Raw genomic sequence first — 144,179 nt, forward strand, 5'->3', positions numbered from 1 at the left:
AGCAGAGCATTCTAATCACTTTTCAAGCATGATTCCATGAGATTTTTCTCACTAGCGTAGTTCAGGAATCTAGTTTTCCTCTTTCTCACGAAGCGATCTCTGCCAAATGTCTCGTCGTCCATCCTAATGGATTTGAAAGCGTAATTCCAGGAGAAATTCATCGCTAGCACAACCCAGGAAAAAATTTCTCATTTTCGTCTTTGTCATCAGCCAACCTCAACCAAATCTCCAGCAGTCCATCCTAGAGGCTCTTAAACGAAGAGTCCTTGAGAAATTTGTCACTAGCACACTTCAGCAATGTATTTCTCATTTTCAGTCTTCTCACAAACCAATCCCGTCCAAAAGACAAGCAGACAATACTAATGTCTTCGGAAGCATAACGCCTTGCTCCCTACACAGATCAGGAATGAATCTCTCATGTTTCCTTGTCTCACGAACCGATCACTACCAGCTGACCAGAAGTGCATCCTAGTGGCGTTTAAACAAAGATTCCCTGAGAAATGTGTCACTAGCGCAGCTCAGGAAGGATTTTCAAATTTGTGGTTTTAGTCACCAATAGATCTCTCCCAAACCATTAGCAGAGCATCCTAATCTCTTTTGAAGCATGATTCCACGAGAAATGTCTCTCCATAACAGATCAGGACTATAGTGGCATTTTCCATATTTCCCAGGAACAGATCCTTTTCAAACCACTAACAGAGACTCCTAGTGGCTTCTGAAGCACAATTCCATGAGAAATTTGTCCTAGCACTGATCAGGAATTTGTTTCTCATTATCGTCTTTCTCAAAAACTGATCTCTACCAACCCTTTAGAAGTGTATTGTCATGGGTTTCAGACAAAGAGTCCTTGATAAATTTCTCACTAGCACAGTTCAGCATTGTAGTTCTCTTTTTCAGTATTCTCACAAACCCATCTCTTCCAAACCGTAAGCAGACAATACTAACGTCTTTTCAAGCATGACGCCTTGTGAAATTTGTCCCTACACAGATCAGGAATGAATCTCTCATGTATCCTTGTCTCACGAACCGATCCCTACCAGCTGACCAGAAGTGCATCCTAGTGGCGTTTAAACAAAGATACCTTGAGAAAGGTATCATTAGCGCAGCTCAGGAAGCATGTTCATCTTTTTTGTATTTCTTACTAACGGATCTCTCCCAAACCATTAGCAGAGCATCCTAATGTCTTTTGAAGCATGATTCCATGAGAAATTTCTCACTCTCACAGATCAGGAATATAATTCGCTTTTTTCCATTTTGCGCAGGAACTGATCTCTTTCAAATCACTAGCAGAGCATCCTAATGGTTTTCAAAAAAAGGATTCCTTGAGAAATTTTTCCCTAGCTCAGATCAGCAATGGCGGTCTCATTTTAACTATTCTCACAAACCCTTGGGTTCCTCTCTCCCAACTGAGCAGTAGTGCATCTTAGTGGCGTTCCTGGAGAAATTTGTCACTAGCGCAGCTCAGGAAGCATTTTCATATAATTTGCCACTAGCCCAGTTCAGGAATTTATTTGTCATTTTCATCTTTCTCACGAACAGATCTCCGCCAAATATCCCGTAGTCCATCCTAATGGCTTTTCAACGGGATTCCAAGAGAAATTAATCACTAGCACAAATCAGGAATAAATTTCTCATTTTTGTCTTTCTCTCCAGCCAATCTCAACCAAACCTCCAGCAGTCCATCTTAGTCGCTTTTACACGAAGATTCCTTTACAAATTTGTCCCTAGATCAGCTTAGCAATGTACTTCTCATTTTCAGTAGTCCCCCAAACCCATCTCTTCCAAAAGACAAGCAGACAATACAAGCGTGACGCCTTGTGAAATTTGTCCCAGCACAGATCAGGAATGAATCTCACATGGTTCCTTCTCTCACGAACCCATGTCTACCAACTGACCAGTAGTGCATCCTAGTGGCATTTTAACAAAGACTCCTTGAGAAATTTCTCACTAGCACAACTCAGGAATAAATTTCTGATTTTCGTCTTTCTCACCAGCCAACCTCAACCAATTCTCCAGCAGTCCATCTTAGTGGCTTTGAAACGAAGATGCCTCGAGAAATTTCTCCCTAGCATAGATCAGCAACGTATTTCTCATTTTCAGTATTCTCACAAATCCATCTCTTCCAAAAGACAAGCAGACAATACTAATGTCTTTTGAAGCGTGATGCCTTGTGAAATTTGTCCTTAACACAGATCAGGAATGACTCTCGCTCGTTTCCTTTTCTCTGGAACCGATCTCTACCAGCTGAGCAGTAGTGCATCCTAGTGGCGTTTAAACAACGATTCCTTGAGAAATTTGTCACTAGTCCAGCTCAGGAAGGATTTTCACATTTGTTGTTTTTCTCACCAATAGATCTCTACAAAATATTAGCAGAGCATTCTAATCACTTTTCAAGCATGATTCCATGAGATTTTTCTCACTAGCGTAGTTCAGGAATCTAGTTTTCCTCTTTCTCACGAAGCGATCTCTGCCAAATGTCTCGTCGTCCATCCTAATGGATTTGAAAGCCTAATTCCAGGAGAAATTCATCGCTAGCACAACCCAGGAAAAAATTTCTCATTTTCGTCTTTCTCATCAGCCAACCTCAACCAAATCTCCAGCAGTCCATCCTAGAGGCTCTTAAACGAAGAGTCCTTGAGAAATTTGTCACTAGCACACTTCAGCAATGTATTTCTCATTTTCAGTCTTCTCACAAACCAATCCCGTCCAAAAGACAAGCAGACAATACTAATGTCTTCGGAAGCATAACGCCTTGCTCCCTACACAGATCAGGAATGAATCTCTCATGTTTCCTTGTCTCACGAACCGATCACTACCAGCTGACCAGAAGTGCATCCTAGTGGCGTTTAAACAAAGATTCCCTGAGAAATGTGTCACTAGCGCAGCTCAGGAAGGATTTTCAAATTTGTGGTTTTAGTCACCAATAGATCTCTCCCAAACCATTAGCAGAGCATCCTAATCTCTTTTGAAGCATGATTCCACGAGAAATGTCTCTCCATAACAGATCAGGACTATAGTGGCATTTTCCATATTTCCCAGGAACAGATCCTTTTCAAACCACTAACAGAGACTCCTAGTGGCTTCTGAAGCACAATTCCATGAGAAATTTGTCCTAGCACTGATCAGGAATTTGTTTCTCATTATCGTCTTTCTCAAAAACTGATCTCTACCAACCCTTTAGAAGTGTATTGTCATGGGTTTCAGACAAAGAGTCCTTGATAAATTTCTCACTAGCACAGTTCAGCATTGTAGTTCTCTTTTTCAGTATTCTCACAAACCCATCTCTTCCAAACCGTAAGCAGACAATACTAACGTCTTTTCAAGCATGACGCCTTGTGAAATTTGTCCCTACACAGATCAGGAATGAATCTCTCATGTATCCTTGTCTCACGAACCGATCCCTACCAGCTGACCAGAAGTGCATCCTAGTGGCGTTTAAACAAAGATTCCTTGAGAAAGGTGTCATTAGCGCAGCTCAGGAAGCATGTTCATCTTTTTTGTATTTCTTACTAACGGATCTCTCCCAAACCATTAGCAGAGCATCCTAATGTCTTTTGAAGCATGATTCCATGAGAAATTTCTCACTCTCACAGATCAGGAATATAATTCGCTTTTGCCATTTTGCGCAGGAACTGATCTCTTTCAAATCACTAGCAGAGCATCCTAATGGTTTTCAAAAAAAGGATTCCTTGAGAAATTTTTCCCTAGCTCAGATCAGCAATGGAGGTCTCATTTTCACTATTCTCACAAACCTTTGGGTTCCTCTCTCCCAACTGAGCAGTAGTGCATCTTAGTGGCGTTCCTGGAGAAATTTGTCACTAGCGCAGCTCAGGAAGCATTTTCATATAATTTGCCACTAGCCCAGTTCAGGAATTTATTTGTCATTTTCATCTTTCTCACGAACAGAAATATCCCGTAGTCCATCCTAATGGCTTTTCAACGGGATTCCAAGAGAAATTAATCACTAGCACAAATCAGGAATAAATTTCTCAATTTTGTCTTTCTCTCCAGCCAATCTCAACCAAACCTCCAGCAGTCCATCTTAGTCGCTTTTACAGGAAGATTCCTTTACAAATTTGTCCCTAGATCAGCTTAGCAATGTACTTCTCATTTTCAGTAGTCCCCCAAACCCATCTCTTCCATAAGACAAGCAGACAATACAAGCGTGACGCCTTGTGAAATTTGTCCCAGCACAGATCAGGAATGAATCTCACATGGTTCCTTCTCTCACGAACCCATGTCTACCAACTGACCAGTAGTGCATCCTAGTGGCATTTTAACAAAGACTCCTTGAGAAATTTCTCACTAGCACAACTCAGGAATAAATTTCTGATTTTCGTCTTTCTCACCAGCCAACCTCAACCAATTCTCCAGCAGTCCATCTTAGTGGCTTTGAAACGAAGATGCCTCGAGAAATTTCTCCCTAGCATAGATCAGCAACGTATTTCTCATTTTCAGTCTTCTCACAAACCAATCCCGTCCAAAAGACAAGCAGACAATACTAATGTCTTCGGAAGCATAACGCCTTGCTCCCTACACAGATCAGGAATGAATCTCTCATGTTTCCTTGTCTCACGAACCGATCACTACCAGCTGACCAGAAGTGCATCCTAGTGGCGTTTAAACAAAGATTCCCTGAGAAATGTGTCACTAGCGCAGCTCAGGAAGGATTTTCAAATTTGTGGTTTTAGTCACCAATAGATCTCTCCCAAACCATTAGCAGAGCATCCTAATCTCTTTTGAAGCATGATTCCACGAGAAATGTCTCTCCATAACAGATCAGGACTATAGTGGCATTTTCCATATTTCCCAGGAACAGATCCTTTTCAAACCACTAACAGAGACTCCTAGTGGCTTCTGAAGCACAATTCCATGAGAAATTTGTCCTAGCACTGATCAGGAATTTGTTTCTCATTATCGTCTTTCTCAAAAACTGATCTCTACCAACCCTTTAGAAGTGTATTGTCATGGGTTTCAGACAAAGAGTCCTTGATAAATTTCTCACTAGCACAGTTCAGCATTGTAGTTCTCTTTTTCAGTATTCTCACAAACCCATCTCTTCCAAACCGTAAGCAGACAATACTAACGTCTTTTCAAGCATGACGCCTTGTGAAATTTGTCCCTACACAGATCAGGAATGAATCTCTCATGTATCCTTGTCTCACGAACCGATCCCTACCAGCTGACCAGAAGTGCATCCTAGTGGCGTTTAAACAAAGATTCCTTGAGAAAGGTATCATTAGCGCAGCTCAGGAAGCATGTTCATCTTTTTTGTATTTCTTACTAACGGATCTCTCCCAAACCATTAGCAGAGCATCCTAATGTCTTTTGAAGCATGATTCCATGAGAAATTTCTCACTCTCACAGATCAGGAATATAATTCGCTTTTTTCCATTTTGCGCAGGAACTGATCTCTTTCAAATCACTAGCAGAGCATCCTAATGGTTTTCAAAAAAAGGATTCCTTGAGAAATTTTTCCCTAGCTCAGATCAGCAATGGCGGTCTCATTTTAACTATTCTCACAAACCCTTGGGTTCCTCTCTCCCAACTGAGCAGTAGTGCATCTTAGTGGCGTTCCTGGAGAAATTTGTCACTAGCGCAGCTCAGGAAGCATTTTCATATAATTTGCCACTAGCCCAGTTCAGGAATTTATTTGTCATTTTCATCTTTCTCACGAACAGATCTCCGCCAAATATCCCGTAGTCCATCCTAATGGCTTTTCAACGGGATTCCAAGAGAAATTCATCACTAGCACAAATCAGGAATAAATTTCTCATTTTTGTCTTTCTCTCCAGCCAATCTCAACCAAACCTCCAGCAGTCCATCTTAGTCGCTTTTACACGAAGATTCCTTTACAAATTTGTCCCTAGATCAGCTTAGCAATGTACTTCTCATTTTCAGTAGTCCCCCAAACCCATCTCTTCCAAAAGACAAGCAGACAATACAAGCGTGACGCCTTGTGAAATTTGTCCCAGCACAGATCAGGAATGAATCTCACATGGTTCCTTCTCTCACGAACCCATGTCTACCAACTGACCAGTAGTGCATCCTAGTGGCATTTTAACAAAGACTCCTTGAGAAATTTCTCACTAGCACAACTCAGGAATAAATTTCTGATTTTCGTCTTTCTCACCAGCCAACCTCAACCAATTCTCCAGCAGTCCATCTTAGTGGCTTTGAAACGAAGATGCCTCGAGAAATTTCTCCCTAGCATAGATCAGCAACGTATTTCTCATTTTCAGTATTCTCACAAATCCATCTCTTCCAAAAGACAAGCAGACAATACTAATGTCTTTTGAAGCGTGATGCCTTGTGAAATTTGTCCTTAACACAGATCAGGAATGACTCTCGCTCGTTTCCTTTTCTCTGGAACCGATCTCTACCAGCTGAGCAGTAGTGCATCCTAGTGGCGTTTAAACAAAGATTCCCTGAGAAATGTGTCACTAGCGCAGCTCAGGAAGGATTTTCAAATTTGTGGTTTTAGTCACCAATAGATCTCTCCCAAACCATTAGCAGAGCATCCTAATCTCTTTTGAAGCATGATTCCACGAGAAATGTCTCTCCATAACAGATCAGGACTATAGTGGCATTTTCCATATTTCCCAGGAACAGATCCTTTTCAAACCACTAACAGAGACTCCTAGTGGCTTCTGAAGCACAATTCCATGAGAAATTTGTCCTAGCACTGATCAGGAATTTGTTTCTCATTATCGTCTTTCTCAAAAACTGATCTCTACCAACCCTTTAGAAGTGTATTGTCATGGGTTTCAGACAAAGAGTCCTTGATAAATTTCTCACTAGCACAGTTCAGCATTGTAGTTCTCTTTTTCAGTATTCTCACAAACCCATCTCTTCCAAACCGTAAGCAGACAATACTAACGTCTTTTCAAGCATGACGCCTTGTGAAATTTGTCCCTACACAGATCAGGAATGAATCTCTCATGTATCCTTGTCTCACGAACCGATCCCTACCAGCTGACCAGAAGTGCATCCTAGTGGCGTTTAAACAAAGATTCCTTGAGAAAGGTGTCATTAGCGCAGCTCAGGAAGCATGTTCATCTTTTTTGTATTTCTTACTAACGGATCTCTCCCAAACCATTAGCAGAGCATCCTAATGTCTTTTGAAGCATGATTCCATGAGAAATTTCTCACTCTCACAGATCAGGAATATAATTCGCTTTTGCCATTTTGCGCAGGAACTGATCTCTTTCAAATCACTAGCAGAGCATCCTAATGGTTTTCAAAAAAAGGATTCCTTGAGAAATTTTTCCCTAGCTCAGATCAGCAATGGAGGTCTCATTTTCACTATTCTCACAAACCTTTGGGTTCCTCTCTCCCAACTGAGCAGTAGTGCATCTTAGTGGCGTTCCTGGAGAAATTTGTCACTAGCGCAGCTCAGGAAGCATTTTCATATAATTTGCCACTAGCCCAGTTCAGGAATTTATTTGTCATTTTCATCTTTCTCACGAACAGAAATATCCCGTAGTCCATCCTAATGGCTTTTCAACGGGATTCCAAGAGAAATTAATCACTAGCACAAATCAGGAATAAATTTCTCAATTTTGTCTTTCTCTCCAGCCAATCTCAACCAAACCTCCAGCAGTCCATCTTAGTCGCTTTTACAGGAAGATTCCTTTACAAATTTGTCCCTAGATCAGCTTAGCAATGTACTTCTCATTTTCAGTAGTCCCCCAAACCCATCTCTTCCATAAGACAAGCAGACAATACAAGCGTGACGCCTTGTGAAATTTGTCCCAGCACAGATCAGGAATGAATCTCACATGGTTCCTTCCCTCACGAACCCATGTCTACCAACTGACCAGTAGTGCATCCTAGTGGCATTTTAACAAAGACTCCTTGAGAAATTTCTCACTAGCACAACTCAGGAATAAATTTCTGATTTTCGTCTTTCTCACCAGCCAACCTCAACCAATTCTCCAGCAGTCCATCTTAGTGGCTTTGAAACGAAGATGCCTCGAGAAATTTCTCCCTAGCATAGATCAGCAACGTATTTCTCATTTTCAGTCTTCTCACAAACCAATCCCGTCCAAAAGACAAGCAGACAATACTAATGTCTTCGGAAGCATAACGCCTTGCTCCCTACACAGATCAGGAATGAATCTCTCATGTTTCCTTGTCTCACGAACCGATCACTACCAGCTGACCAGAAGTGCATCCTAGTGGCGTTTAAACAAAGATTCCCTGAGAAATGTGTCACTAGCGCAGCTCAGGAAGGATTTTCAAATTTGTGGTTTTAGTCACCAATAGATCTCTCCCAAACCATTAGCAGAGCATCCTAATCTCTTTTGAAGCATGATTCCACGAGAAATGTCTCTCCATAACAGATCAGGACTATAGTGGCATTTTCCATATTTCCCAGGAACAGATCCTTTTCAAACCACTAACAGAGACTCCTAGTGGCTTCTGAAGCACAATTCCATGAGAAATTTGTCCTAGCACTGATCAGGAATTTGTTTCTCATTATCGTCTTTCTCAAAAACTGATCTCTACCAACCCTTTAGAAGTGTATTGTCATGGGTTTCAGACAAAGAGTCCTTGATAAATTTCTCACTAGCACAGTTCAGCATTGTAGTTCTCTTTTTCAGTATTCTCACAAACCCATCTCTTCCAAACCGTAAGCAGACAATACTAACGTCTTTTCAAGCATGACGCCTTGTGAAATTTGTCCCTACACAGATCAGGAATGAATCTCTCATGTATCCTTGTCTCACGAACCGATCCCTACCAGCTGACCAGAAGTGCATCCTAGTGGCGTTTAAACAAAGATTCCTTGAGAAAGGTGTCATTAGCGCAGCTCAGGAAGCATGTTCATCTTTTTTGTATTTCTTACTAACGGATCTCTCCCAAACCATTAGCAGAGCATCCTAATGTCTTTTGAAGCATGATTCCATGAGAAATTTCTCACTCTCACAGATCAGGAATATAATTCGCTTTTGCCATTTTGCGCAGGAACTGATCTCTTTCAAATCACTAGCAGAGCATCCTAATGGTTTTCAAAAAAAGGATTCCTTGAGAAATTTTTCCCTAGCTCAGATCAGCAATGGAGGTCTCATTTTCACTATTCTCACAAACCTTTGGGTTCCTCTCTCCCAACTGAGCAGTAGTGCATCTTAGTGGCGTTCCTGGAGAAATTTGTCACTAGCGCAGCTCAGGAAGCATTTTCATATAATTTGCCACTAGCCCAGTTCAGGAATTTATTTGTCATTTTCATCTTTCTCACGAACAGAAATATCCCGTAGTCCATCCTAATGGCTTTTCAACGGGATTCCAAGAGAAATTAATCACTAGCACAAATCAGGAATAAATTTCTCAATTTTGTCTTTCTCTCCAGCCAATCTCAACCAAACCTCCAGCAGTCCATCTTAGTCGCTTTTACAGGAAGATTCCTTTACAAATTTGTCCCTAGATCAGCTTAGCAATGTACTTCTCATTTTCAGTAGTCCCCCAAACCCATCTCTTCCATAAGACAAGCAGACAATACAAGCGTGACGCCTTGTGAAATTTGTCCCAGCACAGATCAGGAATGAATCTCACATGGTTCCTTCTCTCACGAACCCATGTCTACCAACTGACCAGTAGTGCATCCTAGTGGCATTTTAACAAAGACTCCTTGAGAAATTTCTCACTAGCACAACTCAGGAATAAATTTCTGATTTTCGTCTTTCTCACCAGCCAACCTCAACCAATTCTCCAGCAGTCCATCTTAGTGGCTTTGAAACGAAGATGCCTCGAGAAATTTCTCCCTAGCATAGATCAGCAACGTATTTCTCATTTTCAGTATTCTCACAAATCCATCTCTTCCAAAAGACAAGCAGACAATACTAATGTCTTTTGAAGCGTGATGCCTTGTGAAATTTGTCCCTAACACAGATCAGGAATGACTCTCGCTTGTTTCCTTTTCTCTCGAACCGATCTCTACCAACTGAGCAGTAGTGCATCCTAGTGGCGTTTAAACAACGATTCCTTGAGAAATTTGTCACTAGTCCAGCTCAGGAAGGATTTTCACATTTGTTGTTTTTCTCACCAATAGATCTCTACCAAAATATTAGCAGAGCATTCTAATAACTTTTCAAGCATGATTCCATGAGATTTTTCTCACTAGCGTAGTTCAGGAATCTAGTTTTCCTCTTTCTCACGAAGCGATCTCTGCCAAATGTCTCGTAGTCCATCCTAATGGATTTGAAAGCGTAATTCCAGGAGAAATTCATCGCTAGCACAACCCAGGAAAAAATTTCTCATTTTCGTCTTTCTCATCAGCCAACCTCAACCAAATCTCCAGCAGTCCATCCTAGAGGCTCTTAAACGAAGAGTCCTTGAGAAATTTGTCACTAGCACAGTTCAGCAATGTATTTCTCATTTTCAGTCTTCTCACAAACCAATCCCGTCCAAAAGACAAGCAGACAATACTAATGTCTTCGGAAGCATAACGCCTTGCTCCCTACACAGATCAGGAATGAATCTCTCATGTTTCCTTGTCTCACGAACCGATCACTACCAGCTGACCAGAAGTGCATCCTAGTGGCGTTTAAACAAAGATTCCCTGAGAAATGTGTCACTAGCGCAGCTCAGGAAGGATTTTCAAATTTGTGGTTTTAGTCACCAATAGATCTCTCCCAAACCATTAGCAGAGCATCCTAATCTCTTTTGAAGCATGATTCCACGAGAAATGTCTCTCCATAACAGATCAGGACTATAGTGGCATTTTCCATATTTCCCAGGAACAGATCCTTTTCAAACCACTAACAGAGACTCCTAGTGGCTTCTGAAGCACAATTCCATGAGAAATTTGTCCTAGCACTGATCAGGAATTTGTTTCTCATTATCGTCTTTCTCAAAAACTGATCTCTACCAACCCTTTAGAAGTGTATTGTCATGGGTTTCAGACAAAGAGTCCTTGATACATTTCTCACTAGCACAGTTCAGCAATGTAGTTCTCTTTTTCAGTATTCTCACAAACCCATCTCTTCCAAACCGTAAGCAGACAATACTAACGTCTTTTCAAGCATGACGCCTTGTGAAATTTGTCCCTACACAGATCAGGAATGAATCTCTCATGTATCCTTGTCTCACGAACCGATCCCTACCAGCTGACCAGAAGTGCATCCTAGTGGCGTTTAAACAAAGATTCCTTGAGAAAGGTATCATTAGCGCAGCTCAGGAAGCATGTTCATCTTTTTTGTATTTCTTACTAACGGATCTCTCCCAAACCATTAGCAGAGCATCCTAATGTCTTTTGAAGCATGATTCCATGAGAAATTTCTCACTCTCACAGATCAGGAATATAATTCGCTTTTTTCCATTTTGCGCAGGAACTGATCTCTTTCAAATCACTAGCAGAGCATCCTAATGGTTTTCAAAAAAAGGATTCCTTGAGAAATTTTTCCCTAGCTCAGATCAGCAATGGCGGTCTCATTTTAACTATTCTCACAAACCCTTGGGTTCCTCTCTCCCAACTGAGCAGTAGTGCATCTTAGTGGCGTTCCTGGAGAAATTTGTCACTAGCGCAGCTCAGGAAGCATTTTCATATAATTTGCCACTAGCCCAGTTCAGGAATTTATTTGTCATTTTCATCTTTCTCACGAACAGATCTCCGCCAAATATCCCGTAGTCCATCCTAATGGCTTTTCAACGGGATTCCAAGAGAAATTCATCACTAGCACAAATCAGGAATAAATTTCTCATTTTTGTCTTTCTCTCCAGCCAATCTCAACCAAACCTCCAGCAGTCCATCTTAGTCGCTTTTACACGAAGATTCCTTTACAAATTTGTCCCTAGATCAGCTTAGCAATGTACTTCTCATTTTCAGTAGTCCCCCAAACCCATCTCTTCCAAAAGACAAGCAGACAATACAAGCGTGACGCCTTGTGAAATTTGTCCCAGCACAGATCAGGAATGAATCTCACATGGTTCCTTCTCTCACGAACCCATGTCTACCAACTGACCAGTAGTGCATCCTAGTGGCATTTTAACAAAGACTCCTTGAGAAATTTCTCACTAGCACAACTCAGGAATAAATTTCTGATTTTCGTCTTTCTCACCAGCCAACCTCAACCAATTCTCCAGCAGTCCATCTTAGTGGCTTTGAAACGAAGATGCCTCGAGAAATTTCTCCCTAGCATAGATCAGCAACGTATTTCTCATTTTCAGTATTCTCACAAATCCATCTCTTCCAAAAGACAAGCAGACAATACTAATGTCTTTTGAAGCATGATGCCTTGTGAAATTTGTCCTTAACACAGATCAGGAATGACTCTCGCTCGTTTCCTTTTCTCTGGAACCGATCTCTACCAGCTGAGCAGTAGTGCATCCTAGTGGCGTTTAAACAACGATTCCTTGAGAAATTTGTCACTAGTCCAGCTCAGGAAGGATTTTCACATTTGTTGTTTTTCTCACCAATAGATCTCTACAAAATATTAGCAGAGCATTCTAATCACTTTTCAAGCATGATTCCATGAGATTTTTCTCACTAGCGTAGTTCAGGAATCTAGTTTTCCTCTTTCTCACGAAGCGATCTCTGCCAAATGTCTCGTCGTCCATCCTAATGGATTTGAAAGCGTAATTCCAGGAGAAATTCATCGCTAGCACAACCCAGGAAAAAATTTCTCATTTTCGTCTTTGTCATCAGCCAACCTCAACCAAATCTCCAGCAGTCCATCCTAGAGGCTCTTAAACGAAGAGTCCTTGAGAAATTTGTCACTAGCACACTTCAGCAATGTATTTCTCATTTTCAGTCTTCTCACAAACCAATCCCGTCCAAAAGACAAGCAGACAATACTAATGTCTTCGGAAGCATAACGCCTTGCTCCCTACACAGATCAGGAATGAATCTCTCATGTTTCCTTGTCTCACGAACCGATCACTACCAGCTGACCAGAAGTGCATCCTAGTGGCGTTTAAACAAAGATTCCCTGAGAAATGTGTCACTAGCGCAGCTCAGGAAGGATTTTCAAATTTGTGGTTTTAGTCACCAATAGATCTCTCCCAAACCATTAGCAGAGCATCCTAATCTCTTTTGAAGCATGATTCCACGAGAAATGTCTCTCCATAACAGATCAGGACTATAGTGGCATTTTCCATATTTCCCAGGAACAGATCCTTTTCAAACCACTAACAGAGACTCCTAGTGGCTTCTGAAGCACAATTCCATGAGAAATTTGTCCTAGCACTGATCAGGAATTTGTTTCTCATTATCGTCTTTCTCAAAAACTGATCTCTACCAACCCTTTAGAAGTGTATTGTCATGGGTTTCAGACAAAGAGTCCTTGATAAATTTCTCACTAGCACAGTTCAGCATTGTAGTTCTCTTTTTCAGTATTCTCACAAACCCATCTCTTCCAAACCGTAAGCAGACAATACTAACGTCTTTTCAAGCATGACGCCTTGTGAAATTTGTCCCTACACAGATCAGGAATGAATCTCTCATGTATCCTTGTCTCACGAACCGATCCCTACCAGCTGACCAGAAGTGCATCCTAGTGGCGTTTAAACAAAGATTCCTTGAGAAAGGTGTCATTAGCGCAGCTCAGGAAGCATGTTCATCTTTTTTGTATTTCTTACTAACGGATCTCTCCCAAACCATTAGCAGAGCATCCTAATGTCTTTTGAAGCATGATTCCATGAGAAATTTCTCACTCTCACAGATCAGGAATATAATTCGCTTTTGCCATTTTGCGCAGGAACTGATCTCTTTCAAATCACTAGCAGAGCATCCTAATGGTTTTCAAAAAAAGGATTCCTTGAGAAATTTTTCCCTAGCTCAGATCAGCAATGGAGGTCTCATTTTCACTATTCTCACAAACCTTTGGGTTCCTCTCTCCCAACTGAGCAGTAGTGCATCTTAGTGGCGTTCCTGGAGAAATTTGTCACTAGCGCAGCTCAGGAAGCATTTTCATATAATTTGCCACTAGCCCAGTTCAGGAATTTATTTGTCATTTTCATCTTTCTCACGAACAGAAATATCCCGTAGTCCATCCTAATGGCTTTTCAACGGGATTCCAAGAGAAATTAATCACTAGCACAAATCAGGAATAAATTTCTCAATTTTGTCTTTCTCTCCAGCCAATCTCAACCAAACCTCCAGCAGTCCATCTTAGTCGCTTTTACAGGAAGATTCCTTTACAAATTTGTCCCTAGATCAGCTTAGCAATGTACTTCTCATTTTCAGTAGTCCCCCAAACCCATCTCTTCCATAAGACAAGCAGACAATACAAGCGTGACGCCTTGTGAAATTTGTCCCAGCACAGATCAGGAATGAATCTCACATGGTTCCTTCTCTCACGAACCCATGTCTACCAACTGACCAGTAGTGCATCCTAGTGGCATTTTAACAAAGACTCCTTGAGAAATTTCTCACTAGCACAACTCAGGAATAAATTTCTGATTTTCGTCTTTCTCACCAGCCAACCTCAACCAATTCTCCAGCAGTCCATCTTAGTGGCTTTGAAACGAAGATGCCTCGAGAAATTTCTCCCTAGCATAGATCAGCAACGTATTTCTCATTTTCAGTATTCTCACAAATCCATCTCTTCCAAAAGACAAGCAGACAATACTAATGTCTTTTGAAGCGTGATGCCTTGTGAAATTTGTCCCTAACACAGATCAGGAATGACTCTCGCTCGTTTCCTTTTCTCTCGAACCGATCTCTACCAACTGAGCAGTAGTGCATCCTAGTGGCGTTTAAACAACGATTCCTTGAGAAATTTGTCACTAGTCCAGCTCAGGAAGGATTTTCACATTTGTTGTTTTTCTCACCAATAGATCTCTACCAAAATATTAGCAGAGCATTCTAATCACTTTTCAAGCATGATTCCATGAGATTTTTCTCACTAGCGTAGTTCAGGAATCTAGTTTTCCTCTTTCTCACGAAGCGATCTCTGCCAAATGTCTCGTAGTCCATCCTAATGGATTTGAAAGCTTAATTCCAGGAGAAATTCATCGCTAGCACAACCCAGGAAAAAATTTCTCATTTTCGTCTTTCTCATCAGCCAACCTCAACCAAATCTCCAGCAGTCCATCCTAGAGGCTCTTAAACGAAGAGTCCTTGAGAAATTTGTCACTAGCACAGTTCAGCAATGTATTTCTCATTTTCAGTCTTCTCACAAACCAATCCCGTCCAAAAGACAAGCAGACAATACTAATGTCTTCGGAAGCATAACGCCTTGCTCCCTACACAGATCAGGAATGAATCTCTCATGTTTCCTTGTCTCACGAACCGATCACTACCAGCTGACCAGAAGTGCATCCTAGTGGCGTTTAAACAAAGATTCCATGAGAAATGTGTCACTAGCGCAGCTCAGGAAGGATTTTCAAATTTGTGGTTTTAGTCACCAATAGATCTCTCCCAAACCATTAGCAGAGCATCCTAATCTCTTTTGAAGCATGATTCCACGAGAAATGTCTCTCCATAACAGATCAGGACTATAGTGGCATTTTCCATATTTCCCAGGAACAGATCCTTTTCAAACCACTAACAGAGACTCCTAGTGGCTTCTGAAGCACAATTCCATGAGAAATTTGTCCTAGCACTGATCAGGAATTTGTTTCTCATTATCGTCTTTCTCAAAAACTGATCTCTACCAACCCTTTAGAAGTGTATTGTCATGGGTTTCAGACAAAGAGTCCTTGATACATTTCTCACTAGCACAGTTCAGCAATGTAGTTCTCTTTTTCAGTATTCTCACAAACCCATCTCTTCCAAACCGTAAGCAGACAATACTAACGTCTTTTCAAGCATGACGCCTTGTGAAATTTGTCCCTACACAGATCAGGAATGAATCTCTCATGTATCCTTGTCTCACGAACCGATCCCTACCAGCTGACCAGAAGTGCATCCTAGTGGCGTTTAAACAAAGATTCCTTGAGAAAGGTATCATTAGCGCAGCTCAGGAAGCATGTTCATCTTTTTTGTATTTCTTACTAACGGATCTCTCCCAAACCATTAGCAGAGCATCCTAATGTCTTTTGAAGCATGATTCCATGAGAAATTTCTCACTCTCACAGATCAGGAATATAATTCGCTTTTTTCCATTTTGCGCAGGAACTGATCTCTTTCAAATCACTAGCAGAGCATCCTAATGGTTTTCAAAAAAAGGATTCCTTGAGAAATTTTTCCCTAGCTCAGATCAGCAATGGCGGTCTCATTTTAACTATTCTCACAAACCCTTGGGTTCCTCTCTCCCAACTGAGCAGTAGTGCATCTTAGTGGCGTTCCTGGAGAAATTTGTCACTAGCGCAGCTCAGGAAGCATTTTCATATAATTTGCCACTAGCCCAGTTCAGGAATTTATTTGTCATTTTCATCTTTCTCACGAACAGATCTCCGCCAAATATCCCGTAGTCCATCCTAATGGCTTTTCAACGGGATTCCAAGAGAAATTCATCACTAGCACAAATCAGGAATAAATTTCTCATTTTTGTCTTTCTCTCCAGCCAATCTCAACCAAACCTCCAGCAGTCCATCTTAGTCGCTTTTACACGAAGATTCCTTTACAAATTTGTCCCTAGATCAGCTTAGCAATGTACTTCTCATTTTCAGTAGTCCCCCAAACCCATCTCTTCCAAAAGACAAGCAGACAATACAAGCGTGACGCCTTGTGAAATTTGTCCCAGCACAGATCAGGAATGAATCTCACATGGTTCCTTCTCTCACGAACCCATGTCTACCAACTGACCAGTAGTGCATCCTAGTGGCATTTTAACAAAGACTCCTTGAGAAATTTCTCACTAGCACAACTCAGGAATAAATTTCTGATTTTCGTCTTTCTCACCAGCCAACCTCAACCAATTCTCCAGCAGTCCATCTTAGTGGCTTTGAAACGAAGATGCCTCGAGAAATTTCTCCCTAGCATAGATCAGCAACGTATTTCTCATTTTCAGTATTCTCACAAATCCATCTCTTCCAAAAGACAAGCAGACAATACTAATGTCTTTTGAAGCGTGATGCCTTGTGAAATTTGTCCTTAACACAGATCAGGAATGACTCTCGCTCGTTTCCTTTTCTCTGGAACCGATCTCTACCAACTGAGCAGTAGTGCATCCTAGTGGCGTTTAAACAACGATTCCTTGAGAAATTTGTCACTAGTCCAGTTCAGGAAGGATTTTCACATTTGTTGTTTTTCTCACCAATAGATCTCTACAAAATATTAGCAGAGCATTCTAATCACTTTTCAAGCATGATTCCATGAGATTTTTCTCACTAGCGTAGTTCAGGAATCTAGTTTTCCTCTTTCTCACGAAGCGATCTCTGCCAAATGTCTCGTCGTCCATCCTAATGGATTTGAAAGCGTAATTCCAGGAGAAATTCATCGCTAGCACAACCCAGGAAAAAATTTCTCATTTTCGTCTTTGTCATCAGCCAACCTCAACCAAATCTCCAGCAGTCCATCCTAGAGGCTCTTAAACGAAGAGTCCTTGAGAAATTTGTCACTAGCACACTTCAGCAATGTATTTCTCATTTTCAGTCTTCTCACAAACCAATCCCGTCCAAAAGACAAGCAGACAATACTAATGTCTTCGGAAGCATAACGCCTTGCTCCCTACACAGATCAGGAATGAATCTCTCATGTTTCCTTGTCTCACGAACCGATCACTACCAGCTGACCAGAAGTGCATCCTAGTGGCGTTTAAACAAAGATTCCCTGAGAAATGTGTCACTAGCGCAGCTCAGGAAGGATTTTCAAATTTGTGGTTTTAGTCACCAATAGATCTCTCCCAAACCATTAGCAGAGCATCCTAATCTCTTTTGAAGCATGATTCCACGAGAAATGTCTCTCCATAACAGATCAGGACTATAGTGGCATTTTCCATATTTCCCAGGAACAGATCCTTTTCAAACCACTAACAGAGACTCCTAGTGGCTTCTGAAGCACAATTCCATGAGAAATTTGTCCTAGCACTGATCAGGAATTTGTTTCTCATTATCGTCTTTCTCAAAAACTGATCTCTACCAACCCTTTAGAAGTGTATTGTCATGGGTTTCAGACAAAGAGTCCTTGATAAATTTCTCACTAGCACAGTTCAGCATTGTAGTTCTCTTTTTCAGTATTCTCACAAACCCATCTCTTCCAAACCGTAAGCAGACAATACTAACGTCTTTTCAAGCATGACGCCTTGTGAAATTTGTCCCTACACAGATCAGGAATGAATCTCTCATGTATCCTTGTCTCACGAACCGATCCCTACCAGCTGACCAGAAGTGCATCCTAGTGGCGTTTAAACAAAGATTCCTTGAGAAAGGTGTCATTAGCGCAGCTCAGGAAGCATGTTCATCTTTTTTGTATTTCTTACTAACGGATCTCTCCCAAACCATTAGCAGAGCATCCTAATGTCTTTTGAAGCATGATTCCATGAGAAATTTCTCACTCTCACAGATCAGGAATATAATTCGCTTTTGCCATTTTGCGCAGGAACTGATCTCTTTCAAATCACTAGCAGAGCATCCTAATGGTTTTCAAAAAAAGGATTCCTTGAGAAATTTTTCCCTAGCTCAGATCAGCAATGGAGGTCTCATTTTCACTATTCTCACAAACCTTTGGGTTCCTCTCTCCCAACTGAGCAGTAGTGCATCTTAGTGGCGTTCCTGGAGAAATTTGTCACTAGCGCAGCTCAGGAAGCATTTTCATATAATTTGCCACTAGCCCAGTTCAGGAATTTATTTGTCATTTTCATCTTTCTCACGAACAGAAATATCCCGTAGTCCATCCTAATGGCTTTTCAACGGGATTCCAAGAGAAATTAATCACTAGCACAAATCAGGAATAAATTTCTCAATTTTGTCTTTCTCTCCAGCCAATCTCAACCAAACCTCCAGCAGTCCATCTTAGTCGCTTTTACAGGAAGATTCCTTTACAAATTTGTCCCTAGATCAGCTTAGCAATGTACTTCTCATTTTCAGTAGTCCCCCAAACCCATCTCTTCCATAAGACAAGCAGACAATACAAGCGTGACGCCTTGTGAAATTTGTCCCAGCACAGATCAGGAATGAATCTCACATGGTTCCTTCTCTCACGAACCCATGTCTACCAACTGACCAGTAGTGCATCCTAGTGGCATTTTAACAAAGACTCCTTGAGAAATTTCTCACTAGCACAACTCAGGAATAAATTTCTGATTTTCGTCTTTCTCACCAGCCAACCTCAACCAATTCTCCAGCAGTCCATCTTAGTGGCTTTGAAACGAAGATGCCTCGAGAAATTTCTCCCTAGCATAGATCAGCAACGTATTTCTCATTTTCAGTATTCTCACAAATCCATCTCTTCCAAAAGACAAGCAGACAATACTAATGTCTTTTGAAGCGTGATGCCTTGTGAAATTTGTCCCTAACACAGATCAGGAATGACTCTCGCTCGTTTCCTTTTCTCTCGAACCGATCTCTACCAACTGAGCAGTAGTGCATCCTAGTGGCGTTTAAACAACGATTCCTTGAGAAATTTGTCACTAGTCCAGCTCAGGAAGGATTTTCACATTTGTTGTTTTTCTCACCAATAGATCTCTACCAAAATATTAGCAGAGCATTCTAATCACTTTTCAAGCATGATTCCATGAGATTTTTCTCACTAGCGTAGTTCAGGAATCTAGTTTTCCTCTTTCTCACGAAGCGATCTCTGCCAAATGTCTCGTAGTCCATCCTAATGGATTTGAAAGCGTAATTCCAGGAGAAATTCATCGCTAGCACAACCCAGGAAAAAATTTCTCATTTTCGTCTTTCTCATCAGCCAACCTCAACCAAATCTCCAGCAGTCCATCCTAGAGGCTCTTAAACGAAGAGTCCTTGAGAAATTTGTCACTAGCACAGTTCAGCAATGTATTTCTCATTTTCAGTCTTCTCACAAACCAATCCCGTCCAAAAGACAAGCAGACAATACTAATGTCTTCGGAAGCATAACGCCTTGCTCCCTACACAGATCAGGAATGAATCTCTCATGTTTCCTTGTCTCACGAACCGATCACTACCAGCTGACCAGAAGTGCATCCTAGTGGCGTTTAAACAAAGATTCCCTGAGAAATGTGTCACTAGCGCAGCTCAGGAAGGATTTTCAAATTTGTGGTTTTAGTCACCAATAGATCTCTCCCAAACCATTAGCAGAGCATCCTAATCTCTTTTGAAGCATGATTCCACGAGAAATGTCTCTCCATAACAGATCGGGACTATAGTGGCATTTTCCATATTTCCCAGGAACAGATCCTTTTCAAACCACTAACAGAGACTCCTAGTGGCTTCTGAAGCACAATTCCATGAGAAATTTGTCCTAGCACTGATCAGGAATTTGTTTCTCATTATCGTCTTTCTCAAAAACTGATCTCTACCAACCCTTTAGAAGTGTATTGTCATGGGTTTCAGACAAAGAGTCCTTGATAAATTTCTCACTAGCACAGTTCAGCAATGTAGTTCTCTTTTTCAGTATTCTCACAAACCCATCTCTTCCAAACCGTAAGCAGACAATACTAACGTCTTTTCAAGCATGACGCCTTGTGAAATTTGTCCCTACACAGATCAGGAATGAATCTCTCAAGTATCCTTGTCTCACGAACCGATCCCTACCAGCTGACCAGAAGTGCATCCTAGTGGCGTTTAAACAAAGATTCCTTGAGAAAGGTGTCATTAGCGCAGCTCAGGAAGCATGTTCATCTTTTTTGTATTTCTTACTAACGGATCTCTCCCAAACCATTAGCAGAGCATCCTAATGTCTTTTGAAGCATGATTCCATGAGAAATTTCTCACTCTCACAGATCAGGAATATAATTCGCTTTTTCCATTTTGCGCAGGAACTGATCTCTTTCAAATCACTAGCAGAGCATCCTAATGGTTTTCAAAAAAAGGATTCCTTGAGAAATTTTTCCCTCGCTCAGATCAGCAATGGAGGTCTCATTTTCACTATTCTCACAAACCCTTGGGTTCCTCTCTCCCAACTGAGCAGTAGTGCATCTTAGTGGCGTTCCTGGAGAAATTTGTCACTAGCGCAGCTCAGGAAGCATTTTCATATAATTTGCCACTAGCCCAGTTCAGGAATTTATTTGTCATTTTCATCTTTCTCACGAACAGATCTCCGCCAACTATCCCGTAGTCCATCCTAATGGCTTTTCAACGGGATTCCAAGAGAAATTCATCACTAGCACAAATCAGGAATAAATTTCTCAATTTTGTCTTTCTCTCCAGCCAATCTCAACCAAACCTCCAGCAGTCCATCTTAGTCGCTTTTACACGAAGATTCCTTTACAAATTTGTCCCTAGATCAGCTTAGCAATGTACTTCTCATTTTCAGTAGTCCCCCAAACCCATCTCTTCCAAAAGACAATACAAGCGTGACGCCTTGTGAAATTTGTCCCAGCACAGATCAGGAATGAATCTCACATGGTTCCTTCTCTCACGAACCCATGTCTACCAACTGACCAGTAGTGCATCCTAGTGGCATTTTAACAAAGACTCCTTGAGAAATTTCTCACTAGCACAACTCAGGAATAAATTTCTGATTTTCGTCTTTCTCACCAGCCAACCTCAACCAATTCTCCAGCAGTCCATCTTAGTGGCTTTGAAACGAAGATGCCTCGAGAAATTTCTCCCTAGCATAGATCAGCAACGTATTTCTCATTTTCAGTATTCTCACAAATCCATCTCTTCCAAAAGACAAGCAGACAATACTAATGTCTTTTGAAGCGTGATGCCTTGTGAAATTTGTCCCTAACACAGATCAGGAATGACTCTCGCTCGTTTCCTTTTCTCTCGAACCGATCTCTACCAACTGAGCAGTAGTGCATCCTAGTGGCGTTTAAACAACGATTCCTTGAGAAATTTGTCACTAGTCCAGCTCAGGAAGGATTTTCACATTTGTTGTTTTTCTCACCAATAGATCTCTACCAAAATATTAGCAGAGCATTCTAATCACTTTTCAAGCATGATTCCATGAGATTTTTCTCACTAGCATAGTTCAGGAATCTAGTTTTCCTCTTTCTCACGAAGCGATCTCTGCCAAATGTCTCGTCGTCCATCCTAATGGATTTGAAAGCGTAATTCCAGGAGAAATTCATCGCTAGCACAACCCAGGAAAAAATTTCTCATTTTCGTCTTTCTCATCAGCCAACCTCAACCAAATCTCCAGCAGTCCATCCTAGAGGCTCTTAAACGAAGAGTCCTTGAGAAATTTGTCACTAGCACAGTTCAGCAATGTATTTCTCATTTTCAGTCTTCTCACAAACCAATCCCGTCCAAAAGACAAGCAGACAATACTAATGTCTTCGGAAGCATAACACCTTGCTCCCTACACAGATCAGGAATGAATCTCTCATGTTTCCTTGTCTCACGAACCGATGACTACCAGCTGACCAGAAGTGCATCCTAGTGGCGTTTAAACAAAGATTCCCTGAGAAATGTGTCACTAGCGCAGCTCAGGAAGGATTTTCAAATTTGTGGTTTTAGTCACCAATAGATCTCTCCCAAACCATTAGCAGAGCATCCTAATCTCTTTTGAAGCATGATTCCACGAGAAATGTCTCTCCATACCAGATCAGGACTATAGTGGCATTTTCCATATTTCCCAGGAACAGATCCTTTTCAAACCACTAACAGAGACCCCTAGTGGCTTCTGAAGCACAATTCCATGAGAAATTTGTCCTAGCACTGATCAGGAATTTGTTTCTCATTATCGTCTTTCTCAAAAACCGATCTCTACCAACCCTTTAGAAGTGTATTGTCATGGGTTTCAGACAAAGAGTCCTTGATAAATTTCTCACTAGCACAGTTCAGCAATGTAGTTCTCTTTTTCAGTATTCTCACAAACCCATCTCTTCCAAACCGTAAGCAGACAATACTAACGTCTTTTCAAGCATGACGCCTTGTGAAATTTGTCCCTACACAGATCAGGAATGAATCTCTCATGTATCCTTGTCTCACGAACCGATCCCTACCAGCTGACCAGAAGTGCATCCTAGTGGCGTTTAAACAAAGATTCCTTGAGAAAGGTGTCATTAGCGCAGCTCAGGAAGCATGTTCATCTTTTTTGTATTTCTTACTAACGGATCTCTCCCAAACCATTAGCAGAGCATCCTAATGTCTTTTGAAGCATGATTCCATGAGAAATTTCTCACTCTCACAGATCAGGAATATAATTTGCTTTTTCCATTTTGCGCAGGAACTGATCTCTTTCAAATCACTAGCAGAGCATCCTAATGGTTTTCAAAAAAAGGATTCCTTGAGAAATTTTTCCCTAGCTCAGATCAGCAATGGAGGTCTCATTTTCACTATTCTCACAAACCCTTGGGTTCCTCTCTCCCAACTGAGCAGTAGTGCATCTTAGTGGCGTTCCTGGAGAAATTTGTCACTAGCGGATTCCAAGAGAAATTCATCACTAGCACAAATCAGGAATAAATTTCTCCATTTTGTCTTTCTCTCCAGCCAATCTCAACCAAACCTCCAGCAGTCCATCTTAGTCGCTTTTACACGAAGATTCCTTTACAAATTTGTCCCTAGATCAGCTTAGCAATGTACTTCTCATTTTCAGTAGTCCCCCAAACCCATCTCTTCCAAAAGACAAGCAGACAATACAAGCGTGACGCCTTGTGAAATTTGTCCCAGCACAGATCAGGAATGAATCTCACATGGTTCCTTCTCTCACGAACCCATGTCTACCAACTGACCAGTAGTGCATCCTAGTGGCATTTTAACAAAGACTCCTTGAGAAATTTCTCACTAGCACAACTCAGGAATAAATTTCTGATTTTCGTCTTTCTCACCAGCCAACCTCAACCAATTCTCCAGCAGTCCATCTTAGTGGCTTTGAAACGAAGATGCCTCGAGAAATTTCTCCCTAGCATAGATCAGCAACGTATTTCTCATTTTCAGTATTCTCACAAATCCATCTCTTCCAAAAGACAAGCAGACAATACTAATGTCTTTTGAAGCGTGATGCCTTGTGAAATTTGTCCCTAACACAGATCAGGAATGACTCTCGCTCGTTTCCTTTTCTCTCGAACCGATCTCTACCAACTGAGCAGTAGTGCATCCTAGTGGCGTTTAAACAACGATTCCTTGAGAAATTTGTCACTAGTCCAGCTCAGGAAGGATTTTCACATTTGTTGTTTTTCTCACCAATAGATCTCTACCAAAATATTAGCAGAGCATTCTAATCACTTTTCAAGCATGATTCCATGAGATTTTTCTCACTAGCGTAGTTCAGGAATCTAGTTTTCCTCTTTCTCACGAAGCGATCTCTGCCAAATGTCTCGTAGTCCATCCTAATGGATTTGAAAGCGTAATTCCAGGAGAAATTCATCGCTAGCACAACCCAGGAAAAAATTTCTCATTTTCGTCTTTCTCATCAGCCAACCTCAACCAAATCTCCAGCAGTCCATCCTAGAGGCTCTTAAACGAAGAGTCCTTGAGAAATTTGTCACTAGCACAGTTCAGCAATGTATTTCTTATTTTCAGTCTTCTCACAAACCAATCCCGTCCAAAAGACAAGCAGACAATACTAATGTCTTCGGAAGCATAACGCCTTGCTCCCTACACAGATCAGGAATGAATCTCTCATGTTTCCTTGTCTCACGAACCGATGACTACCAGCTGACCAGAAGTGCATCCTAGTGGCGTTTAAACAAAGATTCCCTGAGAAATGTGTCACTAGCGCAGCTCAGGAAGGATTTCCAAATTTGTGGTTTTAGTCACCAATAGATCTCTCCCAAACCATTAGCAGAGCATCCTAATCTCTTTTGAAGCATGATTCCACGAGAAATGTCTCTCCATACCAGATCAGGACTATAGTGGCATTTTCCATATTTCCCAGGAACAGATCCTTTTCAAACCACTAACAGAGACTCCTAGTGGCTTCTGAAGCACAATTCCATGAGAAATTTGTCCTAGCACTGATCAGGAATTTGTTTCTCATTATCGTCTTTCTCAAAAACCGATCTCTACCAACCCTTTAGAAGTGTATTGTCATGGGTTTCAGACAAAGAGTCCTTGATAAATTTCTCACTAGCACAGTTCAGCAATGTAGTTCTCTTTTTCAGTATTCTCACAAACCCATCTCTTCCAAACCGTAAGCAGACAATACTAACGTCTTTTCAAGCATGACGCCTTGTGAAATTTGTCCCTACACAGATCAGGAATGAATCTCTCATGTATCCTTGTCTCACGAACCGATCCCTACCAGCTGACCAGAAGTGCATCCTAGTGGCGTTTAAACAAAGATTCCTTGAGAAAGGTGTCATTAGCGCAGCTCAGGAAGCATGTTCATCTTTTTTGTATTTCTTACTAACGGATCTCTCCCAAACCATTAGCAGAGCATCCTAATGTCTTTTGAAGCATGATTCCATGAGAAATTTCTCACTCTCACAGATCAGGAATATAATTCGCTTTTTCCATTTTGCGCAGGAACTGATCTCTTTCAAATCACTAGCAGAGCATCCTAATGGTTTTCAAAAAAAGGATTCCTTGAGAAATTTTTCCCTAGCTCAGATCAGCAATGGAGGTCTCATTTTCACTATTCTCACAAACCCTTGGGTTCCTCTCTCCCAACTGAGCAGTAGTGCATCTTAGTGGCGTTCCTGGAGAAATTTGTCACTAGCGCAGCTCAGGAAGCATTTTCATATAATTTGCCACTAGCCCAGTTCAGGAATTTATTTGTCATTTTCATCTTTCTCACGAACAGATCTCCGCCAAATATCCCGTAGTCCATCCTAATGGCTTTTCAACGGGATTCCAAGAGAAATTCATCACTAGCACAAATCAGGAATAAATTTCTCAATTTTGTCTTTCTCTCCAGCCAATCTCAACCAAACCTCCAGCAGTCCATCTTAGTCGCTTTTACACAAAGATTCCTTTACAAATTTGTCCCTAGATCAGCTTAGCAATGTACTTCTCATTTTCAGTAGTCCCCCAAACCCATCTCTTCCAAAAGACAAGCAGACAATACAAGCGTGACGCCTTGTGAAATTTGTCCCAGCACAGATCAGGAATGAATCTCACATGGTTCCTTCCCTCACGAACCCATGTCTACCAACTGACCAGTAGTGCATCCTAGTGGCATTTTAACAAAGACTCCTTGAGAAATTTCTCACTAGCACAACTCAGGAATAAATTTCTGATTTTCGTCTTTCTCACCAGCCAACCTCAACCAATTCTCCAGCAGTCCATCTTAGTGGCTTTGAAACGAAGATGCCTCGAGAAATTTCTCCCTAGCATAGATCAGCAACGTATTTCTCATTTTCAGTATTCTCACAAATCCATCTCTTCCAAAAGACAAGCAGACAATACTAATGTCTTTTGAAGCGTGATGCCTTGTGAAATTTGTCCCTAACACAGATCAGGAATGACTCTCGCTCGTTTCCTTTTCTCTCGAACCGATCTCTACCAACTGAGCAGTAGTGCATCCTAGTGGCGTTTAAACAACGATTCCTTGAGAAATTTGTCACTAGTCCAGTTCAGGAAGGATTTTCACATTTGTTGTTTTTCTCACCAATAGATCTCTACCAAAATATTAGCAGAGCATTCTAATCACTTTTCAAGCATGATTCCATGAGATTTTTCTCACTAGCGTAGTTCAGGAATCTAGTTTTCCTCTTTCTCACGAAGCGATCTCTGCCAAATGTCTCGTAGTCCATCCTAATGGATTTGAAAGCGTAATTCCAGGAGAAATTCATCGCTAGCACAACCCAGGAAAAAATTTCTCATTTTCGTCTTTCTCATCAGCCAACCTCAACCAAATCTCCAGCAGTCCATCCTAGAGGCTCTTAAACGAAGAGTCCTTGAGAAATTTGTCACTAGCACAGTTCAGCAATGTATTTCTTATTTTCAGTCTTCTCACAAACCAATCCCGTCCAAAAGACAAGCAGACAATACTAATGTCTTCGGAAGCATAACGCCTTGCTCCCTACACAGATCAGGAATGAATCTCTCATGTTTCCTTGTCTCACGAACCGATGACTACCAGCTGACCAGAAGTGCATCCTAGTGGCGTTTAAACAAAGATTCCCTGAGAAATGTGTCACTAGCGCAGCTCAGGAAGGATTTCCAAATTTGTGGTTTTAGTCACCAATAGATCTCTCCCAAACCATTAGCAGAGCATCCTAATCTCTTTTGAAGCATGATTCCACGAGAAATGTCTCTCCATACCAGATCAGGACTATAGTGGCATTTTCCATATTTCCCAGGAACAGATCCTTTTCAAACCACTAACAGAGACTCCTAGTGGCTTCTGAAGCACAATTCCATGAGAAATTTGTCCTAGCACTGATCAGGAATTTGTTTCTCATTATCGTCTTTCTCAAAAACCGATCTCTACCAACCCTTTAGAAGTGTATTGTCATGGGTTTCAGACAAAGAGTCCTTGATAAATTTCTCACTAGCACAGTTCAGCAATGTAGTTCTCTTTTTCAGTATTCTCACAAACCCATCTCTTCCAAACCGTAAGCAGACAATACTAACGTCTTTTCAAGCATGACGCCTTGTGAAATTTGTCCCTACACAGATCAGGAATGAATCTCTCATGTATCCTTGTCTCACGAACCGATCCCTACCAGCTGACCAGAAGTGCATCCTAGTGGCGTTTAAACAAAGATTCCTTGAGAAAGGTGTCATTAGCACAGCTCAGGAAGCATGTTCATCTTTTTTGTATTTCTTACTAACGGATCTCTCCCAAACCATTAGCAGAGCATCCTAATGTCTTTTGAAGCATGATTCCATGAGAAATTTCTCACTCTCACAGATCAGGAATATAATTCGCTTTTTCCATTTTGCGCAGGAACTGATCTCTTTCAAATCACTAGCAGAGCATCCTAATGGTTTTCAAAAAAAGGATTCCTTGAGAAATTTTTCCCTAGCTCAGATCAGCAATGGAGGTCTCATTTTCACTATTCTCACAAACCCTTGGGTTCCTCTCTCCCAACTGAGCAGTAGTGCATCTTAGTGGCGTTCCTGGAGAAATTTGTCACTAGCGCAGCTCAGGAAGCATTTTCATATAATTTGCCACTAGCCCAGTTCAGGAATTTATTTGTCATTTTCATCTTTCTCACGAACAGATCTCCGCCAAATATCCCGTAGTCCATCCTAATGGCTTTTCAACGGGATTCCAAGAGAAATTCATCACTAGCACAAATCAGGAATAAATTTCTCAATTTTGTCTTTCTCTCCAGCCAATCTCAACCAAACCTCCAGCAGTCCATCTTAGTCGCTTTTACACGAAGATTCCTTTACAAATTTGTCCCTAGATCAGCTTAGCAATGTACTTCTCATTTTCAGTAGTCCCCCAAACCCATCTCTTCCAAAAGACAAGCAGACAATACAAGCGTGACGCCTTGTGAAATTTGTCCCAGCACAGATCAGGAATGAATCTCACATGGTTCCTTCCCTCACGAACCCATGTCTACCAACTGACCAGTAGTGCATCCTAGTGGCATTTTAACAAAGACTCCTTGAGAAATTTCTCACTAGCACAACTCAGGAATAAATTTCTGATTTTCGTCTTTCTCACCAGCCAACCTCAACCAATTCTCCAGCAGTCCATCTTAGTGGCTTTGAAACGAAGATGCCTCGAGAAATTTCTCCCTAGCATAGATCAGCAACGTATTTCTCATTTTCAGTATTCTCACAAATCCATCTCTTCCAAAAGACAAGCAGACAATACTAATGTCTTTTGAAGCGTGATGCCTTGTGAAATTTGTCCCTAACACAGATCAGGAATGACTCTCGCTCGTTTCCTTTTCTCTCGAACCGATCTCTACCAACTGAGCAGTAGTGCATCCTAGTGGCGTTTAAACAACGATTCCTTGAGAAATTTGTCACTAGTCCAGTTCAGGAAGGATTTTCACATTTGTTGTTTTTCTCACCAATAGATCTCTACCAAAATATTAGCAGAGCATTCTAATCACTTTTCAAGCATGATTCCATGAGATTTTTCTCACTAGCGTAGTTCAGGAATCTAGTTTTCCTCTTTCTCACGAAGCGATCTCTGCCAAATGTCTCGTAGTCCATCCTAATGGATTTGAAAGCGTAATTCCAGGAGAAATTCATCGCTAGCACAACCCAGGAAAAAATTTCTCATTTTCGTCTTTCTCATCAGCCAACCTCAACCAAATCTCCAGCAGTCCATCCTAGAGGCTCTTAAACGAAGAGTCCTTGAGAAATTTGTCACTAGCACAGTTCAGCAATGTATTTCTTATTTTCAGTCTTCTCACAAACCAATCCCGTCCAAAAGACAAGCAGACAATACTAATGTCTTCGGAAGCATAACGCCTTGCTCCCTACACAGATCAGGAATGAATCTCTCATGTTTCCTTGTCTCACGAACCGATCACTACCAGCTGACCAGAAGTGCATCCTAGTGGCGTTTAAACAAAGATTCCCTGAGAAATGTGTCACTAGCGCAGCTCAGGAAGGATTTCCAAATTTGTGGTTTTAGTCACCAATAGATCTCTCCCAAACCATTAGCAGAGCATCCTAATCTCTTTTGAAGCATGATTCCACGAGAAATGTCTCTCCATACCAGATCAGGACTATAGTGGCATTTTCCATATTTCCCAGGAACAGATCCTTTTCAAACCACTAACAGAGACTCCTAGTGGCTTCTGAAGCACAATTCCATGAGAAATTTGTCCTAGCACTGATCAGGAATTTGTTTCTCATTATCGTCTTTCTCAAAAACCGATCTCTACCAACCCTTTAGAAGTGTATTGTCATGGGTTTCAGACAAAGAGTCCTTGATAAATTTCTCACTAGCACAGTTCAGCAATGTAGTTCTCTTTTTCAGTATTCTCACAAACCCATCTCTTCCAAACCGTAAGCAGACAATACTAACGTCTTTTCAAGCATGACGCCTTGTGAAATTTGTCCCTACACAGATCAGGAATGAATCTCTCATGTATCCTTGTCTCACGAACCGATCCCTACCAGCTGACCAGAAGTGCATCCTAGTGGCGTTTAAACAAAGATTCCTTGAGAAAGGTGTCATTAGCGCAGCTCAGGAAGCATGTTCATCTTTTTTGTATTTCTTACTAACGGATCTCTCCCAAACCATTAGCAGAGCATCCTAATGTCTTTTGAAGCATGATTCCATGAGAAATTTCTCACTCTCACAGATCAGGAATATAATTCGCTTTTTCCATTTTGCGCAGGAACTGATCTCTTTCAAATCACTAGCAGAGCATCCTAATGGTTTTCAAAAAAAGGATTCCTTGAGAAATTTTTCCCTAGCTCAGATCAGCAATGGAGGTCTCATTTTCACTATTCTCACAAACCCTTGGGTTCCTCTCTCCCAACTGAGCAGTAGTGCATCTTAGTGGCGTTCCTGGAGAAATTTGTCACTAGCGCAGCTCAGGAAGCATTTTCATATAATTTGCCACTAGCCCAGTTCAGGAATTTATTTGTCATTTTCATCTTTCTCACGAACAGATCTCCGCCAAATATCCCGTAGTCCATCCTAATGGCTTTTCAACGGGATTCCAAGAGAAATTCATCACTAGCACAAATCAGGAATAAATTTCTCATTTTTGTCTTTCTCTCCAGCCAATCTCAACCAAACCTCCAGCAGTCCATCTTAGTCACTTTTACACGAAGATTCCTTTACAAATTTGTCCCTAGATCAGCTTAGCAATGTAGTTCTCATTTTCAGTAGTCCCCCAAACCCATCTCTTCCAAAAGACAAGCAGACAATACAAGCGTGACGCCTTGTGAAATTTGTCCCAGCACAGATCAGGAATGAATCTCACATGGTTCCTTCTCTCACGAACCCATGTCTACCAACTGACCAGTAGTGCATCCTAGTGGCATTTTAACAAAGACTCCTTGAGAAATTTCTCACTAGCACAACTCAGGAATAAATTTCTGATTTTCGTCTTTCTCACCAGCCAACCTCAACCAATTCTCCAGCAGTCCATCTTAGTGGCTTTGAAACGAAGATGCCTCGAGAAATTTCTCCCTAGCATAGATCAGCAACGTATTTCTCATTTTCAGTATTCTCACAAATCCATCTCTTCCAAAAGACAAGCAGACAATACTAATGTCTTTTGAAGCGTGATGCCTTGTGAAATTTGTCCCTAACACAGATCAGGAATGACTCTCGCTCGTTTCCTTTTCTCTCGAACCGATCTCTACCAACTGAGCAGTAGTGCATCCTAGTGGCGTTTAAACAACGATTCCTTGAGAAATTTGTCACTAGTCCAGCTCAGGAAGGATTTTCACATTTGTTGGTTTTCTCACCAATAGATCTCTACCAAAATATTAGCAGAGCATTCTAATCACTTTTCAAGCATGATTCCATGAGATTTTTCTCACTAGCGTAGTTCAGGAATCTAGTTTTCCTCTTTCTCACGAAGCGATCTCTGCCAAATGTCTCGTAGTCCATCCTAATGGATTTGAAAGCGTAATTCCAGGAGAAATTCATCGCTAGCACAACCCAGGAAAAAATTTCTCATTTTCGTCTTTCTCATCAGCCAACCTCAACCAAATCTCCAGCAGTCCATCCTAGAGGCTCTTAAACGAAGAGTCCTTGAGAAATTTGTCACTAGCACAGTTCAGCAATGTATTTCTTATTTTCAGTCTTCTCACAAACCAATCCCGTCCAAAAGACAAGCAGACAATACTAATGTCTTCGGAAGCATAACGCCTTGCTCCCTACACAGATCAGGAATGAATCTCTCATGTTTCCTTGTCTCACGAACCGATCACTACCAGCTGACCAGAAGTGCATCCTAGTGGCGTTTAAACAAAGATTCCCTGAGAAATGTGTCACTAGCGCAGCTCAGGAAGGATTTCCAAATTTGTGGTTTTAGTCACCAATAGATCTCTCCCAAACCATTAGCAGAGCATCCTAATCTCTTTTGAAGCATGATTCCACGAGAAATGTCTCTCCATACCAGATCAGGACTATAGTGGCATTTTCCATATTTCCCAGGAACAGATCCTTTTCAAACCACTAACAGAGACTCCTAGTGGCTTCTGAAGCACAATTCCATGAGAAATTTGTCCTAGCACTGATCAGGAATTTGTTTCTCATTATCGTCTTTCTCAAAAACCGATCTCTACCAACCCTTTAGAAGTGTATTGTCATGGGTTTCAGACAAAGAGTCCTTGATAAATTTCTCACTAGCACAGTTCAGCAATGTAGTTCTCTTTTTCAGTATTCTCACAAACCCATCTCTTCCAAACCGTAAGCAGACAATACTAACGTCTTTTCAAGCATGACGCCTTGTGAAATTTGTCCCTACACAGATCAGGAATGAATCTCTCATGTATCCTTGTCTCACGAACCGATCCCTACCAGCTGACCAGAAGTGCATCCTAGTGGCGTTTAAACAAAGATTCCTTGAGAAAGGTGTCATTAGCGCAGCTCAGGAAGCATGTTCATCTTTTTTGTATTTCTTACTAACGGATCTCTCCCAAACCATTAGCAGAGCATCCTAATGTCTTTTGAAGCATGATTCCATGAGAAATTTCTCACTCTCACAGATCAGGAATATAATTCGCTTTTTCCATTTTGCGCAGGAACTGATCTCTTTCAAATCACTAGCAGAGCATCCTAATGGTTTTCAAAAAAAGGATTCCTTGAGAAATTTTTCCCTAGCTCAGATCAGCAATGGAGGTCTCATTTTCACTATTCTCACAAACCCTTGGGTTCCTCTCTCCCAACTGAGCAGTAGTGCATCTTAGTGGCGTTCCTGGAGAAATTTGTCACTAGCGCAGCTCAGGAAGCATTTTCATATAATTTGCCACTAGCCCAGTTCAGGAATTTATTTGTCATTTTCATCTTTCTCACGAACAGATCTCCGCCAAATATCCCGTAGTCCATCCTAATGGCTTTTCAACGGGATTCCAAGAGAAATTCATCACTAGCACAAATCAGGAATAAATTTCTCAATTTTGTCTTTCTCTCCAGCCAATCTCAACCAAACCTCCAGCAGTCCATCTTAGTCGCTTTTACACGAAGATTCCTTTACAAATTTGTCCCTAGATCAGCTTAGCAATGTACTTCTCATTTTCAGTAGTCCCCCAAACCCATCTCTTCCAAAAGACAAGCAGACAATACAAGCGTGACGCCTTGTGAAATTTGTCCCAGCACAGATCAGGAATGAATCTCACATGGTTCCTTCCCTCACGAACCCATGTCTACCAACTGACCAGTAGTGCATCCTAGTGGCATTTTAACAAAGACTCCTTGAGAAATTTCTCACTAGCACAACTCAGGAATAAATTTCTGATTTTCGTCTTTCTCACCAGCCAACCTCAACCAATTCTCCAGCAGTCCATCTTAGTGGCTTTGAAACGAAGATGCCTCGAGAAATTTCTCCCTAGCATAGATCAGCAACGTATTTCTCATTTTCAGTATTCTCACAAATCCATCTCTTCCAAAAGACAAGCAGACAATACTAATGTCTTTTGAAGCGTGATGCCTTGTGAAATTTGTCCCTAACACAGATCAGGAATGACTCTCGCTCGTTTCCTTTTCTCTCGAACCGATCTCTACCAACTGAGCAGTAGTGCATCCTAGTGGCGTTTAAACAACGATTCCTTGAGAAATTTGTCACTAGTCCAGTTCAGGAAGGATTTTCACATTTGTTGTTTTTCTCACCAATAGATCTCTACCAAAATATTAGCAGAGCATTCTAATCACTTTTCAAGCATGATTCCATGAGATTTTTCTCACTAGCGTAGTTCAGGAATCTAGTTTTCCTCTTTCTCACGAAGCGATCTCTGCCAAATGTCTCGTAGTCCATCCTAATGGATTTGAAAGCGTAATTCCAGGAGAAATTCATCGCTAGCACAACCCAGGAAAAAATTTCTCATTTTCGTCTTTCTCATCAGCCAACCTCAACCAAATCTCCAGCAGTCCATCCTAGAGGCTCTTAAACGAAGAGTCCTTGAGAAATTTGTCACTAGCACAGTTCAGCAATGTATTTCTTATTTTCAGTCTTCTCACAAACCAATCCCGTCCAAAAGACAAGCAGACAATACTAATGTCTTCGGAAGCATAACGCCTTGCTCCCTACACAGATCAGGAATGAATCTCTCATGTTTCCTTGTCTCACGAACCGATCACTACCAGCTGACCAGAAGTGCATCCTAGTGGCGTTTAAACAAAGATTCCCTGAGAAATGTGTCACTAGCGCAGCTCAGGAAGGATTTCCAAATTTGTGGTTTTAGTCACCAATAGATCTCTCCCAAACCATTAGCAGAGCATCCTAATCTCTTTTGAAGCATGATTCCACGAGAAATGTCTCTCCATACCAGATCAGGACTATAGTGGCATTTTCCATATTTCCCAGGAACAGATCCTTTTCAAACCACTAACAGAGACTCCTAGTGGCTTCTGAAGCACAATTCCATGAGAAATTTGTCCTAGCACTGATCAGGAATTTGTTTCTCATTATCGTCTTTCTCAAAAACCGATCTCTACCAACCCTTTAGAAGTGTATTGTCATGGGTTTCAGACAAAGAGTCCTTGATAAATTTCTCACTAGCACAGTTCAGCAATGTAGTTCTCTTTTTCAGTATTCTCACAAACCCATCTCTTCCAAACCGTAAGCAGACAATACTAACGTCTTTTCAAGCATGACGCCTTGTGAAATTTGTCCCTACACAGATCAGGAATGAATCTCTCATGTATCCTTGTCTCACGAACCGATCCCTACCAGCTGACCAGAAGTGCATCCTAGTGGCGTTTAAACAAAGATTCCTTGAGAAAGGTGTCATTAGCGCAGCTCAGGAAGCATGTTCATCTTTTTTGTATTTCTTACTAACGGATCTCTCCCAAACCATTAGCAGAGCATCCTAATGTCTTTTGAAGCATGATTCCATGAGAAATTTCTCACTCTCACAGATCAGGAATATAATTCGCTTTTTCCATTTTGCGCAGGAACTGATCTCTTTCAAATCACTAGCAGAGCATCCTAATGGTTTTCAAAAAAAGGATTCCTTGAGAAATTTTTCCCTAGCTCAGATCAGCAATGGAGGTCTCATTTTCACTATTCTCACAAACCCTTGGGTTCCTCTCTCCCAACTGAGCAGTAGTGCATCTTAGTGGCGTTCCTGGAGAAATTTGTCACTAGCGCAGCTCAGGAAGCATTTTCATATAATTTGCCACTAGCCCAGTTCAGGAATTTATTTGTCATTTTCATCTTTCTCACGAACAGATCTCCGCCAAATATCCCGTAGTCCATCCTAATGGCTTTTCAACGGGATTCCAAGAGAAATTCATCACTAGCACAAATCAGGAATAAATTTCTCATTTTTGTCTTTCTCTCCAGCCAATCTCAACCAAACCTCCAGCAGTCCATCTTAGTCACTTTTACACGAAGATTCCTTTACAAATTTGTCCCTAGATCAGCTTAGCAATGTAGTTCTCATTTTCAGTAGTCCCCCAAACCCATCTCTTCCAAAAGACAAGCAGACAATACAAGCGTGACGCCTTGTGAAATTTGTCCCAGCACAGATCAGGAATGAATCTCACATGGTTCCTTCTCTCACGAACCCATGTCTACCAACTGACCAGTAGTGCATCCTAGTGGCATTTTAACAAAGACTCCTTGAGAAATTTCTCACTAGCACAACTCAGGAATAAATTTCTGATTTTCGTCTTTCTCACCAGCCAACCTCAACCAATTCTCCAGCAGTCCATCTTAGTGGCTTTGAAACGAAGATGCCTCGAGAAATTTCTCCCTAGCATAGATCAGCAACGTATTTCTCATTTTCAGTATTCTCACAAATCCATCTCTTCCAAAAGACAAGCAGACAATACTAATGTCTTTTGAAGCGTGATGCCTTGTGAAATTTGTCCCTAACACAGATCAGGAATGACTCTCGCTCGTTTCCTTTTCTCTCGAACCGATCTCTACCAACTGAGCAGTAGTGCATCCTAGTGGCGTTTAAACAACGATTCCTTGAGAAATTTGTCACTAGTCCAGCTCAGGAAGGATTTTCACATTTGTTGGTTTTCTCACCAATAGATCTCTACCAAAATATTAGCAGAGCATTCTAATCACTTTTCAAGCATGATTCCATGAGATTTTTCTCACTAGCGTAGTTCAGGAATCTAGTTTTCCTCTTTCTCACGAAGCGATCTCTGCCAAATGTCTCGTAGTCCATCCTAATGGATTTGAAAGCGTAATTCCAGGAGAAATTCATCGCTAGCACAACCCAGGAAAAAATTTCTCATTTTCGTCTTTCTCATCAGCCAACCTCAACCAAATCTCCAGCAGTCCATCCTAGAGGCTCTTAAACGAAGAGTCCTTGAGAAATTTGTCACTAGCACAGTTCAGCAATGTATTTCTTATTTTCAGTCTTCTCACAAACCAATCCCGTCCAAAAGACAAGCAGACAATACTAATGTCTTCGGAAGCATAACGCCTTGCTCCCTACACAGATCAGGAATGAATCTCTCATGTTTCCTTGTCTCACGAACCGATCACTACCAGCTGACCAGAAGTGCATCCTAGTGGCGTTTAAACAAAGATTCCCTGAGAAATGTGTCACTAGCGCAGCTCAGGAAGGATTTTCAAATTTGTGGTTTTAGTCACCAATAGATCTCTCCCAAACCATTAGCAGAGCATCCTAATCTCTTTTGAAGCATGATTCCACGAGAAATGTCTCTCCATAACAGATCAGGACTATAGTGGCATTTTCCATATTTCCCAGGAACAGATCCTTTTCAAACCACTAACAGAGACTCCTAGTGGCTTCTGAAGCACAATTCCATGAGAAATTTGTCCTAGCACTGATCAGGAATTTGTTTCTCATTATCGTCTTTCTCAAAAACCGATCTCTACCAACCCTTTAGAAGTGTATTGTCATGGGTTTCAGACAAAGAGTCCTTGATAAATTTCTCACTAGCACAGTTCAGCAATGTAGTTCTCTTTTTCAGTATTCTCACAAACCCATCTCTTCCAAACCGTAAGCAGACAATACTAACGTCTTTTCAAGCATGACGCCTTGTGAAATTTGTCCCTACACAGATCAGGAATGAATCTCTCATGTATCCTTGTCTCACGAACCGATCCCTACCAGCTGACCAGAAGTGCATCCTAGTGGCGTTTAAACAAAGATTCCTTGAGAAAGGTGTCATTAGCGCAGCTCAGGAAGCATGTTCATCTTTTTTGTATTTCTTACTAACGGATCTCTCCCAAACCATTAGCAGAGCATCCTAATGTCTTTTGAAGCATGATTCCATGAGAAATTTCTCACTCTCACAGATCAGGAATATAATTCGCTTTTTCCATTTTGCGCAGGAACTGATCTCTTTCAAATCACTAGCAGAGCATCCTAATGGTTTTCAAAAAAAGGATTCCTTGAGAAATTTTTCCCTAGCTCAGATCAGCAATGGAGGTCTCATTTTCACTATTCTCACAAACCCTTGGGTTCCTCTCTCCCAACTGAGCAGTAGTGCATCTTAGTGGCGTTCCTGGAGAAATTTGTCACTAGCGCAGCTCAGGAAGCATTTTCATATAATTTGCCACTAGCCCAGTTCAGGAATTTATTTGTCATTTTCATCTTTCTCACGAACAGATCTCCGCCAAATATCCCGTAGTCCATCCTAATGGCTTTTCAACGGGATTCCAAGAGAAATTCATCACTAGCACAAATCAGGAATAAATTTCTCATTTTTGTCTTTCTCTCCAGCCAATCTCAACCAAACCTCCAGCAGTCCATCTTAGTCGCTTTTACACGAAGATTCCTTTACAAATTTGTCCCTAGATCAGCTTAGCAATGTACTTCTCATTTTCAGTAGTCCCCCAAACCCATCTCTTCCAAAAGACAAGCAGACAATACAAGCGTGACGCCTTGTGAAATTTGTCCCAGCACAGATCAGGAATGAATCTCACATGGTTCCTTCTCTCACGAACCCATGTCTACCAACTGACCAGTAGTGCATCCTAGTGGCATTTTAACAAAGACTCCTTGAGAAATTTCTCACTAGCACAACTCAGGAATAAATTTCTGATTTTCGTCTTTCTCACCAGCCAACCTCAACCACATCTCCAGCAGTCCATCTTAGTGGCTTTGAAACGAAGATGCCTCGAGAAATTTCTCCCTAGCATAGATCAGCAACGTATTTCTCATTTTCAGTATTCTCACAAATCCATCTCTTCCAAAAGACAAGCAGACAATACTAATGTCTTTTGAAGCGTGATGCCTTGTGAAATTTGTCCCTAACACAGATCAGGAATGACTCTCGCTCGTTTCCTTTTCTCTCGAACCGATCTCTACCAACTGAGCAGTAGTGCATCCTAGTGGCGTTTAAACAACGATTCCTTGAGAAATTTGTCACTAGTCCAGCTCAGGAAGGATTTTCACATTTGTTGTTTTTCTCACCAATAGATCTCTACCAAAATATTAGCAGAGCATTCTAATCACTTTTCAAGCATGATTCCATGAGATTTTTCTCACTAGCGTAGTTCAGGAATCTAGTTTTCCTCTTTCTCACGAAGCGATCTCTGCCAAATGTCTCGTAGTCCATCCTAATGGATTTGAAAGCGTAATTCCAGGAGAAATTCATCGCTAGCACAACCCAGGAAAAAATTTCTCATTTTCGTCTTTCTCATCAGCCAACCTCAACCAAATCTCCAGCAGTCCATCCTAGAGGCTCTTAAACGAAGAGTCCTTGAGAAATTTGTCACTAGCACAGTTCAGCAATGTATTTCTTATTTTCAGTCTTCTCACAAACCAATCCCGTCCAAAAGACAAGCAGACAATACTAATGTCTTCGGAAGCATAACGCCTTGCTCCCTACACAGATCAGGAATGAATCTCTCATGTTTCCTTGTCTCACGAACCGATCACTACCAGCTGACCAGAAGTGCATCCTAGTGGCGTTTAAACAAAGATTCCATGAGAAATGTGTCACTAGCGCAGCTCAGGAAGGAGTTTCAAATTTGTGGTTTTAGTCACCAATAGATCTCTCCCAAACCATTAGCAGAGCATCCTAATCTCTTTTGAAGCATGATTCCACGAGAAATGTCTCTCCATAACAGATCAGGACTATAGTGGCATTTTCCATATTTCCCAGGAACAGATCCTTTTCAAACCACTAACAGAGACTCCTAGTGGCTTCTGAAGCACAATTCCATGAGAAATTTGTCCTAGCACTGATCAGGAATTTGTTTCTCATTATCGTCTTTCTCAAAAACCGATCTCTACCAACCCTTTAGAAGTGTATTGTCATGGGTTTCAGACAAAGAGTCCTTGATAAATTTCTCACTAGCACAGTTCAGCAATGTAGTTCTCTTTTTCAGTATTCTCACAAACCCATCTCTTCCAAACCGTAAGCAGACAATACTAACGTCTTTTCAAGCATGACGCCTTGTGAAATTTGTCCCTACACAGATCAGGAATGAATCTCTCATGTATCCTTGTCTCACGAACCGATCCCTACCAGCTGACCAGAAGTGCATCCTAGTGGCGTTTAAACAAAGATTCCTTGAGAAAGGTGTCATTAGCGCAGCTCAGGAAGCATGTTCATCTTTTTTGTATTTCTTACTAACGGATCTCTCCCAAACCATTAGCAGAGCATCCTAATGTCTTTTGAAGCATGATTCCATGAGAAATTTCTCACTCTCACAGATCAGGAATATAATTCGCTTTTTCCATTTTGCGCAGGAACTGATCTCTTTCAAATCACTAGCAGAGCATCCTAATGGTTTTCAAAAAAAGGATTCCTTGAGAAATTTTCCCCTAGCTCAGATCAGCAATGGAGGTCTCATTTTCACTATTCTCACAAACCCTTGGGTTCCTCTCTCCCAACTGAGCAGTAGTGCATCTTAGTGGCGTTCCTGGAGAAATTTGTCACTAGCGCAGCTCAGGAAGCATTTTCATATAATTTGCCACTAGCCCAGTTCAGGAATTTATTTGTCATTTTCATCTTTCTCACGAACAGATCTCCGCCAAATATCCCGTAGTCCATCCTAATGGCTTTTCAACGGGATTCCAAGAGAAATTCATCACTAGCACAAATCAGGAATAAATTTCTCAATTTTGTCTTTCTCTCCAGCCAATCTCAACCAAACCTCCAGCAGTCCATCTTAGTCGCTTTTACACGAAGATTCCTTTACAAATTTGTCCCTAGATCAGCTTAGCAATGTACTTCTCATTTTCAGTAGTCCCCCAAACCCATCTCTTCCAAAAGACAAGCAGACAATACAAGCGTGACGCCTTGTGAAATTTGTCCCAGCACAGATCAGGAATGAATCTCACATGGTTCCTTCTCTCACGAACCCATGTCTACCAACTGACCAGTAGTGCATCCTAGTGGCATTTTAACAAAGACTCCTTGAGAAATTTCTCACTAGCACAACTCAGGAATAAATTTCTGATTTTCGTCTTTCTCACCAGCCAACCTCAACCAATTCTCCAGCAGTCCATCTTAGTGGCTTTGAAACGAAGATGCCTCGAGAAATTTCTCCCTAGCATAGATCAGCAACGTATTTCTCATTTTCAGTATTCTCACAAATCCATCTCTTCCAAAAGACAAGCAGACAATACTAATGTCTTTTGAAGCGTGATGCCTTGTGAAATTTGTCCCTAACACAGATCAGGAATGACTCTCGCTCGTTTCCTTTTCTCTCGAACCGATCTCTACCAACTGAGCAGTAGTGCATCCTAGTGGCGTTTAAACAACGATTCCTTGAGAAATTTGTCACTAGTCCAGCTCAGGAAGGATTTTCACATTTGTTGTTTTTCTCACCAATAGATCTCTACCAAAATATTAGCAGAGCATTCTAATCACTTTTCAAGCATGATTCCATGAGATTTTTCTCACTAGCGTAGTTCAGGAATCTAGTTTTCCTCTTTCTCACGAAGCGATCTCTGCCAAATGTCTCGTAGTCCATCCTAATGGATTTGAAAGCGTAATTCCAGGAGAAATTCATCGCTAGCACAACCCAGGAAAAAATTTCTCATTTTCGTCTTTCTCATCAGCCAACCTCAACCAAATCTCCAGCAGTCCATCCTAGAGGCTCTTAAACGAAGAGTCCTTGAGAAATTTGTCACTAGCACAGTTCAGCAATGTATTTCTTATTTTCAGTCTTCTCACAAACCAATCCCGTCCAAAAGACAAGCAGACAATACTAATGTCTTCGGAAGCATAACGCCTTGCTCCCTACACAGATCAGGAATGAATCTCTCATGTTTCCTTGTCTCACGAACCGATCACTACCAGCTGACCAGAAGTGCATCCTAGTGGCGTTTAAACAAAGATTCCCTGAGAAATGTGTCACTAGCGCAGCTCAGGAAGGATTTTCAAATTTGTGGTTTTAGTCACCAATAGATCTCTCCCAAACCATTAGCAGAGCATCCTAATCTCTTTTGAAGCATGATTCCACGAGAAATGTCTCTCCATAACAGATCAAGACTATAGTGGCATTTTCCATATTTCCCAGGAACAGATCCTTTTCAAACCACTAGTGGCTTCTGAAGCACAATTCCATGAGAAATTTGTCCTAGCACTGATCAGGAATTTGTTTCTCATTATCGTCTTTCTCAAAAACTGATCTCTACCAACCCTTTAGAAGTGTATTGTCATGGGTTTCAGACAAAGAGTCCTTGATAAATTTCTCACTAGCACAGTTCAGCAATGTAGTTCTCTTTTTCAGTATTCTCACAAACCCATCTCTTCCAAACCGTAAGCAGACAATACTAACGTCTTTTCAAGCATGACGCCTTGTGAAATTTGTCCCTACACAGATCAGGAATGAATCTCTCAAGTATCCTTGTCTCACGAACCGATCCCTACCAGCTGACCAGAAGTGCATCCTAGTGGCGTTTAAACAAAGATTCCTTGAGAAAGGTGTCATTAGCGCAGCTCAGGAAGCATGTTCATCTTTTTTGTATTTCTTACTAACGGATCTCTCCCAAACCATTAGCAGAGCATCCTAATGTCTTTTGAAGCATGATTCCATGAGAAATTTCTCACTCTCACAGATCAGGAATATAATTCGCTTTTTCCATTTTGCGCAGGAACTGATCTCTTTCAAATCACTAGCAGAGCATCCTAATGGCTTTCAAAAAAAGGATTCCTTGAGAAATTTTTCCCTCGCTCAGATCAGCAATGGAGGTCTCATTTTCACTATTCTCACAAACCCTTGGGTTCCTCTCTCCCAACTGAGCAGTAGTGCATCTTAGTGGCGTTCCTGGAGAAATTTGTCACTAGCGCAGCTCAGGAAGCATTTTCATATAATTTGCCACTAGCCCAGTTCAGGAATTTATTTGTCATTTTCATCTTTCTCACGAACAGATCTCCGCCAAATATCCCGTAGTCCATCCTAATGGCTTTTCAACGGGATTCCAAGAGAAATTCATCACTAGCACAAATCAGGAATAAATTTCTCAATTTTGTCTTTCTCTCCAGCCAATCTCAACCAAACCTCCAGCAGTCCATCTTAGTCGCTTTTACACGAAGATTCCTTTACAAATTTGTCCCTAGATCAGCTTAGCAATGTACTTCTCATTTTCAGTAGTCCCCCAAACCCATCTCTTCCAAAAGACAAGCAGACAATACAAGCGTGACGCCTTGTGAAATTTGTCCCAGCACAGATCAGGAATGAATCTCACATGGTTCCTTCCCTCACGAACCCATGTCTACCAACTGACCAGTAGTGCATCCTAGTGGCATTTTAACAAAGACTCCTTGAGAAATTTCTCACTAGCACAACTCAGGAATAAATTTCTGATTTTCGTCTTTCTCACCAGCCAACCTCAACCAATTCTCCAGCAGTCCATCTTAGTGGCTTTGAAACGAAGATGCCTCGAGAAATTTCTCCCTAGCATAGATCAGCAACGTATTTCTCATTTTCAGTATTCTCACAAATCCATCTCTTCCAAAAGACAAGCAGACAATACTAATGTCTTTTGAAGCGTGATGCCTTGTGAAATTTGTCCCTAACACAGATCAGGAATGACTCTCGCTCGTTTCCTTTTCTCTCGAACCGATCTCTACCAACTGAGCAGTAGTGCATCCTAGTGGCGTTTAAACAACGATTCCTTGAGAAATTTGTCACTAGTCCAGTTCAGGAAGGATTTTCACATTTGTTGTTTTTCTCACCAATAGATCTCTACCAAAATATTAGCAGAGCATTCTAATCACTTTTCAAGCATGATTCCATGAGATTTTTCTCACTAGCGTAGTTCAGGAATCTAGTTTTCCTCTTTCTCACGAAGCGATCTCTGCCAAATGTCTCGTAGTCCATCCTAATGGATTTGAAAGCGTAATTCCAGGAGAAATTCATCGCTAGCACAACCCAGGAAAAAATTTCTCATTTTCGTCTTTCTCATCAGCCAACCTCAACCAAATCTCCAGCAGTCCATCCTAGAGGCTCTTAAACGAAGAGTCCTTGAGAAATTTGTCACTAGCACAGTTCAGCAATGTATTTCTTATTTTCAGTCTTCTCACAAACCAATCCCGTCCAAAAGACAAGCAGACAATACTAATGTCTTCGGAAGCATAACGCCTTGCTCCCTACACAGATCAGGAATGAATCTCTCATGTTTCCTTGTCTCACGAACCGATCACTACCAGCTGACCAGAAGTGCATCCTAGTGGCGTTTAAACAAAGATTCCCTGAGAAATGTGTCACTAGCGCAGCTCAGGAAGGATTTTCAAATTTGTGGTTTTAGTCACCAATAGATCTCTCCCAAACCATTAGCAGAGCATCCTAATCTCTTTTGAAGCATGATTCCACGAGAAATATCTCTCCATAACAGATCAGGACTATAGTGGCATTTTCCATATTTCCCAGGAACAGATCCTTTTCAAACCACTAGTGGCTTCTGAAGCACAATTCCATGAGAAATTTGTCCTAGCACTGATCAGGAATTTGTTTCTCATTATCGTCTTTCTCAAAAACCGATCTCTACCAACCCTTTAGAAGTGTATTGTCATGGGTTTCAGACAAAGAGTCCTTGATAAATTTCTCACTAGCACAGTTCAGCAATGTAGTTCTCTTTTTCAGTATTCTCACAAACCCATCTCTTCCAAACCGTAAGCAGACAATACTAACGTCTTTTCAAGCATGACGCCTTGTGAAATTTGTCCCTACACAGATCAGGAATGAATCTCTCATGTATCCTTGTCTCACGAACCGATCCCTACCAGCTGACCAGAAGTGCATCCTAGTGGCGTTTAAACAAAGATTCCTTGAGAAAGGTGTCATTAGCGCAGCTCAGGAAGCATGTTCATCTTTTTTGTATTTCTTACTAACGGATCTCTCCCAAACCATTAGCAGAGCATCCTAATGTCTTTTGAAGCATGATTCCATGAGAAATTTCTCACTCTCACAGATCAGGAATATAATTCGCTTTTTCCATTTTGCGCAGGAACTGATCTCTTTCAAATCACTAGCAGAGCATCCTAATGGTTTTCAAAAAAAGGATTCCTTGAGAAATTTTTCCCTAGCTCAGATCAGCAATGGAGGTCTCATTTTCACTATTCTCACAAACCCTTGGGTTCCTCTCTCCCAACTGAGCAGTAGTGCATCTTAGTGGCGTTCCTGGAGAAATTTGTCACTAGCGCAGCTCAGGAAGCATTTTCATATAATTTGCCACTAGCCCAGTTCAGGAATTTATTTGTCATTTTCATCTTTCTCACGAACAGATCTCCGCCAAATATCCCGTAGTCCATCCTAATGGCTTTTCAACGGGATTCCAAGAGAAATTCATCACTAGCACAAATCAGGAATAAATTTCTCATTTTTGTCTTTCTCTCCAGCCAATCTCAACCAAACCTCCAGCAGTCCATCTTAGTCGCTTTTACACGAAGATTCCTTTACAAATTTGTCCCTAGATCAGCTTAGCAATGTAGTTCTCATTTTCAGTAGTCCCCCAAACCCATCTCTTCCAAAAGACAAGCAGACAATACAAGCGTGACGCCTTGTGAAATTTGTCCCAGCACAGATCAGGAATGAATCTCACATGGTTCCTTCTCTCACGAACCCATGTCTACCAACTGACCAGTAGTGCATCCTAGTGGCATTTTAACAAAGACTCCTTGAGAAATTTCTCACTAGCACAACTCAGGAATAAATTTCTGATTTTCGTCTTTCTCACCAGCCAACCTCAACCACATCTCCAGCAGTCCATCTTAGTGGCTTTGAAACGAAGATGCCTCGAGAAATTTCTCCCTAGCATAGATCAGCAACGTATTTCTCATTTTCAGTATTCTCACAAATCCATCTCTTCCAAAAGACAAGCAGACAATACTAATGTCTTTTGAAGCGTGATGCCTTGTGAAATTTGTCCCTAACACAGATCAGGAATGACTCTCGCTCGTTTCCTTTTCTCTCGAACCGATCTCTACCAACTGAGCAGTAGTGCATCCTAGTGGCGTTTAAACAACGATTCCTTGAGAAATTTGTCACTAGTCCAGCTCAGGAAGGATTTTCACATTTGTTGTTTTTCTCACCAATAGATCTCTACCAAAATATTAGCAGAGCATTCTAATCACTTTTCAAGCATGATTCCATGAGATTTTTCTCACTAGCGTAGTTCAGGAATCTAGTTTTCCTCTTTCTCACGAAGCGATCTCTGCCAAATGTCTCGTAGTCCATCCTAATGGATTTGAAAGCGTAATTCCAGGAGAAATTCATCGCTAGCACAACCCAGGAAAAAATTTCTCATTTTCGTCTTTCTCATCAGCCAACCTCAACCAAATCTCCAGCAGTCCATCCTAGAGGCTCTTAAACGAAGAGTCCTTGAGAAATTTGTCACTAGCACAGTTCAGCAATGTATTTCTTATTTTCAGTCTTCTCACAAACCAATCCCGTCCAAAAGACAAGCAGACAATACTAATGTCTTCGGAAGCATAACGCCTTGCTCCCTACACAGATCAGGAATGAATCTCTCATGTTTCCTTGTCTCACGAACCGATCACTACCAGCTGACCAGAAGTGCATCCTAGTGGCGTTTAAACAAAGATTCCCTGAGAAATGTGTCACTAGCGCAGCTCAGGAAGGATTTTCAAATTTGTGGTTTTAGTCACCAATAGATCTCTCCCAAACCATTAGCAGAGCATCCTAATCTCTTTTGAAGCATGATTCCACGAGAAATGTCTCTCCATAACAGATCAGGACTATAGTGGCATTTTCCATATTTCCCAGGAACAGATCCTTTTCAAACCACTAGTGGCTTCTGAAGCACAATTCCATGAGAAATTTGTCCTAGCACTGATCAGGAATTTGTTTCTCATTATCGTCTTTCTCAAAAACTGATCTCTACCAACCCTTTAGAAGTGTATTGTCATGGGTTTCAGACAAAGAGTCCTTGATAAATTTCTCACTAGCACAGTTCAGCAATGTAGTTCTCTTTTTCAGTATTCTCACAAACCCATCTCTTCCAAACCGTAAGCAGACAATACTAACGTCTTTTCAAGCATGACGCCTTGTGAAATTTGTCCCTACACAGATCAGGAATGAATCTCTCAAGTATCCTTGTCTCACGAACCGATCCCTACCAGCTGACCAGAAGTGCATCCTAGTGGCGTTTAAACAAAGATTCCTTGAGAAAGGTGTCATTAGCGCAGCTCAGGAAGCATGTTCATCTTTTTTGTATTTCTTACTAACGGATCTCTCCCAAACCATTAGCAGAGCATCCTAATGTCTTTTGAAGCATGATTCCATGAGAAATTTCTCACTCTCACAGATCAGGAATATAATTCGCTTTTTCCATTTTGCGCAGGAACTGATCTCTTTCAAATCACTAGCAGAGCATCCTAATGGTTTTCAAAAAAAGGATTCCTTGAGAAATTTTTCCCTCGCTCAGATCAGCAATGGAGGTCTCATTTTCACTATTCTCACAAACCCTTGGGTTCCTCTCTCCCAACTGAGCAGTAGTGCATCTTAGTGGCGTTCCTGGAGAAATTTGTCACTAGCGCAGCTCAGGAAGCATTTTCATATAATTTGCCACTAGCCCAGTTCAGGAATTTATTTGTCATTTTCATCTTTCTCACGAACAGATCTCCGCCAAATATCCCGTAGTCCATCCTAATGGCTTTTCAACGGGATTCCAAGAGAAATTCATCACTAGCACAAATCAGGAATAAATTTCTCAATTTTGTCTTTCTCTCCAGCCAATCTCAACCAAACCTCCAGCAGTCCATCTTAGTCGCTTTTACACGAAGATTCCTTTACAAATTTGTCCCTAGATCAGCTTAGCAATGTACTTCTCATTTTCAGTAGTCCCCCAAACCCATCTCTTCCAAAAGACAAGCAGACAATACAAGCGTGACGCCTTGTGAAATTTGTCCCAGCACAGATCAGGAATGAATCTCACATGGTTCCTTCCCTCACGAACCCATGTCTACCAACTGACCAGTAGTGCATCCTAGTGGCATTTTAACAAAGACTCCTTGAGAAATTTCTCACTAGCACAACTCAGGAATAAATTTCTGATTTTCGTCTTTCTCACCAGCCAACCTCAACCAATTCTCCAGCAGTCCATCTTAGTGGCTTTGAAACGAAGATGCCTCGAGAAATTTCTCCCTAGCATAGATCAGCAACGTATTTCTCATTTTCAGTATTCTCACAAATCCATCTCTTCCAAAAGACAAGCAGACAATACTAATGTCTTTTGAAGCGTGATGCCTTGTGAAATTTGTCCCTAACACAGATCAGGAATGACTCTCGCTCGTTTCCTTTTCTCTCGAACCGATCTCTACCAACTGAGCAGTAGTGCATCCTAGTGGCGTTTAAACAACGATTCCTTGAGAAATTTGTCACTAGTCCAGTTCAGGAAGGATTTTCACATTTGTTGTTTTTCTCACCAATAGATCTCTACCAAAATATTAGCAGAGCATTCTAATCACTTTTCAAGCATGATTCCATGAGATTTTTCTCACTAGCGTAGTTCAGGAATCTAGTTTTCCTCTTTCTCACGAAGCGATCTCTGCCAAATGTCTCGTAGTCCATCCTAATGGATTTGAAAGCGTAATTCCAGGAGAAATTCATCGCTAGCACAACCCAGGAAAAAATTTCTCATTTTCGTCTTTCTCATCAGCCAACCTCAACCAAATCTCCAGCAGTCCATCCTAGAGGCTCTTAAACGAAGAGTCCTTGAGAAATTTGTCACTAGCACAGTTCAGCAATGTATTTCTTATTTTCAGTCTTCTCACAAACCAATCCCGTCCAAAAGACAAGCAGACAATACTAATGTCTTCGGAAGCATAACGCCTTGCTCCCTACACAGATCAGGAATGAATCTCTCATGTTTCCTTGTCTCACGAACCGATCACTACCAGCTGACCAGAAGTGCATCCTAGTGGCGTTTAAACAAAGATTCCCTGAGAAATGTGTCACTAGCGCAGCTCAGGAAGGATTTTCAAATTTGTGGTTTTAGTCACCAATAGATCTCTCCCAAACCATTAGCAGAGCATCCTAATCTCTTTTGAAGCATGATTCCACGAGAAATGTCTCTCCATAACAGATCAGGACTATAGTGGCATTTTCCATATTTCCCAGGAACAGATCCTTTTCAAACCACTAACAGAGACTCCTAGTGGCTTCTGAAGCACAATTCCATGAGAAATTTGTCCTAGCACTGATCAGGAATTTGTTTCTCATTATCGTCTTTCTCAAAAACCGATCTCTACCAACCCTTTAGAAGTGTATTGTCATGGGTTTCAGACAAAGAGTCCTTGATAAATTTCTCACTAGCACAGTTCAGCAATGTAGTTCTCTTTTTCAGTATTCTCACAAACCCATCTCTTCCAAACCGTAAGCAGACAATACTAACGTCTTTTCAAGCATGACGCCTTGTGAAATTTGTCCCTACACAGATCAGGAATGAATCTCTCATGTATCCTTGTCTCACGAACCGATCCCTACCAGCTGACCAGAAGTGCATCCTAGTGGCGTTTAAACAAAGATTCCTTGAGAAAGGTGTCATTAGCGCAGCTCAGGAAGCATGTTCATCTTTTTTGTATTTCTTACTAACGGATCTCTCCCAAACCATTAGCAGAGCATCCTAATGTCTTTTGAAGCATGATTCCATGAGAAATTTCTCACTCTCACAGATCAGGAATATAATTCGCTTTTTCCATTTTGCGCAGGAACTGATCTCTTTCAAATCACTAGCAGAGCATCCTAATGGTTTTCAAAAAAAGGATTCCTTGAGAAATTTTTCCCTAGCTCAGATCAGCAATGGAGGTCTCATTTTCACTATTCTCACAAACCCTTGGGTTCCTCTCTCCCAACTGAGCAGTAGTGCATCTTAGTGGCGTTCCTGGAGAAATTTGTCACTAGCGCAGCTCAGGAAGCATTTTCATATAATTTGCCACTAGCCCAGTTCAGGAATTTATTTGTCATTTTCATCTTTCTCACGAACAGATCTCCGCCAAATATCCCGTAGTCCATCCTAATGGCTTTTCAACGGGATTCCAAGAGAAATTCATCACTAGCACAAATCAGGAATAAATTTCTCATTTTTGTCTTTCTCTCCAGCCAATCTCAACCAAACCTCCAGCAGTCCATCTTAGTCGCTTTTACACGAAGATTCCTTTACAAATTTGTCCCTAGATCAGCTTAGCAATGTACTTCTCATTTTCAGTAGTCCCCCAAACCCATCTCTTCCAAAAGACAAGCAGACAATACAAGCGTGACGCCTTGTGAAATTTGTCCCAGCACAGATCAGGAATGAATCTCACATGGTTCCTTCTCTCACGAACCCATGTCTACCAACTGACCAGTAGTGCATCCTAGTGGCATTTTAACAAAGACTCCTTGAGAAATTTCTCACTAGCACAACTCAGGAATAAATTTCTGATTTTCGTCTTTCTCACCAGCCAACCTCAACCAATTCTCCAGCAGTCCATCTTAGTGGCTTTGAAACGAAGATGCCTCGAGAAATTTCTCCCTAGCATAGATCAGCAACGTATTTCTCATTTTCAGTATTCTCACAAATCCATCTCTTCCAAAAGACAAGCAGACAATACTAATGTCTTTTGAAGCGTGATGCCTTGTGAAATTTGTCCCTAACACAGATCAGGAATGACTCTCGCTCGTTTCCTTTTCTCTCGAACCGATCTCTACCAACTGAGCAGTAGTGCATCCTAGTGGCGTTTAAACAACGATTCCTTGAGAAATTTGTCACTAGTCCAGCTCAGGAAGGATTTTCACATTTGTTGTTTTTCTCACCAATAGATCTCTACCAAAATATTAGCAGAGCATTCTAATCACTTTTCAAGCATGATTCCATGAGATTTTTCTCACTAGCGTAGTTCAGGAATCTAGTTTTCCTCTTTCTCACGAAGCGATCTCTGCCAAATGTCTCGTAGTCCATCCTAATGGATTTGAAAGCGTAATTCCAGGAGAAATTCATCGCTAGCACAACCCAGGAAAAAATTTCTCATTTTCGTCTTTCTCATCAGCCAACCTCAACCAAATCTCCAGCAGTCCATCCTAGAGGCTCTTAAACGAAGAGTCCTTGAGAAATTTGTCACTAGCACAGTTCAGCAATGTATTTCTTATTTTCAGTCTTCTCACAAACCAATCCCGTCCAAAAGACAAGCAGACAATACTAATGTCTTCGGAAGCATAACGCCTTGCTCCCTACACAGATCAGGAATGAATCTCTCATGTTTCCTTGTCTCACGAACCGATCACTACCAGCTGACCAGAAGTGCATCCTAGTGGCGTTTAAACAAAGATTCCATGAGAAATGTGTCACTAGCGCAGCTCAGGAAGGAGTTTCAAATTTGTGGTTTTAGTCACCAATAGATCTCTCCCAAACCATTAGCAGAGCATCCTAATCTCTTTTGAAGCATGATTCCACGAGAAATGTCTCTCCATAACAGATCAGGACTATAGTGGCATTTTCCATATTTCCCAGGAACAGATCCTTTTCAAACCACTAACAGAGACTCCTAGTGGCTTCTGAAGCACAATTCCATGAGAAATTTGTCCTAGCACTGATCAGGAATTTGTTTCTCATTATCGTCTTTCTCAAAAACCGATCTCTACCAACCCTTTAGAAGTGTATTGTCATGGGTTTCAGACAAAGAGTCCTTGATAAATTTCTCACTAGCACAGTTCAGCAATGTAGTTCTCTTTTTCAGTATTCTCACAAACCCATCTCTTCCAAACCGTAAGCAGACAATACTAACGTCTTTTCAAGCATGACGCCTTGTGAAATTTGTCCCTACACAGATCAGGAATGAATCTCTCATGTATCCTTGTCTCACGAACCGATCCCTACCAGCTGACCAGAAGTGCATCCTAGTGGCGTTTAAACAAAGATTCCTTGAGAAAGGTGTCATTAGCGCAGCTCAGGAAGCATGTTCATCTTTTTTGTATTTCTTACTAACGGATCTCTCCCAAACCATTAGCAGAGCATCCTAATGTCTTTTGAAGCATGATTCCATGAGAAATTTCTCACTCTCACAGATCAGGAATATAATTCGCTTTTTCCATTTTGCGCAGGAACTGATCTCTTTCAAATCACTAGCAGAGCATCCTAATGGTTTTCAAAAAAAGGATTCCTTGAGAAATTTTCCCCTAGCTCAGATCAGCAATGGAGGTCTCATTTTCACTATTCTCACAAACCCTTGGGTTCCTCTCTCCCAACTGAGCAGTAGTGCATCTTAGTGGCGTTCCTGGAGAAATTTGTCACTAGCGCAGCTCAGGAAGCATTTTCATATAATTTGCCACTAGCCCAGTTCAGGAATTTATTTGTCATTTTCATCTTTCTCACGAACAGATCTCCGCCAAATATCCCGTAGTCCATCCTAATGGCTTTTCAACGGGATTCCAAGAGAAATTCATCACTAGCACAAATCAGGAATAAATTTCTCAATTTTGTCTTTCTCTCCAGCCAATCTCAACCAAACCTCCAGCAGTCCATCTTAGTCGCTTTTACACGAAGATTCCTTTACAAATTTGTCCCTAGATCAGCTTAGCAATGTACTTCTCATTTTCAGTAGTCCCCCAAACCCATCTCTTCCAAAAGACAAGCAGACAATACAAGCGTGACGCCTTGTGAAATTTGTCCCAGCACAGATCAGGAATGAATCTCACATGGTTCCTTCTCTCACGAACCCATGTCTACCAACTGACCAGTAGTGCATCCTAGTGGCATTTTAACAAAGACTCCTTGAGAAATTTCTCACTAGCACAACTCAGGAATAAATTTCTGATTTTCGTCTTTCTCACCAGCCAACCTCAACCAATTCTCCAGCAGTCCATCTTAGTGGCTTTGAAACGAAGATGCCTCGAGAAATTTCTCCCTAGCATAGATCAGCAACGTATTTCTCATTTTCAGTATTCTCACAAATCCATCTCTTCCAAAAGACAAGCAGACAATACTAATGTCTTTTGAAGCGTGATGCCTTGTGAAATTTGTCCCTAACACAGATCAGGAATGACTCTCGCTCGTTTCCTTTTCTCTCGAACCGATCTCTACCAACAGAGCAGTAGTGCATCCTAGTGGCGTTTAAACAACGATTCCTTGAGAAATTTGTCACTAGTCCAGCTCAGGAAGGATTTTCACATTTGTTGTTTTTCTCACCAATAGATCTCTACCAAAATATTAGCAGAGCATTCTAATCACTTTTCAAGCATGATTCCATGAGATTTTTCTCACTAGCGTAGTTCAGGAATCTAGTTTTCCTCTTTCTCACGAAGCGATCTCTGCCAAATGTCTCGTAGTCCATCCTAATGGATTTGAAAGCGTAATTCCAGGAGAAATTCATCGCTAGCACAACCCAGGAAAAAATTTCTCATTTTCGTCTTTCTCATCAGCCAACCTCAACCAAATCTCCAGCAGTCCATCCTAGAGGCTCTTAAACGAAGAGTCCTTGAGAAATTTGTCACTAGCACAGTTCAGCAATGTATTTCTTATTTTCAGTCTTCTCACAAACCAATCCCGTCCAAAAGACAAGCAGACAATACTAATGTCTTCGGAAGCATAACGCCTTGCTCCCTACACAGATCAGGAATGAATCTCTCATGTTTCCTTGTCTCACGAACCGATCACTACCAGCTGACCAGAAGTGCATCCTAGTGGCGTTTAAACAAAGATTCCCTGAGAAATGTGTCACTAGCGCAGCTCAGGAAGGATTTTCAAATTTGTGGTTTTAGTCACCAATAGATCTCTCCCAAACCATTAGCAGAGCATCCTAATCTCTTTTGAAGCATGATTCCACGAGAAATGTCTCTCCATAACAGATCAGGACTATAGTGGCATTTTCCATATTTCCCAGGAACAGATCCTTTTCAAACCACTAGTGGCTTCTGAAGCACAATTCCATGAGAAATTTGTCCTAGCACTGATCAGGAATTTGTTTCTCATTATCGTCTTTCTCAAAAACTGATCTCTACCAACCCTTTAGAAGTGTATTGTCATGGGTTTCAGACAAAGAGTCCTTGATAAATTTCTCACTAGCACAGTTCAGCAATGTAGTTCTCTTTTTCAGTATTCTCACAAACCCTTCTCTTCCAAACCGTAAGCAGACAATACTAACGTCTTTTCAAGCATGACGCCTTGTGAAATTTGTCCCTACACAGATCAGGAATGAATCTCTCAAGTATCCTTGTCTCACGAACCGATCCCTACCAGCTGACCAGAAGTGCATCCTAGTGGCGTTTAAACAAAGATTCCTTGAGAAAGGTGTCATTAGCGCAGCTCAGGAAGCATGTTCATCTTTTTTGTATTTCTTACTAACGGATCTCTCCCAAACCATTAGCAGAGCATCCTAATGTCTTTTGAAGCATGATTCCATGAGAAATTTCTCACTCTCACAGATCAGGAATATAATTCGCTTTTTCCATTTTGCGCAGGAACTGATCTCTTTCAAATCACTAGCAGAGCATCCTAATGGTTTTCAAAAAAAGGATTCCTTGAGAAATTTTTCCCTCGCTCAGATCAGCAATGGAGGTCTCATTTTCACTATTCTCACAAACCCTTGGGTTCCTCTCTCCCAACTGAGCAGTAGTGCATCTTAGTGGCGTTCCTGGAGAAATTTGTCACTAGCGCAGCTCAGGAAGCATTTTCATATAATTTGCCACTAGCCCAGTTCAGGAATTTATTTGTCATTTTCATCTTTCTCACGAACAGATCTCCGCCAAATATCCCGTAGTCCATCCTAATGGCTTTTCAACGGGATTCCAAGAGAAATTCATCACTAGCACAAATCAGGAATAAATTTCTCAATTTTGTCTTTCTCTCCAGCCAATCTCAACCAAACCTCCAGCAGTCCATCTTAGTCGCTTTTACACGAAGATTCCTTTACAAATTTGTCCCTAGATCAGCTTAGCAATGTACTTCTCATTTTCAGTAGTCCCCCAAACCCATCTCTTCCAAAAGACAAGCAGACAATACAAGCGTGACGCCTTGTGAAATTTGTCCCAGCACAGATCAGGAATGAATCTCACATGGTTCCTTCCCTCACGAACCCATGTCTACCAACTGACCAGTAGTGCATCCTAGTGGCATTTTAACAAAGACTCCTTGAGAAATTTCTCACTAGCACAACTCAGGAATAAATTTCTGATTTTCGTCTTTCTCACCAGCCAACCTCAACCAATTCTCCAGCAGTCCATCTTAGTGGCTTTGAAACGAAGATGCCTCGAGAAATTTCTCCCTAGCATAGATCAGCAACGTATTTCTCATTTTCAGTATTCTCACAAATCCATCTCTTCCAAAAGACAAGCAGACAATACTAATGTCTTTTGAAGCGTGATGCCTTGTGAAATTTGTCCCTAACACAGATCAGGAATGACTCTCGCTCGTTTCCTTTTCTCTCGAACCGATCTCTACCAACTGAGCAGTAGTGCATCCTAGTGGCGTTTAAACAACGATTCCTTGAGAAATTTGTCACTAGTCCAGTTCAGGAAGGATTTTCACATTTGTTGTTTTTCTCACCAATAGATCTCTACCAAAATATTAGCAGAGCATTCTAATCACTTTTCAAGCATGATTCCATGAGATTTTTCTCACTAGCGTAGTTCAGGAATCTAGTTTTCCTCTTTCTCACGAAGCGATCTCTGCCAAATGTCTCGTAGTCCATCCTAATGGATTTGAAAGCGTAATTCCAGGAGAAATTCATCGCTAGCACAACCCAGGAAAAAATTTCTCATTTTCGTCTTTCTCATCAGCCAACCTCAACCAAATCTCCAGCAGTCCATCCTAGAGGCTCTTAAACGAAGAGTCCTTGAGAAATTTGTCACTAGCACAGTTCAGCAATGTATTTCTTATTTTCAGTCTTCTCACAAACCAATCCCGTCCAAAAGACAAGCAGACAATACTAATGTCTTCGGAAGCATAACGCCTTGCTCCCTACACAGATCAGGAATGAATCTCTCATGTTTCCTTGTCTCACGAACCGATCACTACCAGCTGACCAGAAGTGCATCCTAGTGGCGTTTAAACAAAGATTCCCTGAGAAATGTGTCACTAGCGCAGCTCAGGAAGGATTTTCAAATTTGTGGTTTTAGTCACCAATAGATCTCTCCCAAACCATTAGCAGAGCATCCTAATCTCTTTTGAAGCATGATTCCACGAGAAATATCTCTCCATAACAGATCAGGACTATAGTGGCATTTTCCATATTTCCCAGGAACAGATCCTTTTCAAACCACTAGTGGCTTCTGAAGCACAATTCCATGAGAAATTTGTCCTAGCACTGATCAGGAATTTGTTTCTCATTATCGTCTTTCTCAAAAACCGATCTCTACCAACCCTTTAGAAGTGTATTGTCATGGGTTTCAGACAAAGAGTCCTTGATAAATTTCTCACTAGCACAGTTCAGCAATGTAGTTCTCTTTTTCAGTATTCTCACAAACCCATCTCTTCCAAACCGTAAGCAGACAATACTAACGTCTTTTCAAGCATGACGCCTTGTGAAATTTGTCCCTACACAGATCAGGAATGAATCTCTCATGTATCCTTGTCTCACGAACCGATCCCTACCAGCTGACCAGAAGTGCATCCTAGTGGCGTTTAAACAAAGATTCCTTGAGAAAGGTGTCATTAGCGCAGCTCAGGAAGCATGTTCATCTTTTTTGTATTTCTTACTAACGGATCTCTCCCAAACCATTAGCAGAGCATCCTAATGTCTTTTGAAGCATGATTCCATGAGAAATTTCTCACTCTCACAGATCAGGAATATAATTCGCTTTTTCCATTTTGCGCAGGAACTGATCTCTTTCAAATCACTAGCAGAGCATCCTAATGGTTTTCAAAAAAAGGATTCCTTGAGAAATTTTTCCCTAGCTCAGATCAGCAATGGAGGTCTCATTTTCACTATTCTCACAAACCCTTGGGTTCCTCTCTCCCAACTGAGCAGTAGTGCATCTTAGTGGCGTTCCTGGAGAAATTTGTCACTAGCGCAGCTCAGGAAGCATTTTCATATAATTTGCCACTAGCCCAGTTCAGGAATTTATTTGTCATTTTCATCTTTCTCACGAACAGATCTCCGCCAAATATCCCGTAGTCCATCCTAATGGCTTTTCAACGGGATTCCAAGAGAAATTCATCACTAGCACAAATCAGGAATAAATTTCTCATTTTTGTCTTTCTCTCCAGCCAATCTCAACCAAACCTCCAGCAGTCCATCTTAGTCGCTTTTACACGAAGATTCCTTTACAAATTTGTCCCTAGATCAGCTTAGCAATGTACTTCTCATTTTCAGTAGTCCCCCAAACCCATCTCTTCCAAAAGACAAGCAGACAATACAAGCGTGACGCCTTGTGAAATTTGTCCCAGCACAGATCAGGAATGAATCTCACATGGTTCCTTCTCTCACGAACCCATGTCTACCAACTGACCAGTAGTGCATCCTAGTGGCATTTTAACAAAGACTCCTTGAGAAATTTCTCACTAGCACAACTCAGGAATAAATTTCTGATTTTCGTCTTTCTCACCAGCCAACCTCAACCAATTCTCCAGCAGTCCATCTTAGTGGCTTTGAAACGAAGATGCCTCGAGAAATTTCTCCCTAGCATAGATCAGCAACGTATTTCTCATTTTCAGTATTCTCACAAATCCATCTCTTCCAAAAGACAAGCAGACAATACTAATGTCTTTTGAAGCGTGATGCCTTGTGAAATTTGTCCCTAACACAGATCAGGAATGACTCTCGCTCGTTTCCTTTTCTCTCGAACCGATCTCTACCAACTGAGCAGTAGTGCATCCTAGTGGCGTTTAAACAACGATTCCTTGAGAAATTTGTCACTAGTCCAGCTCTGGAAGGCTTTTCACATTTGTTGTTTTTCTCACCAATAGATCTCTACCAAAATATTAGCAGAGCATTCTTTTCAAGCATGATTCCATGAGATTTTTCTCACTAGCATAGTTCAGGAATCTAGTTTTCCTCTTTCTCACGAAGCGATCTCTGCCAAATGTCTCGTACTCCATCCTAATGGATTTGAAAGCGTAATTCCAGGAGAAATTCATCGCTAGCACAACCCAGGAAAAAATTTCTCATTTTCGTCTTTCTCATCAGCCAACCTCAACCAAATCTCCAGCAGTCCATCCTAGAGGCTCTTAAACGAAGAGTCCTTGTGAAATTTGTCCCTAACACAGATCAGGAATGACTCTCGCTCGTTTCCTTTTCTCTCGAACCGATCTCTACCAGCTGAGCAGTAGTGCATCCTAGTGGCGTTTAAACAACGATTCCTTGAGAAATTTGTCACTAGTCCAGCTCAGGAAGGATTCTCACATTTGTTGTTTTTCTCACCAATAGATCTCTACAAAATATTAGCAGAGCATTCTAATCACTTTTCAAGCATGATTCCATGAGATTTTTCTCAGTAGCGTAGTTCAGGAATCTAGTTTTCCTCTTTCTCACGAAGCGATCTCTGCCAAATGTCTCGTCGTCCATCCTAATGGATTTGAAAGCGTAATTCCAGGAGAAATTCATCGCTAGCACAACCCAGGAAAAAATTTCTCATTTTCGTCTTTGTCATCAGCCAACCTCAACCAAATCTCCAGCAGTCCATCCTAGAGGCTCTTAAACGAAGAGTCCTTGAGAAATTTGTCACTAGCACACTTCAGCAATGTATTTCTCATTTTCAGTCTTCTCACAAACCAATCCCGTCCAAAAGACAAGCAGACAATACTAATGTCTTCGGAAGCATAACGCCTTGCTCCCTACACAGATCGGGAATGAATCTCTCATGTTTCCTTGTCTCACGAACCGATCACTACCAGCTGACCAGAAGTGCATCCTAGTGGCGTTTAAACAAAGATTCCCTGAGAAATGTGTCACTAGCGCAGCTCAGGAAGGATTTTCAAATTTGTGGTTTTAGTCACCAATAGATCTCTCCCAAACCATTAGCAGAGCATCCTAATCTCTTTTGAAGCATGATTCCACGAGAAATGTCTCTCCATAACAGATCAGGACTATAGTGGCATTTTCCATATTTCCCAGGAACAGATCCTTTTCAAACCACTAACAGAGACTCCTAGTGGCTTCTGAAGCACAATTCCATGAGAAATTTGTCCTAGCACTGATCAGGAATTTGTTTCTCATTATCGTCTTTCTCAAAAACCGATCTCTACCAACCCTTTAGAAGTGTATTGTCATGGGTTTCAGACAAAGAGTCCTTGATAAATTTCTCACTAGCACAGTTCAGCAATGTAGTTCTCTTTTTCAGTATTCTCACAAACCCATCTCTTCCAAACCGTAAGCAGACAATACTAACGTCTTTTCAAGCATGACGCCTTGTGAAATTTGTCCCTACACAGATCAGGAATGAATCTCTCATGTATCCTTGTCTCACGAACCGATCCCTACCAGCTGACCAGAAGTGCATCCTAGTGGCGTTTAAACAAAGATTCCTTGAGAAAGGTGTCATTAGCGCAGCTCAGGAAGCATGTTCATCTTTTTTGTATTTCTTACTAACGGATCTCTCCCAAACCATTAGCAGAGCATCCTAATGTCTTTTGAAGCATGATTCCATGAGAAATTTCTCACTCTCACAGATCAGGAATATAATTCGCTTTTTTCCATTTTGCGCAGGAACTGATCTCTTTCAAATCACTAGCAGAGCATCCTAATGGTTTTCAAAAAAAGGATTCCTTGAGAAATTTTTCCCTAGCTCAGATCAGCAATGGAGGTCTCATTTTCACTATTCTCACAAACCCTTGGGTTCCTCTCTCCCAACTGAGCAGTAGTGCATCTTAGTGGCGTTCCTGGAGAAATTTGTCACTAGCGCAGCTCAGGAAGCATTTTCATATAATTTGCCACTAGCCCAGTTCAGGAATTTATTTGTCATTTTCATCTTTCTCACGAACAGAACTCCGCCAAATATCCCGTAGTCCATCCTAATGGCTTTTCAACGGGATTCCAAGAGAAATTCATCACTAGCACAAATCAGGAATAAATTTCTCAATTTTGTCTTTCTCTCCAGCCAATCTCAACCAAACCTCCAGCAGTCCATCTTAGTCGCTTTTACACGAAGATTCCTTTACAAATTTGTCCCTAGATCAGCTTAGCAATGTAGTTCTCATTTTCAGTAGTCCCCCAAACCCATCTCTTCCAAAAGACAAGCAGACAATACAAGCGTGACGCCTTGTGAAATTTGTCCCAGCACAGATCAGGAATGAATCTCACATGGTTCCTTCTCTCACGAACCCATGTCTACCAACTGACCAGTAGTGCATCCTAGTGGCATTTTAACAAAGACTCCTTGAGAAATTTCTCACTAGCACAACTCAGGAATAAATTTCTGATTTTCGTCTTTCTCACCAGCCAACCTCAACCAATTCTCCAGCAGTCCATCTTAGTGGCTTTGAAACGAAGATGCCTCGAGAAATTTCTCCCTAGCATAGATCAGCAACGTATTTCTCATTTTCAGTATTCTCACAAATCCATCTCTTCCAAAAGACAAGCAGACAATACTAATGTCTTTTGAAGCGTGATGCCTTGTGAAATTTGTCCCTAACACAGATCAGGAATGACTCTCGCTCGTTTCCTTTTCTCTCGAACCGATCTCTACCAACTGAGCAGTAGTGCATCCTAGTGGCGTTTAAACAACGATTCCTTGAGAAATTTGTCACTAGTCCAGCTCAGGAAGGATTTTCACATTTGTTGTTTTTCTCACCAATAGATCTCTACCAAAATATTAGCAGAGCATTCTAATCACTTTTCAAGCATGATTCCATGAGATTTTTCTCACTAGCGTAGTTCAGGAATCTAGTTTTCCTCTTTCTCACGAAGCGATCTCTGCCAAATGTCTCGTAGTCCATCCTAATGGATTTGAAAGCGTAATTCCAGGAGAAATTCATCGCTAGCACAACCCAGGAAAAAATTTCTCATTTTCGTCTTTCTCATCAGCCAACCTCAACCAAATCTCCAGCAGTCCATCCTAGAGGCTCTTAAACGAAGAGTCCTTGAGAAATTTGTCACTAGCACAGTTCAGCAATGTATTTCTTATTTTCAGTCTTCTCACAAACCAATCCCGTCCAAAAGACAAGCAGACAATACTAATGTCTTCGGAAGCATAACGCCTTGCTCCCTACACAGATCAGGAATGAATCTCTCATGTTTCCTTGTCTCACGAACCGATCACTACCAGCTGACCAGAAGTGCATCCTAGTGGCGTTTAAACAAAGATTCCATGAGAAATGTGTCACTAGCGCAGCTCAGGAAGGAGTTTCAAATTTGTGGTTTTAGTCACCAATAGATCTCTCCCAAACCATTAGCAGAGCATCCTAATCTCTTTTGAAGCATGATTCCACGAGAAATGTCTCTCCATAACAGATCAGGACTATAGTGGCATTTTCCATATTTCCCAGGAACAGATCCTTTTCAAACCACTAACAGAGACTCCTAGTGGCTTCTGAAGCACAATTCCATGAGAAATTTGTCCTAGCACTGATCAGGAATTTGTTTCTCATTATCGTCTTTCTCAAAAACCGATCTCTACCAACCCTTTAGAAGTGTATTGTCATGGGTTTCAGACAAAGAGTCCTTGATAAATTTCTCACTAGCACAGTTCAGCAATGTAGTTCTCTTTTTCAGTATTCTCACAAACCCATCTCTTCCAAACCGTAAGCAGACAATACTAACGTCTTTTCAAGCATGACGCCTTGTGAAATTTGTCCCTACACAGATCAGGAATGAATCTCTCATGTATCCTTGTCTCACGAACCGATCCCTACCAGCTGACCAGAAGTGCATCCTAGTGGCGTTTAAACAAAGATTCCTTGAGAAAGGTGTCATTAGCGCAGCTCAGGAAGCATGTTCATCTTTTTTGTATTTCTTACTAACGGATCTCTCCCAAACCATTAGCAGAGCATCCTAATGTCTTTTGAAGCATGATTCCATGAGAAATTTCTCACTCTCACAGATCAGGAATATAATTCGCTTTTTCCATTTTGCGCAGGAACTGATCTCTTTCAAATCACTAGCAGAGCATCCTAATGGTTTTCAAAAAAAGGATTCCTTGAGAAATTTTCCCCTAGCTCAGATCAGCAATGGAGGTCTCATTTTCACTATTCTCACAAACCCTTGGGTTCCTCTCTCCCAACTGAGCAGTAGTGCATCTTAGTGGCGTTCCTGGAGAAATTTGTCACTAGCGCAGCTCAGGAAGCATTTTCATATAATTTGCCACTAGCCCAGTTCAGGAATTTATTTGTCATTTTCATCTTTCTCACGAACAGATCTCCGCCAAATATCCCGTAGTCCATCCTAATGGCTTTTCAACGGGATTCCAAGAGAAATTCATCACTAGCACAAATCAGGAATAAATTTCTCAATTTTGTCTTTCTCTCCAGCCAATCTCAACCAAACCTCCAGCAGTCCATCTTAGTCGCTTTTACACGAAGATTCCTTTACAAATTTGTCCCTAGATCAGCTTAGCAATGTAGTTCTCATTTTCAGTAGTCCCCCAAACCCATCTCTTCCAAAAGACAAGCAGACAATACAAGCGTGACGCCTTGTGAAATTTGTCCCAGCACAGATCAGGAATGAATCTCACATGGTTCCTTCTCTCACGAACCCATGTCTACCAACTGACCAGTAGTGCATCCTAGTGGCATTTTAACAAAGACTCCTTGAGAAATTTCTCACTAGCACAACTCAGGAATAAATTTCTGATTTTCGTCTTTCTCACCAGCCAACCTCAACCAATTCTCCAGCAGTCCATCTTAGTGGCTTTGAAACGAAGATGCCTCGAGAAATTTCTCCCTAGCATAGATCAGCAACGTATTTCTCATTTTCAGTATTCTCACAAATCCATCTCTTCCAAAAGACAAGCAGACAATACTAATGTCTTTTGAAGCGTGATGCCTTGTGAAATTTGTCCCTAACACAGATCAGGAATGACTCTCGCTCGTTTCCTTTTCTCTCGAACCGATCTCTACCAACTGAGCAGTAGTGCATCCTAGTGGCGTTTAAACAACGATTCCTTGAGAAATTTGTCACTAGTTCAGCTCAGGAAGGATTTTCACATTTGTTGTTTTTCTCACCAATAGATCTCTACCAAAATATTAGCAGAGCATTCTAATCACTTTTCAAGCATGATTCCATGAGATTTTTCTCACTAGCATAGTTCAGGAATCTAGTTTTCCTCTTTCTCACGAAGCGATCTCTGCCAAATGTCTCGTCGTCCATCCTAATGGATTTGAAAGCGTAATTCCAGGAGAAATTCATCGCTAGCACAACCCAGGAAAAAATTTCTCATTTTCGTCTTTGTCATCAGCCAACCTCAACCAAATCTCCAGCAGTCCATCCTAGAGGCTCTTAAACGAAGAGTCCTTGAGAAATTTGTCACTAGCACACTTCAGCAATGTATTTCTCATTTTCAGTCTTCTCACAAACCAATCCCGTCCAAAAGACAAGCAGACAATACTAATGTCTTCGGAAGCATAACGCCTTGCTCCCTACACAGATCAGGAATGAATCTCTCATGTTTCCTTGTCTCACGAACCGATGACTACCAGCTGACCAGAAGTGCATCCTAGTGGCGTTTAAACAAAGATTCCCTGAGAAATGTGTCACTAGCGCAGCTCAGGAAGGATTTTCAAATTTGTGGTTTTAGTCACCAATAGATCTCTCCCAAACCATTAGCAGAGCATCCTAATCTCTTTTGAAGCATGATTCCACGAGAAATGTCTCTCCATACCAGATCAGGACTATAGTGGCATTTTCCATATTTCCCAGGAACAGATCCTTTTCAAACCACTAACAGAGACCCCTAGTGGCTTCTGAAGCACAATTCCATGAGAAATTTGTCCTAGCACTGATCAGGAATTTGTTTCTCATTATCGTCTTTCTCAAAAACCGATCTCTACCAACCCTTTAGAAGTGTATTGTCATGGGTTTCAGACAAAGAGTCCTTGATAAATTTCTCACTAGCACAGTTCAGCAATGTAGTTCTCTTTTTCAGTATTCTCACAAACCCATCTCTTCCAAACCGTAAGCAGACAATACTAACGTCTTTTCAAGCATGACGCCTTGTGAAATTTGTCCCTACACAGATCAGGAATGAATCTCTCATGTATCCTTGTCTCACGAACCGATCCCTACCAGCTGACCAGAAGTGCATCCTAGTGGCGTTTAAACAAAGATTCCTTGAGAAAGGTGTCATTAGCGCAGCTCAGGAAGCATGTTCATCTTTTTTGTATTTCTTACTAACGGATCTCTCCCAAACCATTAGCAGAGCATCCTAATGTCTTTTGAAGCATGATTCCATGAGAAATTTCTCACTCTCACAGATCAGGAATATAATTCGCTTTTTCCATTTTGCGCAGGAACTGATCTCTTTCAAATCACTAGCAGAGCATCCTAATGGTTTTCAAAAAAAGGATTCCTTGAGAAATTTTTCCCTAGCTCAGATCAGCAATGGAGGTCTCATTTTCACTATTCTCACAAACCCTTGGGTTCCTCTCTCCCAACTGAGCAGTAGTGCATCTTAGTGGCGTTCCTGGAGAAATTTGTCACTAGCGCAGCTCAGGAAGCATTTTCATATAATTTGCCACTAGCCCAGTTCAGGAATTTATTTGTCATTTTCATCTTTCTCACGAACAGATCTCCGCCAAATATCCCGTAGTCCATCCTAATGGCTTTTCAACGGGATTCCAAGAGAAATTCATCACTAGCACAAATCAGGAATAAATTTCTCAATTTTGTCTTTCTCTCCAGCCAATCTCAACCAAACCTCCAGCAGTCCATCTTAGTCGCTTTTACACGAAGATTCCTTTACAAATTTGTCCCTAGATCAGCTTAGCAATGTAGTTCTCATTTTCAGTAGTCCCCCAAACCCATCTCTTCCAAAAGACAAGCAGACAATACAAGCGTGACGCCTTGTGAAATTTGTCCCAGCACAGATCAGGAATGAATCTCACATGGTTCCTTCTCTCACGAACCCATGTCTACCAACTGACCAGTAGTGCATCCTAGTGGCATTTTAACAAAGACTCCTTGAGAAATTTCTCACTAGCACAACTCAGGAATAAATTTCTGATTTTCGTCTTTCTCACCAGCCAACCTCAACCAATTCTCCAGCAGTCCATCTTAGTGGCTTTGAAACGAAGATGCCTCGAGAAATTTCTCCCTAGCATAGATCAGCAACGTATTTCTCATTTTCAGTATTCTCACAAATCCATCCCTTCCAAAAGACAAGCAGACAATACTAATGTCATTTGAAGCGTGATGCCTTGTGAAATTTGTCCCTAACACAGATCAGGAATGACTCTCGCTCGTTTCCTTTTCTCTGGAACCGATCTCTACCAGCTGAGCAGTAGTGCATCCTAGTGGCGTTTAAACAACGATTCCTTGAGAAATTTGTCACTAGTCCAGCTCAGGAAGGATTCTCACATTTGTTGTTTTTCTCACCAATAGATCTCTACAAAATATTAGCAGAGCATTCTAATCACTTTTCAAGCATGATTCCATGAGATTTTTCTCACTAGCGTAGTTCAGGAATCTAGTTTTCCTCTTTCTCACGAAGCGATCTCTGCCAAATGTCTCGTCGTCCATCCTAATGGATTTGAAAGCGTAATTCCAGGAGAAATTCATCGCTAGCACAACCCAGGAACAAATTTCTCATTTTCGTCTTTGTCATCAGCCAACCTCAACCAAATCTCCAGCAGTCCATCCTAGAGGCTCTTAAACGAAGAGTCCTTGAGAAATTTGTCACTAGCACACTTCAGCAATGTATTTCTCATTTTCAGTCTTCTCACAAACCAATCCCGTCCAAAAGACAAGCAGACAATACTAATGTCTTCGGAAGCATAACGCCTTGCTCCCTACACAGATCAGGATTGAATCTCTCATGTTTCCTTGTCTCAAGAACCGATCACTACCAGCTGACCAGAAGTGCATCCTTGTGGCGTTTAAACAAAGATTCCCTGAGAAATGTGTCACTAGCGCAGCTCAGGAAGGATTTTCAAATTTGTGGTTTTAGTCACCAATAGATCTCTCCCAAACCATTAGCAGAGCATCCTAATCTCTTTTGAAGCATGATTCCACGAGAAATGTCTCTCCATAACAGATCAGGACTATAGTGGCATTTTCCATATTTCCCAGGAACAGATCCTTTTCAAACCACTAACAGAGACTCCTAGTGGCTTCTGAAGCACAATTCCATGAGAAATTTGTCCTAGCACTGATCAGGAATTTGTTTCTCATTATCGTCTTTCTCAAAAACCGATCTCTACCAACCCTTTAGAAGTGTATTGTCATGGTTTTCAGACAAAGAGTCCTTGATAAATTTCTCACTAGCACAGTTCAGCAATGTAGTTCTCTTTTTCAGTATTCTCACAAACCCATCTCTTCCAAACCGTAAGCAGACAATACTAACGTCTTTTCAAGCATGACGCCTTGTGAAATTTGTCCCTACACAGATCAGGAATGAATCTCTCATGTATCCTTGTCTCACGAACCGATCCCTACCAGCTGACCAGAAGTGCATCCTAGTGGCGTTTAAACAAAGATTCCTTGAGAAAGGTGTCATTAGCGCAGCTCAGGAAGCATGTTCATCTTTTTTGTATTTCTTACTAACGGATCTCTCCCAAACCATTAGCAGAGCATCCTAATGTCTTTTGAAGCATGATTCCATGAGAAATTTCTCACTCTCACAGATCAGGAATATAATTCGCTTTTTTCCATTTTGCGCAGGAACTGATCTCTTTCAAATCACTAGCAGAGCATCCTAATGGTTTTCAAAAAAAGGATTCCTTGAGAAATTTTTCCCTAGCTCAGATCAGCAATGGAGGTCTCATTTTCACTATTCTCACAAACCCTTGGGTTCCTCTCTCCCAACTGAGCAGTAGTGCATCTTAGTGGCGTTCCTGGAGAAATTTGTCACTAGCGCAGCTCAGGAAGCATTTTCATATAATTTGCCACTAGCCCAGTTCAGGAATTTATTTGTCATTTTCATCTTTCTCACGAACAGATCTCCGCCAAATATCCCGTAGTCCATCCTAATGGCTTTTCAACGGGATTCCAAGAGAAATTCATCACTAGCACAAATCAGGAATAAATTTCTCATTTTTGTCTTTCTCTCCAGCCAATCTCAACCAAACCTCCAGCAGTCCATCTTAGTCGCTTTTACACGAAGATTCCTTTACAAATTTGTCCCTAGATCAGCTTAGCAATGTACTTCTCATTTTCAGTAGTCCCCCAAACCCATCTCTTCCAAAAGACAAGCAGACAATACAAGCGTGACGCCTTGTGAAATTTGTCCCAGCACAGATCAGGAATGAATCTCACATGGTTCCTTCTCTCACGAACCCATGTCTACCAACTGACCAGTAGTGCATCCTAGTGGCATTTTAACAAAGACTCCTTGAGAAATTTCTCACTAGCACAACTCAGGAATAAATTTCTGATTTTCGTCTTTCTCACCAGCCAACCTCAACCAATTCTCCAGCAGTCCATCTTAGTGGCTTTGAAACGAAGATGCCTCGAGAAATTTCTCCCTAGCATAGATCAGCAACGTATTTCTCATTTTCAGTATTCTCACAAATCCATCTCTTCCAAAAGACAAGCAGACAATACTAATGTCTTTTGAAGCGTGATGCCTTGTGAAATTTGTCCCTAACACAGATCAGGAATGACTCTCGCTCGTTTCCTTTTCTCTCGAACCGATCTCTACCAACTGAGCAGTAGTGCATCCTAGTGGCGTTTAAACAACGATTCCTTGAGAAATTTGTCACTAGTCCAGCTCTGGAAGGCTTTTCACATTTGTTGTTTTTCTCACCAATAGATCTCTACCAAAATATTAGCAGAGCATTCTTTTCAAGCATGATTCCATGAGATTTTTCTCACTAGCATAGTTCAGGAATCTAGTTTTCCTCTTTCTCACGAAGCGATCTCTGCCAAATGTCTCGTACTCCATCCTAATGGATTTGAAAGCGTAATTCCAGGAGAAATTCATCGCTAGCACAACCCAGGAAAAAATTTCTCATTTTCGTCTTTCTCATCAGCCAACCTCAACCAAATCTCCAGCAGTCCATCCTAGAGGCTCTTAAACGAAGAGTCCTTGTGAAATTTGTCCCTACACAGATCAGGAATGAATCTCTCATGTATCCTTGTCTCACGAACCGATCCCTACCAGCTGACCAGAAGTGCATCCTAGTGGCGTTTAAACAAAGATTCCTTGAGAAAGGTGTCATTAGCGCAGCTCAGGAAGCATGTTCATCTTTTTTGTATTTCTTACTAACGGATCTCTCCCAAACCATTAGCAGAGCATCCTAATGTCTTTTGAAGCATGATTCCATGAGAAATTTCTCACTCTCACAGATCAGGAATATAATTCGCTTTTTCCATTTTGCGCAGGAACTGATCTCTTTCAAATCACTAGCAGAGCATCCTAATGGTTTTCAAAAAAAGGATTCCTTGAGAAATTTTTCCCTAGCTCAGATCAGCAATGGAGGTCTCATTTTCACTATTCTCACAAACCCTTGGGTTCCTCTCTCCCAACTGAGCAGTAGTGCATCTTAGTGGCGTTCCTGGAGAAATTTGTCACTAGCGCAGCTCAGGAAGCATTTTCATATAATTTGCCACTAGCCCAGTTCAGGAATTTATTTGTCATTTTCATCTTTCTCACGAACAGATCTCCGCCAAATATCCCGTAGTCCATCCTAATGGCTTTTCAACGGGATTCCAAGAGAAATTCATCACTAGCACAAATCAGGAATAAATTTCTCAATTTTGTCTTTCTCTCCAGCCAATCTCAACCAAACCTCCAGCAGTCCATCTTAGTCGCTTTTACACGAAGATTCCTTTACAAATTTGTCCCTAGATCAGCTTAGCAATGTAGTTCTCATTTTCAGTAGTCCCCCAAACCCATCTCTTCCAAAAGACAAGCAGACAATACAAGCGTGACGCCTTGTGAAATTTGTCCCAGCACAGATCAGGAATGAATCTCACATGGTTCCTTCTCTCACGAACCCATGTCTACCAACTGACCAGTAGTGCATCCTAGTGGCATTTTAACAAAGACTCCTTGAGAAATTTCTCACTAGCACAACTCAGGAATAAATTTCTGATTTTCGTCTTTCTCACCAGCCAACCTCAACCAATTCTCCAGCAGTCCATCTTAGTGGCTTTGAAACGAAGATGCCTCGAGAAATTTCTCCCTAGCATAGATCAGCAACGTATTTCTCATTTTCAGTATTCTCACAAATCCATCTCTTCCAAAAGACAAGCAGACAATACTAATGTCATTTGAAGCGTGATGCCTTGTGAAATTTGTCCCTAACACAGATCAGGAATGACTCTCGCTCGTTTCCTTTTCTCTCGAACCGATCTCTACCAGCTGAGCAGTAGTGCATCCTAGTGGCGTTTAAACAACGATTCCTTGAGAAATTTGTCACTAGTCCAGCTCAGGAAGGATTCTCACATTTGTTGTTTTTCTCACCAATAGATCTCTACAAAATATTAGCAGAGCATTCTAATCACTTTTCAAGCATGATTCCATGAGATTTTTCTCACTAGCGTAGTTCAGGAATCTAGTTTTCCTCTTTCTCACGAAGCGATCTCTGCCAAATGTCTCGTCGTCCATCCTAATGGATTTGAAAGCGTAATTCCAGGAGAAATTCATCGCTAGCACAACCCAGGAAAAAATTTCTCATTTTCGTCTTTGTCATCAGCCAACCTCAACCAAATCTCCAGCAGTCCATCCTAGAGGCTCTTAAACGAAGAGTCCTTGAGAAATTTGTCACTAGCACACTTCAGCAATGTATTTCTCATTTTCAGTCTTCTCACAAACCAATCCCGTCCAAAAGACAAGCAGACAATACTAATGTCTTCGGAAGCATAACGCCTTGCTCCCTACACAGATCAGGAATGAATCTCTCATGTTTCCTTGTCTCACGAACCGATCACTACCAGCTGACCAGAAGTGCATCCTAGTGGCGTTTAAACAAAGATTCCCTGAGAAATGTGTCACTAGCGCAGCTCAGGAAGGATTTTCAAATTTGTGGTTTTAGTCACCAATAGATCTCTCCCAAACCATTAGCAGAGCATCCTAATCTCTTTTGAAGCATGATTCCACGAGAAATGTCTCTCCATAACAGATCAGGACTATAGTGGCATTTTCCATATTTCCCAGGAACAGATCCTTTTCAAACCACTAACAGAGACTCCTAGTGGCTTCTGAAGCACAATTCCATGAGAAATTTGTCCTAGCACTGATCAGGAATTTGTTTCTCATTATCGTCTTTCTCAAAAACCGATCTCTACCAACCCTTTAGAAGTGTATTGTCATGGTTTTCAGACAAAGAGTCCTTGATAAATTTCTCACTAGCACAGTTCAGCAATGTAGTTCTCTTTTTCAGTATTCTCACAAACCCATCTCTTCCAAACCGTAAGCAGACAATACTAACGTCTTTTCAAGCATGACGCCTTGTGAAATTTGTCCCTACACAGATCAGGAATGAATCTCTCATGTATCCTTGTCTCACGAACCGATCCCTACCAGCTGACCAGAAGTGCATCCTAGTGGCGTTTAAACAAAGATTCCTTGAGAAAGGTGTCATTAGCGCAGCTCAGGAAGCATGTTCATCTTTTTTGTATTTCTTACTAACGGATCTCTCCCAAACCATTAGCAGAGCATCCTAATGTCTTTTGAAGCATGATTCCATGAGAAATTTCTCACTCTCACAGATCAGGAATATAATTCGCTTTTTTCCATTTTGCGCAGGAACTGATCTCTTTCAAATCACTAGCAGAGCATCCTAATGGTTTTCAAAAAAAGGATTCCTTGAGAAATTTTTCCCTAGCTCAGATCAGCAATGGAGGTCTCATTTTCACTATTCTCACAAACCCTTGGGTTCCTCTCTCCCAACTGAGCAGTAGTGCATCTTAGTGGCGTTCCTGGAGAAATTTGTCACTAGCGCAGCTCAGGAAGCATTTTCATATAATTTGCCACTAGCCCAGTTCAGGAATTTATTTGTCATTTTCATCTTTCTCACGAACAGATCTCCGCCAACTATCCCGTAGTCCATCCTAATGGCTTTTCAACGGGATTCCAAGAGAAATTCATCACTAGCACAAATCAGGAATAAATTTCTCAATTTTGTCTTTCTCTCCAGCCAATCTCAACCAAACCTCCAGCAGTCCATCTTAGTCGCTTTTACACGAAGATTCCTTTACAAATTTGTCCCTAGATCAGCTTAGCAATGTACTTCTCATTTTCAGTAGTCCCCCAAACCCATCTCTTCCAAAAGACAATACAAGCGTGACGCCTTGTGAAATTTGTCCCAGCACAGATCAGGAATGAATCTCACATGGTTCCTTCTCTCACGAACCCATGTCTACCAACTGACCAGTAGTGCATCCTAGTGGCATTTTAACAAAGACTCCTTGAGAAATTTCTCACTAGCACAACTCAGGAATAAATTTCTGATTTTCGTCTTTCTCACCAGCCAACCTCAACCAATTCTCCAGCAATCCATCTTAGTGGCTTTGAAACGAAGATGCCTCGAGAAATTTCTCCCTAGCATAGATCAGCAACGTATTTCTCATTTTCAGTATTCTCACAAATCCATCTCTTCCAAAAGACAAGCAGACAATACTAATGTCTTTTGAAGCGTGATGCCTTGTGAAATTTGTCCCTAACACAGATCAGGAATGACTCTCGCTCGTTTCCTTTTCTCTCGAACCGATCTCTACCAACTGAGCAGTAGTGCATCCTAGTGGCGTTTAAACAACGATTCCTTGAGAAATTTGTCACTAGTCCAGCTCAGGAAGGATTTTCACATTTGTTGTTTTTCTCACCAATAGATCTCTACCAAAATATTAGCAGAGCATTCTAATCACTTTTCAAGCATGATTCCATGAGATTTTTCTCACTAGCATAGTTCAGGAATCTAGTTTTCCTCTTTCTCACGAAGCGATCTCTGCCAAATGTCTCGTCGTCCATCCTAATGGATTTGAAAGCGTAATTCCAGGAGAAATTCATCGCTAGCACAACCCAGGAAAAAATTTCTCATTTTCGTCTTTCTCATCAGCAAACCTCAACCAAATCTCCAGCAGTCCATCCTAGAGGCTCTTAAACGAAGAGTCCTTGAGAAATTTGTCACTAGCACAGTTCAGCAATGTATTTCTCATTTTCAGTCTTCTCACAAACCAATCCCGTCCAAAAGACAAGCAGACAATACTAATGTCTTCGGAAGCATAACGCCTTGCTCCCTACACAGATCAGGAATGAATCTCTCATGTTTCCTTGTCTCACGAACCGATGACTACCAGCTGACCAGAAGTGCATCCTAGTGGCGTTTAAACAAAGATTCCCTGAGAAATGTGTCACTAGCGCAGCTCAGGAAGGATTTTCAAATTTGTGGTTTTAGTCACCAATAGATCTCTCCCAAACCATTAGCAGAGCATCCTAATCTCTTTTGAAGCATGATTCCACGAGAAATGTCTCTCCATACCAGATCAGGACTATAGTGGCATTTTCCATATTTCCCAGGAACAGATCCTTTTCAAACCACTAACAGAGACCCCTAGTGGCTTCTGAAGCACAATTCCATGAGAAATTTGTCCTAGCACTGATCAGGAATTTGTTTCTCATTATCGTCTTTCTCAAAAACCGATCTCTACCAACCCTTTAGAAGTGTATTGTCATGGGTTTCAGACAAAGAGTCCTTGATAAATTTCTCACTAGCACAGTTCAGCAATGTAGTTCTCTTTTTCAGTATTCTCACAAACCCATCTCTTCCAAACCGTAAGCAGACAATACTAACGTCTTTTCAAGCATGACGCCTTGTGAAATTTGTCCCTACACAGATCAGGAATGAATCTCTCATGTATCCTTGTCTCACGAACCGATCCCTACCAGCTGACCAGAAGTGCATCCTAGTGGCGTTTAAACAAAGATTCCTTGAGAAAGGTGTCATTAGCGCAGCTCAGGAAGCATGTTCATCTTTTTTGTATTTCTTACTAACGGATCTCTCCCAAACCATTAGCAGAGCATCCTAATGTCTTTTGAAGCATGATTCCATGAGAAATTTCTCACTCTCACAGATCAGGAATATAATTCGCTTTTTCCATTTTGCGCAGGAACTGATCTCTTTCAAATCACTAGCAGAGCATCCTAATGGTTTTCAAAAAAAGGATTCCTTGAGAAATTTTTCCCTAGCTCAGATCAGCAATGGAGGTCTCATTTTCACTATTCTCACAAACCCTTGGGTTCCTCTCTCCCAACTGAGCAGTAGTGCATCTTAGTGGCGTTCCTGGAGAAATTTGTCACTAGCGCAGCTCAGGAAGCATTTTCATATAATTTGCCACTAGCCCAGTTCAGGAATTTATTTGTCATTTTCATCTTTCTCACGAACAGATCTCCGCCAAATATCCCGTAGTCCATCCTAATGGCTTTTCAACGGGATTCCAAGAGAAATTCATCACTAGCACAAATCAGGAATAAATTTCTCATTTTTGTCTTTCTCTCCAGCCAATCTCAACCAAACCTCCAGCAGTCCATCTTAGTCGCTTTTACACGAAGATTCCTTTACAAATTTGTCCCTAGATCAGCTTAGCAATGTACTTCTCATTTTCAGTAGTCCCCCAAACCCATCTCTTCCAAAAGACAAGCAGACAATACAAGCGTGACGCCTTGTGAAATTTGTCCCAGCACAGATCAGGAATGAATCTCACATGGTTCCTTCTCTCACGAACCCATGTCTACCAACTGACCAGTAGTGCATCCTAGTGGCATTTTAACAAAGACTCCTTGAGAAATTTCTCACTAGCACAACTCAGGAATAAATTTCTGATTTTCGTCTTTCTCACCAGCCAACCTCAACCACATCTCCAGCAGTCCATCTTAGTGGCTTTGAAACGAAGATGCCTCGAGAAATTTCTCCCTAGCATAGATCAGCAACGTATTTCTCATTTTCAGTATTCTCACAAATCCATCTCTTCCAAAAGACAAGCAGACAATACTAATGTCTTTTGAAGCGTGATGCCTTGTGAAATTTGTCCCTAACACAGATCAGGAATGACTCTCGCTCGTTTCCTTTTCTCTCGAACCGATCTCTACCAACTGAGCAGTAGTGCATCCTAGTGGCGTTTAAACAACGATTCCTTGAGAAATTTGTCACTAGTCCAGCTCAGGAAGGATTTTCACATTTGTTGGTTTTCTCACCAATAGATCTCTACCAAAATATTAGCAGAGCATTCTAATCACTTTTCAAGCATGATTCCATGAGATTTTTCTCACTAGCGTAGTTCAGGAATCTAGTTTTCCTCTTTCTCACGAAGCGATCTCTGCCAAATGTCTCGTAGTCCATCCTAATGGATTTGAAAGCGTAATTCCAGGAGAAATTCATCGCTAGCACAACCCAGGAAAAAATTTCTCATTTTCGTCTTTCTCATCAGCCAACCTCAACCAAATCTCCAGCAGTCCATCCTAGAGGCTCTTAAACGAAGAGTCCTTGAGAAATTTGTCACTAGCACAGTTCAGCAATGTATTTCTTATTTTCAGTCTTCTCACAAACCAATCCCGTCCAAAAGACAAGCAGACAATACTAATGTCTTCGGAAGCATAACGCCTTGCTCCCTACACAGATCAGGAATGAATCTCTCATGTTTCCTTGTCTCACGAACCGATCACTACCAGCTGACCAGAAGTGCATCCTAGTGGCGTTTAAACAAAGATTCCCTGAGAAATGTGTCACTAGCGCAGCTCAGGAAGGATTTTCAAATTTGTGGTTTTAGTCACCAATAGATCTCTCCCAAACCATTAGCAGAGCATCCTAATCTCTTTTGAAGCATGATTCCACGAGAAATGTCTCTCCATAACAGATCAGGACTATAGTGGCATTTTCCATATTTCCCAGGAACAGATCCTTTTCAAACCACTAGTGGCTTCTGAAGCACAATTCCATGAGAAATTTGTCCTAGCACTGATCAGGAATTTGTTTCTCATTATCGTCTTTCTCAAAAACTGATCTCTACCAACCCTTTAGAAGTGTATTGTCATGGGTTTCAGACAAAGAGTCCTTGATAAATTTCTCACTAGCACAGTTCAGCAATGTAGTTCTCTTTTTCAGTATTCTCACAAACCCATCTCTTCCAAACCGTAAGCAGACAATACTAACGTCTTTTCAAGCATGACGCCTTGTGAAATTTGTCCCTACACAGATCAGGAATGAATCTCTCAAGTATCCTTGTCTCACGAACCGATCCCTACCAGCTGACCAGAAGTGCATCCTAGTGGCGTTTAAACAAAGATTCCTTGAGAAAGGTGTCATTAGCGCAGCTCAGGAAGCATGTTCATCTTTTTTGTATTTCTTACTAACGGATCTCTCCCAAACCATTAGCAGAGCATCCTAATGTCTTTTGAAGCATGATTCCATGAGAAATTTCTCACTCTCACAGATCAGGAATATAATTCGCTTTTTCCATTTTGCGCAGGAACTGATCTCTTTCAAATCACTAGCAGAGCATCCTAATGGTTTTCAAAAAAAGGATTCCTTGAGAAATTTTTCCCTCGCTCAGATCAGCAATGGAGGTCTCATTTTCACTATTCTCACAAACCCTTGGGTTCCTCTCTCCCAACTGAGCAGTAGTGCATCTTAGTGGCGTTCCTGGAGAAATTTGTCACTAGCGCAGCTCAGGAAGCATTTTCATATAATTTGCCACTAGCCCAGTTCAGGAATTTATTTGTCATTTTCATCTTTCTCACGAACAGATCTCCGCCAAATATCCCGTAGTCCATCCTAATGGCTTTTCAACGGGATTCCAAGAGAAATTCATCACTAGCACAAATCAGGAATAAATTTCTCAATTTTGTCTTTCTCTCCAGCCAATCTCAACCAAACCTCCAGCAGTCCATCTTAGTCGCTTTTACACGAAAATTCCTTTACAAATTTGTCCCTAGATCAGCTTAGCAATGTACTTCTCATTTTCAGTAGTCCCCCAAACCCATCTCTTCCAAAAGACAAGCAGACAATACAAGCGTGACGCCTTGTGAAATTTGTCCCAGCACAGATCAGGAATGAATCTCACATGGTTCCTTCCCTCACGAACCCATGTCTACCAACTGACCAGTAGTGCATCCTAGTGGCATTTTAACAAAGACTCCTTGAGAAATTTCTCACTAGCACAACTCAGGAATAAATTTCTGATTTTCGTCTTTCTCACCAGCCAACCTCAACCAATTCTCCAGCAGTCCATCTTAGTGGCTTTGAAACGAAGATGCCTCGAGAAATTTCTCCCTAGCATAGATCAGCAACGTATTTCTCATTTTCAGTATTCTCACAAATCCATCTCTTCCAAAAGACAAGCAGACAATACTAATGTCTTTTGAAGCGTGATGCCTTGTGAAATTTGTCCCTAACACAGATCAGGAATGACTCTCGCTCGTTTCCTTTTCTCTCGAACCGATCTCTACCAACTGAGCAGTAGTGCATCCTAGTGGCGTTTAAACAACGATTCCTTGAGAAATTTGTCACTAGTCCAGTTCAGGAAGGATTTTCACATTTGTTGTTTTTCTCACCAATAGATCTCTACCAAAATATTAGCAGAGCATTCTAATCACTTTTCAAGCATGATTCCATGAGATTTTTCTCACTAGCGTAGTTCAGGAATCTAGTTTTCCTCTTTCTCACGAAGCGATCTCTGCCAAATGTCTCGTAGTCCATCCTAATGGATTTGAAAGCGTAATTCCAGGAGAAATTCATCGCTAGCACAACCCAGGAAAAAATTTCTCATTTTCGTCTTTCTCATCAGCCAACCTCAACCAAATCTCCAGCAGTCCATCCTAGAGGCTCTTAAACGAAGAGTCCTTGAGAAATTTGTCACTAGCACAGTTCAGCAATGTATTTCTTATTTTCAGTCTTCTCACAAACCAATCCCGTCCAAAAGACAAGCAGACAATACTAATGTCTTCGGAAGCATAACGCCTTGCTCCCTACACAGATCAGGAATGAATCTCTCATGTTTCCTTGTCTCACGAACCGATCACTACCAGCTGACCAGAAGTGCATCCTAGTGGCGTTTAAACAAAGATTCCCTGAGAAATGTGTCACTAGCGCAGCTCAGGAAGGATTTTCAAATTTGTGGTTTTAGTCACCAATAGATCTCTCCCAAACCATTAGCAGAGCATCCTAATCTCTTTTGAAGCATGATTCCACGAGAAATATCTCTCCATAACAGATCAGGACTATAGTGGCATTTTCCATATTTCCCAGGAACAGATCCTTTTCAAACCACTAGTGGCTTCTGAAGCACAATTCCATGAGAAATTTGTCCTAGCACTGATCAGGAATTTGTTTCTCATTATCGTCTTTCTCAAAAACCGATCTCTACCAACCCTTTAGAAGTGTATTGTCATGGGTTTCAGACAAAGAGTCCTTGATAAATTTCTCACTAGCACAGTTCAGCAATGTAGTTCTCTTTTTCAGTATTCTCACAAACCCATCTCTTCCAAACCGTAAGCAGACAATACTAACGTCTTTTCAAGCATGACGCCTTGTGAAATTTGTCCCTACACAGATCAGGAATGAATCTCTCATGTATCCTTGTCTCACGAACCGATCCCTACCAGCTGACCAGAAGTGCATCCTAGTGGCGTTTAAACAAAGATTCCTTGAGAAAGGTGTCATTAGCGCAGCTCAGGAAGCATGTTCATCTTTTTTGTATTTCTTACTAACGGATCTCTCCCAAACCATTAGCAGAGCATCCTAATGTCTTTTGAAGCATGATTCCATGAGAAATTTCTCACTCTCACAGATCAGGAATATAATTCGCTTTTTCCATTTTGCGCAGGAACTGATCTCTTTCAAATCACTAGCAGAGCATCCTAATGGTTTTCAAAAAAAGGATTCCTTGAGAAATTTTCCCCTAGCTCAGATCAGCAATGGAGGTCTCATTTTCACTATTCTCACAAACCCTTGGGTTCCTCTCTCCCAACTGAGCAGTAGTGCATCTTAGTGGCGTTCCTGGAGAAATTTGTCACTAGCGCAGCTCAGGAAGCATTTTCATATAATTTGCCACTAGCCCAGTTCAGGAATTTATTTGTCATTTTCATCTTTCTCACGAACAGATCTCCGCCAAATATCCCGTAGTCCATCCTAATGGCTTTTCAACGGGATTCCAAGAGAAATTCATCACTAGCACAAATCAGGAATAAATTTCTCAATTTTGTCTTTCTCTCCAGCCAATCTCAACCAAACCTCCAGCAGTCCATCTTAGTCGCTTTTACACGAAGATTCCTTTACAAATTTGTCCCTAGATCAGCTTAGCAATGTACTTCTCATTTTCAGTAGTCCCCCAAACCCATCTCTTCCAAAAGACAAGCAGACAATACAAGCGTGACGCCTTGTGAAATTTGTCCCAGAACAGATCAGGAATGAATCTCACATGGTTCCTTCTCTCACGAACCCATGTCTACCAACTGACCAGTAGTGCATCCTAGTGGCATTTTAACAAAGACTCCTTGAGAAATTTCTCACTAGCACAACTCAGGAATAAATTTCTGATTTTCGTCTTTCTCACCAGCCAACCTCAACCAATTCTCCAGCAGTCCATCTTAGTGGCTTTGAAACGAAGATGCCTCGAGAAATTTCTCCCTAGCATAGATCAGCAACGTATTTCTCATTTTCAGTATTCTCACAAATCCATCTCTTCCAAAAGACAAGCAGACAATACTAATGTCTTTTGAAGCGTGATGCCTTGTGAAATTTGTCCCTAACACAGATCAGGAATGACTCTCGCTCGTTTCCTTTTCTCTCGAACCGATCTCTACCAACTGAGCAGTAGTGCATCCTAGTGGCGTTTAAACAACGATTCCTTGAGAAATTTGTCACTAGTTCAGCTCAGGAAGGATTTTCACATTTGTTGTTTTTCTCACCAATAGATCTCTACCAAAATATTAGCAGAGCATTCTAATCACTTTTCAAGCATGATTCCATGAGATTTTTCTCACTAGCATAGTTCAGGAATCTAGTTTTCCTCTTTCTCACGAAGCGATCTCTGCCAAATGTCTCGTCGTCCATCCTAATGGATTTGAAAGCGTAATTCCAGGAGAAATTCATCGCTAGCACAACCCAGGAAAAAATTTCTCATTTTCGTCTTTGTCATCAGCCAACCTCAACCAAATCTCCAGCAGTCCATCCTAGAGGCTCTTAAACGAAGAGTCCTTGAGAAATTTGTCACTAGCACAGTTCAGCAATGTATTTCTCATTTTCAGTCTTCTCACAAACCAATCCCGTCCAAAAGACAAGCAGACAATACTAATGTCTTCGGAAGCATAACGCCTTGCTCCCTACACAGATCAGGAATGAATCTCTCATGTTTCCTTGTCTCACGAACCGATGACTACCAGCTGACCAGAAGTGCATCCTAGTGGCGTTTAAACAAAGATTCCCTGAGAAATGTGTCACTAGCGCAGCTCAGGAAGGATTTTCAAATTTGTGGTTTTAGTCACCAATAGATCTCTCCCAAACCATTAGCAGAGCATCCTAATCTCTTTTGAAGCATGATTCCACGAGAAATGTCTCTCCATACCAGATCAGGACTATAGTGGCATTTTCCATATTTCCCAGGAACAGATCCTTTTCAAACCACTAACAGAGACCCCTAGTGGCTTCTGAAGCACAATTCCATGAGAAATTTGTCCTAGCACTGATCAGGAATTTGTTTCTCATTATCGTCTTTCTCAAAAACCGATCTCTACCAACCCTTTAGAAGTGTATTGTCATGGGTTTCAGACAAAGAGTCCTTGATAAATTTCTCACTAGCACAGTTCAGCAATGTAGTTCTCTTTTTCAGTATTCTCACAAACCCATCTCTTCCAAACCGTAAGCAGACAATACTAACGTCTTTTCAAGCATGACGCCTTGTGAAATTTGTCCCTACACAGATCAGGAATGAATCTCTCATGTATCCTTGTCTCACGAACCGATCCCTACCAGCTGACCAGAAGTGCATCCTAGTGGCGTTTAAACAAAGATTCCTTGAGAAAGGTGTCATTAGCGCAGCTCAGGAAGCATGTTCATCTTTTTTGTATTTCTTACTAACGGATCTCTCCCAAACCATTAGCAGAGCATCCTAATGTCTTTTGAAGCATGATTCCATGAGAAATTTCTCACTCTCACAGATCAGGAATATAATTCGCTTTTTCCATTTTGCGCAGGAACTGATCTCTTTCAAATCACTAGCAGAGCATCCTAATGGTTTTCAAAAAAAGGATTCCTTGAGAAATTTTCCCCTAGCTCAGATCAGCAATGGAGGTCTCATTTTCACTATTCTCACAAACCCTTGGGTTCCTCTCTCCCAACTGAGCAGTAGTGCATCTTAGTGGCGTTCCTGGAGAAATTTGTCACTAGCGCAGCTCAGGAAGCATTTTCATATAATTTGCCACTAGCCCAGTTCAGGAATTTATTTGTCATTTTCATCTTTCTCACGAACAGATCTCCGCCAAATATCCCGTAGTCCATCCTAATGGCTTTTCAACGGGATTCCAAGAGAAATTCATCACTAGCACAAATCAGGAATAAATTTCTCAATTTTGTCTTTCTCTCCAGCCAATCTCAACCAAACCTCCAGCAGTCCATCTTAGTCGCTTTTACACGAAGATTCCTTTACAAATTTGTCCCTAGATCAGCTTAGCAATGTACTTCTCATTTTCAGTAGTCCCCCAAACCCATCTCTTCCAAAAGACAAGCAGACAATACAAGCGTGACGCCTTGTGAAATTTGTCCCAGCACAGATCAGGAATGAATCTCACATGGTTCCTTCTCTCACGAACCCATGTCTACCAACTGACCAGTAGTGCATCCTAGTGGCATTTTAACAAAGACTCCTTGAGAAATTTCTCACTAGCACAACTCAGGAATAAATTTCTGATTTTCGTCTTTCTCACCAGCCAACCTCAACCAATTCTCCAGCAGTCCATCTTAGTGGCTTTGAAACGAAGATGCCTCGAGAAATTTCTCCCTAGCATAGATCAGCAACGTATTTCTCATTTTCAGTATTCTCACAAATCCATCTCTTCCAAAAGACAAGCAGACAATACTAATGTCTTTTGAAGCGTGATGCCTTGTGAAATTTGTCCCTAACACAGATCAGGAATGACTCTCGCTCGTTTCCTTTTCTCTCGAACCGATCTCTACCAACTGAGCAGTAGTGCATCCTAGTGGCGTTTAAACAACGATTCCTTGAGAAATTTGTCACTAGTTCAGCTCAGGAAGGATTTTCACATTTGTTGTTTTTCTCACCAATAGATCTCTACCAAAATATTAGCAGAGCATTCTAATCACTTTTCAAGCATGATTCCATGAGATTTTTCTCACTAGCATAGTTCAGGAATCTAGTTTTCCTCTTTCTCACGAAGCGATCTCTGCCAAATGTCTCGTCGTCCATCCTAATGGATTTGAAAGCGTAATTCCAGGAGAAATTCATCGCTAGCACAACCCAGGAAAAAATTTCTCATTTTCGTCTTTGTCATCAGCCAACCTCAACCAAATCTCCAGCAGTCCATCCTAGAGGCTCTTAAACGAAGAGTCCTTGAGAAATTTGTCACTAGCACAGTTCAGCAATGTATTTCTCATTTTCAGTCTTCTCACAAACCAATCCCGTCCAAAAGACAAGCAGACAATACTAATGTCTTCGGAAGCATAACGCCTTGCTCCCTACACAGATCAGGAATGAATCTCTCATGTTTCCTTGTCTCACGAACCGATGACTACCAGCTGACCAGAAGTGCATCCTAGTGGCGTTTAAACAAAGATTCCCTGAGAAATGTGTCACTAGCGCAGCTCAGGAAGGATTTTCAAATTTGTGGTTTTAGTCACCAATAGATCTCTCCCAAACCATTAGCAGAGCATCCTAATCTCTTTTGAAGCATGATTCCACGAGAAATGTCTCTCCATACCAGATCAGGACTATAGTGGCATTTTCCATATTTCCCAGGAACAGATCCTTTTCAAACCACTAACAGAGACCCCTAGTGGCTTCTGAAGCACAATTCCATGAGAAATTTGTCCTAGCACTGATCAGGAATTTGTTTCTCATTATCGTCTTTCTCAAAAACCGATCTCTACCAACCCTTTAGAAGTGTATTGTCATGGGTTTCAGACAAAGAGTCCTTGATAAATTTCTCACTAGCACAGTTCAGCAATGTAGTTCTCTTTTTCAGTATTCTCACAAACCCATCTCTTCCAAACCGTAAGCAGACAATACTAACGTCTTTTCAAGCATGACGCCTTGTGAAATTTGTCCCTACACAGATCAGGAATGAATCTCTCATGTATCCTTGTCTCACGAACCGATCCCTACCAGCTGACCAGAAGTGCATCCTAGTGGCGTTTAAACAAAGATTCCTTGAGAAAGGTGTCATTAGCGCAGCTCAGGAAGCATGTTCATCTTTTTTGTATTTCTTACTAACGGATCTCTCCCAAACCATTAGCAGAGCATCCTAATGTCTTTTGAAGCATGATTCCATGAGAAATTTCTCACTCTCACAGATCAGGAATATAATTCGCTTTTTCCATTTTGCGCAGGAACTGATCTCTTTCAAATCACTAGCAGAGCATCCTAATGGTTTTCAAAAAAAGGATTCCTTGAGAAATTTTTCCCTAGCTCAGATCAGCAATGGAGGTCTCATTTTCACTATTCTCACAAACCCTTGGGTTCCTCTCTCCCAACTGAGCAGTAGTGCATCTTAGTGGCGTTCCTGGAGAAATTTGTCACTAGCGCAGCTCAGGAAGCATTTTCATATAATTTGCCACTAGCCCAGTTCAGGAATTTATTTGTCATTTTCATCTTTCTCACGAACAGATCTCCGCCAAATATCCCGTAGTCCATCCTAATGGCTTTTCAACGGGATTCCAAGAGAAATTCATCACTAGCACAAATCAGGAATAAATTTCTCAATTTTGTCTTTCTCTCCAGCCAATCTCAACCAAACCTCCAGCAGTCCATCTTAGTCGCTTTTACACGAAGATTCCTTTACAAATTTGTCCCTAGATCAGCTTAGCAATGTACTTCTCATTTTCAGTAGTCCCCCAAACCCATCTCTTCCAAAAGACAAGCAGACAATACAAGCGTGACGCCTTGTGAAATTTGTCCCAGCACAGATCAGGAATGAATCTCACATGGTTCCTTCTCTCACGAACCCATGTCTACCAACTGACCAGTAGTGCATCCTAGTGGCATTTTAACAAAGACTCCTTGAGAAATTTCTCACTAGCACAACTCAGGAATAAATTTCTGATTTTCATCTTTCTCACCAGCCAACCTCAACCAATTCTCCAGCAGTCCATCTTAGTGGCTTTGAAACGAAGATGCCTCGAGAAATTTCTCCCTAGCATAGATCAGCAACGTATTTCTCATTTTCAGTATTCTCACAAATCCATCTCTTCCAAAAGACAAGCAGACAATACTAATGTCTTTTGAAGCGTGATGCCTTGTGAAATTTGTCCCTAACACAGATCAGGAATGACTCTCGCTCGTTTCCTTTTCTCTCGAACCGATCTCTACCAACTGAGCAGCAGTGCATCCTAGTGGCGTTTAAACAACGATTCCTTGAGAAATTTGTCACTAGTCCAGCTCAGGAAGGATTTTCACATTTGTTGTTTTTCTCACCAATAGATCTCTACCAAAATATTAGCAGAGCATTCTAATCACTTTTCAAGCATGATTCCATGAGATTTTTCTCACTAGCGTAGTTCAGGAATCTAGTTTTCCTCTTTCTCACGAAGCGATCTCTGCCAAATGTCTCGTAGTCCATCCTAATGGATTTGAAAGCGTAATTCCAGGAGAAATTCATCGCTAGCACAACCCAGGAAAAAATTTCTCATTTTCGTCTTTGTCATCAGCCAACCTCAACCAAATCTCCAGCAGTCCATCCTAGAGGCTCTTAAACGAAGAGTCCTTGAGAAATTTGTCACTAGCACAGTTCAGCAATGTATTTCTCATTTTCAGTCTTCTCACAAACCAATCCCGTCCAAAAGACAAGCAGACAATACTAATGTCTTCGGAAGCATAACGCCTTGCTCCCTACACAGATCAGGAATGAATCTCTCATGTTTCCTTGTCTCACGAACCGATGACTACCAGCTGACCAGAAGTGCATCCTAGTGGCGTTTAAACAAAGGTTCCCTGAGAAATGTGTCACTAGCGCAGCTCAGGAAGGATTTTCAAATTTGTGGTTTTAGTCACCAATAGATCTCTCCCAAACCATTAGCAGAGCATCCTAATCTCTTTTGAAGCATGATTCCACGAGAAATGTCTCTCCATACCAGATCAGGACTATAGTGGCATTTTCCATATTTCCCAGGAACAGATCCTTTTCAAACCACTAACAGAGACCCCTAGTGGCTTCTGAAGCACAATTCCATGAGAAATTTGTCCTAGCACTGATCAGGAATTTGTTTCTCATTATCGTCTTTCTCAAAAACCGATCTCTACCAACCCTTTAGAAGTGTATTGTCATGGGTTTCAGACAAAGAGTCCTTGATAAATTTCTCACTAGCACAGTTCAGCAATGTAGTTCTCTTTTTCAGTATTCTCACAAACCCATCTCTTCCAAACCGTAAGCAGACAATACTAACGTCTTTTCAAGCATGACGCCTTGTGAAATTTGTCCCTACACAGATCAGGAATGAATCTCTCATGTATCCTTGTCTCACGAACCGATCCCTACCAGCTGACCAGAAGTGCATCCTAGTGGCGTTTAAACAAAGATTCCTTGAGAAAGGTGTCATTAGCGCAGCTCAGGAAGCATGTTCATCTTTTTTGTATTTCTTACTAACGGATCTCTCCCAAACCATTAGCAGAGCATCCTAATGTCTTTTGAAGCATGATTCCATGAGAAATTTCTCACTCTCACAGATCAGGAATATAATTCGCTTTTTCCATTTTGCGCAGGAACTGATCTCTTTCAAATCACTAGCAGAGCATCCTAATGGTTTTCAAAAAAAGGATTCCTTGAGAAATTTTTCCCTAGCTCAGATCAGCAATGGAGGTCTCATTTTCACTATTCTCACAAACCCTTGGGTTCCTCTCTCCCAACTGAGCAGTAGTGCATCTTAGTGGCGTTCCTGGAGAAATTTGTCACTAGCGCAGCTCAGGAAGCATTTTCATATAATTTGCCACTAGCCCAGTTCAGGAATTTATTTGTCATTTTCATCTTTCTCACGAACAGATCTCCGCCAAATATCCCGTAGTCCATCCTAATGGCTTTTCAACGGGATTCCAAGAGAAATTCATCACTAGCACAAATCAGGAATAAATTTCTCAATTTTGTCTTTCTCTCCAGCCAATCTCAACCAAACCTCCAGCAGTCCATCTTAGTCGCTTTTACACGAAGATTCCTTTACAAATTTGTCCCTAGATCAGCTTAGCAATGTACTTCTCATTTTCAGTAGTCCCCCAAACCCATCTCTTCCAAAAGACAAGCAGACAATACAAGCGTGACGCCTTGTGAAATTTGTCCCAGCACAGATCAGGAATGAATCTCACATGGTTCCTTCTCTCACGAACCCATGTCTACCAACTGACCAGTAGTGCATCCTAGTGGCATTTTAACAAAGACTCCTTGAGAAATTTCTCACTAGCACAACTCAGGAATAAATTTCTGATTTTCGTCTTTCTCACCAGCCAACCTCAACCAATTCTCCAGCAGTCCATCTTAGTGGCTTTGAAACGAAGATGCCTCGAGAAATTTCTCCCTAGCATAGATCAGCAACGTATTTCTCATTTTCAGTATTCTCACAAATCCATCTCTTCCAAAAGACAAGCAGACAATACTAATGTCTTTTGAAGCGTGATGCCTTGTGAAATTTGTCCCTAACACAGATCAGGAATGACTCTCGCTCGTTTCCTTTTCTCTCGAACCGATCTCTACCAACTGAGCAGCAGTGCATCCTAGTGGCGTTTAAACAACGATTCCTTGAGAAATTTGTCACTAGTCCAGCTCAGGAAGGATTTTCACATTTGTTGTTTTTCTCACCAATAGATCTCTACCAAAATATTAGCAGAGCATTCTAATCACTTTTCAAGCATGATTCCATGAGATTTTTCTCACTAGCGTAGTTCAGGAATCTAGTTTTCCTCTTTCTCACGAAGCGATCTCTGCCAAATGTCTCGTAGTCCATCCTAATGGATTTGAAAGCGTAATTCCAGGAGAAATTCATCGCTAGCACAACCCAGGAAAAAATTTCTCATTTTCGTCTTTCTCATCAGCCAACCTCAACCAAATCTCCAGCAGTCCATCCTAGAGGCTCTTAAACGAAGAGTCCTTGAGAAATTTGTCACTAGCACAGTTCAGCAATGTATTTCTTATTTTCAGTCTTCTCACAAACCAATCCCGTCCAAAAGACAAGCAGACAATACTAATGTCTTCGGAAGCATAACGCCTTGCTCCCTACACAGATCAGGAATGAATCTCTCATGTTTCCTTGTCTCACGAACCGATGACTACCAGCTGACCAGAAGTGCATCCTAGTGGCGTTTAAACAAAGATTCCCTGAGAAATGTGTCACTAGCGCAGCTCAGGAAGGATTTCCAAATTTGTGGTTTTAGTCACCAATAGATCTCTCCCAAACCATTAGCAGAGCATCCTAATCTCTTTTGAAGCATGATTCCACGAGAAATGTCTCTCCATACCAGATCAGGACTATAGTGGCATTTTCCAGATTTCCCAGGAACAGATCCTTTTCAAACCACTAACAGAGACCCCTAGTGGCTTCTGAAGCACAATTCCATGAGAAATTTGTCCTAGCACTGATCAGGAATTTGTTTCTCATTATCGTCTTTCTCAAAAACCGATCTCTACCAACCCTTTAGAAGTGTATTGTCATGGGTTTCAGACAAAGAGTCCTTGATAAATTTCTCACTAGCACAGTTCAGCAATGTAGTTCTCTTTTTCAGTATTCTCACAAACCCATCTCTTCCAAACCGTAAGCAGACAATACTAACGTCTTTTCAAGCATGACGCCTTGTGAAATTTGTCCCTACACAGATCAGGAATGAATCTCTCATGTATCCTTGTCTCACGAACCGATCCCTACCAGCTGACCAGAAGTGCATCCTAGTGGCGTTTAAACAAAGATTCCTTGAGAAAGGTGTCATTAGCGCAGCTCAGGAAGCATGTTCATCTTTTTTGTATTTCTTACTAACGGATCTCTCCCAAACCATTAGCAGAGCATCCTAATGTCTTTTGAAGCATGATTCCATGAGAAATTTCTCACTCTCACAGATCAGGAATATAATTCGCTTTTGCCATTTTGCGCAGGAACTGATCTCTTTCAAATCACTAGCAGAGCATCCTAATGGTTTTCAAAAAAAGGATTCCTTGAGAAATTTTTCCCTAGCTCAGATCAGCAATGGAGGTCTCATTTTCACTATTCTCACAAACCCTTGGGTTCCTCTCTCCCAACTGAGCAGTAGTGCATCTTAGTGGCGTTCCTGGAGAAATTTGTCACTAGCGCAGCTCAGGAAGCATTTTCATATAATTTGCCACTAGCCCAGTTCAGGAATTTATTTGTCATTTTCATCTTTCTCACGAACAGATCTCCGCCAAATATCCCGTAGTCCATCCTAATGGCTTTTCAACGGGATTCCAAGAGAAATTCATCACTAGCACAAATCAGGAATAAATTTCTCATTTTTGTCTTTCTCTCCAGCCAATCTCAACCAAACCTCCAGCAGTCCATCTTAGTCGCTTTTACACGAAGATTCCTTTACAAATTTGTCCCTAGATCAGCTTAGCAATGTAGTTCTCATTTTCAGTAGTCCCCCAAACCCATCTCTTCCAAAAGACAAGCAGACAATACAAGCGTGACGCCTTGTGAAATTTGTCCCAGCACAGATCAGGAATGAATCTCACATGGTTCCTTCTCTCACGAACCCATGTCTACCAACTGACCAGTAGTGCATCCTAGTGGCATTTTAACAAAGACTCCTTGAGAAATTTCTCACTAGCACAACTCAGGAATAAATTTCTGATTTTCGTCTTTCTCACCAGCCAACCTCAACCACATCTCCAGCAGTCCATCTTAGTGGCTTTGAAACGAAGATGCCTCGAGAAATTTCTCCCTAGCATAGATCAGCAACGTATTTCTCATTTTCAGTATTCTCACAAATCCATCTCTTCCAAAAGACAAGCAGACAATACTAATGTCTTTTGAAGCGTGATGCCTTGTGAAATTTGTCCCTAACACAGATCAGGAATGACTCTCGCTCGTTTCCTTTTCTCTCGAACCGATCTCTACCAACTGAGCAGTAGTGCATCCTAGTGGCGTTTAAACAACGATTCCTTGAGAAATTTGTCACTAGTCCAGCTCAGGAAGGATTTTCACATTTGTTGTTTTTCTCACCAATAGATCTCTACCAAAATATTAGCAGAGCATTCTAATCACTTTTCAAGCATGATTCCATGAGATTTTTCTCACTAGCGTAGTTCAGGAATCTAGTTTTCCTCTTTCTCACGAAGCGATCTCTGCCAAATGTCTCGTAGTCCATCCTAATGGATTTGAAAGCGTAATTCCAGGAGAAATTCATCGCTAGCACAACCCAGGAAAAAATTTCTCATTTTCGTCTTTCTCATCAGCCAACCTCAACCAAATCTCCAGCAGTCCATCCTAGAGGCTCTTAAACGAAGAGTCCTTGAGAAATTTGTCACTAGCACAGTTCAGCAATGTATTTCTTATTTTCAGTCTTCTCACAAACCAATCCCGTCCAAAAGACAAGCAGACAATACTAATGTCTTCGGAAGCATAACGCCTTGCTCCCTACACAGATCAGGAATGAATCTCTCATGTTTCCTTGTCTCACGAACCGATCACTACCAGCTGACCAGAAGTGCATCCTAGTGGCGTTTAAACAAAGATTCCCTGAGAAATGTGTCACTAGCGCAGCTCAGGAAGGATTTCCAAATTTGTGGTTTTAGTCACCAATAGATCTCTCCCAAACCATTAGCAGAGCATCCTAATCTCTTTTGAAGCATGATTCCACGAGAAATGTCTCTCCATACCAGATCAGGACTATAGTGGCATTTTCCAGATTTCCCAGGAACAGATCCTTTTCAAACCACTAACAGAGACCCCTAGTGGCTTCTGAAGCACAATTCCATGAGAAATTTGTCCTAGCACTGATCAGGAATTTGTTTCTCATTATCGTCTTTCTCAAAAACCGATCTCTACCAACCCTTTAGAAGTGTATTGTCATGGGTTTCAGACAAAGAGTCCTTGATAAATTTCTCACTAGCACAGTTCAGCAATGTAGTTCTCTTTTTCAGTATTCTCACAAACCCATCTCTTCCAAACCGTAAGCAGACAATACTAACGTCTTTTCAAGCATGACGCCTTGTGAAATTTGTCCCTACACAGATCAGGAATGAATCTCTCATGTATCCTTGTCTCACGAACCGATCCCTACCAGCTGACCAGAAGTGCATCCTAGTGGCGTTTAAACAAAGATTCCTTGAGAAAGGTATCATTAGCGCAGCTCAGGAAGCATGTTCATCTTTTTTGTATTTCTTACTAACGGATCTCTCCCAAACCATTAGCAGAGCATCCTAATGTCTTTTGAAGCATGATTCCATGAGAAATTTCTCACTCTCACAGATCAGGAATATAATTCGCTTTTTCCATTTTGCGCAGGAACTGATCTCTTTCAAATCACTAGCAGAGCATCCTAATGGTTTTCAAAAAAAGGATTCCTTGAGAAATTTTTCCCTAGCTCAGATCAGCAATGGAGGTCTCATTTTCACTATTCTCACAAACCCTTGGGTTCCTCTCTCCCAACTGAGCAGTAGTGCATCTTAGTGGCGTTCCTGGAGAAATTTGTCACTAGCGCAGCTCAGGAAGCATTTTCATATAATTTGCCACTAGCCCAGTTCAGGAATTTATTTGTCATTTTCATCTTTCTCACGAACAGATCTCCGCCAAATATCCCGTAGTCCATCCTAATGGCTTTTCAACGGGATTCCAAGAGAAATTCATCACTAGCACAAATCAGGAATAAATTTCTCATTTTTGTCTTTCTCTCCAGCCAATCTCAACCAAACCTCCAGCAGTCCATCTTAGTCGCTTTTACACGAAGATTCCTTTACAAATTTGTCCCTAGATCAGCTTAGCAATGTAGTTCTCATTTTCAGTAGTCCCCCAAACCCATCTCTTCCAAAAGACAAGCAGACAATACAAGCGTGACGCCTTGTGAAATTTGTCCCAGCACAGATCAGGAATGAATCTCACATGGTTCCTTCTCTCACGAACCCATGTCTACCAACTGACCAGTAGTGCATCCTAGTGGCATTTTAACAAAGACTCCTTGAGAAATTTCTCACTAGCACAACTCAGGAATAAATTTCTGATTTTCGTCTTTCTCACCAGCCAACCTCAACCACATCTCCAGCAGTCCATCTTAGTGGCTTTGAAACGAAGATGCCTCGAGAAATTTCTCCCTAGCATAGATCAGCAACGTATTTCTCATTTTCAGTATTCTCACAAATCCATCTCTTCCAAAAGACAAGCAGACAATACTAATGTCTTTTGAAGCGTGATGCCTTGTGAAATTTGTCCCTAACACAGATCAGGAATGACTCTCGCTCGTTTCCTTTTCTCTCGAACCGATCTCTACCAACTGAGCAGTAGTGCATCCTAGTGGCGTTTAAACAACGATTCCTTGAGAAATTTGTCACTAGTCCAGCTCAGGAAGGATTTTCACATTTGTTGTTTTTCTCACCAATAGATCTCTACCAAAATATTAGCAGAGCATTCTAATCACTTTTCAAGCATGATTCCATGAGATTTTTCTCACTAGCGTAGTTCAGGAATCTAGTTTTCCTCTTTCTCACGAAGCGATCTCTGCCAAATGTCTCGTAGTCCATCCTAATGGATTTGAAAGCGTAATTCCAGGAGAAATTCATCGCTAGCACAACCCAGGAAAAAATTTCTCATTTTCGTCTTTCTCATCAGCCAACCTCAACCAAATCTCCAGCAGTCCATCCTAGAGGCTCTTAAACGAAGAGTCCTTGAGAAATTTGTCACTAGCACAGTTCAGCAATGTATTTCTTATTTTCAGTCTTCTCACAAACCAATCCCGTCCAAAAGACAAGCAGACAATACTAATGTCTTCGGAAGCATAACGCCTTGCTCCCTACACAGATCAGGAATGAATCTCTCATGTTTCCTTGTCTCACGAACCGATCACTACCAGCTGACCAGAAGTGCATCCTAGTGGCGTTTAAACAAAGATTCCCTGAGAAATGTGTCACTAGCGCAGCTCAGGAAGGATTTTCAAATTTGTGGTTTTAGTCACCAATAGATCTCTCCCAAACCATTAGCAGAGCATCCTAATCTCTTTTGAAGCATGATTCCACGAGAAATGTCTCTCCATAACAGATCAGGACTATAGTGGCATTTTCCATATTTCCCAGGAACAGATCCTTTTCAAACCACTAACAGAGACTCCTAGTGGCTTCTGAAGCACAATTCCATGAGAAATTTGTCCTAGCACTGATCAGGAATTTGTTTCTCATTATCGTCTTTCTCAAAAACCGATCTCTACCAACCCTTTAGAAGTGTATTGTCATGGGTTTCAGACAAAGAGTCCTTGATAAATTTCTCACTAGCACAGTTCAGCAATGTAGTTCTCTTTTTCAGTATTCTCACAAACCCATCTCTTCCAAACCGTAAGCAGACAATACTAACGTCTTTTCAAGCATGACGCCTTGTGAAATTTGTCCCTACACAGATCAGGAATGAATCTCTCATGTATCCTTGTCTCACGAACCGATCCCTACCAGCTGACCAGAAGTGCATCCTAGTGGCGTTTAAACAAAGATTCCTTGAGAAAGGTGTCATTAGCGCAGCTCAGGAAGCATGTTCATCTTTTTTGTATTTCTTACTAACGGATCTCTCCCAAACCATTAGCAGAGCATCCTAATGTCTTTTGAAGCATGATTCCATGAGAAATTTCTCACTCTCACAGATCAGGAATATAATTCGCTTTTTCCATTTTGCGCAGGAACTGATCTCTTTCAAATCACTAGCAGAGCATCCTAATGGTTTTCAAAAAAAGGATTCCTTGAGAAATTTTTCCCTAGCTCAGATCAGCAATGGAGGTCTCATTTTCACTATTCTCACAAACCCTTGGGTTCCTCTCTCCCAACTGAGCAGTAGTGCATCTTAGTGGCGTTCCTGGAGAAATTTGTCACTAGCGCAGCTCAGGAAGCATTTTCATATAATTTGCCACTAGCCCAGTTCAGGAATTTATTTGTCATTTTCATCTTTCTCACGAACAGATCTCCGCCAAATATCCCGTAGTCCATCCTAATGGCTTTTCAACGGGATTCCAAGAGAAATTCATCACTAGCACAAATCAGGAATAAATTTCTCATTTTTGTCTTTCTCTCCAGCCAATCTCAACCAAACCTCCAGCAGTCCATCTTAGTCGCTTTTACACGAAGATTCCTTTACAAATTTGTCCCTAGATCAGCTTAGCAATGTAGTTCTCATTTTCAGTAGTCCCCCAAACCCATCTCTTCCAAAAGACAAGCAGACAATACAAGCGTGACGCCTTGTGAAATTTGTCCCAGCACAGATCAGGAATGAATCTCACATGGTTCCTTCTCTCACGAACCCATGTCTACCAACTGACCAGTAGTGCATCCTAGTGGCATTTTAACAAAGACTCCTTGAGAAATTTCTCACTAGCACAACTCAGGAATAAATTTCTGATTTTCGTCTTTCTCACCAGCCAACCTCAACCACATCTCCAGCAGTCCATCTTAGTGGCTTTGAAACGAAGATGCCTCGAGAAATTTCTCCCTAGCATAGATCAGCAACGTATTTCTCATTTTCAGTATTCTCACAAATCCATCTCTTCCAAAAGACAAGCAGACAATACTAATGTCTTTTGAAGCGTGATGCCTTGTGAAATTTGTCCCTAACACAGATCAGGAATGACTCTCGCTCGTTTCCTTTTCTCTCGAACCGATCTCTACCAACTGAGCAGTAGTGCATCCTAGTGGCGTTTAAACAACGATTCCTTGAGAAATTTGTCACTAGTCCAGCTCAGGAAGGATTTTCACATTTGTTGTTTTTCTCACCAATAGATCTCTACCAAAATATTAGCAGAGCATTCTAATCACTTTTCAAGCATGATTCCATGAGATTTTTCTCACTAGCGTAGTTCAGGAATCTAGTTTTCCTCTTTCTCACGAAGCGATCTCTGCCAAATGTCTCGTAGTCCATCCTAATGGATTTGAAAGCGTAATTCCAGGAGAAATTCATCGCTAGCACAACCCAGGAAAAAATTTCTCATTTTCGTCTTTCTCATCAGCCAACCTCAACCAAATCTCCAGCAGTCCATCCTAGAGGCTCTTAAACGAAGAGTCCTTGAGAAATTTGTCACTAGCACAGTTCAGCAATGTATTTCTTATTTTCAGTCTTCTCACAAACCAATCCCGTCCAAAAGACAAGCAGACAATACTAACGTCTTTTCAAGCATGACGCCTTGTGAAATTTGTCCCTACACAGATCAGGAATGAATCTCTCATGTATCCTTATCTCACGAACCGATCCCTACCAGCTGACCAGAAGTGCATCCTAGTGGCGTTTAAACAAAGATTCCTTGAGAAAGGTGTCATTAGCGCAGCTCAGGAAGCATGTTCATCTTTTTTGTATTTCTTACTAACGGATCTCTCCCAAACCATTAGCAGAGCATCCTAATGTCTTTTGAAGCATGATTCCATGAGAAATTTCTCACTCTCACAGATCAGGAATATAATTCGCTTTTTCCATTTTGCGCAGGAACTGATCTCTTTCAAATCACTAGCAGAGCATCCTAATGGTTTTCAAAAAAAGGATTCCTTGAGAAATTTTTCCCTAGCTCAGATCAGCAATGGAGGTCTCATTTTCACTATTCTCACAAACCCTTGGGTTCCTCTCTCCCAACTGAGCAGTAGTGCATCTTAGTGGCGTTCCTGGAGAAATTTGTCACTAGCGCAGCTCAGGAAGCATTTTCATATAATTTGCCACTAGCCCAGTTCAGGAATTTATTTGTCATTTTCATCTTTCTCACGAACAGATCTCCGCCAAATATCCCGTAGTCCATCCTAATGGCTTTTCAACGGGATTCCAAGAGAAATTCATCACTAGCACAAATCAGGAATAAATTTCTCATTTTTGTCTTTCTCTCCAGCCAATCTCAACCAAACCTCCAGCAGTCCATCTTAGTCGCTTTTACACGAAGATTCCTTTACAAATTTGTCCCTAGATCAGCTTAGCAATGTAGTTCTCATTTTCAGTAGTCCCCCAAACCCATCTCTTCCAAAAGACAAGCAGACAATACAAGCGTGACGCCTTGTGAAATTTGTCCCAGCACAGATCAGGAATGAATCTCACATGGTTCCTTCTCTCACGAACCCATGTCTACCAACTGACCAGTAGTGCATCCTAGTGGCATTTTAACAAAGACTCCTTGAGAAATTTCTCACTAGCACAACTCAGGAATAAATTTCTGATTTTCGTCTTTCTCACCAGCCAACCTCAACCACATCTCCAGCAGTCCATCTTAGTGGCTTTGAAACGAAGATGCCTCGAGAAATTTCTCCCTAGCATAGATCAGCAACGTATTTCTCATTTTCAGTATTCTCACAAATCCATCTCTTCCAAAAGACAAGCAGACAATACTAATGTCTTTTGAAGCGTGATGCCTTGTGAAATTTGTCCCTAACACAGATCAGGAATGACTCTCGCTCGTTTCCTTTTCTCTCGAACCGATCTCTACCAACTGAGCAGTAGTGCATCCTAGTGGCGTTTAAACAACGATTCCTTGAGAAATTTGTCACTAGTCCAGCTCAGGAAGGATTTTCACATTTGTTGTTTTTCTCACCAATAGATCTCTACCAAAATATTAGCAGAGCATTCTAATCACTTTTCAAGCATGATTCCATGAGATTTTTCTCACTAGCGTAGTTCAGGAATCTAGTTTTCCTCTTTCTCACGAAGCGATCTCTGCCAAATGTCTCGTAGTCCATCCTAATGGATTTGAAAGCGTAATTCCAGGAGAAATTCATCGCTAGCACAACCCAGGAAAAAATTTCTCATTTTCGTCTTTCTCATCAGCCAACCTCAACCAAATCTCCAGCAGTCCATCCTAGAGGCTCTTAAACGAAGAGTCCTTGAGAAATTTGTCACTAGCACAGTTCAGCAATGTATTTCTTATTTTCAGTCTTCTCACAAACCAATCCCGTCCAAAAGACAAGCAGACAATACTAATGTCTTCGGAAGCATAACGCCTTGCTCCCTACACAGATCAGGAATGAATCTCTCATGTTTCCTTGTCTCACGAACCGATCACTACCAGCTGACCAGAAGTGCATCCTAGTGGCGTTTAAACAAAGATTCCCTGAGAAATGTGTCACTAGCGCAGCTCAGGAAGGATTTCCAAATTTGTGGTTTTAGTCACCAATAGATCTCTCCCAAACCATTAGCAGAGCATCCTAATCTCTTTTGAAGCATGATTCCACGAGAAATGTCTCTCCATACCAGATCAGGACTATAGTGGCATTTTCCAGATTTCCCAGGAACAGATCCTTTTCAAACCACTAACAGAGACCCCTAGTGGCTTCTGAAGCACAATTCCATGAGAAATTTGTCCTAGCACTGATCAGGAATTTGTTTCTCATTATCGTCTTTCTCAAAAACCGATCTCTACCAACCCTTTAGAAGTGTATTGTCATGGGTTTCAGACAAAGAGTCCTTGATAAATTTCTCACTAGCACAGTTCAGCAATGTAGTTCTCTTTTTCAGTATTCTCACAAACCCATCTCTTCCAAACCGTAAGCAGACAATACTAACGTCTTTTCAAGCATGACGCCTTGTGAAATTTGTCCCTACACAGATCAGGAATGAATCTCTCATGTATCCTTGTCTCACGAACCGATCCCTACCAGCTGACCAGAAGTGCATCCTAGTGGCGTTTAAACAAAGATTCCTTGAGAAAGGTATCATTAGCGCAGCTCAGGAAGCATGTTCATCTTTTTTGTATTTCTTACTAACGGATCTCTCCCAAACCATTAGCAGAGCATCCTAATGTCTTTTGAAGCATGATTCCATGAGAAATTTCTCACTCTCACAGATCAGGAATATAATTCGCTTTTTCCATTTTGCGCAGGAACTGATCTCTTTCAAATCACTAGCAGAGCATCCTAATGGTTTTCAAAAAAAGGATTCCTTGAGAAATTTTTCCCTAGCTCAGATCAGCAATGGAGGTCTCATTTTCACTATTCTCACAAACCCTTGGGTTCCTCTCTCCCAACTGAGCAGTAGTGCATCTTAGTGGCGTTCCTGGAGAAATTTGTCACTAGCGCAGCTCAGGAAGCATTTTCATATAATTTGCCACTAGCCCAGTTCAGGAATTTATTTGTCATTTTCATCTTTCTCACGAACAGATCTCCGCCAAATATCCCGTAGTCCATCCTAATGGCTTTTCAACGGGATTCCAAGAGAAATTCATCACTAGCACAAATCAGGAATAAATTTCTCATTTTTGTCTTTCTCTCCAGCCAATCTCAACCAAACCTCCAGCAGTCCATCTTAGTCGCTTTTACACGAAGATTCCTTTACAAATTTGTCCCTAGATCAGCTTAGCAATGTAGTTCTCATTTTCAGTAGTCCCCCAAACCCATCTCTTCCAAAAGACAAGCAGACAATACAAGCGTGACGCCTTGTGAAATTTGTCCCAGCACAGATCAGGAATGAATCTCACATGGTTCCTTCTCTCACGAACCCATGTCTACCAACTGACCAGTAGTGCATCCTAGTGGCATTTTAACAAAGACTCCTTGAGAAATTTCTCACTAGCACAACTCAGGAATAAATTTCTGATTTTCGTCTTTCTCACCAGCCAACCTCAACCACATCTCCAGCAGTCCATCTTAGTGGCTTTGAAACGAAGATGCCTCGAGAAATTTCTCCCTAGCATAGATCAGCAACGTATTTCTCATTTTCAGTATTCTCACAAATCCATCTCTTCCAAAAGACAAGCAGACAATACTAATGTCTTTTGAAGCGTGATGCCTTGTGAAATTTGTCCCTAACACAGATCAGGAATGACTCTCGCTCGTTTCCTTTTCTCTCGAACCGATCTCTACCAACTGAGCAGTAGTGCATCCTAGTGGCGTTTAAACAACGATTCCTTGAGAAATTTGTCACTAGTCCAGCTCAGGAAGGATTTTCACATTTGTTGTTTTTCTCACCAATAGATCTCTACCAAAATATTAGCAGAGCATTCTAATCACTTTTCAAGCATGATTCCATGAGATTTTTCTCACTAGCGTAGTTCAGGAATCTAGTTTTCCTCTTTCTCACGAAGCGATCTCTGCCAAATGTCTCGTAGTCCATCCTAATGGATTTGAAAGCGTAATTCCAGGAGAAATTCATCGCTAGCACAACCCAGGAAAAAATTTCTCATTTTCGTCTTTCTCATCAGCCAACCTCAACCAAATCTCCAGCAGTCCATCCTAGAGGCTCTTAAACGAAGAGTCCTTGAGAAATTTGTCACTAGCACAGTTCAGCAATGTATTTCTTATTTTCAGTCTTCTCACAAACCAATCCCGTCCAAAAGACAAGCAGACAATACTAATGTCTTCGGAAGCATAACGCCTTGCTCCCTACACAGATCAGGAATGAATCTCTCATGTTTCCTTGTCTCACGAACCGATCACTACCAGCTGACCAGAAGTGCATCCTAGTGGCGTTTAAACAAAGATTCCCTGAGAAATGTGTCACTAGCGCAGCTCAGGAAGGATTTCCAAATTTGTGGTTTTAGTCACCAATAGATCTCTCCCAAACCATTAGCAGAGCATCCTAATCTCTTTTGAAGCATGATTCCACGAGAAATGTCTCTCCATACCAGATCAGGACTATAGTGGCATTTTCCAGATTTCCCAGGAACAGATCCTTTTCAAACCACTAACAGAGACCCCTAGTGGCTTCTGAAGCACAATTCCATGAGAAATTTGTCCTAGCACTGATCAGGAATTTGTTTCTCATTATCGTCTTTCTCAAAAACCGATCTCTACCAACCCTTTAGAAGTGTATTGTCATGGGTTTCAGACAAAGAGTCCTTGATAAATTTCTCACTAGCACAGTTCAGCAATGTAGTTCTCTTTTTCAGTATTCTCACAAACCCATCTCTTCCAAACCGTAAGCAGACAATACTAACGTCTTTTCAAGCATGACGCCTTGTGAAATTTGTCCCTACACAGATCAGGAATGAATCTCTCATGTATCCTTGTCTCACGAACCGATCCCTACCAGCTGACCAGAAGTGCATCCTAGTGGCGTTTAAACAAAGATTCCTTGAGAAAGGTATCATTAGCGCAGCTCAGGAAGCATGTTCATCTTTTTTGTATTTCTTACTAACGGATCTCTCCCAAACCATTAGCAGAGCATCCTAATGTCTTTTGAAGCATGATTCCATGAGAAATTTCTCACTCTCACAGATCAGGAATATAATTCGCTTTTTCCATTTTGCGCAGGAACTGATCTCTTTCAAATCACTAGCAGAGCATCCTAATGGTTTTCAAAAAAAGGATTCCTTGAGAAATTTTTCCCTAGCTCAGATCAGCAATGGAGGTCTCATTTTCACTATTCTCACAAACCCTTGGGTTCCTCTCTCCCAACTGAGCAGTAGTGCATCTTAGTGGCGTTCCTGGAGAAATTTGTCACTAGCGCAGCTCAGGAAGCATTTTCATATAATTTGCCACTAGCCCAGTTCAGGAATTTATTTGTCATTTTCATCTTTCTCACGAACAGATCTCCGCCAAATATCCCGTAGTCCATCCTAATGGCTTTTCAACGGGATTCCAAGAGAAATTCATCACTAGCACAAATCAGGAATAAATTTCTCATTTTTGTCTTTCTCTCCAGCCAATCTCAACCAAACCTCCAGCAGTCCATCTTAGTCGCTTTTACACGAAGATTCCTTTACAAATTTGTCCCTAGATCAGCTTAGCAATGTAGTTCTCATTTTCAGTAGTCCCCCAAACCCATCTCTTCCAAAAGACAAGCAGACAATACAAGCGTGACGCCTTGTGAAATTTGTCCCAGCACAGATCAGGAATGAATCTCACATGGTTCCTTCTCTCACGAACCCATGTCTACCAACTGACCAGTAGTGCATCCTAGTGGCATTTTAACAAAGACTCCTTGAGAAATTTCTCACTAGCACAACTCAGGAATAAATTTCTGATTTTCGTCTTTCTCACCAGCCAACCTCAACCACATCTCCAGCAGTCCATCTTAGTGGCTTTGAAACGAAGATGCCTCGAGAAATTTCTCCCTAGCATAGATCAGCAACGTATTTCTCATTTTCAGTATTCTCACAAATCCATCTCTTCCAAAAGACAAGCAGACAATACTAATGTCTTTTGAAGCGTGATGCCTTGTGAAATTTGTCCCTAACACAGATCAGGAATGACTCTCGCTCGTTTCCTTTTCTCTCGAACCGATCTCTACCAACTGAGCAGTAGTGCATCCTAGTGGCGTTTAAACAACGATTCCTTGAGAAATTTGTCACTAGTCCAGCTCAGGAAGGATTTTCACATTTGTTGTTTTTCTCACCAATAGATCTCTACCAAAATATTAGCAGAGCATTCTAATCACTTTTCAAGCATGATTCCATGAGATTTTTCTCACTAGCGTAGTTCAGGAATCTAGTTTTCCTCTTTCTCACGAAGCGATCTCTGCCAAATGTCTCGTAGTCCATCCTAATGGATTTGAAAGCGTAATTCCAGGAGAAATTCATCGCTAGCACAACCCAGGAAAAAATTTCTCATTTTCGTCTTTCTCATCAGCCAACCTCAACCAAATCTCCAGCAGTCCATCCTAGAGGCTCTTAAACGAAGAGTCCTTGAGAAATTTGTCACTAGCACAGTTCAGCAATGTATTTCTTATTTTCAGTCTTCTCACAAACCAATCCCGTCCAAAAGACAAGCAGACAATACTAATGTCTTCGGAAGCATAACGCCTTGCTCCCTACACAGATCAGGAATGAATCTCTCATGTTTCCTTGTCTCACGAACCGATCACTACCAGCTGACCAGAAGTGCATCCTAGTGGCGTTTAAACAAAGATTCCCTGAGAAATGTGTCACTAGCGCAGCTCAGGAAGGATTTTCAAATTTGTGGTTTTAGTCACCAATAGATCTCTCCCAAACCATTAGCAGAGCATCCTAATCTCTTTTGAAGCATGATTCCACGAGAAATGTCTCTCCATAACAGATCAGGACTATAGTGGCATTTTCCATATTTCCCAGGAACAGATCCTTTTCAAACCACTAGTGGCTTCTGAAGCACAATTCCATGAGAAATTTGTCCTAGCACTGATCAGGAATTTGTTTCTCATTATCGTCTTTCTCAAAAACTGATCTCTACCAACGCTTTAGAAGTGTATTGTCATGGGTTTCAGACAAAGAGTCCTTGATAAATTTCTCACTAGCACAGTTCAGCAATGTAGTTCTCTTTTTCAGTATTCTCACAAACCCATCTCTTCCAAACCGTAAGCAGACAATACTAACGTCTTTTCAAGCATGACGCCTTGTGAAATTTGTCCCTACACAGATCAGGAATGAATCTCTCAAGTATCCTTGTCTCACGAACCGATCCCTACCAGCTGACCAGAAGTGCATCCTAGTGGCGTTTAAACAAAGATTCCTTGAGAAAGGTGTCATTAGCGCAGCTCAGGAAGCATGTTCATCTTTTTTGTATTTCTTACTAACGGATCTCTCCCAAACCATTAGCAGAGCATCCTAATGTCTTTTGAAGCATGATTCCATGAGAAATTTCTCACTCTCACAGATCAGGAATATAATTCGCTTTTTCCATTTTGCGCAGGAACTGATCTCTTTCAAATCACTAGCAGAGCATCCTAATGGTTTTCAAAAAAAGGATTCCTTGAGAAATTTTCCCCTAGCTCAGATCAGCAATGGAGGTCTCATTTTCACTATTCTCACAAACCCTTGGGTTCCTCTCTCCCAACTGAGCAGTAGTGCATCTTAGTGGCGTTCCTGGAGAAATTTGTCACTAGCGCAGCTCAGGAAGCATTTTCATATAATTTGCCACTAGCCCAGTTCAGGAATTTATTTGTCATTTTCATCTTTCTCACGAACAGATCTCCGCCAAATATCCCGTAGTCCATCCTAATGGCTTTTCAACGGGATTCCAAGAGAAATTCATCACTAGCACAAATCAGGAATAAATTTCTCATTTTTGTCTTTCTCTCCAGCCAATCTCAACCAAACCTCCAGCAGTCCATCTTAGTCGCTTTTACACGAAGATTCCTTTACAAATTTGTCCCTAGATCAGCTTAGCAATGTACTTCTCATTTTCAGTAGTCCCCCAAACCCATCTCTTCCAAAAGACAAGCAGACAATACAAGCGTGACGCCTTGTGAAATTTGTCCCAGCACAGATCAGGAATGAATCTCACATGGTTCCTTCTCTCACGAACCCATGTCTACCAACTGACCAGTAGTGCATCCTAGTGGCATTTTAACAAAGACTCCTTGAGAAATTTCTCACTAGCACAACTCAGGAATAAATTTCTGATTTTCGTCTTTCTCACCAGCCAACCTCAACCAATTCTCCAGCAGTCCATCTTAGTGGCTTTGAAACGAAGATGCCTCGAGAAATTTCTCCCTAGCATAGATCAGCAACGTATTTCTCATTTTCAGTATTCTCACAAATCCATCTCTTCCAAAAGACAAGCAGACAATACTAATGTCTTTTGAAGCGTGATGCCTTGTGAAATTTGTCCCTAACACAGATCAGGAATGACTCTCGCTCGTTTCCTTTTCTCTCGAACCGATCTCTACCAACTGAGCAGTAGTGCATCCTAGTGGCGTTTAAACAACGATTCCTTGAGAAATTTGTCACTAGTCCAGCTCAGGAAGGATTTTCACATTTGTTGGTTTTCTCACCAATAGATCTCTACCAAAATATTAGCAGAGCATTCTAATCACTTTTCAAGCATGATTCCATGAGATTTTTCTCACTAGCGTAGTTCAGGAATCTAGTTTTCCTCTTTCTCACGAAGCGATCTCTGCCAAATGTCTCGTAGTCCATCCTAATGGATTTGAAAGCGTAATTCCAGGAGAAATTCATCGCTAGCACAACCCAGGAAAAAATTTCTCATTTTCGTCTTTCTCATCAGCCAACCTCAACCAAATCTCCAGCAGTCCATCCTAGAGGCTCTTAAACGAAGAGTCCTTGAGAAATTTGTCACTAGCACAGTTCAGCAATGTATTTCTTATTTTCAGTCTTCTCACAAACCAATCCCGTCCAAAAGACAAGCAGACAATACTAATGTCTTCGGAAGCATAACGCCTTGCTCCCTACACAGATCAGGAATGAATCTCTCATGTTTCCTTGTCTCACGAACCGATGACTACCAGCTGACCAGAAGTGCATCCTAGTGGCGTTTAAACAAAGATTCCCTGAGAAATGTGTCACTAGCGCAGCTCAGGAAGGATTTTCAAATTTGTGGTTTTAGTCACCAATAGATCTCTCCCAAACCATTAGCAGAGCATCCTAATCTCTTTTGAAGCATGATTCCACGAGAAATGTCTCTCCATAACAGATCAGGACTATAGTGGCATTTTCCATATTTCCCAGGAACAGATCCTTTTCAAACCACTAACAGAGACTCCTAGTGGCTTCTGAAGCACAATTCCATGAGAAATTTGTCCTAGCACTGATCAGGAATTTGTTTCTCATTATCGTCTTTCTCAAAAACCGATCTCTACCAACCCTTTAGAAGTGTATTGTCATGGGTTTCAGACAAAGAGTCCTTGATAAATTTCTCACTAGCACAGTTCAGCAATGTAGTTCTCTTTTTCAGTATTCTCACAAACCCATCTCTTCCAAACCGTAAGCAGACAATACTAACGTCTTTTCAAGCATGACGCCTTGTGAAATTTGTCCCTACACAGATCAGGAATGAATCTCTCATGTATCCTTGTCTCACGAACCGATCCCTACCAGCTGACCAGAAGTGCATCCTAGTGGCGTTTAAACAAAGATTCCTTGAGAAAGGTGTCATTAGCGCAGCTCAGGAAGCATGTTCATCTTTTTTGTATTTCTTACTAACGGATCTCTCCCAAACCATTAGCAGAGCATCCTAATGTCTTTTGAAGCATGATTCCATGAGAAATTTCTCACTCTCACAGATCAGGAATATAATTCGCTTTTTCCATTTTGCGCAGGAACTGATCTCTTTCAAATCACTAGCAGAGCATCCTAATGGTTTTCAAAAAAAGGATTCCTTGAGAAATTTTTCCCTAGCTCAGATCAGCAATGGAGGTCTCATTTTCACTATTCTCACAAACCCTTGGGTTCCTCTCTCCCAACTGAGCAGTAGTGCATCTTAGTGGCGTTCCTGGAGAAATTTGTCACTAGCGCAGCTCAGGAAGCATTTTCATATAATTTGCCACTAGCCCAGTTCAGGAATTTATTTGTCATTTTCATCTTTCTCACGAACAGATCTCCGCCAAATATCCCGTAGTCCATCCTAATGGCTTTTCAACGGGATTCCAAGAGAAATTCATCACTAGCACAAATCAGGAATAAATTTCTCATTTTTGTCTTTCTCTCCAGCCAATCTCAACCAAACCTCCAGCAGTCCATCTTAGTCGCTTTTACACGAAGATTCCTTTACAAATTTGTCCCTAGATCAGCTTAGCAATGTACTTCTCATTTTCAGTAGTCCCCCAAACCCATCTCTTCCAAAAGACAAGCAGACAATACAAGCGTGACGCCTTGTGAAATTTGTCCCAGCACAGATCAGGAATGAATCTCACATGGTTCCTTCTCTCACGAACCCATGTCTACCAACTGACCAGTAGTGCATCCTAGTGGCATTTTAACAAAGACTCCTTGAGAAATTTCTCACTAGCACAACTCAGGAATAAATTTCTGATTTTCGTCTTTCTCACCAGCCAACCTCAACCAATTCTCCAGCAGTCCATCTTAGTGGCTTTGAAACGAAGATGCCTCGAGAAATTTCTCCCTAGCATAGATCAGCAACGTATTTCTCATTTTCAGTATTCTCACAAATCCATCTCTTCCAAAAGACAAGCAGACAATACTAATGTCTTTTGAAGCGTGATGCCTTGTGAAATTTGTCCCTAACACAGATCAGGAATGACTCTCGCTCGTTTCCTTTTCTCTCGAACCGATCTCTACCAACTGAGCAGTAGTGCATCCTAGTGGCGTTTAAACAACGATTCCTTGAGAAATTTGTCACTAGTCCAGCTCAGGAAGGATTTTCACATTTGTTGTTTTTCTCACCAATAGATCTCTACCAAAATATTAGCAGAGCATTCTAATCACTTTTCAAGCATGATTCCATGAGATTTTTCTCACTAGCGTAGTTCAGGAATCTAGTTTTCCTCTTTCTCACGAAGCGATCTCTGCCAAATGTCTCGTAGTCCATCCTAATGGATTTGAAAGCGTAATTCCAGGAGAAATTCATCGCTAGCACAACCCAGGAAAAAATTTCTCATTTTCGTCTTTCTCATCAGCCAACCTCAACCAAATCTCCAGCAGTCCATCCTAGAGGCTCTTAAACGAAGAGTCCTTGAGAAATTTGTCACTAGCACAGTTCAGCAATGTATTTCTTATTTTCAGTCTTCTCACAAACCAATCCCGTCCAAAAGACAAGCAGACAATACTAATGTCTTCGGAAGCATAACGCCTTGCTCCCTACACAGATCAGGAATGAATCTCTCATGTTTCCTTGTCTCACAAACCGATCACTACCAGCTGACCAGAAGTGCATCCTAGTGGCGTTTAAACAAAGATTCCCTGAGAAATGTGTCACTAGCGCAGCTCAGGAAGGAGTTTCAAATTTGTGGTTTTAGTCACCAATAGATCTCTCCCAAACCATTAGCAGAGCATCCTAATCTCTTTTGAAGCATGATTCCACGAGAAATGTCTCTCCATAACAGATCAGGACTATAGTGGCATTTTCCATATTTCCCAGGAACAGATCCTTTTCAAACCACTAACAGAGACTCCTAGTGGCTTCTGAAGCACAATTCCATGAGAAATTTGTCCTAGCACTGATCAGGAATTTGTTTCTCATTATCGTCTTTCTCAAAAAACGATCTCTACCAACCCTTTAGAAGTGTATTGTCATGGGTTTCAGACAAAGAGTCCTTGATAAATTTCTCACTAGCACAGTTCAGCAATGTAGTTCTCTTTTTCAGTATTCTCACAAACCCATCTCTTCCAAACCGTAAGCAGACAATACTAACGTCTTTTCAAGCATGACGCCTTGTGAAATTTGTCCCTACACAGATCAGGAATGAATCTCTCATGTATCCTTGTCTCACGAACCGATCCCTACCAGCTGACCAGAAGTGCATCCTAGTGGCGTTTAAACAAAGATTCCTTGAGAAAGGTGTCATTAGCGCAGCTCAGGAAGCATGTTCATCTTTTTTGTATTTCTTACTAACGGATCTCTCCCAAACCATTAGCAGAGCATCCTAATGTCTTTTGAAGCATGATTCCATGAGAAATTTCTCACTCTCACAGATCAGGAATATAATTCGCTTTTTCCATTTTGCGCAGGAACTGATCTCTTTCAAATCACTAGCAGAGCATCCTAATGGTTTTCAAAAAAAGGATTCCTTGAGAAATTTTTCCCTAGCTCAGATCAGCAATGGAGGTCTCATTTTCACTATTCTCACAAACCCTTGGGTTCCTCTCTCCCAACTGAGCAGTAGTGCATCTTAGTGGCGTTCCTGGAGAAATTTGTCACTAGCGCAGCTCAGGAAGCATTTTCATATAATTTGCCACTAGCCCAGTTCAGGAATTTATTTGTCATTTTCATCTTTCTCACGAACAGATCTCCGCCAAATATCCCGTAGTCCATCCTAATGGCTTTTCAACGGGATTCCAAGAGAAATTCATCACTAGCACAAATCAGGAATAAATTTCTCATTTTTGTCTTTCTCTCCAGCCAATCTCAACCAAACCTCCAGCAGTCCATCTTAGTCGCTTTTACACGAAGATTCCTTTACAAATTTGTCCCTAGATCAGCTTAGCAATGTACTTCTCATTTTCAGTAGTCCCCCAAACCCATCTCTTCCAAAAGACAAGCAGACAATACAAGCGTGACGCCTTGTGAAATTTGTCCCAGCACAGATCAGGAATGAATCTCACATGGTTCCTTCTCTCACGAACCCATGTCTACCAACTGACCAGTAGTGCATCCTAGTGGCATTTTAACAAAGACTCCTTGAGAAATTTCTCACTAGCACAACTCAGGAATAAATTTCTGATTTTCGTCTTTCTCACCAGCCAACCTCAACCAATTCTCCAGCAGTCCATCTTAGTGGCTTTGAAACGAAGATGCCTCGAGAAATTTCTCCCTAGCATAGATCAGCAACGTATTTCTCATTTTCAGTATTCTCACAAATCCATCTCTTCCAAAAGACAAGCAGACAATACTAATGTCTTTTGAAGCGTGATGCCTTGTGAAATTTGTCCCTAACACAGATCAGGAATGACTCTCGCTCGTTTCCTTTTCTCTCGAACCGATCTCTACCAACTGAGCAGTAGTGCATCCTAGTGGCGTTTAAACAACGATTCCTTGAGAAATTTGTCACTAGTCCAGCTCAGGAAGGATTTTCACATTTGTTGTTTTTCTCACCAATAGATCTCTACCAAAATATTAGCAGAGCATTCTAATCACTTTTCAAGCATGATTCCATGAGATTTTTCTCACTAGCGTAGTTCAGGAATCTAGTTTTCCTCTTTCTCACGAAGCGATCTCTGCCAAATGTCTCGTAGTCCATCCTAATGGATTTGAAAGCGTAATTCCAGGAGAAATTCATCGCTAGCACAACCCAGGAAAAAATTTCTCATTTTCGTCTTTCTCATCAGCCAACCTCAACCAAATCTCCAGCAGTCCATCCTAGAGGCTCTTAAACGAAGAGTCCTTGAGAAATTTGTCACTAGCACAGTTCAGCAATGTATTTCTTATTTTCAGTCTTCTCACAAACCAATCCCGTCCAAAAGACAAGCAGACAATACTAATGTCTTCGGAAGCATAACGCCTTGCTCCCTACACAGATCAGGAATGAATCTCTCATGTTTCCTTGTCTCACGAACCGATCACTACCAGCTGACCAGAAGTGCATCCTAGTGGCGTTTAAACAAAGATTCCCTGAGAAATGTGTCACTAGCGCAGCTCAGGAAGGATTTTCAAATTTGTGGTTTTAGTCACCAATAGATCTCTCCCAAACCATTAGCAGAGCATCCTAATCTCTTTTGAAGCATGATTCCACGAGAAATGTCTCTCCATAACAGATCAGGACTATAGTGGCATTTTCCATATTTCCCAGGAACAGATCCTTTTCAAACCACTAACAGAGACTCCTAGTGGCTTCTGAAGCACAATTCCATGAGAAATTTGTCCTAGCACTGATCAGGAATTTGTTTCTCATTATCGTCTTTCTCAAAAACCGATCTCTACCAACCCTTTAGAAGTGTATTGTCATGGGTTTCAGACAAAGAGTCCTTGATAAATTTCTCACTAGCACAGTTCAGCAATGTAGTTCTCTTTTTCAGTATTCTCACAAACCCATCTCTTCCAAACCGTAAGCAGACAATACTAACGTCTTTTCAAGCATGACGCCTTGTGAAATTTGTCCCTACACAGATCAGGAATGAATCTCTCATGTATCCTTGTCTCACGAACCGATCCCTACCAGCTGACCAGAAGTGCATCCTAGTGGCGTTTAAACAAAGATTCCTTGAGAAAGGTGTCATTAGCGCAGCTCAGGAAGCATGTTCATCTTTTTTGTATTTCTTACTAACGGATCTCTCCCAAACCATTAGCAGAGCATCCTAATGTCTTTTGAAGCATGATTCCATGAGAAATTTCTCACTCTCACAGATCAGGAATATAATTCGCTTTTTCCATTTTGCGCAGGAACTGATCTCTTTCAAATCACTAGCAGAGCATCCTAATGGTTTTCAAAAAAAGGATTCCTTGAGAAATTTTCCCCTAGCTCAGATCAGCAATGGAGGTCTCATTTTCACTATTCTCACAAACCCTTGGGTTCCTCTCTCCCAACTGAGCAGTAGTGCATCTTAGTGGCGTTCCTGGAGAAATTTGTCACTAGCGCAGCTCAGGAAGCATTTTCATATAATTTGCCACTAGCCCAGTTCAGGAATTTATTTGTCATTTTCATCTTTCTCACGAACAGATCTCCGCCAAATATCCCGTAGTCCATCCTAATGGCTTTTCAACGGGATTCCAAGAGAAATTCATCACTAGCACAAATCAGGAATAAATTTCTCAATTTTGTCTTTCTCTCCAGCCAATCTCAACCAAACCTCCAGCAGTCCATCTTAGTCGCTTTTACACGAAGATTCCTTTACAAATTTGTCCCTAGATCAGCTTAGCAATGTAGTTCTCATTTTCAGTAGTCCCCCAAACCCATCTCTTCCAAAAGACAAGCAGACAATACAAGCGTGACGCCTTGTGAAATTTGTCCCAGCACAGATCAGGAATGAATCTCACATGGTTCCTTCTCTCACGAACCCATGTCTACCAACTGACCAGTAGTGCATCCTAGTGGCATTTTAACAAAGACTCCTTGAGAAATTTCTCACTAGCACAACTCAGGAATAAATTTCTGATTTTCGTCTTTCTCACCAGCCAACCTCAACCAATTCTCCAGCAGTCCATCTTAGTGGCTTTGAAACGAAGATGCCTCGAGAAATTTCTCCCTAGCATAGATCAGCAACGTATTTCTCATTTTCAGTATTCTCACAAATCCATCTCTTCCAAAAGACAAGCAGACAATACTAATGTCTTTTGAAGCGTGATGCCTTGTGAAATTTGTCCCTAACACAGATCAGGAATGACTCTCGCTCGTTTCCTTTTCTCTCGAACCGATCTCTACCAACTGAGCAGTAGTGCATCCTAGTGGCGTTTAAACAACGATTCCTTGAGAAATTTGTCACTAGTTCAGCTCAGGAAGGATTTTCACATTTGTTGTTTTTCTCACCAATAGATCTCTACCAAAATATTAGCAGAGCATTCTAATCACTTTTCAAGCATGATTCCATGAGATTTTTCTCACTAGCATAGTTCAGGAATCTAGTTTTCCTCTTTCTCACGAAGCGATCTCTGCCAAATGTCTCGTCGTCCATCCTAATGGATTTGAAAGCGTAATTCCAGGAGAAATTCATCGCTAGCACAACCCAGGAAAAAATTTCTCATTTTCGTCTTTGTCATCAGCCAACCTCAACCAAATCTCCAGCAGTCCATCCTAGAGGCTCTTAAACGAAGAGTCCTTGAGAAATTTGTCACTAGCACAGTTCAGCAATGTATTTCTCATTTTCAGTCTTCTCACAAACCAATCCCGTCCAAAAGACAAGCAGACAATACTAATGTCTTCGGAAGCATAACGCCTTGCTCCCTACACAGATCAGGAATGAATCTCTCATGTTTCCTTGTCTCACGAACCGATGACTACCAGCTGACCAGAAGTGCATCCTAGTGGCGTTTAAACAAAGATTCCCTGAGAAATGTGTCACTAGCGCAGCTCAGGAAGGATTTTCAAATTTGTGGTTTTAGTCACCAATAGATCTCTCCCAAACCATTAGCAGAGCATCCTAATCTCTTTTGAAGCATGATTCCACGAGAAATGTCTCTCCATACCAGATCAGGACTATAGTGGCATTTTCCATATTTCCCAGGAACAGATCCTTTTCAAACCACTAACAGAGACCCCTAGTGGCTTCTGAAGCACAATTCCATGAGAAATTTGTCCTAGCACTGATCAGGAATTTGTTTCTCATTATCGTCTTTCTCAAAAACCGATCTCTACCAACCCTTTAGAAGTGTATTGTCATGGGTTTCAGACAAAGAGTCCTTGATAAATTTCTCACTAGCACAGTTCAGCAATGTAGTTCTCTTTTTCAGTATTCTCACAAACCCATCTCTTCCAAACCGTAAGCAGACAATACTAACGTCTTTTCAAGCATGACGCCTTGTGAAATTTGTCCCTACACAGATCAGGAATGAATCTCTCATGTATCCTTGTCTCACGAACCGATCCCTACCAGCTGACCAGAAGTGCATCCTAGTGGCGTTTAAACAAAGATTCCTTGAGAAAGGTGTCATTAGCGCAGCTCAGGAAGCATGTTCATCTTTTTTGTATTTCTTACTAACGGATCTCTCCCAAACCATTAGCAGAGCATCCTAATGTCTTTTGAAGCATGATTCCATGAGAAATTTCTCACTCTCACAGATCAGGAATATAATTCGCTTTTTCCATTTTGCGCAGGAACTGATCTCTTTCAAATCACTAGCAGAGCATCCTAATGGTTTTCAAAAAAAGGATTCCTTGAGAAATTTTTCCCTAGCTCAGATCAGCAATGGAGGTCACATTTTCACTATTCTCACAAACCCTTGGGTTCCTCTCTCCCAACTGAGCAGTAGTGCATCTTAGTGGCGTTCCTGGAGAAATTTGTCACTAGCGCAGCTCAGGAAGCATTTTCATATAATTTGCCACTAGCCCAGTTCAGGAATTTATTTGTCATTTTCATCTTTCTCACGAACAGATCTCCGCCAAATATCCCGTAGTCCATCCTAATGGCTTTTCAACGGGATTCCAAGAGAAATTCATCACTAGCACAAATCAGGAATAAATTTCTCAATTTTGTCTTTCTCTCCAGCCAATCTCAACCAAACCTCCAGCAGTCCATCTTAGTCGCTTTTACACGAAGATTCCTTTACAAATTTGTCCCTAGATCAGCTTAGCAATGTACTTCTCATTTTCAGTAGTCCCCCAAACCCATCTCTTCCAAAAGACAAGCAGACAATACAAGCGTGACGCCTTGTGAAATTTGTCCCAGCACAGATCAGGAATGAATCTCACATGGTTCCTTCTCTCACGAACCCATGTCTACCAACTGACCAGTAGTGCATCCTAGTGGCATTTTAACAAAGACTCCTTGAGAAATTTCTCACTAGCACAACTCAGGAATAAATTTCTGATTTTCGTCTTTCTCACCAGCCAACCTCAACCAATTCTCCAGCAGTCCATCTTAGTGGCTTTGAAACGAAGATGCCTCGAGAAATTTCTCCCTAGCATAGATCAGCAACGTATTTCTCATTTTCAGTATTCTCACAAATCCATCTCTTCCAAAAGACAAGCAGACAATACTAATGTCTTTTGAAGCGTGATGCCTTGTGAAATTTGTCCCTAACACAGATCAGGAATGACTCTCACTCGTTTCCTTTTCTCTCGAACCGATCTCTACCAACTGAGCAGCAGTGCATCCTAGTGGCGTTTAAACAACGATTCCTTGAGAAATTTGTCACTAGTCCAGCTCAGGAAGGATTTTCACATTTGTTGTTTTTCTCACCAATAGATCTCTACCAAAATATTAGCAGAGCATTCTAATCACTTTTCAAGCATGATTCCATGAGATTTTTCTCACTAGCGTAGTTCAGGAATCTAGTTTTCCTCTTTCTCACGAAGCGATCTCTGCCAAATGTCTCGTAGTCCATCCTAATGGATTTGAAAGCGTAATTCCAGGAGAAATTCATCGCTAGCACAACCCAGGAAAAAATTTCTCATTTTCGTCTTTCTCATCAGCCAACCTCAACCAAATCTCCAGCAGTCCATCCTAGAGGCTCTTAAACGAAGAGTCCTTGAGAAATTTGTCACTAGCACAGTTCAGCAATGTATTTCTTATTTTCAGTCTTCTCACAAACCAATCCCGTCCAAAAGACAAGCAGACAATACTAATGTCTTCGGAAGCATAACGCCTTGCTCCCTACACAGATCAGGAATGAATCTCTCATGTTTCCTTGTCTCACGAACCGATGACTACCAGCTGACCAGAAGTGCATCCTAGTGGCGTTTAAACAAAGATTCCCTGAGAAATGTGTCACTAGCGCAGCTCAGGAAGGATTTCCAAATTTGTGGTTTTAGTCACCAATAGATCTCTCCCAAACCATTAGCAGAGCATCCTAATCTCTTTTGAAGCATGATTCCACGAGAAATGTCTCTCCATACCAGATCAGGACTATAGTGGCATTTTCCAGATTTCCCAGGAACAGATCCTTTTCAAACCACTAACAGAGACCCCTAGTGGCTTCTGAAGCACAATTCCATGAGAAATTTGTCCTAGCACTGATCAGGAATTTGTTTCTCATTATCGTCTTTCTCAAAAACCGATCTCTACCAACCCTTTAGAAGTGTATTGTCATGGGTTTCAGACAAAGAGTCCTTGATAAATTTCTCACTAGCACAGTTCAGCAATGTAGTTCTCTTTTTCAGTATTCTCACAAACCCATCTCTTCCAAACCGTAAGCAGACAATACTAACGTCTTTTCAAGCATGACGCCTTGTGAAATTTGTCCCTACACAGATCAGGAATGAATCTCTCATGTATCCTTGTCTCACGAACCGATCCCTACCAGCTGACCTGAAGTGCATCCTAGTGGCGTTTAAACAAAGATTCCTTGAGAAAGGTATCATTAGCGCAGCTCAGGAAGCATGTTCATCTTTTTTGTATTTCTTACTAACGGATCTCTCCCAAACCATTAGCAGAGCATCCTAATGTCTTTTGAAGCATGATTCCATGAGAAATTTCTCACTCTCACAGATCAGGAATATAATTCGCTTTTTCCATTTTGCGCAGGAACTGATCTCTTTCAAATCACTAGCAGAGCATCCTAATGGTTTTCAAAAAAAGGATTCCTTGAGAAATTTTTCCCTAGCTCAGATCAGCAATGGAGGTCTCATTTTCACTATTCTCACAAACCCTTGGGTTCCTCTCTCCCAACTGAGCAGTAGTGCATCTTAGTGGCGTTCCTGGAGAAATTTGTCACTAGCGCAGCTCAGGAAGCATTTTCATATAATTTGCCACTAGCCCAGTTCAGGAATTTATTTGTCATTTTCATCTTTCTCACGAACAGATCTCCGCCAAATATCCCGTAGTCCATCCTAATGGCTTTTCAACGGGATTCCAAGAGAAATTCATCACTAGCACAAATCAGGAATAAATTTCTCATTTTTGTCTTTCTCTCCAGCCAATCTCAACCAAACCTCCAGCAGTCCATCTTAGTCGCTTTTACACGAAGATTCCTTTACAAATTTGTCCCTAGATCAGCTTAGCAATGTAGTTCTCATTTTCAGTAGTCCCCCAAACCCATCTCTTCCAAAAGACAAGCAGACAATACAAGCGTGACGCCTTGTGAAATTTGTCCCAGCACAGATCAGGAATGAATCTCACATGGTTCCTTCTCTCACGAACCCATGTCTACCAACTGACCAGTAGTGCATCCTAGTGGCATTTTAACAAAGACTCCTTGAGAAATTTCTCACTAGCACAACTCAGGAATAAATTTCTGATTTTCGTCTTTCTCACCAGCCAACCTCAACCACATCTCCAGCAGTCCATCTTAGTGGCTTTGAAACGAAGATGCCTCGAGAAATTTCTCCCTAGCATAGATCAGCAACGTATTTCTCATTTTCAGTATTCTCACAAATCCATCTCTTCCAAAAGACAAGCAGACAATACTAATGTCTTTTGAAGCGTGATGCCTTGTGAAATTTGTCCCTAACACAGATCAGGAATGACTCTCGCTCGTTTCCTTTTCTCTCGAACCGATCTCTACCAACTGAGCAGTAGTGCATCCTAGTGGCGTTTAAACAACGATTCCTTGAGAAATTTGTCACTAGTCCAGCTCAGGAAGGATTTTCACATTTGTTGTTTTTCTCACCAATAGATCTCTACCAAAATATTAGCAGAGCATTCTAATCACTTTTCAAGCATGATTCCATGAGATTTTTCTCACTAGCGTAGTTCAGGAATCTAGTTTTCCTCTTTCTCACGAAGCGATCTCTGCCAAATGTCTCGTAGTCCATCCTAATGGATTTGAAAGCGTAATTCCAGGAGAAATTCATCGCTAGCACAACCCAGGAAAAAATTTCTCATTTTCGTCTTTCTCATCAGCCAACCTCAACCAAATCTCCAGCAGTCCATCCTAGAGGCTCTTAAACGAAGAGTCCTTGAGAAATTTGTCACTAGCACAGTTCAGCAATGTATTTCTTATTTTCAGTCTTCTCACAAACCAATCCCGTCCAAAAGACAAGCAGACAATACTAATGTCTTCGGAAGCATAACGCCTTGCTCCCTACACAGATCAGGAATGAATCTCTCATGTTTCCTTGTCTCACGAACCGATCACTACCAGCTGACCAGAAGTGCATCCTAGTGGCGTTTAAACAAAGATTCCCTGAGAAATGTGTCACTAGCGCAGCTCAGGAAGGATTTTCAAATTTGTGGTTTTAGTCACCAATAGATCTCTCCCAAACCATTAGCAGAGCATCCTAATCTCTTTTGAAGCATGATTCCACGAGAAATGTCTCTCCACAACAGATCAGGACTATAGTGGCATTTTCCATATTTCCCAGGAACAGATCCTTTTCAAACCACTAGTGGCTTCTGAAGCACAATTCCATGAGAAATTTGTCCTAGCACTGATCAGGAATTTGTTTCTCATTATCGTCTTTCTCAAAAACTGATCTCTACCAACGCTTTAGAAGTGTATTGTCATGGGTTTCAGACAAAGAGTCCTTGATAAATTTCTCACTAGCACAGTTCAGCAATGTAGTTCTCTTTTTCAGTATTCTCACAAACCCATCTCTTCCAAACCGTAAGCAGACAATACTAACGTCTTTTCAAGCATGACGCCTTGTGAAATTTGTCCCTACACAGATCAGGAATGAATCTCTCAAGTATCCTTGTCTCACGAACCGATCCCTACCAGCTGACCAGAAGTGCATCCTAGTGGCGTTTAAACAAAGATTCCTTGAGAAAGGTGTCATTAGCGCAGCTCAGGAAGCATGTTCATCTTTTTTGTATTTCTTACTAACGGATCTCTCCCAAACCATTAGCAGAGCATCCTAATGTCTTTTGAAGCATGATTCCATGAGAAATTTCTCACTCTCACAGATCAGGAATATAATTCGCTTTTTCCATTTTGCGCAGGAACTGATCTCTTTCAAATCACTAGCAGAGCATCCTAATGGTTTTCAAAAAAAGGATTCCTTGTGAAATTTTTCCCTCGCTCAGATCAGCAATGGAGGTCTCATTTTCACTATTCTCACAAACCCTTGGGTTCCTCTCTCCCAACCGAGCAGTAGTGCATCTTAGTGGCGTTCCTGGAGAAATTTGTCACTAGCGCAGCTCAGGAAGCATTTTCATATAATTTGCCACTAGCCCAGTTCAGGAATTTATTTGTCATTTTCATCTTTCTCACGAACAGATCTCCGCCAAATATCCCGTAGTCCATCCTAATGGCTTTTCAACGGGATTCCAAGAGAAATTCATCACTAGCACAAATCAGGAATAAATTTCTCAATTTTGTCTTTCTCTCCAGCCAATCTCAACCAAACCTCCAGCAGTCCATCTTAGTCGCTTTTACACGAAGATTCCTTTACAAATTTGTCCCTAGATCAGCTTAGCAATGTAGTTCTCATTTTCAGTAGTCCCCCAAACCCATCTCTTCCAAAAGACAAGCAGACAATACAAGCGTGACGCCTTGTGAAATTTGTCCCAGCACAGATCAGGAATGAATCTCACATGGTTCCTTCTCTCACGAACCCATGTCTACCAACTGACCAGTAGTGCATCCTAGTGGCATTTTAACAAAGACTCCTTGAGAAATTTCTCACTAGCACAACTCAGGAATAAATTTCTGATTTTTGTCTTTCTCACCAGCCAACCTCAACCAATTCTCCAGCAGTCCATCTTAGTGGCTTTGAAACGAAGATGCCTCGAGAAATTTCTCCCTAGCATAGATCAGCAACGTATTTCTCATTTTCAGTATTCTCACAAATCCATCTCTTCCAAAAGACAAGCAGACAATACTAATGTCTTTTGAAGCGTGATGCCTTGTGAAATTTGTCCCTAACACAGATCAGGAATGACTCTCGCTCGTTTCCTTTTCTCTCGAACCGATCTCTACCAACTGAGCAGTAGTGCATCCTAGTGGCGTTTAAACAACGATTCCTTGAGAAATTTGTCACTAGTCCAGTTCAGGAAGGATTTTCACATTTGTTGTTTTTCTCACCAATAGATCTCTACCAAAATATTAGCAGAGCATTCTAATCACTTTTCAAGCATGATTCCATGAGATTTTTCTCACTAGCGTAGTTCAGGAATCTAGTTTTCCTCTTTCTCACGAAGCGATCTCTGCCAAATGTCTCGTCGTCCATCCTAATGGATTTGAAAGCGTAATTCCAGGAGAAATTCATCGCTAGCACAACCCAGGAAAAAATTTCTCATTTTCGTCTTTCTCATCAGCCAACCTCAACCAAATCTCCAGCAGTCCATCCTAGAGGCTCTTAAACGAAGAGTCCTTGAGAAATTTGTCACTAGCACAGTTCAGCAATGTATTTCTTATTTTCAGTCTTCTCACAAACCAATCCCGTCCAAAAGACAAGCAGACAATACTAATGTCTTCGGAAGCATAACGCCTTGCTCCCTACACAGATCAGGAATGAATCTCTCATGTTTCCTTGTCTCACGAACCGATGACTACCAGCTGACCAGAAGTGCATCCTAGTGGCGTTTAAACAAAGATTCCCTGAGAAATGTGTCACTAGCGCAGCTCAGGAAGGATTTTCAAATTTGTGGTTTTAGTCACCAATAGATCTCTCCCAAACCATTAGCAGAGCATCCTAATCTCTTTTGAAGCATGATTCCACGAGAAATGTCTCTCCATAACAGATCAGGACTATAGTGGCATTTTCCATATTTCCCAGGAACAGATCCTTTTCAAACCACTAACAGAGACTCCTAGTGGCTTCTGAAGCACAATTCCATGAGAAATTTGTCCTAGCACTGATCAGGAATTTGTTTCTCATTATCGTCTTTCTCAAAAACCGATCTCTACCAACCCTTTAGAAGTGTATTGTCATGGGTTTCAGACAAAGAGTCCTTGATAAATTTCTCACTAGCACAGTTCAGCAATGTAGTTCTCTTTTTCAGTATTCTCACAAACCCATCTCTTCCAAACCGTAAGCAGACAATACTAACGTCTTTTCAAGCATGACGCCTTGTGAAATTTGTCCCTACACAGATCAGGAATGAATCTCTCATGTATCCTTGTCTCACGAACCCATGTCTACCAACTGACCAGTAGTGCATCCTAGTGGCATTTTAACAAAGACTCCTTGAGAAATTTCTCACTAGCACAACTCAGGAATAAATTTCTGATTTTCGTCTTTCTCACCAGCCAACCTCAACCAATTCTCCAGCAGTCCATCTTAGTGGCTTTGAAACGAAGATGCCTCGAGAAATTTCTCCCTAGCATAGATCAGCAACGTATTTCTCATTTTCAGTATTCTCACAAATCCATCTCTTCCAAAAGACAAGCAGACAATACTAATGTCTTTTGAAGCGTGATGCCTTGTGAAATTTGTCCCTAACACAGATCAGGAATGACTCTCGCTCGTTTCCTTTTCTCTCGAACCGATCTCTACCAACTGAGCAGTAGTGCATCCTAGTGGCGTTTAAACAACGATTCCTTGAGAAATTTGTCACTAGTCCAGCTCAGGAAGGATTTTCACATTTGTTGTTTTTCTCACCAATAGATCTCTACCAAAATATTAGCAGAGCATTCTAATCACTTTTCAAGCATGATTCCATGAGATTTTTCTCACTAGCATAGTTCAGGAATCTAGTTTTCCTCTTTCTCACGAAGCGATCTCTGCCAAATGTCTCGTAGTCCATCCTAATGGATTTGAAAGCGTAATTCCAGGAGAAATTCATCGCTAGCACAACCCAGGAAAAAATTTCTCATTTTCGTCTTTCTCATCAGCCAACCTCAACCAAATCTCCAGCAGTCCATCCTAGAGGCTCTTAAACGAAGAGTCCTTGAGAAATTTGTCACTAGCACAGTTCAGCAATGTATTTCTCATTTTCAGTCTTCTCACAAACCAATCCCGTCCAAAAGACAAGCAGACAATACTAATGTCTTCGGAAGCATAACGCCTTGCTCCCTACACAGATCAGGAATGAATCTCTCATGTTTCCTTGTCTCACGAACCGATCACTACCAGCTGACCAGAAGTGCACCCTAGTGGCGTTTAAACAAAGATTCCCTGAGAAATGTGTCACTAGCGCAGCTCAGGAAGGATTTTCAAATTTGTGGTTTTAGTCACCAATAGATCTCTCCCAAACCATTAGCAGAGCATCCTAATCTCTTTTGAAGCATGATTCCACGAGAAATGTCTCTCCATAACAGATCAGGACTATAGTGGCATTTTCCATATTTCCCAGGAACAGATCCTTTTCAAACCACTAGTGGCTTCTGAAGCACAATTCCATGAGAAATTTGTCCTAGCACTGATCAGGAATTTGTTTCTCATTATCGTCTTTCTCAAAAACCGATCTCTACCAACCCTTTAGAAGTGTATTGTCATGGGTTTCAGACAAAGAGTCCTTGATAAATTTCTCACTAGCACAGTTCAGCAATGTAGTTCTCTTTTTCAGTATTCTCACAAACCCATCTCTTCCAAACCGTAAGCAGACAATACTAACGTCTTTTCAAGCATGACGCCTTGTGAAATTTGTCCCTACACAGATCAGGAATGAATCTCTCATGTATCCTTGTCTCACGAACCGATCCCTACCAGCTGACCAGAAGTGCATCCTAGTGGCGTTTAAACAAAGATTCCTTGAGAAAGGTGTCATTAGCGCAGCTCAGGAAGCATGTTCATCTTTTTTGTATTTCTTACTAACGGATCTCTCCCAAACCATTAGCAGAGCATCCTAATGTCTTTTGAAGCATGATTCCATGAGAAATTTCTCACTCTCACAGATCAGGAATATAATTCGCTTTTTCCATTTTGCGCAGGAACTGATCTCTTTCAAATCACTAGCATAGCATCCTAATGGTTTTCAAAAAAAGGATTCCTTGAGAAATTTTCCCCTAGCTCAGATCAGCAATGGAGGTCTCATTTTCACTATTCTCACAAACCCTTGGGTTCCTCTCTCCCAACTGAGCAGTAGTGCATCTTAGTGGCGTTCCTGGAGAAATTTGTCACTAGCGCAGCTCAGGAAGCATTTTCATATAATTTGCCACTAGCCCAGTTCAGGAATTTATTTGTCATTTTCATCTTTCTCACGAACAGATCTCCGCCAAATATCCCGTAGTCCATCCTAATGGCTTTTCAACGGGATTCCAAGAGAAATTCATCACTAGCACAAATCAGGAATAAATTTCTCAATTTTGTCTTTCTCTCCAGCCAATCTCAACCAAACCTCCAGCAGTCCATCTTAGTCGCTTTTACACGAAGATTCCTTTACAAATTTGTCCCTAGATCAGCTTAGCAATGTACTTCTCATTTTCAGTAGTCCCCCAAACCCATCTCTTCCAAAAGACAAGCAGACAATACAAGCGTGACGCCTTGTGAAATTTGTCCCAGCACAGATCAGGAATGAATCTCACATGGTTCCTTCTCTCACGAACCCATGTCTACCAACTGACCAGTAGTGCATCCTAGTGGCATTTTAACAAAGACTCCTTGAGAAATTTCTCACTAGCACAACTCAGGAATAAATTTCTGATTTTCGTCTTTCTCACCAGCCAACCTCAACCAATTCTCCAGCAGTCCATCTTAGTGGCTTTGAAACGAAGATGCCTCGAGAAATTTCTCCCTAGCATAGATCAGCAACGTATTTCTCATTTTCAGTATTCTCACAAATCCATCTCTTCCAAAAGACAAGCAGACAATACTAATGTCTTTTGAAGCGTGATGCCTTGTGAAATTTGTCCCTAACACAGATCAGGAATGACTCTCGCTCGTTTCCTTTTCTCTCGAACCGATCTCTACCAACTGAGCAGTAGTGCATCCTAGTGGCGTTTAAACAACGATTCCTTGAGAAATTTGTCACTAGTCCAGCTCAGGAAGGATTTTCACATTTGTTGTTTTTCTCACCAATAGATCTCTACCAAAATATTAGCAGAGCATTCTAATCACTTTTCAAGCATGATTCCATGAGATTTTTCTCACTAGCGTAGTTCAGGAATCTAGTTTTCCTCTTTCTCACGAAGCGATCTCTGCCAAATGTCTCGTAGTCCATCCTAATGGATTTGAAAGCGTAATTCCAGGAGAAATTCATCGCTAGCACAACCCAGGAAAAAATTTCTCATTTTCGTCTTTCTCATCAGCCAACCTCAACCAAATCTCCAGCAGTCCATCCTAGAGGCTCTTAAACGAAGAGTCCTTGAGAAATTTGTCACTAGCACAGTTCAGCAATGTATTTCTTATTTTCAGTCTTCTCACAAACCAATCCCGTCCAAAAGACAAGCAGACAATACTAATGTCTTCGGAAGCATAACGCCTTGCTCCCTACACAGATCAGGAATGAATCTCTCATGTTTCCTTGTCTCACGAACCGATCACTACCAGCTGACCAGAAGTGCATCCTAGTGGCGTTTAAACAAAGATTCCCTGAGAAATGTGTCACTAGCGCAGCTCAGGAAGGATTTCCAAATTTGTGGTTTTAGTCACCAATAGATCTCTCCCAAACCATTAGCAGAGCATCCTAATCTCTTTTGAAGCATGATTCCACGAGAAATGTCTCTCCATACCAGATCAGGACTATAGTGGCATTTTCCAGATTTCCCAGGAACAGATCCTTTTCAAACCACTAACAGAGACCCCTAGTGGCTTCTGAAGCACAATTCCATGAGAAATTTGTCCTAGCACTGATCAGGAATTTGTTTCTCATTATCGTCTTTCTCAAAAACCGATCTCTACCAACCCTTTAGAAGTGTATTGTCATGGGTTTCAGACAAAGAGTCCTTGATAAATTTCTCACTAGCACAGTTCAGCAATGTAGTTCTCTTTTTCAGTATTCTCACAAACCCATCTCTTCCAAACCGTAAGCAGACAATACTAACGTCTTTTCAAGCATGACGCCTTGTGAAATTTGTCCCTACACAGATCAGGAATGAATCTCTCATGTATCCTTGTCTCACGAACCCATGTCTACCAACTGACCAGAAGTGCATCCTAGTGGCGTTTAAACAAAGATTCCTTGAGAAAGGTGTCATTAGCGCAGCTCAGGAAGCATGTTCATCTTTTTTGTATTTCTTACTAACGGATCTCTCCCAAACCATTAGCAGAGCATCCTAATGTCTTTTGAAGCATGATTCCATGAGAAATTTCTCACTCTCACAGATCAGGAATATAATTCGCTTTTTCCATTTTGCGCAGGAACTGATCTCTTTCAAATCACTAGCATAGCATCCTAATGGTTTTCAAAAAAAGGATTCCTTGAGAAATTTTCCCCTAGCTCAGATCAGCAATGGAGGTCTCATTTTCACTATTCTCACAAACCCTTGGGTTCCTCTCTCCCAACTGAGCAGTAGTGCATCTTAGTGGCGTTCCTGGAGAAATTTGTCACTAGCGCAGCTCAGGAAGCATTTTCATATAATTTGCCACTAGCCCAGTTCAGGAATTTATTTGTCATTTTCATCTTTCTCACGAACAGATCTCCGCCAAATATCCCGTAGTCCATCCTAATGGCTTTTCAACGGGATTCCAAGAGAAATTCATCACTAGCACAAATCAGGAATAAATTTCTCAATTTTGTCTTTCTCTCCAGCCAATCTCAACCAAACCTCCAGCAGTCCATCTTAGTCGCTTTTACACGAAGATTCCTTTACAAATTTGTCCCTAGATCAGCTTAGCAATGTACTTCTCATTTTCAGTAGTCCCCCAAACCCATCTCTTCCAAAAGACAAGCAGACAATACAAGCGTGACGCCTTGTGAAATTTGTCCCAGCACAGATCAGGAATGAATCTCACATGGTTCCTTCTCTCACGAACCCATGTCTACCAACTGACCAGTAGTGCATCCTAGTGGCATTTTAACAAAGACTCCTTGAGAAATTTCTCACTAGCACAACTCAGGAATAAATTTCTGATTTTCGTCTTTCTCACCAGCCAACCTCAACCAATTCTCCAGCAGTCCATCTTAGTGGCTTTGAAACGAAGATGCCTCGAGAAATTTCTCCCTAGCATAGATCAGCAACGTATTTCTCATTTTCAGTATTCTCACAAATCCATCTCTTCCAAAAGACAAGCAGACAATACTAATGTCTTTTGAAGCGTGATGCCTTGTGAAATTTGTCCCTAACACAGATCAGGAATGACTCTCGCTCGTTTCCTTTTCTCTCGAACCGATCTCTACCAACTGAGCAGTAGTGCATCCTAGTGGCGTTTAAACAACGATTCCTTGAGAAATTTGTCACTAGTCCAGCTCAGGAAGGATTTTCACATTTGTTGTTTTTCTCACCAATAGATCTCTACCAAAATATTAGCAGAGCATTCTAATCACTTTTCAAGCATGATTCCATGAGATTTTTCTCACTAGCGTAGTTCAGGAATCTAGTTTTCCTCTTTCTCACGAAGCGATCTCTGCCAAATGTCTCGTAGTCCATCCTAATGGATTTGAAAGCGTAATTCCAGGAGAAATTCATCGCTAGCACAACCCAGGAAAAAATTTCTCATTTTCGTCTTTCTCATCAGCCAACCTCAACCAAATCTCCAGCAGTCCATCCTAGAGGCTCTTAAACGAAGAGTCCTTGAGAAATTTGTCACTAGCACAGTTCAGCAATGTATTTCTTATTTTCAGTCTTCTCACAAACCAATCCCGTCCAAAAGACAAGCAGACAATACTAATGTCTTCGGAAGCATAACGCCTTGCTCCCTACACAGATCAGGAATGAATCTCTCATGTTTCCTTGTCTCACGAACCGATCACTACCAGCTGACCAGAAGTGCATCCTAGTGGCGTTTAAACAAAGATTCCCTGAGAAATGTGTCACTAGCGCAGCTCAGGAAGGATTTTCAAATTTGTGGTTTTAGTCACCAATAGATCTCTCCCAAACCATTAGCAGAGCATCCTAATCTCTTTTGAAGCATGATTCCACGAGAAATGTCTCTCCATAACAGATCAGGACTATAGTGGCATTTTCCATATTTCCCAGGAACAGATCCTTTTCAAACCACTAACAGAGACTCCTAGTGGCTTCTGAAGCACAATTCCATGAGAAATTTGTCCTAGCACTGATCAGGAATTTGTTTCTCATTATCGTCTTTCTCAAAAACCGATCTCTACCAACCCTTTAGAAGTGTATTGTCATGGGTTTCAGACAAAGAGTCCTTGATAAATTTCTCACTAGCACAGTTCAGCAATGTAGTTCTCTTTTTCAGTATTCTCACAAACCCATCTCTTCCAAACCGTAAGCAGACAATACTAACGTCTTTTCAAGCATGACGCCTTGTGAAATTTGTCCCTACACAGATCAGGAATGAATCTCTCATGTATCCTTGTCTCACGAACCGATCCCTACCAGCTGACCAGAAGTGCATCCTAGTGGCGTTTAAACAAAGATTCCTTGAGAAAGGTGTCATTAGCGCAGCTCAGGAAGCATGTTCATCTTTTTTGTATTTCTTACTAACGGATCTCTCCCAAACCATTAGCAGAGCATCCTAATGTCTTTTGAAGCATGATTCCATGAGAAATTTCTCACTCTCACAGATCAGGAATATAATTCGCTTTTTCCATTTTGCGCAGGAACTGATCTCTTTCAAATCACTAGCAGAGCATCCTAATGGTTTTCAAAAAAAGGATTCCTTGAGAAATTTTTCCCTAGCTCAGATCAGCAATGGAGGTCTCATTTTCACTATTCTCACAAACCCTTGGGTTCCTCTCTCCCAACTGAGCAGTAGTGCATCTTAGTGGCGTTCCTGGAGAAATTTGTCACTAGCGCAGCTCAGGAAGCATTTTCATATAATTTGCCACTAGCCCAGTTCAGGAATTTATTTGTCATTTTCATCTTTCTCACGAACAGATCTCCGCCAAATATCCCGTAGTCCATCCTAATGGCTTTTCAACGGGATTCCAAGAGAAATTCATCACTAGCACAAATCAGGAATAAATTTCTCAATTTTGTCTTTCTCTCCAGCCAATCTCAACCAAACCTCCAGCAGTCCATCTTAGTCGCTTTTACACGAAGATTCCTTTACAAATTTGTCCCTAGATCAGCTTAGCAATGTACTTCTCATTTTCAGTAGTCCCCCAAACCCATCTCTTCCAAAAGACAAGCAGACAATACAAGCGTGACGCCTTGTGAAATTTGTCCCAGCACAGATCAGGAATGAATCTCACATGGTTCCTTCTCTCACGAACCCATGTCTACCAACTGACCAGTAGTGCATCCTAGTGGCATTTTAACAAAGACTCCTTGAGAAATTTCTCACTAGCACAACTCAGGAATAAATTTCTGATTTTCGTCTTTCTCACCAGCCAACCTCAACCAATTCTCCAGCAGTCCATCTTAGTGGCTTTGAAACGAAGATGCCTCGAGAAATTTCTCCCTAGCATAGATCAGCAAGGTATTTCTCATTTTCAGTATTCTCACAAATCCATCTCTTCCAAAAGACAAGCAGACAATACTAATGTCTTTTGAAGCGTGATGCCTTGTGAAATTTGTCCCTAACACAGATCAGGAATGACTCTCGCTCGTTTCCTTTTCTCTCGAACCGATCTCTACCAACTGAGCAGTAGTGCATCCTAGTGGCGTTTAAACAACGATTCCTTGAGAAATTTGTCACTAGTCCAGCTCAGGAAGGATTTTCACATTTGTTGTTTTTCTCACCAATAGATCTCTACCAAAATATTAGCAGAGCATTCTAATCACTTTTCAAGCATGATTCCATGAGATTTTTCTCACTAGCGTAGTTCAGGAATCTAGTTTTCCTCTTTCTCATGAAGCGATCTCTGCCAAATGTCTCGTCGTCCATCCTAATGGATTTAAAAGCGTAATTCCAGGAGAAATTCATCGCTAGCACAACCCAGGAAAAAATTTCTCATTTTCGTCTTTCTCATCAGCCAACCTCAACCAAATCTCCAGCAGTCCATCCTAGAGGCTCTTAAACGAAGAGTCCTTGAGAAATTTGTCACTAGCACAGTTCAGCAATGTATTTCTTATTTTCAGTCTTCTCACAAACCAATCCCGTCCAAAAGACAAGCAGACAATACTAATGTCTTCGGAAGCATAACGCCTTGCTCCCTACACAGATCAGGAATGAATCTCTCATGTTTCCTTGTCTCACGAACCGATCACTACCAGCTGACCAGAAGTGCATCCTAGTGGCGTTTAAACAAAGATTCCCTGAGAAATGTGTCACTAGCGCAGCTCAGGAAGGATTTTCAAATTTGTGGTTTTAGTCACCAATAGATCTCTCCCAAACCATTAGCAGAGCATCCTAATCTCTTTTGAAGCATGATTCCACGAGAAATGTCTCTCCATAACAGATCAGGACTATAGTGGCATTTTCCATATTTCCCAGGAACAGATCCTTTTCAAACCACTAACAGAGACTCCTAGTGGCTTCTGAAGCACAATTCCATGAGAAATTTGTCCTAGCACTGATCAGGAATTTGTTTCTCATTATCGTCTTTCTCAAAAACCGATCTCTACCAACCCTTTAGAAGTGTATTGTCATGGGTTTCAGACAAAGAGTCCTTGATAAATTTCTCACTAGCACAGTTCAGCAATGTAGTTCTCTTTTTCAGTATTCTCACAAACCCATCTCTTCCAAACCGTAAGCAGACAATACTAACGTCTTTTCAAGCATGACGCCTTGTGAAATTTGTCCCTACACAGATCAGGAATGAATCTCTCATGTATCCTTGTCTCACGAACCGATCCCTACCAGCTGACCAGAAGTGCATCCTAGTGGCGTTTAAACAAAGATTCCTTGAGAAAGGTGTCATTAGCGCAGCTCAGGAAGCATGTTCATCTTTTTTGTATTTCTTACTAACGGATCTCTCCCAAACCATTAGCAGAGCATCCTAATGTCTTTTGAAGCATGATTCCATGAGAAATTTCTCACTCTCACAGATCAGGAATATAATTCGCTTTTTCCATTTTGCGCAGGAACTGATCTCTTTCAAATCACTAGCAGAGCATCCTAATGGTTTTCAAAAAAAGGATTCCTTGAGAAATTTTTCCCTAGCTCAGATCAGCAATGGAGGTCTCATTTTCACTATTCTCACAAACCCTTGGGTTCCTCTCTCCCAACTGAGCAGTAGTGCATCTTAGTGGCGTTCCTGGAGAAATTTGTCACTAGCGCAGCTCAGGAAGCATTTTCATATAATTTGCCACTAGCCCAGTTCAGGAATTTATTTGTCATTTTCATCTTTCTCACGAACAGATCTCCGCCAAATATCCCGTAGTCCATCCTAATGGCTTTTCAACGGGATTCCAAGAGAAATTCATCACTAGCACAAATCAGGAATAAATTTCTCATTTTTGTCTTTCTCTCCAGCCAATCTCAACCAAACCTCCAGCAGTCCATCTTAGTCGCTTTTACACGAAGATTCCTTTACAAATTTGTCCCTAGATCAGCTTAGCAATGTACTTCTCATTTTCAGTAGTCCCCCAAACCCATCTCTTCCAAAAGACAAGCAGACAATACAAGCGTGACGCCTTGTGAAATTTGTCCCAGCACAGATCAGGAATGAATCTCACATGGTTCCTTCTCTCACGAACCCATGTCTACCAACTGACCAGTAGTGCATCCTAGTGGCATTTTAACAAAGACTCCTTGAGAAATTTCTCACTAGCACAACTCAGGAATAAATTTCTGATTTTCGTCTTTCTCACCAGCCAACCTCAACCAATTCTCCAGCAGTCCATCTTAGTGGCTTTGAAACGAAGATGCCTCGAGAAATTTCTCCCTAGCATAGATCAGCAACGTATTTCTCATTTTCAGTATTCTCACAAATCCATCTCTTCCAAAAGACAAGCAGACAATACTAATGTCTTTTGAAGCGTGATGCCTTGTGAAATTTGTCCCTAACACAGATCAGGAATGACTCTCGCTCGTTTCCTTTTCTCTCGAACCGATCTCTACCAACTGAGCAGTAGTGCATCCTAGTGGCGTTTAAACAACGATTCCTTGAGAAATTTGTCACTAGTCCAGCTCAGGAAGGATTTTCACATTTGTTGTTTTTCTCACCAATAGATCTCTACCAAAATATTAGCAGAGCATTCTAATCACTTTTCAAGCATGATTCCATGAGATTTTTCTCACTAGCATAGTTCAGGAATCTAGTTTTCCTCTTTCTCACGAAGCGATCTCTGCCAAATGTCTCGTAGTCCATCCTAATGGATTTGAAAGCGTAATTCCAGGAGAAATTCATCGCTAGCACAACCCAGGAAAAAATTTCTCATTTTCGTCTTTCTCATCAGCCAACCTCAACCAAATCTCCAGCAGTCCATCCTAGAGGCTCTTAAACGAAGAGTCCTTGAGAAATTTGTCACTAGCACAGTTCAGCAATGTATTTCTCATTTTCAGTCTTCTCACAAACCAATCCCGTCCAAAAGACAAGCAGACAATACTAATGTCTTCGGAAGCATAACGCCTTGCTCCCTACACAGATCAGGAATGAATCTCTCATGTTTCCTTGTCTCACGAACCGATCACTACCAGCTGACCAGAAGTGCACCCTAGTGGCGTTTAAACAAAGATTCCCTGAGAAATGTGTCACTAGCGCAGCTCAGGAAGGATTTTCAAATTTGTGGTTTTAGTCACCAATAGATCTCTCCCAAACCATTAGCAGAGCATCCTAATCTCTTTTGAAGCATGATTCCACGAGAAATGTCTCTCCATAACAGATCAGGACTATAGTGGCATTTTCCATATTTCCCAGGAACAGATCCTTTTCAAACCACTAGTGGCTTCTGAAGCACAATTCCATGAGAAATTTGTCCTAGCACTGATCAGGAATTTGTTTCTCATTATCGTCTTTCTCAAAAACTGATCTCTACCAACCCTTTAGAAGTGTATTGTCATGGGTTTCAGACAAAGAGTCCTTGATAAATTTCTCACTAGCACAGTTCAGCAATGTAGTTCTCTTTTTCAGTATTCTCACAAACCCATCTCTTCCAAACCGTAAGCAGACAATACTAACGTCTTTTCAAGCATGACGCCTTGTGAAATTTGTCCCTACACAGATCAGGAATGAATCTCTCATGTATCCTTGTCTCACGAACCGATCCCTACCAGCTGACCAGAAGTGCATCCTAGTGGCGTTTAAACAAAGATTCCTTGAGAAAGGTGTCATTAGCGCAGCTCAGGAAGCATGTTCATCTTTTTTGTATTTCTTACTAACGGATCTCTCCCAAACCATTAGCAGAGCATCCTAATGTCTTTTGAAGCATGATTCCATGAGAAATTTCTCACTCTCACAGATCAGGAATATAATTCGCTTTTTCCATTTTGCGCAGGAACTGATCTCTTTCAAATCACTAGCAGAGCATCCTAATGGTTTTCAAAAAAAGGATTCCTTGAGAAATTTTTCCCTAGCTCAGATCAGCAATGGAGGTCTCAGTTTCACTATTCTCACAAACCCTTGGGTTCCTCTCTCCCAACTGAGCAGTAGTGCATCTTAGTGGCGTTCCTGGAGAAATTTGTCACTAGCGCAGCTCAGGAAGCATTTTCATATAATTTGCCACTAGCCCAGTTCAGGAATTTATTTGTCATTTTCATCTTTCTCACGAACAGATCTCCGCCAAATATCCCGTAGTCCATCCTAATGGCTTTTCAACGGGATTCCAAGAGAAATTCATCACTAGCACAAATCAGGAATAAATTTCTCAATTTTGTCTTTCTCTCCAGCCAATCTCAACCAAACCTCCAGCAGTCCATCTTAGTCGCTTTTACACGAAGATTCCTTTACAAATTTGTCCCTAGATCAGCTTAGCAATGTACTTCTCATTTTCAGTAGTCCCCCAAACCCATCTCTTCCAAAAGACAAGCAGACAATACAAGCGTGACGCCTTGTGAAATTTGTCCCAGCACAGATCAGGAATGAATCTCACATGGTTCCTTCTCTCACGAACCCATGTCTACCAACTGACCAGTAGTGCATCCTAGTGGCATTTTAACAAAGACTCCTTGAGAAATTTCTCACTAGCACAACTCAGGAATAAATTTCTGATTTTCGTCTTTCTCACCAGCCAACCTCAACCAATTCTCCAGCAGTCCATCTTAGTGGCTTTGAAACGAAGATGCCTCGAGAAATTTCTCCCTAGCATAGATCAGCAACGTATTTCTCATTTTCAGTATTCTCACAAATCCATCTCTTCCAAAAGACAAGCAGACAATACTAATGTCTTTTGAAGCGTGATGCCTTGTGAAATTTGTCCCTAACACAGATCAGGAATGACTCTCGCTCGTTTCCTTTTCTCTCGAACCGATCTCTACCAACTGAGCAGTAGTGCATCCTAGTGGCGTTTAAACAACGATTCCTTGAGAAATTTGTCACTAGTCCAGCTCAGGAAGGATTTTCACATTTGTTGTTTTTCTCACCAATAGATCTCTACCAAAATATTAGCAGAGCATTCTAATCACTTTTCAAGCATGATTCCATGAAATTTTTCTCACTAGCGTAGTTCAGGAATCTAGTTTTCCTCTTTCTCACGAAGCGATCTCTGCCAAATGTCTCGTAGTCCATCCTAATGGATTTGAAAGCGTAATTCCAGGAGAAATTCATCGCTAGCACAACCCAGGAAAAAATTTCTCATTTTCGTCTTTCTCATCAGCCAACCTCAACCAAATCTCCAGCAGTCCATCCTAGAGGCTCTTAAACGAAGAGTCCTTGAGAAATTTGTCACTAGCACAGTTCAGCAATGTATTTCTTATTTTCAGTCTTCTCACAAACCAATCCCGTCCAAAAGACAAGCAGACAATACTAATGTCTTCGGAAGCATAACGCCTTGCTCCCTACACAGATCAGGAATAAATCTCTCATGTTTCCTTGTCTCACGAACCGATCACTACCAGCTGACCAGAAGTGCATCCTAGTGGCGTTTAAACAAAGATTCCCTGAGAAATGTGTCACTAGCGCAGCTCAGGAAGGAGTTTCAAATTTGTGGTTTTAGTCACCAATAGATCTCTCCCAAACCATTAGCAGAGCATCCTAATCTCTTTTGAAGCATGATTCCACGAGAAATGTCTCTCCATACCAGATCAGGACTATAGTGGCATTTTCCATATTTCCCAGGAACAGATCCTTTTCAAACCACTAACAGAGACTCCTAGTGGCTTCTGAAGCACAATTCCATGAGAAATTTGTCCTAGCACTGATCAGGAATTTGTTTCTCATTATCGTCTTTCTCAAAAACTGATCTCTACCAACCCTTTAGAAGTGTATTGTCATGGGTTTCAGACAAAGAGTCCTTGATAAATTTCTCACTAGCACAGTTCAGCAATGTAGTTCTCTTTTTCAGTATTCTCACAAACCCATCTCTTCCAAACCGTAAGCAGACAATACTAACGTCTTTTCAAGCATGACGCCTTGTGAAATTTGTCCCTACACAGATCAGGAATGAATCTCTCATGTATCCTTGTCTCACGAACCGATCCCTACCAGCTGACCAGAAGTGCATCCTAGTGGCGTTTAAACAAAGATTCCTTGAGAAAGGTGTCATTAGCGCAGCTCAGGAAGCATGTTCATCTTTTTTGTATTTCTTACTAACGGATCTCTCCCAAACCATTAGCAGAGCATCCTAATGTCTTTTGAAGCATGATTCCATGAGAAATTTCTCACTCTCACAGATCAGGAATATAATTCGCTTTTTCCATTTTGCGCAGGAACTGATCTCTTTCAAATCACTAGCAGAGCATCCTAATGGTTTTCAAAAAAAGGATTCCTTGAGAAATTTTTCCCTAGCTCAGATCAGCAATGGAGGTCTCATTTTCACTATTCTCACAAACCCTTGGGTTCCTCTCTCCCAACTGAGCAGTAGTGCATCTTAGTGGCGTTCCTGGAGAAATTTGTCACTAGCGCAGCTCAGGAAGCATTTTCATATAATTTGCCACTAGCCCAGTTCAGGAATTTATTTGTCATTTTCATCTTTCTCACGAACAGATCTCCGCCAAATATCCCGTAGTCCATCCTAATGGCTTTTCAACGGGATTCCAAGAGAAATTCATCACTAGCACAAATCAGGAATAAATTTCTCATTTTTGTCTTTCTCTCCAGCCAATCTCAACCAAACCTCCAGCAGTCCATCTTAGTCGCTTTTACACGAAGATTCCTTTACAAATTTGTCCCTAGATCAGCTTAGCAATGTACTTCTCATTTTCAGTAGTCCCCCAAACCCATCTCTTCCAAAAGACAAGCAGACAATACAAGCGTGACGCCTTGTGAAATTTGTCCCAGCACAGATCAGGAATGAATCTCACATGGTTCCTTCTCTCACGAACCCATGTCTACCAACTGACCAGTAGTGCATCCTAGTGGCATTTTAACAAAGACTCCTTGAGAAATTTCTCACTAGCACAACTCAGGAATAAATTTCTGATTTTCGTCTTTCTCACCAGCCAACCTCAACCAATTCTCCAGCAGTCCATCTTAGTGGCTTTGAAACGAAGATGCCTCGAGAAATTTCTCCCTAGCATAGATCAGCAACGTATTTCTCATTTTCAGTATTCTCACAAATCCATCTCTTCCAAAAGACAAGCAGACAATACTAATGTCTTTTGAAGCGTGATGCCTTGTGAAATTTGTCCCTAACACAGATCAGGAATGACTCTCGCTCGTTTCCTTTTCTCTCGAACCGATCTCTACCAACTGAGCAGTAGTGCATCCTAGTGGCGTTTAAACAACGATTCCTTGAGAAATTTGTCACTAGTCCAGCTCAGGAAGGATTTTCACATTTGTTGGTTTTCTCACCAATAGATCTCTACCAAAATATTAGCAGAGCATTCTAATCACTTTTCAAGCATGATTCCATGAGATTTTTCTCACTAGCGTAGTTCAGGAATCTAGTTTTCCTCTTTCTCACGAAGCGATCTCTGCCAAATGTCTCGTAGTCCATCCTAATGGATTTGAAAGCGTAATTCCAGGAGAAATTCATCGCTAGCACAACCCAGGAAAAAATTTCTCATTTTCGTCTTTCTCATCAGCCAACCTCAACCAAATCTCCAGCAGTCCATCCTAGAGGCTCTTAAACGAAGAGTCCTTGAGAAATTTGTCACTAGCACAGTTCAGCAATGTATTTCTTATTTTCAGTCTTCTCACAAACCAATCCCGTCCAAAAGACAAGCAGACAATACTAATGTCTTCGGAAGCATAACGCCTTGCTCCCTACACAGATCAGGAATGAATCTCTCATGTTTCCTTGTCTCACGAACCGATCACTACCAGCTGACCAGAAGTGCATCCTAGTGGCGTTTAAACAAAGATTCCCTGAGAAATGTGTCACTAGCGCAGCTCAGGAAGGATTTCCAAATTTGTGGTTTTAGTCACCAATAGATCTCTCCCAAACCATTAGCAGAGCATCCTAATCTCTTTTGAAGCATGATTCCACGAGAAATGTCTCTCCATAACAGATCAGGACTATAGTGGCATTTTCCATATTTCCCAGGAACAGATCCTTTTCAAACCACTAACAGAGACTCCTAGTGGCTTCTGAAGCACAATTCCATGAGAAATTTGTCCTAGCACTGATCAGGAATTTGTTTCTCATTATCGTCTTTCTCAAAAACTGATCTCTACCAACCCTTTAGAAGTGTATTGTCATGGGTTTCAGACAAAGAGTCCTTGATAAATTTCTCACTAGCACAGTTCAGCAATGTAGTTCTCTTTTTCAGTATTCTCACAAACCCATCTCTTCCAAACCGTAAGCAGACAATACTAACGTCTTTTCAAGCATGACGCCTTGTGAAATTTGTCCCTACACAGATCAGGAATGAATCTCTCATGTATCCTTGTCTCACGAACCGATCCCTACCAGCTGACCAGAAGTGCATCCTAGTGGCGTTTAAACAAAGATTCCTTGAGAAAGGTGTCATTAGCGCAGCTCAGGAAGCATGTTCATCTTTTTTGTATTTCTTACTAACGGATCTCTCCCAAACCATTAGCAGAGCATCCTAATGTCTTTTGAAGCATGATTCCATGAGAAATTTCTCACTCTCACAGATCAGGAATATAATTCGCTTTTTCCATTTTGCGCAGGAACTGATCTCTTTCAAATCACTAGCAGAGCATCCTAATGGTTTTCAAAAAAAGGATTCCTTGAGAAATTTTTCCCTAGCTCAGATCAGCAATGGAGGTCTCATTTTCACTATTCTCACAAACCCTTGGGTTCCTCTCTCCCAACTGAGCAGTAGTGCATCTTAGTGGCGTTCCTGGAGAAATTTGTCACTAGCGCAGCTCAGGAAGCATTTTCATATAATTTGCCACTAGCCCAGTTCAGGAATTTATTTGTCATTTTCATCTTTCTCACGAACAGATCTCCGCCAAATATCCCGTAGTCCATCCTAATGGCTTTTCAACGGGATTCCAAGAGAAATTCATCACTAGCACAAATCAGGAATAAATTTCTCAATTTTGTCTTTCTCTCCAGCCAATCTCAACCAAACCTCCAGCAGTCCATCTTAGTCGCTTTTACACGAAGATTCCTTTACAAATTTGTCCCTAGATCAGCTTAGCAATGTAGTTCTCATTTTCAGTAGTCCCCCAAACCCATCTCTTCCAAAAGACAAGCAGACAATACAAGCGTGACGCCTTGTGAAATTTGTCCCAGCACAGATCAGGAATGAATCTCACATGGTTCCTTCTCTCACGAACCCATGTCTACCAACTGACCAGTAGTGCATCCTAGTGGCATTTTAACAAAGACTCCTTGAGAAATTTCTCACTAGCACAACTCAGGAATAAATTTCTGATTTTCGTCTTTCTCACCAGCCAACCTCAACCAATTCTCCAGCAGTCCATCTTAGTGGCTTTGAAACGAAGATGCCTCGAGAAATTTCTCCCTAGCATAGATCAGCAACGTATTTCTCATTTTCAGTATTCTCACAAATCCATCTCTTCCAAAAGACAAGCAGACAATACTAATGTCTTTTGAAGCGTGATGCCTTGTGAAATTTGTCCCTAACACAGATCAGGAATGACTCTCGCTCGTTTCCTTTTCTCTCGAACCGATCTCTACCAACTGAGCAGTAGTGCATCCTAGTGGCGTTTAAACAACGATTCCTTGAGAAATTTGTCACTAGTCCAGCTCAGGAAGGATTTTCACATTTGTTGTTTTTCTCACCAATAGATCTCTACCAAAATATTAGCAGAGCATTCTAATCACTTTTCAAGCATGATTCCATGAGATTTTTCTCACTAGCGTAGTTCAGGAATCTAGTTTTCCTCTTTCTCACGAAGCGATCTCTGCCAAATGTCTCGTAGTCCATCCTAATGGATTTGAAAGCGTAATTCCAGGAGAAATTCATCGCTAGCACAACCCAGGAAAAAATTTCTCATTTTCGTCTTTCTCATCAGCCAACCTCAACCAAATCTCCAGCAGTCCATCCTAGAGGCTCTTAAACGAAGAGTCCTTGAGAAATTTGTCACTAGCACAGTTCAGCAATGTATTTCTTATTTTCAGTCTTCTCACAAACCAATCCCGTCCAAAAGACAAGCAGACAATACTAATGTCTTCGGAAGCATAACGCCTTGCTCCCTACACAGATCAGGAATGAATCTCTCATGTTTCCTTGTCTCACGAACCGATCACTACCAGCTGACCAGAAGTGCATCCTAGTGGCGTTTAAACAAAGATTCCATGAGAAATGTGTCACTAGCGCAGCTCAGGAAGGAGTTTCAAATTTGTGGTTTTAGTCACCAATAGATCTCTCCCAAACCATTAGCAGAGCATCCTAATCTCTTTTGAAGCATGATTCCACGAGAAATGTCTCTCCATAACAGATCAGGACTATAGTGGCATTTTCCATATTTCCCAGGAACAGATCCTTTTCAAACCACTAACAGAGACTCCTAGTGGCTTCTGAAGCACAATTCCATGAGAAATTTGTCCTAGCACTGATCAGGAATTTGTTTCTCATTATCGTCTTTCTCAAAAACTGATCTCTACCAACGCTTTAGAAGTGTATTGTCATGGGTTTCAGACAAAGAGTCCTTGATAAATTTCTCACTAGCACAGTTCAGCAATGTAGTTCTCTTTTTCAGTATTCTCACAAACCCATCTCTTCCAAACCGTAAGCAGACAATACTAACGTCTTTTCAAGCATGACGCCTTGTGAAATTTGTCCCTACACAGATCAGGAATGAATCTCTCAAGTATCCTTGTCTCACGAACCGATCCCTACCAGCTGACCAGAAGTGCATCCTAGTGGCGTTTAAACAAAGATTCCTTGAGAAAGGTGTCATTAGCGCAGCTCAGGAAGCATGTTCATCTTTTTTGTATTTCTTACTAACGGATCTCTCCCAAACCATTAGCAGAGCATCCTAATGTCTTTTGAAGCATGATTCCATGAGAAATTTCTCACTCTCACAGATCAGGAATATAATTCGCTTTTTCCATTTTGCGCAGGAACTGATCTCTTTCAAATCACTAGCAGAGCATCCTAATGGTTTTCAAAAAAAGGATTCCTTGAGAAATTTTTCCCTAGCTCAGATCAGCAATGGAGGTCTCATTTTCACTATTCTCACAAACCCTTGGGTTCCTCTCTCCCAACTGAGCAGTAGTGCATCTTAGTGGCGTTCCTGGAGAAATTTGTCACTAGCGCAGCTCAGGAAGCATTTTCATATAATTTGCCACTAGCCCAGTTCAGGAATTTATTTGTCATTTTCATCTTTCTCACGAACAGATCTCCGCCAAATATCCCGTAGTCCATCCTAATGGCTTTTCAACGGGATTCCAAGAGAAATTCATCACTAGCACAAATCAGGAATAAATTTCTCATTTTTGTCTTTCTCTCCAGCCAATCTCAACCAAACCTCCAGCAGTCCATCTTAGTCGCTTTTACACGAAGATTCCTTTACAAATTTGTCCCTAGATCAGCTTAGCAATGTACTTCTCATTTTCAGTAGTCCCCCAAACCCATCTCTTCCAAAAGACAAGCAGACAATACAAGCGTGACGCCTTGTGAAATTTGTCCCAGCACAGATCAGGAATGAATCTCACATGGTTCCTTCTCTCACGAACCCATGTCTACCAACTGACCAGTAGTGCATCCTAGTGGCATTTTAACAAAGACTCCTTGAGAAATTTCTCACTAGCACAACTCAGGAATAAATTTCTGATTTTCGTCTTTCTCACCAGCCAACCTCAACCAATTCTCCAGCAGTCCATCTTAGTGGCTTTGAAACGAAGATGCCTCGAGAAATTTCTCCCTAGCATAGATCAGCAACGTATTTCTCATTTTCAGTATTCTCACAAATCCATCTCTTCCAAAAGACAAGCAGACAATACTAATGTCTTTTGAAGCGTGATGCCTTGTGAAATTTGTCCCTAACACAGATCAGGAATGACTCTCGCTCGTTTCCTTTTCTCTCGAACCGATCTCTACCAACTGAGCAGTAGTGCATCCTAGTGGCGTTTAAACAACGATTCCTTGAGAAATTTGTCACTAGTCCAGCTCAGGAAGGATTTTCACATTTGTTGGTTTTCTCACCAATAGATCTCTACCAAAATATTAGCAGAGCATTCTAATCACTTTTCAAGCATGATTCCATGAGATTTTTCTCACTAGCGTAGTTCAGGAATCTAGTTTTCCTCTTTCTCACGAAGCGATCTCTGCCAAATGTCTCGTAGTCCATCCTAATGGATTTGAAAGCGTAATTCCAGGAGAAATTCATCGCTAGCACAACCCAGGAAAAAATTTCTCATTTTCGTCTTTCTCATCAGCCAACCTCAACCAAATCTCCAGCAGTCCATCCTAGAGGCTCTTAAACGAAGAGTCCTTGAGAAATTTGTCACTAGCACAGTTCAGCAATGTATTTCTTATTTTCAGTCTTCTCACAAACCAATCCCGTCCAAAAGACAAGCAGACAATACTAATGTCTTCGGAAGCATAACGCCTTGCTCCCTACACAGATCAGGAATGAATCTCTCATGTTTCCTTGTCTCACGAACCGATGACTACCAGCTGACCAGAAGTGCATCCTAGTGGCGTTTAAACAAAGATTCCCTGAGAAATGTGTCACTAGCGCAGCTCAGGAAGGATTTTCAAATTTGTGGTTTTAGTCACCAATAGATCTCTCCCAAACCATTAGCAGAGCATCCTAATCTCTTTTGAAGCATGATTCCACGAGAAATGTCTCTCCATAACAGATCAGGACTATAGTGGCATTTTCCATATTTCCCAGGAACAGATCCTTTTCAAACCACTAACAGAGACTCCTAGTGGCTTCTGAAGCACAATTCCATGAGAAATTTGTCCTAGCACTGATCAGGAATTTGTTTCTCATTATCGTCTTTCTCAAAAACCGATCTCTACCAACCCTTTAGAAGTGTATTGTCATGGGTTTCAGACAAAGAGTCCTTGATAAATTTCTCACTAGCACAGTTCAGCAATGTAGTTCTCTTTTTCAGTATTCTCACAAACCCATCTCTTCCAAACCGTAAGCAGACAATACTAACGTCTTTTCAAGCATGACGCCTTGTGAAATTTGTCCCTACACAGATCAGGAATGAATCTCTCATGTATCCTTGTCTCACGAACCGATCCCTACCAGCTGACCAGAAGTGCATCCTAGTGGCGTTTAAACAAAGATTCCTTGAGAAAGGTGTCATTAGCGCAGCTCAGGAAGCATGTTCATCTTTTTTGTATTTCTTACTAACGGATCTCTCCCAAACCATTAGCAGAGCATCCTAATGTCTTTTGAAGCATGATTCCATGAGAAATTTCTCACTCTCACAGATCAGGAATATAATTCGCTTTTTCCATTTTGCGCAGGAACTGATCTCTTTCAAATCACTAGCAGAGCATCCTAATGGTTTTCAAAAAAAGGATTCCTTGAGAAATTTTTCCCTAGCTCAGATCAGCAATGGAGGTCTCATTTTCACTATTCTCACAAACCCTTGGGTTCCTCTCTCCCAACTGAGCAGTAGTGCATCTTAGTGGCGTTCCTGGAGAAATTTGTCACTAGCGCAGCTCAGGAAGCATTTTCATATAATTTGCCACTAGCCCAGTTCAGGAATTTATTTGTCATTTTCATCTTTCTCACGAACAGATCTCCGCCAAATATCCCGTAGTCCATCCTAATGGCTTTTCAACGGGATTCCAAGAGAAATTCATCACTAGCACAAATCAGGAATAAATTTCTCATTTTTGTCTTTCTCTCCAGCCAATCTCAACCAAACCTCCAGCAGTCCATCTTAGTCGCTTTTACACGAAGATTCCTTTACAAATTTGTCCCTAGATCAGCTTAGCAATGTACTTCTCATTTTCAGTAGTCCCCCAAACCCATCTCTTCCAAAAGACAAGCAGACAATACAAGCGTGACGCCTTGTGAAATTTGTCCCAGCACAGATCAGGAATGAATCTCACATGGTTCCTTCTCTCACGAACCCATGTCTACCAACTGACCAGTAGTGCATCCTAGTGGCATTTTAACAAAGACTCCTTGAGAAATTTCTCACTAGCACAACTCAGGAATAAATTTCTGATTTTCGTCTTTCTCACCAGCCAACCTCAACCAATTCTCCAGCAGTCCATCTTAGTGGCTTTGAAACGAAGATGCCTCGAGAAATTTCTCCCTAGCATAGATCAGCAACGTATTTCTCATTTTCAGTATTCTCACAAATCCATCTCTTCCAAAAGACAAGCAGACAATACTAATGTCTTTTGAAGCGTGATGCCTTGTGAAATTTGTCCCTAACACAGATCAGGAATGACTCTCGCTCGTTTCCTTTTCTCTCGAACCGATCTCTACCAACTGAGCAGTAGTGCATCCTAGTGGCGTTTAAACAACGATTCCTTGAGAAATTTGTCACTAGTCCAGCTCAGGAAGGATTTTCACATTTGTTGTTTTTCTCACCAATAGATCTCTACCAAAATATTAGCAGAGCATTCTAATCACTTTTCAAGCATGATTCCATGAGATTTTTCTCACTAGCGTAGTTCAGGAATCTAGTTTTCCTCTTTCTCACGAAGCGATCTCTGCCAAATGTCTCGTAGTCCATCCTAATGGATTTGAAAGCGTAATTCCAGGAGAAATTCATCGCTAGCACAACCCAGGAAAAAATTTCTCATTTTCGTCTTTCTCATCAGCCAACCTCAACCAAATCTCCAGCAGTCCATCCTAGAGGCTCTTAAACGAAGAGTCCTTGAGAAATTTGTCACTAGCACAGTTCAGCAATGTATTTCTTATTTTCAGTCTTCTCACAAACCAATCCCGTCCAAAAGACAAGCAGACAATACTAATGTCTTCGGAAGCATAACGCCTTGCTCCCTACACAGATCAGGAATGAATCTCTCATGTTTCCTTGTCTCACAAACGGATCACTACCAGCTGACCAGAAGTGCATCCTAGTGGCGTTTAAACAAAGATTCCATGAGAAATGTGTCACTAGCGCAGCTCAGGAAGGAGTTTCAAATTTGTGGTTTTAGTCACCAATAGATCTCTCCCAAACCATTAGCAGAGCATCCTAATCTCTTTTGAAGCATGATTCCACGAGAAATGTCTCTCCATAACAGATCAGGACTATAGTGGCATTTTCCATATTTCCCAGGAACAGATCCTTTTCAAACCACTAACAGAGACTCCTAGTGGCTTCTGAAGCACAATTCCATGAGAAATTTGTCCTAGCACTGATCAGGAATTTGTTTCTCATTATCGTCTTTCTCAAAAAACGATCTCTACCAACCCTTTAGAAGTGTATTGTCATGGGTTTCAGACAAAGAGTCCTTGATAAATTTCTCACTAGCACAGTTCAGCAATGTAGTTCTCTTTTTCAGTATTCTCACAAACCCATCTCTTCCAAACCGTAAGCAGACAATACTAACGTCTTTTCAAGCATGACGCCTTGTGAAATTTGTCCCTACACAGATCAGGAATGAATCTCTCATGTATCCTTGTCTCACGAACCGATCCCTACCAGCTGACCAGAAGTGCATCCTAGTGGCGTTTAAACAAAGATTCCTTGAGAAAGGTGTCATTAGCGCAGCTCAGGAAGCATGTTCATCTTTTTTGTATTTCTTACTAACGGATCTCTCCCAAACCATTAGCAGAGCATCCTAATGTCTTTTGAAGCATGATTCCATGAGAAATTTCTCACTCTCACAGATCAGGAATATAATTCGCTTTTTCCATTTTGCGCAGGAACTGATCTCTTTCAAATCACTAGCAGAGCATCCTAATGGTTTTCAAAAAAAGGATTCCTTGAGAAATTTTTCCCTAGCTCAGATCAGCAATGGAGGTCTCATTTTCACTATTCTCACAAACCCTTGGGTTCCTCTCTCCCAACTGAGCAGTAGTGCATCTTAGTGGCGTTCCTGGAGAAATTTGTCACTAGCGCAGCTCAGGAAGCATTTTCATATAATTTGCCACTAGCCCAGTTCAGGAATTTATTTGTCATTTTCATCTTTCTCACGAACAGATCTCCGCCAAATATCCCGTAGTCCATCCTAATGGCTTTTCAACGGGATTCCAAGAGAAATTCATCACTAGCACAAATCAGGAATAAATTTCTCATTTTTGTCTTTCTCTCCAGCCAATCTCAACCAAACCTCCAGCAGTCCATCTTAGTCGCTTTTACACGAAGATTCCTTTACAAATTTGTCCCTAGATCAGCTTAGCAATGTACTTCTCATTTTCAGTAGTCCCCCAAACCCATCTCTTCCAAAAGACAAGCAGACAATACAAGCGTGACGCCTTGTGAAATTTGTCCCAGCACAGATCAGGAATGAATCTCACATGGTTCCTTCTCTCACGAACCCATGTCTACCAACTGACCAGTAGTGCATCCTAGTGGCATTTTAACAAAGACTCCTTGAGAAATTTCTCACTAGCACAACTCAGGAATAAATTTCTGATTTTCGTCTTTCTCACCAGCCAACCTCAACCAATTCTCCAGCAGTCCATCTTAGTGGCTTTGAAACGAAGATGCCTCGAGAAATTTCTCCCTAGCATAGATCAGCAACGTATTTCTCATTTTCAGTATTCTCACAAATCCATCTCTTCCAAAAGACAAGCAGACAATACTAATGTCTTTTGAAGCGTGATGCCTTGTGAAATTTGTCCCTAACACAGATCAGGAATGACTCTCGCTCGTTTCCTTTTCTCTCGAACCGATCTCTACCAACTGAGCAGTAGTGCATCCTAGTGGCGTTTAAACAACGATTCCTTGAGAAATTTGTCACTAGTCCAGCTCAGGAAGGATTTTCACATTTGTTGTTTTTCTCACCAATAGATCTCTACCAAAATATTAGCAGAGCATTCTAATCACTTTTCAAGCATGATTCCATGAGATTTTTCTCACTAGCGTAGTTCAGGAATCTAGTTTTCCTCTTTCTCACGAAGCGATCTCTGCCAAATGTCTCGTAGTCCATCCTAATGGATTTGAAAGCGTAATTCCAGGAGAAATTCATCGCTAGCACAACCCAGGAAAAAATTTCTCATTTTCGTCTTTCTCATCAGCCAACCTCAACCAAATCTCCAGCAGTCCATCCTAGAGGCTCTTAAACGAAGAGTCCTTGAGAAATTTGTCACTAGCACAGTTCAGCAATGTATTTCTTATTTTCAGTCTTCTCACAAACCAATCCCGTCCAAAAGACAAGCAGACAATACTAATGTCTTCGGAAGCATAACGCCTTGCTCCCTACACAGATCAGGAATGAATCTCTCATGTTTCCTTGTCTCACGAACCGATCACTACCAGCTGACCAGAAGTGCATCCTAGTGGCGTTTAAACAAAGATTCCCTGAGAAATGTGTCACTAGCGCAGCTCAGGAAGGATTTTCAAATTTGTGGTTTTAGTCACCAATAGATCTCTCCCAAACCATTAGCAGAGCATCCTAATCTCTTTTGAAGCATGATTCCACGAGAAATGTCTCTCCATAACAGATCAGGACTATAGTGGCATTTTCCATATTTCCCAGGAACAGATCCTTTTCAAACCACTAACAGAGACTCCTAGTGGCTTCTGAAGCACAATTCCATGAGAAATTTGTCCTAGCACTGATCAGGAATTTGTTTCTCATTATCGTCTTTCTCAAAAACCGATCTCTACCAACCCTTTAGAAGTGTATTGTCATGGGTTTCAGACAAAGAGTCCTTGATAAATTTCTCACTAGCACAGTTCAGCAATGTAGTTCTCTTTTTCAGTATTCTCACAAACCCATCTCTTCCAAACCGTAAGCAGACAATACTAACGTCTTTTCAAGCATGACGCCTTGTGAAATTTGTCCCTACACAGATCAGGAATGAATCTCTCATGTATCCTTGTCTCACGAACCGATCCCTACCAGCTGACCAGAAGTGCATCCTAGTGGCGTTTAAACAAAGATTCCTTGAGAAAGGTGTCATTAGCGCAGCTCAGGAAGCATGTTCATCTTTTTTGTATTTCTTACTAACGGATCTCTCCCAAACCATTAGCAGAGCATCCTAATGTCTTTTGAAGCATGATTCCATGAGAAATTTCTCACTCTCACAGATCAGGAATATAATTCGCTTTTTCCATTTTGCGCAGGAACTGATCTCTTTCAAATCACTAGCAGAGCATCCTAATGGTTTTCAAAAAAAGGATTCCTTGAGAAATTTTCCCCTAGCTCAGATCAGCAATGGAGGTCTCATTTTCACTATTCTCACAAACCCTTGGGTTCCTCTCTCCCAACTGAGCAGTAGTGCATCTTAGTGGCGTTCCTGGAGAAATTTGTCACTAGCGCAGCTCAGGAAGCATTTTCATATAATTTGCCACTAGCCCAGTTCAGGAATTTATTTGTCATTTTCATCTTTCTCACGAACAGATCTCCGCCAAATATCCCGTAGTCCATCCTAATGGCTTTTCAACGGGATTCCAAGAGAAATTCATCACTAGCACAAATCAGGAATAAATTTCTCAATTTTGTCTTTCTCTCCAGCCAATCTCAACCAAACCTCCAGCAGTCCATCTTAGTCGCTTTTACACGAAGATTCCTTTACAAATTTGTCCCTAGATCAGCTTAGCAATGTAGTTCTCATTTTCAGTAGTCCCCCAAACCCATCTCTTCCAAAAGACAAGCAGACAATACAAGCGTGACGCCTTGTGAAATTTGTCCCAGCACAGATCAGGAATGAATCTCACATGGTTCCTTCTCTCACGAACCCATGTCTACCAACTGACCAGTAGTGCATCCTAGTGGCATTTTAACAAAGACTCCTTGAGAAATTTCTCACTAGCACAACTCAGGAATAAATTTCTGATTTTCGTCTTTCTCACCAGCCAACCTCAACCAATTCTCCAGCAGTCCATCTTAGTGGCTTTGAAACGAAGATGCCTCGAGAAATTTCTCCCTAGCATAGATCAGCAACGTATTTCTCATTTTCAGTATTCTCACAAATCCATCTCTTCCAAAAGACAAGCAGACAATACTAATGTCTTTTGAAGCGTGATGCCTTGTGAAATTTGTCCCTAACACAGATCAGGAATGACTCTCGCTCGTTTCCTTTTCTCTCGAACCGATCTCTACCAACTGAGCAGTAGTGCATCCTAGTGGCGTTTAAACAACGATTCCTTGAGAAATTTGTCACTAGTTCAGCTCAGGAAGGATTTTCACATTTGTTGTTTTTCTCACCAATAGATCTCTACCAAAATATTAGCAGAGCATTCTAATCACTTTTCAAGCATGATTCCATGAGATTTTTCTCACTAGCATAGTTCAGGAATCTAGTTTTCCTCTTTCTCACGAAGCGATCTCTGCCAAATGTCTCGTCGTCCATCCTAATGGATTTGAAAGCGTAATTCCAGGAGAAATTCATCGCTAGCACAACCCAGGAAAAAATTTCTCATTTTCGTCTTTGTCATCAGCCAACCTCAACCAAATCTCCAGCAGTCCATCCTAGAGGCTCTTAAACGAAGAGTCCTTGAGAAATTTGTCACTAGCACAGTTCAGCAATGTATTTCTCATTTTCAGTCTTCTCACAAACCAATCCCGTCCAAAAGACAAGCAGACAATACTAATGTCTTCGGAAGCATAACGCCTTGCTCCCTACACAGATCAGGAATGAATCTCTCATGTTTCCTTGTCTCACGAACCGATGACTACCAGCTGACCAGAAGTGCATCCTAGTGGCGTTTAAACAAAGATTCCCTGAGAAATGTGTCACTAGCGCAGCTCAGGAAGGATTTTCAAATTTGTGGTTTTAGTCACCAATAGATCTCTCCCAAACCATTAGCAGAGCATCCTAATCTCTTTTGAAGCATGATTCCACGAGAAATGTCTCTCCATACCAGATCAGGACTATAGTGGCATTTTCCATATTTCCCAGGAACAGATCCTTTTCAAACCACTAACAGAGACCCCTAGTGGCTTCTGAAGCACAATTCCATGAGAAATTTGTCCTAGCACTGATCAGGAATTTGTTTCTCATTATCGTCTTTCTCAAAAACTGATCTCTACCAACCCTTTAGAAGTGTATTGTCATGGGTTTCAGACAAAGAGTCCTTGATAAATTTCTCACTAGCACAGTTCAGCAATGTAGTTCTCTTTTTCAGTATTCTCACAAACCCATCTCTTCCAAACCGTAAGCAGACAATACTAACGTCTTTTCAAGCATGACGCCTTGTGAAATTTGTCCCTACACAGATCAGGAATGAATCTCTCATGTATCCTTGTCTCACGAACCGATCCCTACCAGCTGACCAGAAGTGCATCCTAGTGGCGTTTAAACAAAGATTCCTTGAGAAAGGTGTCATTAGCGCAGCTCAGGAAGC

Source organism: Emys orbicularis, chromosome 25, assembly GCF_028017835.1.
Source record: "Emys orbicularis isolate rEmyOrb1 chromosome 25, rEmyOrb1.hap1, whole genome shotgun sequence".
NCBI lineage: Eukaryota > Metazoa > Chordata > Testudines > Emydidae > Emys > Emys orbicularis.